This window comes from Carettochelys insculpta, chromosome 24 (genome assembly GCF_033958435.1).
Source record: "Carettochelys insculpta isolate YL-2023 chromosome 24, ASM3395843v1, whole genome shotgun sequence".
Taxonomy (NCBI): domain Eukaryota; kingdom Metazoa; phylum Chordata; order Testudines; family Carettochelyidae; genus Carettochelys; species Carettochelys insculpta.
Genome location: NC_134160.1, coordinates 7846470 through 7988443, shown reverse-complemented (window position 1 = coordinate 7988443; position 141974 = coordinate 7846470). Strand labels below are relative to the sequence as shown.

The 141974-nt window shown below is 45.7% G+C and overlaps 5 protein-coding genes across 10 annotated transcripts in view; 4 read left to right on the top strand and 1 right to left on the bottom strand.

The window, feature by feature from the left end:
• Positions 1-14176, top strand: part of IL22RA1 (interleukin 22 receptor subunit alpha 1) — a 15144-nt gene extending 968 nt beyond the window's left edge. The window contains exons 3-7 of the mRNA XM_074976058.1: positions 4106-4287; positions 5409-5593; positions 6378-6513; positions 7531-7652; positions 12358-14176. Coding sequence (XP_074832159.1) covers positions 4106-4287; positions 5409-5593; positions 6378-6513; positions 7531-7652; positions 12358-13350 — 1618 coding nt within the window. The 3' untranslated portion in view covers positions 13351-14176. The remainder of the gene's footprint in view (positions 1-4105; positions 4288-5408; positions 5594-6377; positions 6514-7530; positions 7653-12357) is intronic.
• An 11049-nt stretch (positions 14177-25225) lies between these two features.
• MYOM3 (myomesin 3) lies at positions 25226-91379 on the top strand. Of its 3 annotated transcripts, XM_074976435.1 has the most exons (38): positions 25226-25295; positions 28918-29091; positions 30186-30263; positions 31765-31924; positions 33458-33615; positions 36526-36621; positions 37627-37715; positions 44522-44566; positions 47090-47230; positions 48692-48853; positions 50660-50740; positions 51101-51242; positions 51548-51747; positions 52864-52917; positions 54322-54449; positions 57130-57313; positions 58775-58949; positions 59507-59628; positions 61117-61304; positions 62352-62478; positions 63912-64090; positions 64977-65091; positions 66513-66669; positions 67477-67586; positions 68291-68335; positions 68813-68949; positions 71292-71436; positions 73269-73328; positions 76852-76919; positions 77198-77308; positions 79825-79912; positions 80672-80710; positions 81970-82075; positions 83226-83389; positions 84137-84173; positions 86323-86345; positions 86445-86500; positions 88958-91379. In XM_074976435.1, the coding sequence occupies exons 2-38, from the start codon at positions 28985-28987 to the stop codon at positions 89219-89221; spliced, it is 4341 nt and encodes a 1446-aa protein (XP_074832536.1). In that variant the 5' UTR covers positions 25226-25295; positions 28918-28984; the 3' UTR covers positions 89222-91379. The 3 variants fall into 3 exon arrangements, with proteins under 3 accessions (XP_074832536.1, XP_074832537.1, XP_074832538.1); XM_074976436.1 differs by lacking the exon at positions 50660-50740; XM_074976437.1 differs by lacking the exons at positions 25226-25295; positions 28918-29091; positions 30186-30263; ... (4 more) ...; positions 44522-44566; positions 47090-47230 and adding an exon at positions 47862-47913.
• Positions 91380-97016: 5637 nt separating this feature from the next.
• Positions 97017-101389, top strand: LOC142001379 (fatty acid-binding protein, liver-like). Its single transcript, XM_074976528.1, has 4 exons — positions 97017-97145; positions 98579-98751; positions 99685-99774; positions 101339-101389. The coding sequence occupies exons 1-4, from the start codon at positions 97079-97081 to the stop codon at positions 101387-101389; spliced, it is 381 nt and encodes a 126-aa protein (XP_074832629.1). The 5' UTR covers positions 97017-97078.
• Positions 101390-104996: 3607 nt separating this feature from the next.
• On the top strand, positions 104997-113610 carry SRSF10 (serine and arginine rich splicing factor 10). Of its 4 annotated transcripts, none has more exons than XM_074976040.1 (6): positions 104997-105158; positions 107480-107586; positions 109254-109355; positions 110783-110945; positions 111272-111322; positions 111458-113610. In XM_074976040.1, exons 1-6 carry the CDS (start codon positions 105094-105096, stop codon positions 111753-111755), a joined length of 786 nt encoding a protein of 261 aa, XP_074832141.1. In that variant the 5' UTR covers positions 104997-105093; the 3' UTR covers positions 111756-113610. The 4 variants fall into 4 exon arrangements, with proteins under 4 accessions (XP_074832141.1, XP_074832139.1, XP_074832140.1 ...); XM_074976038.1 differs by having other exon boundaries at positions 104997-105164; XM_074976039.1 differs by having other exon boundaries at positions 105000-105158; positions 111269-111322.
• A 3601-nt stretch (positions 113611-117211) lies between these two features.
• On the bottom strand, positions 117212-121736 carry PNRC2 (proline rich nuclear receptor coactivator 2). Its single transcript, XM_074976041.1, has 2 exons — positions 121599-121736; positions 117212-119761 (listed from the first exon to the last, which is right to left on the bottom strand). The coding sequence occupies exon 2, from the start codon at positions 119741-119743 to the stop codon at positions 119318-119320; it is 426 nt and encodes a 141-aa protein (XP_074832142.1). The 5' UTR covers positions 119744-119761; positions 121599-121736; the 3' UTR covers positions 117212-119317.
• Between the last annotated feature and the right edge of the window lie 20238 nt (positions 121737-141974).

The window sequence follows — 141974 nt, the reverse complement described above, 5'->3', positions numbered from 1 at the left end:
CCATAACTCTCATGCCCAGGAGCCAGGGACTTACCCTCCCACTCCCGCCCCAGGCACTTTCAGAGCTGCAAATCACCTGACTGCTGCTCCATCTGCATTCCTCCCACCTCCCTCCCAGAGCTGGAACAGGGCAAACAGCTAATTCATGGCACCCCAACTTGGCACCCCAACTCTGGGAGGGAGGGAGGGAGGCAGGGATGGGGGAGGCTTAGAAAGCATGGGGCTCCAGGGCTCTGCTGTGCAAGAGGTGGGTGGGGAAGGAGCGCAGCTGTCCAGAAGTTCTCTGCAGAAAAGTGACTGTTCGCTAAGGAGGAATGAATGGAAATTGAAACCTCTCTGGGCCTGTAGATAAGGTCCCTGGGCCTGGCAGTTGGGGATTCTAATCTCTGCTCCGCTATTGACCTGCTGTGGGACCCTGGACTGCCATGTGCCTCAGTTTCCCCATCTGTGAAATACAGCTACTAATGCCGTCCCTCCTTTGAGAAAGTTCATTGAGCTAAACAAGGTAAGGAATCCTCTGGAGGAGCTTCACATGACTGGGCCGAAAACAGGGACGGGTGGCAAACTTGTGGCAAAAGCCCGATGAGATGAAGAACAAACTCCGTTCTATGACGATGACGATGATGATGGTGAGCGTTGGTTGATTTTTCCAGCCCAGCAGTAAGCGGCACCTTTTCCTGCCCTTCAGAGCCCAGCCTTGTCTCCATGGGGAGGGCGAGGTCGGGGTTCTTTCTTCATACACACGTGTGTGTTTGAGAGCTGGGTTAGAAACAGGCCGTGCAGCATTTCACAGGCAGCGCCTGGGGGACTTCTGATTGTGGCCCATTAGCATTTTCTTGCAGGCTCGCTGCTGTCTGGCCCAGCTAGCGAGTCATCTCTTCAGAGGGCTCCCAGCTCTGCAGTTCTCTGGCTCCAGCCCAGCTGCCCTCGTCTGGGCTCAGCAAGCTCCATAGCCCAGAGCCCCCAGGGAAAGTGCAGTCAGAACAAGGAGGCTCCCTGCTACAGGCAGGGTGGCTGCTGGGTGGGGAGGGATAAAGGGGGTAGCTACCCTGGGGCCTGATGATTTAAAAGGGCCTGGGGCATCAGGCCACCACTACTGCAGCAGCAGCTGTCACAGCCCCAGACCCTCTAAACTACCACTGGAGCCCAGCCCACTGTGGAAGACTGGCTGCCTCTAATCCCGCCCCTTCTGCCCAAGGCCACGCCCCTTCCAGGGTGCCTGGAGCTGAGCCCTCCCACATTGCCCTAGGCCTGGCAAAGTCTGTGGCCAGCCATGACTACAGGTCATGAGCCAGATTCCCTCTAATTTTTTTCTGTCCATGCATGGAATAAATTTTATGTGCTCCAAGACATGTGCAGATGTGCACCATCAATAGAAACACAGGCTGCTAGATCTCTCCTGGATGGCTGCCCAAGTGCTCAGTTTACAGGGAACATGGGATGGAACCCTGTATGGGGTTTATGAGCAGGCACTGTATGGGGTTTACGAGAAGGCAACACTTTCTCCAACAAGAACCAGCCTGTGTGCATGCTCAGGCAGGAGCCTTGAAAGAATACAGGCTGCTCATTAAGCGCTCAGCTTCCAGCTGTGTGTTAATTATGTTAATAAAGAAGCCCAGCTGCCTGCTTGCATCAGGCGAGGAATGGATAGGAGACATGACTGGCTTTCCTTGGGTGGGCACTGGCCTGCCTGCCCTTACTGGTAGGGAACCCTACTTTGAACAAATGTGAAATGTGGGATCCTTCCCAGTAGGATGCTTGGGAGGCCCTGGGGTGGCATCAGCCAGTGTTCCTGGTAAGCTGAACAATTGGGGGGGCCACCCCGGACAGATTCAGGTGCCACACAGATGATTAGCTGAGCACGCACTGCCAGCAGTCTGTTTCTTCTGGTGGTGCACATCTGCACATACTTCAGTGCACATAACAAAATTTATTCCACCCATAGATAGAAAGCTGTAGGGGGATCACTGGTGTCAGCCCCTGACACAGCTCCCCTCTGCTGCAGGCTGCTCCACAAACAATCTCCTGCATGCCTCTGCACTGGAATGCCCTGTTGTGCTAAGTTCCCTGGTTTAGTGTCACCACCCAGATGCAGAAAAACTACTCCCAGGCTGAGAGCTCTACAGCTGCTTCGTGCTGTCTAACACCTCAAGTTTGCCTGCCAAGGCAGTGGCTACAGGATGAGCCACGAGGTGCCTTTGGCCAAGGTGGGCTCCTAATGCCTCTGCTGTGCTGTGTGGCTGCTCTCTCTGCCAACACAGTTGCCAAGCTTTTGGCAGAGCTTACTTTGTGCCAGGGCTCAGCCCAGCACCTCAAGGCTTGGCACTTCAAAGCCACGGCCTCTCTGGACTTGACAGTACAGTGAGACCTGGCACCAGAAAGTAAAACCGTTGCTTGAGCCCCAACACCTCTTTCATTTCATATTAAGCACTGGCATCTGGGCTCCAGAGTCAGCTTCTCTTTATGTTTCCCTGGGGGGAGGAGAAACAGTCTATGCAAGGAGCTGCTTGTAGGGGAGATAAGAACAGTTATTCCCAGGCACTGGCTCTGTTGCCTGGATTACCCTCCCCTGGAGCTGCCACAACTGCTGCCTGTAGGCAAGGGTCCCCCTCATTTTTACCACATCCGTGGGTATAATAAATTTTATTATGTGCACCAAGGTATGTGCTGATGTGCACCACCAGAAGAAACACACGCTGCTGGAGGTGGGTGCTCAGCTAATCACATGAGCAGCACCTGGATCTCTCCTGGCTGGCTCCCCAAGCATTCATCTTACAGGATCCTAATCAGGATCCACATGTACTGAAAGATTGGCTGTGGACTGGAAAGCTCCAGTCATACCAGAATCCTCCTCTTGAGTCCCGAGTCCCGGTTCCCAGCCTGCACACCAAGCCATGGATTCCTGGCCTGCTTCCAGAAAAGGCAGAGGGGGCGTGGGCTCATTACATACCTGCCTTGTGAGCCACAGCTGCAATTTTGTTTAGCAACCAGAGCCAAAATGTTCCTGTGAAGTGTTGACAGTCAGGCAACTAAATCCATATCCTGGAACTTAAATCTCACTGGGTGAGTTCCTAGACTCCAACATTCAGTGCTGGGCAGCTGGAAAAAGAGGAACTCGGTCTCTCTTGATTCAGGCCTTGTTAGGCAGGTGGATATAAGTATCTCATGCCAGGCATCTAGCTTGGCAAATGTTGCCATTTGTCTGTTCAAGGTCTCTGTTAACTGCAGGGAGTACAAGCTGCATGTATTTCCTCTCCCCTTTGTGATGCTAATTCTTTGTTCTAGTAAATGCGCCCCTTTTTCATAAAGAGGAAAGCTAAAATGATACCTACTCTCTGGAGAAATTCTCATCCGCATCTGAAAGAAAAGAAGCTTAAAAACACCCCGTAAGGATATGTCCCAAATATGCATATTCATTCCTTGGTCAAGGGTTAGAAACCATTTTGGGTCTGAGAGCTGTAAGACCAGGGTTCTAGTCCAGGATTTTCTGCTGGTCTTGAATGAGTCACTGCCTGTCTTTGTGCCTCAGTTTCCCCATCTGTAAAAGTGTGTGGGTGAAATGATGTTTCACAAGGGCATATGGAGGCTTAATTCACGTGTATTTGTAAAATGCTCTGAGATCCTGCTCTGCAAAGCCTGCAAGAAGCAGACGATAGTGACACTGGTATGTGTGGTTCCTTTGCTAGTGCAGCTCTCAAATAGTTAAGCACAATATTTTCTAAATGGATGTACAGGTTGAACCTCTCTAATCGTAACTCTCTCATCCAGCAACATCCGAAATCCAATATTATTTTAGTTAGACAACCACTTATCATGGGTGTGGCCAAGTTTCCTGCAGTCCCATAAAGTTTGTTAACAGCCACCAGTCCTGGCTCTCTGTGTTCTGTGCTGTTATGTAGCTGTAATTTACCTCAAATGTCTTCTAAGAGCCCAGTGAGCAGTGCAAGGGCTGGTAATGCTGCTAGACAATAGCGACTTCCTATGGTCCAGCAAATTCTCTCGTTCAGCACCTGTCAGGTCCTGAGGGTGCAGGACGAGAGATGTTCAACCTGTACGATATATTATAGCAAATCCATATGGTAGCAGTCACATTGTCTTTTCTTAGGTACGGGGATGAAAACTGGCTTGACAAAAGGGAGTGCCAGAACATCACGCAGCTCTTCTGTGACCTCACACGTGAGACCGAAAACATCGCTGAGCGCTACCACGCCAGAGTGCGGGCTGTGTTCTCGGACAGCAGGTCCTCCAACTGGGTCTTCTCAGAGCGGTTCTGCCCCAGAGAAGACAGTAAGAGACACGACTGGCGTCGGTTAGCACCACACACCTGATTAGCGTAGGATCAGGCCTGTTTGCATTCATGTCTGTTGCAACACGTCTGTTGGCTTTGGTGTTGCAGGACAAAGACCACTATGGGGAGGGCTTGGGAGAGATCCACTCCTGAAGGATACTGTGATGCTAGACAAGAAGAGGGCAAACTAAATGGCTTTGGGCCCCGATGACGTCCGTGTCCACAGTAGGCTAGAAGTCTTTGAGAAAGCTGGAAATCTCTGGAGGAGTAGCTGCCCAGCTGAGGGCATTCGTGGGCTCAGTTAAGGGATAGAAAGACCCAATGGGACACTAAGAGGGGTGTGATGGGCACCAGTGGGCAACCAGGAACCAAGTCATAGAAGCTGTGAGATATGGAGCTGTGGAAAGTTAGGACAAGTTGCCAACCTGATGGATACTTAACACAACCTGCCTGGCTTTACTGCTCTGCCACTGATTGATAGTGTGGCCTTGGGCAACTCTCTTACTGCTCTTCTGTATCTGTACCAGGGCTTAGATCAGCTTAACTACGTCTCTCAGGGATGTGAATTTTTCATATCCCCGAATAACATAGTTAATTTGACTTGGCTTTTAAGCACAGACTAGACCTCAGTGTTTCCAAAGCCCTTTGAGATCCTTGCATGAAACAGGCTATGAAAGTGCCACACAGTATCTGTCACTATTAGAACTTTGCCTTTCTTTGGGGGGGTACACATCAAGGTGGGATTATACTGTATGCCACTGCCATTGTCTACGGTGTGATTTTTAAAGCTGTGTGACTCTGATGAGCTACAAGTGGTTGTTTTCAACTCACAGCTGATCAAATGCTTTGCCCTCACCTGTAATCTTGTTTGATTTCTTCTGCCACTTGCTCTTGAGTTTATTTAAGAGTTCTCCATTCACGGGGATTCTTTCACATCCTATGATAAAGAATGATCGATGACACCTTTTTATAAAGCCCCATAAAAGTTTAACAAGTCTAGAATTGGTCTGAAGGTCACAGTACTGTGGCAGAAGCGACAATGCTACTCGCTAAACAGATGCTCCAGTAATTTATCATCTTTAATCTAATTAAATGACCTTGCCCACTTTCCATCCTCTAGCTACTCTTGGAAGACCAGAGGTGCAGTACTTTCCTAACGTTAGATCAATCAGATTTTCCATCCAACCCCCATACACTCCTCTGAAAGATGAGGATGGCAGCCAGCTAACTGTGGAGGACATCTACAGCCGATTTGGTACAATTGATTACCACTTGAAGCTATTCAACCAAAGAACGCACCAAGAGGTAACACCCTGCCACAGCTGATTGTTGGCTTATTGGCTGTCTGAATAAAATGTGGGAGTGGGGCAGGCATCCGAGTGAATTAACGCTCAATGGGATTTTTGAAGAACAATGGAATTTTCTGTATTTGATATTCAGAGAACCCTAATCCAGCAACCACCTATCTGGGAGGTTTAGTTGGAAAATGGATTTTCAATCTGTCCCATGAAAAATGTCAAGATTTTGAAACTGTTTTTCATCTGAATGGGGACAAAAAATACCCCACAATTTCAAAACTTTTCATGAATCATTCATTTGGGGTCCATTGCAACATTTTGTGCCACTTTGCCTCTTTTTTTAGATGTCAATTTCAAAATGAGAAGTTGTTTAAAAATTCAAAATCAAAGCTCTTTGTCCAAAAATGGTAAAACAGGCTCTTCAGGCCCTTTGAAAAGATTTTTCCTCCTTTTTTCCCCTAAACAACTTTTAACCGAAATCAATCCAGTTTTGTGAAAATTTTCAGACTTGTCAAAATAGCATTTCCTGATGGAAATCCACTGCAGTGAAAATCATCCAACCAGCTCTGCTACTTTCAGTCTCGAGAAAGTGAAATGCAAAAACCAAATGAACAGCCTCATGGTAGAAAGCTAATCAGATATTTTGCTAATCTTGGTGGTTACTAGTAAAAATTCTGTGAGGATTTTATCTGCCAGTGGCAGTTTTTTGTTCACTGTTTTAATTGGAACTGAAGTAAAGAATTTTAACTTCTTGAAAATGAACATCTCTGCTTTGGGTTTGGTTTGAACAGTGGCAGAAGAGTGAGAACAGCAAAGAATTTGAAATTTTCAACTTGAACCCGGACACTGAATATAATGGCACAATATATTTCAAGCACTTCCAAAAAACAAGCAAGCCTTCTGTGTTTAAGGTTAGGACGTTGCCAGGTGAGGCGGCTAAACTTGCATGTCTAAATGACAAGCCCATGCCTTTGCAAATGGGAGGGGCCATGGATGTTTTGTGATTCCCCTTTCCAGGCTAGCCCTGGCCCCACCCCTTCCACCTGAGATCCCACCCCTGCCTGAGCCCCACGTGCTCCGAATGCACTTTCACCCCATGTGGCTAGAGGAGCCTGGGCCAGCCTGTCCCAGCCCCTCCAAACGCCTCGATCCCCAAGCTGCCCCAGGCCATCCTCGCCCCTGACCAACAGCCTGAGCCCCTACCTAGCTTTTGCGGCAAGCGGGAGTGGGAGCAAAGGTGGAACCTTAGTGCAGAGCACAGACAGGATCACTGCCTGGGTTAGGAGTCTGAGCCTCCCCTGGCCTTCAATCCCTGTTGCCCATGGGAGGTGATGTGTTCCCTATAAACCATGTGCTAGTGCGGCCACTCAGGAGAGATTCAAATGCCACTCAGCTGCTTAGCAGAGTGTCCTCAGCTAGGTTTTGTTTCTGCTGGTGGTGCACATCCGCACACACCTCCGCGCACTCGAAAATTTATTCCACACATGGACGGGGAAAAAGATCCACGCACAGATGGAAAAGATTAGAGAGAACATTGGACGTGTCCCTGTGGCACTCTGTTCAGAGATGGATCCATTCTATGAAAAGGCTTCAGAACTGCTATGTCAGAGAGCACAGTCCAGCAGCATTGTTATTCCACTACTTTCCACTGCCTTGGTGCAAGCAGACGCCGCTAACCATGGAGTCCTGGGCTTGTTCCGTAAAGGAGACGCCATCTGCAATAAGAGTCAGAGTTATCAGAAAGTTTGGGACCAGCAGGAATGAAAAAAGCAAGGGATGGTTTCAAGCAGCTACAGGGAGCAAGGTGGAGAACAGCTGTAGTACTTAATGCAACATTAAGCCCTAAGAACTTAATGCTCGTAAATGGATTAGATGATCCAACAAATGATTTCCTATCTTACTGAATGAGACTAATTTGCATGTTTTTTTCTCCCTGATGAACAGACACCACCTGGGTCCTGTACTGTGTTGGAGGAATTATATTTGCTACAGGGTTGCTGTTTGCCATGATTTGTTATGCAATCTATAAATACATCAAGCAACGCACAGCACAGCCAAAGTCTTTGGTAAGAGTCTTTAACTCATTCCAGGAAATATTCTGTGGGAGAACGCACATTTGAATACATCGCTGCTGGAACCAGGGGTAATGGAGGTGTTGCAGAACTGCATAGATTGAAGTGGTTTCTCTTACAGACAGGGCTTACCGCATGTGTCAGTGGCTCTAATTTTCCAATGTTCCCTCTAATTTTTTCCACCCATGGGCAGAATAAATTTTGTTCTGTGCACCAAGACATGTGCAGATGTGCACCACCAGCAGAATCACATGCTGCCACTGTAGGTGGCCGTGGGCCCCTGCTTATCAGCTGGGCAGCACCTGAATTCCTCTCGGGTGGATGCTGAAGCATTAAGCTTATGGGGAACACTGCTTAGCAACACTACAGCCCAAATAGTTCCAGGTCCCCATCTGAACAGGATCATAGACTTCAACTGACCTTGAGAAGTCAAGTCCAACCTGTAAGTGCAAGGACAGGGGTCAGCAACCTTTCCGAGGTGGAGTGCCGAAATCTGACCTTTTGACTTCTATGTACGTCTGAGTGCTTGTGTTACTTTTTAAAGTCACTAACAGTCCTACTTACAATAGCTTCATCTATAAATTAATGAAGATAAAGAGCTTTACAGGTTAGGTGGTGGTTGGTAACATTAGCTGGTCTTTTATTAAACCACAGGTGCATGGCTTTGAGCAACCTCCCTGCTCCATGGGGGAGAAGGGGTGGGACTGAGCTCCCACCTCTCATGCTGCTCTTGGTTGCTGATCCCTGTGTTGGAGGCAGGATCAAGTAAACCTAGAGCACTTTGAAAACCTATTCCAGAGCTTACTGACCCCTAGGGTTAGGAAGCTTTTCCTAATATCTAACCGTCTCTCCTTGCCCTCAGTGGGCATGGAGAACAACAAAAGGGGAACAAAGAGAGAGCAGCTGATCACTGCACTTTCTAGCAGCTGTAACAGGGTCAGGCCAGCAGACTCTAGGATGGGAAAGGCACTTCAGAGCACAGCCTGAACTAGGGGAGGAAGGGAAATAGTTGTTTCAGCTCACAGGTGGAAACAAGTAATGGAATTAAGGAATGAGAGCCATCAGATCTCAGGGCTGGTGGCAGGGCTTTTCGGAGATGTCCCAGGCAGAGAAGGAGTTGAGGGGCGTGAGTGAGGAGGTGGATGAGATAGGGAAGCAGTTGAGAGGGAGCTAAGGAGAGACAAGACAGATAAGGGAGTGTTAGCAAAAGTGTTAGCCTGGGTTCCCCTCTCCCAGTGAGGCCGAAAGCCTGGCCTGTGGCTAGGGAAGGGGAAAAGCGTGACCAACCAGCCCAGAACAACCAAGATGAGTGTAGTTGAAACCCTCAGCCAGGTGGGAGAGGTAGTGGACCCAGTCAGGACATGAGGGCACTTTGCCACACAGCCCTTCCCATGTTTTCAGGTGGTTATCCTGTCCCCAGCACTGTCTTCTTTTCTCAAGAGTTTCCTCTTAGGTCCAGTTTTCTAAACCTTTTGTCACTTTTGCTGTTCTCTTCAGGACTCTCTCTGGTTTGGCCACACCTTTCCTCACCGTGGTGCCCAGAGCTGGGGACAGTATTCCACCTGAGGCCTCCCAAGTGCAGAGTAGAATGGGACCTTTACCTTCAGTATCTGAGATACAATATTCCCATGAATACCCCCCAGAATACCCGTCCTTTTTGCAACTACATCAGTTGAGTCATGTTTCATTTGTGATCCATGTGAACCCCCCCAGATCCTTCTCAGCAGTCCTGCTGCCTAGCCAGTCTGCATTTTGTAATTGGGCATTTGATTTTTTTTTCCTTCTTCAGTATTTATAGGGGCCGTCTCCAGCTCTGGAGCACCTGTGGGGGAAAATGTAGTGGATGCAGAGCAGCCCTTGGCATCCAGACTGCCCTCTCTGCCTCTTGCCCACTGGTGGCTTTGCTGATCAGCTCCTCTCCTGCCCTCCCAGTGTGCCACAAACAGCTGCTACGTGGCATTTAGGAAGTTCCAGGAGGGAGGGGAAGCAGAGCTGGAGCATGCTTGAGAGAAGAGGCAGGGCAGGGCAGGGCAGGGGACAACTTTGGGGAAGTGATGGAATGGTATAGGGTGGGGACAGAGCAGGGGCAGAGCCTGGGGGAAGGAATGGAAAGGTGGTGGCCAAGCATCCCTCCAAATAGAGGGGAAGCCAGTGCCTATGTTCATTGTGGCACTTTGCACACCATTGTCCAAGTTATTAATGACAGTATTGAATGGTACCAGACTCAGGACTGACCCTCTCCGCTGTCCCAGTTTGACAGCGCACCACTGATAATTACTTTGAGTCCCATCTTCCAACTTGTTGTGCATCTCCCGTAGAGTGAGTCCATTTAGTTCATGTTTCCCTGGTTTGCATTTGAGACAGGTATGTGGAATTGTGTCAAAAACCTTACTTAAATCAAGATCCATCACATGTACTGCTTTTCCCCATCCACTAGGCCAGTAACCAGGTCAAAGAAAGAAATTTAGATTGGTTTGGTTTGGTATGGTTTGTTCATAACAAATCTACGCTGGCTGTTCCTTATAACTTTGTCATTCCTCTAGGGCCTTATAAATTGATTGATCTTTTGTCCCATTATCTTTCCAGGTAGTGAAATTAGGCTGACTCATCTATAATGTCCTTGATCCTCTTTGTTCCCCTTTTTAAACAGGGGTGCTGTCTTTCCAGTCTCCATTGTGCTGGGACCTCACCAGTCTGCCATGAGCTATTAAAGATAATTGCTAGCAGTTCTAAGATTGCTTCAACTTCTTCCTTAGGTACCGGAGGAGGAATTTAATTAGACCCTGTTGATTTGAATACATCTACTTTATGTAAACATTCTTTAACATGTTTTTACCTATTTTGGCTTATGTTCCTTATTCCTTGTTAGCATTATTTGTGTTGAGTGTGTAGACCTCATTAACTTTATAATAGCGTGATAAACATTTCTGCCTTCCTGATGTCATTTATTAGCTCTGCTAAATAGAGGACCTACACTTTCCATTGTCTTTCTTTTGTGCCTACTGTATTTAAGAACCTCATCTTAACTGCCTTTAAGGTTCCTAGCTAGGTTACAGAATAACTCACATTGCGCTGTAGCCTGTCTGATTTTGTCCCTACATGATTGTGCTGTTCATTTGTAACTCCTCCTTTGCTATTCATCCACGTTTCTACTTTTCGTAGGATTCCTTTTTGATTTTTCAGATCATTAAAATGCTCCTGCAGAAGTCATATTGGCCTCTTACAATTCTTCCTATTTTTTTTCCTTTCCACCCAGATGGGTTCTAGATATGCTTTTAATATTGTCTCCCTGAGAAACTGCTCTGACTCCTAAACATCCTTTTCCCTTAGATATTGTTTTAAAGTTTGCTTTGAAGTCTATCGTCCTTGTTCTGCTGCTCTCATTCATTTCTCTCCTTAGAGTCATGAAAGCTGTCATTTCATGCTTGTCTCCATTGTCAGATTCTCAATCAGTTCTTCCTTGTTGGTTTGAAATCAAATCTAACATCGCTGCATTCCTGGTTACTTCCTCCTTCTTGCAAAACAAAAAAGTCCTCCCCATTACAATCACAGAACTTCTTAGAAACAGGTTTTGCCGTATTACTTTTCCAGCCCATGCCTGGGTAGTTAAAGCCCCCCGATCTTATGTTTTGAATATTTCTGTTATTGGTCCTAGAAACGCTTCATCCACCTCCTCTCCTGATTTGGTGAGACCCCACTATGACATCACCCTTATTGTTTAACCCCCGCTTTGTCTTTATCCACAAGGTCAACTGGTCTGCCTCTCACCTTGTTCTGAACCTCAGAATGAGTGCATACATTCTTGGTCCATCCCACTGTATCTCCTCTCTTTTATCATGCCTGCCCTACTCCAAGAACAACACACCTGCTATACCAATATGCCAATCACAAGACTTATCTGTCCAAAAATAGAACACTAGCATGACTGGTTGTGGTAGTAGCTGTATTGAAAAAGGGAATTGTGTCAGGCACGTATCATGCTCCTTTCCAATGCAACGTGGTCATTCCACATCAGGAAAGATTGTAGTGGTGAACAGGACAGCTAACAGGGGAAGGCGGCAGAGACAGAGAAGGCAGTTGCCCTAGGGCTCAGCAATTTAAAAAGGGGCTGGGCAACAGCCCTGGTGGTGTGTTTCAGAGTAGGTCTGGAAGGTGGTGAACACCAGAAGCACCTGTCTGTATTATTCTTTGCAGCCTAAATTTTCAAAAGTGACAAGTGATTCTGGCCACCTCCCTTCACCATCTGGCAATAACCTCAAGGGACTTGAGTTTTAGATGAAGGATGCTCAGCACTTCTGAAAATCAGCCCCGTTAAACCATGTCACATTGAGCACCCACAACTAGAGGCATCCAACCTCACTAGTCACTTCCGAAAACCTGGGCCTACATGTCCATGCCCCCATCTTAGTGGCTATCAACAGTATTGGGAGCTGTGCGCTAAGCCAAGGCCAATCCACTTCTACAGCCAAGAGCAAGAAGGCATTGGTTCTCTTCTACATGGGATCGTGTCATTGGTCTGGTGCGTAATGAAGGGTGTTTGCCTTCCTTTGAAGGGACACAGGAAGATGCAGGATCCCAGATCAGTCAGTGGATCCAGTCGCAAGCTCCTCAGCATGCTTTTCCAAAGGAATTTTGCATAATATAAATCAAACTTTTTGAAGATTCACAGCCACTAACTTTTGTCTTTCTACCATGACAGGATTTCAGAGGGATTTCAGCCTTCGAGCCCCTCATGCTAACAGTGGAGCATATTATAAGCCCCATTCATGAGTTAGCCAAATCTGCCCTGTTCATCCCAGATGTGCAGCCGCCTGTACCTCCTTTGCCACAAACTGGCTATCGACAGCAGACTGAAGTGTTGGCGTTCCAGCCTATTAAGCAGCCAGTCAGTCAAGTGGATGGTTTTCCTTCAGCGTACATGCCTCAGATAGCCCAGGAAAATACACCCTGCGCGACAAAGAACAAACCTCTGGCCTTGACATACGGAGTGTGTGTCGAAAGTCTAACATGCATCAGGTCTCAGCCAGACCAGATGCTGCCGGACGCTTGTCCTGAGAGGTTTGCCAGTGACAAAACCAAGCCTTCCGGGGAGAGGTTCTGTGAGGAGAACTACAAGGAGCAGAGGCCCAAGTTGGCAGAGAGGGAATTATGGGAAAGCAGCGATGCTGATGTGAGAGGATCCTCATCCTCCCGGGGACAAGCCCAGCAGCTGATGCTCCAAACCGGCTGTGAGGACATCAAGCTGCCCATGCCCCAGCAGTCACTTTCGCAACTGCCAAAAGGAGGAAACTACAGAGGACAGACAGCAGGTTTGCTGCCGTTGCCGTCCTCGATGACAGTTGACACAAAATCTCCCTCAGAGGTTGGGCCTCCACCTTCACTCCCCCTCTTACTAACATCAGTCTGTATTGGTGATGACCCCCCTGAGGAACGCAGCTCAGGCCAGCTGGTGTTATTAAAGTCATTGTCACAGCCTAAAACCGAACAGCAGCCTCTGGACTTTCAGATGACAAACGGGCTACCGGCAGCAAGGGAGCCAGGCTACCTAGGTCTAAACACCTCTGAACTCCATGCCTCTGGCCCCAGCCAGCACAATGACCTGTTTTTCACTCAGCTGTTCAGAGACTTGGATTTAAAGCTACAGTGGGAGCATGGGCAGGACGAAAACACACTGATGTTAGCACAGCATTGAGTGATCTCTAATGGCCCAATGCTGCCAACTCTACCAATGTTAAACATTACCCTATTGGGCAAGCATCCTCATGGAAATAAATCAAACTGCTCCCTGAGTAAGGTACTAATGAATATACAAAAGAATGTAAGACTTTGGCTATAGGTTTTCATGGGCCCGGGTGCCCTTCCTAACTACATGGCTTCCAGGAAAGCTATGTTATTTTTGCACTTTAATAATACCCAGCTCTGCTTTTCTTGGATGTTGTCCAACTGAGGATACTCAAAAAATTACTTCTTTTTAAAACCACGCGTAAGAGAGCCTCAGCTCAGCTGCCAAACATAACCCCCCTAAAATGTGGGGAAGTTGTGGAGGGACCCCTGTTTTGCAGCTGATGCCTCTTCTTCTTTGCATCCAAACACTCAGATCTACACGTGGGGGAAGTTCAGGTCCAGATGGAGACAGAGCTACAAACAAGTCTTGTTCAGAGACACTCTAATGAATGGCCATTTACCAGATGTTGACAGCATTTTTAAGCTGAGTAGCAGATGCAAGACTGCAGGCTGGACCTGTAGTCTCTTCACTTGTTTGTGGGTCACTCTCTAGCTGGAATCTATCAGAGGTTTTGAATCAAAGCTGATGGAGAGCAGAATCGGTTTGCATTGTCACAAGGGCAAATTCAACTTACACTCTTTCCTTGGCTTTTGACTAAAGGCGACCATAATGCCTGACCCATCCTCCTCCACCCTTCTCCTTAGAGAAGGACTGATTGGTGTGTCATTTCTGTGGTTAATAGCTCTGTCATAAACAAGGAATGAGTAAGGGCAACCAAATAAAGAGATGGAGTAAATCATACTGAGGCCAACAGCTGCCACTTCGCCGGTTTGTAAGTGTTTCTGTTGAGGCTTTTAGGTAAATATTTATTTGAAAAAAAAGCTCATTGGATTGGTTTGCATATAGTCCAACCCAGGTTGTTTATTGTGGCTGTGCTATTTCATCCTTCAGTAGGTGTTTCCTTTTGTGTTTCCTTCCACTTTTTGCATGGTGGGCTAATGGAGCTAGGGAACCTATTAATAGTGCAACCCTTCTGCAAGATGGAGCTGACAACAGTCAGGGCCTGGCTCAATAGTTAGAGGTTCCTCTCCATCCCTCCAGCACAGAACTGCATGCTTCGGCTGCCTGCTGCTGAGTAAGACGGCCTGCAGGAGAGCCCCAGAAGCCCACCTGGGAGCAGCTGCAGCCAAACGCTCCAATCGGCCGGCTTTTTCTTGCCCAAATGCCCCATGGGCTTACTGTCATCTCTGCCTAACCCAGACGTTAAATTCACTCGCCAAGGCAGGTAAAATTGTCCACGTGCAACCTGGTGCCCTCAAAATCTATAAACGTTCCTGTTCCCATGACCTCCAGGGAGGGCTTTTGAAAGTGGCACGGAGTGACAGAATGGGGAACGCAAAGTAACCCAAAGCTTCCACAGCACAGGGGTGCAAGCGAGGTGAGCTGGAAATCTCACTTACAATGTTGAGTGTTGTCAAGGGGGCCCACAGCCCTTGTAGGGCAAGGTGGGAGAGAGGCCTGGCACCACGTCCCCTGAAGGGGCAGAGCCCAGAGCAGAAGGGGAAGGGCTGAAGGCAGCCAGCTCTTGGTGCCAATCAGAGTGCCGCCCTGGGCCTCCCCTCAGAGGCACGTAACGAAACAGAGCTGCGTGGCTGCAGCACTGCAAAGGGGCCTGGAGCACCTGATCTTCTAAGAGAGAGGCTGCATCTCAGCTCTCCCCTGACAGGAGCCATGAAGGTCTTGCTAGGACAGGGATGGGCAATAAGTTTTGATGGGGGAAGTGGTCAAGGGCTGCACTCTTCCATGATATTAATGGAGGAGGTGGGGGGGGGGTTGGGGTGGAGGTGGGGTGCAGATGGGAGCTCAGGGGAAGGGACTGGGGTGTAGGAGGGGGTGTGGGTTCTAGGAGGGAGTTTGGGTGAGGGAGGCAGTTGTGACCTGTATCAGGGGGCTGGTGAGTAGAAGGGGTGCAGGGGTTTGGGCTCTGACCTGGGGCAGGAGATGGGGGTGCAGGGGCTGGGAGGGGGGATGAGTGCTGGAGGAGGGGCACAGGGTTTGGGTTACATGGGCTAGAGGGGCAGAAGTGGAAGGGCAGAGGGTTGGGGGAAGGGAGGGGTTGGGGTGTCAGAGGCAGGCGCAAGATGGGAGACTTAGCCGGACAACTCTTGGCCAGCAGCTCAGCAGGTTTCTCAGGCAGGCTCCCTGCCCACCCGGCCATGGCAGGGACCATGTGTGTCCATGAATAGCTACAAGCCTGAAGTGGGGGGCGGGGGAATGTGCTTCCAAACAAACATCTCCATTGGCCAGAACACAGCCAATGGGATTGTCCTGGGGCTGGGGGCAGCACATGAAGCCTCTCCCCCCTCCTGTTGGGCTGGGAACTGCTGAAAGACAAACAGCACCTGAAGCCACTTTCCTGCGTAGCGGGAGTAGGGGTGGGAGCTCTGCCTGAGGCTCCCCGCTGCATCTGTGGGTCGGCTGCAGTGGGTTGGTGGGCTGTGTTCAGCCCATGGGCTGTCTCTTACCCAGCCCTGTTCTAGGATGTGCTTTGGTAGTAGGGGTGGGGTCCAGCTGTTCTGACTCAGTCACATTCTCCATGTCAGCCCTGGCTTGCGTGGTCAGGAAGTACAGAGGCACCTAATAGTTGTGTGGCTGTGAGAGCTCCGTACAGGTCACACTGCCAAATTGGGCCCTGTCTGTGGAACTGGCTACAGAGGCGGAACTCCTTTCTTACTGTCCTGGTAGTGGCCTGACCGTGAGGTCCAGCCAGGGTCATTTCCCAAGCGCCCGGAAGCCCCATCATTTGAAACTGGCCTGGGCAAAGCCCTAGGAGCTATAATTCATGGATCGAGGACACATAGGACGAGCTCAAGGTGACCAATATTTGCTGTGCATTGTGCGTTGTTCAAAGCTTTGCAGAGGTCAATGAACAGGAGCAGAGGTGATGTGTGGGGGGGGTGCACAAGAGGCACTTCAGGTGAGCCGGGGGGGTCCTTCCCCTCCCCCAGCGCACTTGGGCTGCACCATTCTAGAGGCAGGAAGGGACAACCCCTGCACTCACAGGAAGGAGAGGTGCAGGGCTGGGGCAAAGGCAGGGCAAGAAGCAGCTTGGGGCAGAGAGGGGCTGTTCGGGGGCATGTGGCCAACACACCCCCCCCCCCCGCAGAAGTCTCTCACCCGTTGTCGCTGACTAGTTACAGTGGTCAGCAACTTTTCCAAGGCAGAGTGCCGAGCTTTGACCTTTTGACTTCTCTGGATGGTCTGAGTGCGGGTGACACCTTTTCAAGTCGCTAGTAGTCCTACTGACAACAGCTTCTTTAATACCTGAATAAAGGTGCAGAGCTTTACCGGCTTGGTGGGGGTCGGTAGCATTAGCTGGTCTTTTGTTAATCCACAGCTTTGAGCAAGCTCCTGGCTGCAGAGGGAGGTGTGGCGGGGCTGAGCTCCTGCCTTGCGTGCTAGTGAAAATCAGCTTGTGTGACACTCTTGGCACCTGTGCTGGGAGTTGCTGACCATGGGTCTAGGAGGATAAGAGGCAAAGGGAAAAAGGGATGTTTTCAGATCGGCTGCACTGTGGAGCTGAGGAGGCAGTGGAAACCCTGCGATGGTCGGGAGAGGGGAGGCTGGGTGTCTATTTTCCATAATAGACATCTCCTCTCTCTGATTACTCTGAACTAGCATCGAGCCATGAGCACCATGGCCCATGACTGTGGCATGCCTCCAAAAGAACCAGCTCCTCACTCTGCGTTCAAGTGACCCTACCCAGCCAGAGGCTGCTCCCCAGAATGGAATGTTTGCTTTGCAGGGCGACCGTGGTGCCCTTCAGCCGCGATCGAATTTATGGTCATGAGCGTCAGACATGGGCAATAAAGCGAAACTGAACGCCCCTGAGCACACAGCCAGCAGGGCAAGAAAACCTTCCTGCTTTTGTCTTTTGAAATAGTTCAGCCTGGCCCCTGCCCAAATCCCAAGTGGTTGCTCTGTTGCTGCTTGGCCCTTTTGCCCACTGGCACCAACAGATGGGTTTTCCCGAGGAAGGCCTGAGGGCCAATCGTAGGCAGCACACAATGGAGGCTAGGTCTCACCAAAGCTTGCGCTGCTAGTGGGGTGGGGGTGGTGCGTGGGGAGCAGTGGCAGGCTTGGGACTGCCAGAAATAACGTCTTCTGCCACAGGCCCCGAGCTGGTGGAGCATTTTCTAGCTTTACTGGTCTCAGAGCAGGTGGACCACAGGGGGGAGTTTGCAGAACGGAGACAGGGCTATGGATCGAATTGACATGGCAGCGAGAGAGGAAGGGTTCTAGGCTTGGAGCTCTGGCAAACACCCATGTGCTGACCCTGCTCCCTCGCAGGATGGCTGCATGGGGCAGGGGAGGGATGGGACAAGTCCCTGCTCCCTGACTCCATACCCCTGGTAGAAGTGGAGAGGGGGCACTGCGGACAGAAGGGTGGGGACTGGAGAGGTGTCCCCGCTTGCTTTGGCCCAGCGCCCTATAAAACTGTAATCCGTCCCAGCTCAATGCTCCTCAACCCCCAGTCCTGGAAGGAGGGGCCAAGCTCTCCACCCCACTTCGCCCAGGGCCACATGAGGGAGGCAGAGACCAGTGAACGGGGGTGCGGCCTCAGATGGAAGAAGCTGGGCTTCACCCGCTGCCCCATGCTACGCTTCTGTTCTCTGACTGGGACAAGGGAACCTGAGCAGAGCCCAGCTGCAGGATGGGGAACCATGTTCCCTTGCTGAGGGCGGCAGCTGAGGCTGCAGGGGCAGTCGGGGAGGGGGTGGAAGCTGTGGTAGGGGGAAGATTCCTCTGCACCCTCCTTACAAAATTTCACACGCCCCCCCCTCCCCCCAGAAGGGGCACATCCCTGACTCTGCGCACCACTGCTCTAGAGAAAAATATGAGGCCTTCTGCAACTGATTCCCTGGCTCAGTTCCTTTTCCATCAGGAAACTGCAGTGACACACGCATTGTAGGACACAGGAGGCCTGTATTGTCCAGAGCACCTGCCCGGTGAGGAATTCTTTCAGAACAGTGAGCAGAGCAAATTCAGCCTGAGAGTTGGACCAGGTATGGCGGGTGAGTCATTCGCGCATGCTGCTGTCGTTTTGAGGGGGAAATGCAACGTTTCTGTAGCCAAAAGCAAAACTCACCTCTGGGTCACGGTCTGCTGATGAGCTGAGCACTGCGGGGAGATGAACTATTCAAGACCCTGGGGGAGTTTGACATGTTTTCTCAGTCCAGAGGGAGCTGAGGTCAATGGTTACATTCCATTTTCCGTGGTGTGGTTTTGCAATTGAACTCTCTAACCAGGTGGTTTCCAACCAGCTCTGAGGCAGCAGCACCCTAGTGGCTACTGCTCGAGCAAACTAGCCACATTATTGTGAAAAAAGAAAATAAAATGTAAAATTCCAAAAACAGGATTAAAATTCTGTCTGTCAACTGTGGCTTATGATGATGCATGATAATGTCCAGCCTAAGTGGCATATTTAAGCTGTTCCACCTGCATGTATTTCTACTGGTGGTGCACATCTGCATATGCCTTGGTGCACATAACAAAATTTATTGCGCACCTGGATGCAAAAAAATTAGAGGGAGCATTGCACCCGGCTGTAGAACAGCTCCTACCATTGTTGTGAGCTTGTTTGGCTGTGTGGCAGAGGTCCAAGTGGTGGCTATCAGCTTGCAGAAAGCATTTCCGTTGTGCTGTCACCCCAGCTGATGCCAGTGGGTACCACTGAGTTCATCTGGACTGGTGTTTCCATAATGCGGTTTGCACTGACTCATACATCCTGTCTGTGACACCAGCAGAACATGCTCCCCTGGGAAAGGGCAGCTGAAGATGTTGCAATAGGCCAGATGCAAATTAACCTGTTGTTTCCAAGGAAAAGCTGAGACAGAAGCGGTAACTGTCTGCCAAGCCAGCTCCTCCATTAGGAAAGGCTCCGCCTGAAGCCGATGGGGTGGGTTTCTTTTTGCAGTGTGGCCTCCAGGCAAAGTATCTCGTGTCAGTGGCATTCCGGGTGAGGCTACTCTGGGAATCACGAATGCCACCCAGCCGTCATGCTGGCGGGTATTGTGAAACAAAACCCCAGAGGCAGGATCAGCAGGGCTGGCACAATGCGGGAGGGCCAGGAGTCTTGGGGAGAGCTTTTAAGAGATGCCATTGAGAAATGCAGCCCAGATGCTTTATTTAAGAGTCTTTTCCAATCCCTCTGCTGCCTGGGGTGGGTATTTATCCTGGCCACGCCCTCTGAAGCAGGGCTCTACTGTTATTTCCATATGACTGACCAGGAATTGAGGCCTAGAGAGGCTTAGGGCTGGATTTTTAAAGTTATTTAGGTGCCTAAAGAGCATGGGCAGTGGGTGCAGGCTGGGTCTGGGGAGGCAAACTCCAGCCCCACTCCTTCTGTGCCCACTAGCTCCAGCCCACACTGTGGCCACTGGCCTCTGGTCCTGCCCTGCCCCCACCCAAGGCTGTCAAACACATAGCCCAGTGCCCAGCAGCCTCAGAGCCCACCTGCCCTCCAGCCAGCTTCCAGACCGGGGCAGCCCTAGCTTTCCCCCATCCCGATGCTGCAGCCCCAACCCTGGGAGCAGATGAGTGGCCTTGGTTCTGCGGCCCCTGGCCCCCGAAATGGCTAGACAGCCACGACTTCAGCACGGGGAGCGGCTGACAGCCCTGGCTCTGGCCCCAGGTGTGTCCAGACAGCCCTGGCTCCAGCCCTGGGATCAGCCAGACACCCCTGCCTCTGGCCCAAGGAGCAGCTGGGTAGCTGCACTACACCCCGAAATGGCTGAAGTTTAGTGGGCGGAGCCCCCAGGTCTCTCTGGGAAGGCAATACCATCCTTTTCTGCTGTTATGCACCTCCCATTCTAAAGAGTTAGGTGCCTTGTGGGATGTCACCCACTGACAGTCCCGCCCAACTTTGGATCGGGCCCTAAGTAACTTGCCTAGGGGCCCATAGGAAGTGTGTGGCAGAGCTGGCTACATCTCCCGAGTCCTAGGCTTGCGCTCTGACCAATGCGCCAGCCTTCTTTCCCTCTTGTGTCATTTGTGGCAGTGAAGAGACAGAGCTGGGCTGTAATGCACATGGGCCAGATCCACTGTGCTCAATGGAACGATTCTCTGGATCGGGCCCTATGAAAGGGATTCTGATTGACATAGCTGTCCCTAGTCTCAGTTTGCCAGAAGCTGGCAATGGGTGACAGGGGAGGGAATCACAAGATGATTTCCTGTTCTGCCCTTTCCTCGGGGGCACCTGTGTGGTGGTGGGGAGTTTGGCTCCCAGAGGATGCTGAGCACCATTTATATTTTGGGAGAGGTGATCTGGGGCTGGAGCACTCATGGAATCAGCATCTATGTAGCCAGGCCATGATCATGTGCCTCCTTTGAACCCTGAAATATGAAACCAGCGGGAGAGAGGTGCTTGTCTGGTGAGTCACCTTATGATCCTAGGGGGAAGCATCTTTTCTCTGAAACCATTTGGATAGGTAGTGGGGTTGGGGGGGCTACACCTGTTTAATTTCACCGAAGCTGCACTGTAAAGTCCTCTTCCCTTTCCACCATCCCCTCGATGCCCTGCCTGTCCCGATGCTGCTTTTCCTTCCTCTCTGAAACAGATGTATCGCCCGGCAGTTACAAAATCCGTCATGGGAAAACAGCCGTGGAAATGGCCTAATGATCTGTGCCTGCCTGTTGCCATTTGAGGCAAGGCCATGCCAGATAACAGCATGGTTTCAGCGTCACTTCAAGGGCCTTTTAACGCAAGCCAACTGCGCTTAACTCACCAGGATCATTTCACATTTACTTTGGCTTTGGCGGAGAAGAGAATTTAGGCAGCAGAAGACAATAAAATCTGGAGTTGCTTTGCAACACAGGCCTCCCATATTCTCCAGCAGATGTCATGACAGTGACAGATAAGCATTGCGGTGCCAGTGATCTCTGTGTGGCAGGTGTGGGCTGTAACCCAACAGGAAGGCATTACATTCTATCTCCTCTTCTGTATCTAGGGAGCTGCCACATAGCTACCCCCTGTGGCAGCCGCCTGGAGGACAGTTTACAATGGGTTGTCACCAGTGTAACTGAAGAGGTGTACCTACGGCTGGAGATGAAGTGTTGGGTGCTTCCCGCCTGCATGCACTTTGTGGGCTTACTGTTTTACAGGGGTCACATTTGAACAGAAGGAATAGTTCAGTGATTGGAGCAGGGGTAAGCAAACTTTTTACGTTGGGCCCCTCTTTTTGTCCCTGAAATTAGCAGGGCCACCCCCCCACCTGTCTAATGTCAACTAAATGACACAAGTTTCAGGTGTGTTCATATGAATAAAAACAAAAACAAACAAAAAACCAAACAGCCTTTTGGCACATATAAGAAAATAAGCCTGGCAATGTAAAAACTTTCTGAATTGGTCTAGAAATGTGAACGCACAGACATAAGAACAGTAACAGCTTTCAACCTTTTTAATGAGCTGGACGAGCCTGAGACTCAGCAGCCGAGAGAGACCCATGGAACTTTCACATGCCTCCTCCCCACTGAGGGGACCCATCTCTTACTTTCCAACCAGGGGTTGTGAGTTCAATCCTTGTTGGGGCCTCCAATGAATTTACTGCTAACAGCTTTCAAGGATCTGGGGCAGATTAGATAAACATCTGTCAGGGGTGGTGATGGGTCCTGCTGGGACTGGACTCGATCTCGGGAGGTCCCTTCCGGTTCTATGCTATTCTAGCTGTACTGAAGCAATGCACTCTTGGCCCTTGCTAAGCAATAGGGGGTGCCAGGGTTAAGATATTAAGCCAGAACCCCTAGGCCAGCAGAGATAGCAATGCACAGGGTTCTCCTCTGGGCTGCCTCACTCTATTTTCCTTCTCTTCAAATTTGACTCCAGTAGAAGTGTCTTGAGATGAATGCAGTGGGAGAATGACAGGAGAGAACTTGCAAAAGGCATCTGGAACTGGGCAGAGCTAATCCCCACCCTGGGGTTAGAACATTTCCGCTGTGTGGGCATGTTGGCTCCTCTGCAAATTAGGAGAGTCAAAGCATGGCTTCCCACTGAGCCAAGCTCTGAATGGCTGGCCCTGGCCTGGCCTCTGAAGAGCACACACTCTCACTGAGCTCATCTAATATCGTTTGTGAAGTACATGTGGAACCTCTCGAAGACGGCACCTGCGGTACCTGACTGGTGCCAAATGGGAGAATTTGCTGGACCCCGGGAAGTCAAGACTGTCGACTCTAGCAGCATTACCAACACTTCCACTGCTGACTGGGCTCTTAGAAGACATTTAGGGGTAAATTACAGCTAAATAACTGCACAAAACACTGAGAGCCAGGACTGGTGGCTGGAAACAAACTTTAGGGGACCACGGGAAACTTGGCCACACCCATGATAAGTGGTCATCCAGCTAACTAAAATCATGCCAGATTATGGATGTTGCCCAATGAGAGATTGCTGGATTAGAGAGGTCCAACCTGCATAGAAAGATCTAGGCCAGGAGTCTGCAACCTGCAGCTCCAGAGCTGCATGCAGGTCTTTAAAGACTTCTTTGTGGCTCCCAAGGCTGTAATTACAAAGTAAAAAGAACCCTCCTGTTTATTTTTGATCAACAGTGAACATCAAAAAGCCCAACAATGAACAACTCAGATCTAAACACCAAACAATATGTAATCTCAAGACACTGGATAACGTCCCCTTTAAAATGCGCAGTGCGTTGTGGAAACGATAGTGTATCTGTGTTTTGATTGGGTTGCTAATAAAGTCTTGATTTTGAAAAGGAAAAGGAAGCTTGCGGCATTCCTACTCTGTGTGGCAACATGCATTTTAAGGAAGAAAACTGGACTTAATGTGAAGTAAAACTGGCATCATTAAAGTGGGTTTGGAAGTGAAAGTCAGGAAGACAGTGGTACAAACACACACCTAAAGTGTGAGGAAATAGAACATGTAAAAAGTTTGTGAATATCCTGCACTGTGTGTGCGCTGTTCTTAAAACAGGGGTTACAGAAAGTATAGTTTGTCATTAATTATTAAGGACTGTCTCATATCCACATGCATTGCAGCTCTTGAATTACTGAGCTTTGTACCGAATTGGAAAAGATGGCTCTTTTAGTTGCCGACCCTGATCTAGGCTTGTGTTTTGAGTCAGAAGAAACCCCTGGAACAAACCTGGCTTTGAGAGGTGCTGCTCAAAGCTCTGCTCCTGCTTTCTCTGGATGCACAGTGCACGAGTGTGGCTGGCAATGCCACAGTAGCCCATGGCAACTCTGCGCCAATTCAGAACTCTGCCTGCTGTGAGCAGCGCCAGTGGATGCAACTGGATTCAGCAGGGAAGCACCTGATTAACAATCTGCTCCTGTTCCCCCCATCCTCCAGCCACTCCCAGAGTTGCATTTCTTTGCCTCTAGCAGGACGTGGACCACAGAACCCATCTCTAGGACAACCCTATCTTCCCGTCCCAAATACGGGACAGGGAGATATTGGTTTGGGGGCGGCACCTCTAAGCCCTGGGGAGCTGAGATCCACTACCACATAGTGGGGCCCGTGGAACTCCTGGCCAGAGGGTGGTGTGAAGACCAGAACTTTAACAGGGTTCAAAGAAGAACTAGATATGTTCATGGAGGTTAGCGTGAGAGGGGCAGCCGGGTTAATCTGTATCTTCGAGAACAACCAGAAGTCCTGTGGCAACTTATAGACTAACAGGTAGTTTGGAGCACAAGCTTTCGTGGGCAAAGATCATCATGCATCTGATGAAGCGGGTCTTTGCCCATGAAAGCTTATGCTCCAAAATATCTGTCAGTCTATAAGGTGCCCCAGGACTTCATGTGGTTCTCGTGGAGGTTAGGTCCATCAATGGCTATTAGCCTGATGGGCCGGGATGGTGTCCCTAGCCTCTGTTTGTCAGAGGCTGGGAATAGCAACAGGAAAGGGATCTCTTGATGCTCACCTCTTCTGTTCACTCTCTGAGGGACACCTGGCCTTGGCCACAGTTGGGAGACAGGACACTGGGCTAGATGGACCCCTAGTCTGACCCCTCTGGCTGTTCTTATGGATGAAGCAGGCCTCAATGTTCTTGTAGTGGCAAAAGTATCAGACAATGAACTATGTCATATATGCCACAAACGGAGACAGCCCTAAGCCAGCCAAAACACGGATCTGCCACCAGCTCTTGATTCAATCAGACTTTGAGGCACATTGGCTGGAATGGACATTTACTAAAGAGATGTCACAGGAACAGAGTTTCATTCTGTTACGCAGCAGCAGTGTTCCCTGTAAGCTGAGCGCTACTTACAGCCACCCAGGAGAAATTCAGGTGTTGCCAAGCTGATAAGCAGAGGGCCCACAGCTGCCCACAGCCAGCAGCATGTGTTTCTACTGGTGGTCCACATCTGCACAGGCTTTGGTGCACATAACAAAACTTATTCCACCACAGATGGAAAAGATTAGCAGGAACCCAGCTTGGCAGCTGCCCACTAACACATGGGGGATCCTAGATAGGGGATTAAAGCATTCTCAATTCATTTTATAAACTTTGAGAAATTCTGCCTGATGTAAATCGGCAGTGGGTAAAGCTGTGTTCCCTTGCCCTCTTCCCCGGCAGTGCCTCCCCTCTGCCCCGTGTACCGTTTTGACAATAGCATTACTTTGCCTGAGCTAGAAAGGGCATTCACAAGTAGCTGCCAGTGCAGCCACCCGTTCGAACATTGTAAACCCTGGATCATTTTCCCCATTGTCATTGCAGTGCGATGGTATGATGAGGCTATATTTAAGACTCCGGGGTGGGCACTTACCCATAGAGCACATTCTTTTGGGAACAGTCATTCTTAATGTCATCGGCAGGGAGGAGGAAACAGTCATTTGTCCTTTATCTTTCTTGAGGACAGCCATTCTCCCTGGTGTTTCTCTGGGTGAATCCAGCTTATCTGTAAGTAGGCAACAGTTTATACAAGACTTATAAGACTTTTATAGCAGCATCAGCTATTGAAAGTAATCATTGCTCTTGGTGATGATTTATCCTTCTTGAGTGTCTCTCGCTTGACAGAGTCCCTAAGTTTTCCCACCAGCCTTTTCCTTATGAGACTGTTTTTTTCCAGCAGGAATCCATTCAGTTGTAGTTTTTTTCTAAATAAATGATTCTGTTTTGGACTGCAAAGCAGTAGGCTGCTATAAAGCTCTATGGCTCTGTAGCAGACCTAATGTTGCAGAGCTTTGAGTATTAGTTCAAAACAATCAAGAAAAAAATTAACCTAAAATAGAAGCAAACATGAAAAAATATTTATCTGCAGATCATGGAAACACATATCTGATGCCTGGTAGCTTTTTTCACCTGAAAGATCATTTCAGAACATATTTTAAAGAGCATTCAAAGCATTTTTCTGAAAAACAAAGTTTGTTTTATTTTATTGTCCTTGTATTTCTTTTGCCATCTAAAGAAGTCTCTTCCAAAACTATATTCTACTGATGGAACAGTGACATGATAATTCTTTAGTTTACTTTGCATGATGGTCTATATTTTGAGTTAACTGTAACAATTAAGTTTTCATCTGGGGTATTTTTAAGCAGGTTATTTGCATTAACATTTAAACACTTTAATAAAAGGATTAGACTAATGCAACATATTTATAGGATAAACTGTATCTTCCAGGCTTAATAGTGTTTTAGGGCTAGACGTGTACTAGACAAAGGCTGCGTCTACACGTGCACGCTACTTCGAAGTAGCGGCAGTAACTTCGAAATAGCGCCCGTCACGTCTACACATGTTGGGCGCTATTTCGAAGTTGAAATCGACGTTAGGCGGCGAGACGTCGAAGTCGCTAACCCCATGAGCGGATGGGAATAGCGCCCTACTTCGACGTTCAACATCGAAGTAGGGACGTGTAGACGATCCGCGTCCCGCAACATCGAAATAGCGGGGTCCTCCATGGCGGCCATCAGCTGGGGGGTTGAGAGATACTCTCTCTCCAGCCCTTGCGGGGCTCTGTGGTCACCGTGGGCAGCAGCCCTTAGCCCAGGGCTTCTGGCTGCTGCTGCTGCAGCTGGGGGTCCGTGCTGCATATACAGGGTCTGCAACTAGTTGTTGGCTCTGTGTATCTTGCACTGTTTAATGAAAGTGTGTCTGGGAGGGGCCCTTTAAGGGAGCGGCTTGCTGTTGAGTCCGCCCCGTGACCCTGTCTGCAGCTGTGCCTGGCTCCCTTATTTCGATGTGTGCTACTTTGCCGTGTAGACATTCCCTCGTTGTGCCTATTTCGATGTTGGGCTGAGCAACGTCGAAGTTGAACATCAACGTTGCCAGCCCTGGAGGACGTGTAGACGTTATTCATTGAAATAGCCTATTTCGATGTCGCAACATCGAAATAAGCTATTTCGAAGTTGGGTGCACGTGTAGACGTAGCCAAAGCCAGACTAAAAGAGCTAGGGAAAAAGCTCCTGTCATTGAGATCAGCCAGTGACAAATTTAACTGCAGGGGTATTCAAGAAATATTATTCAACAAGGGGAAAATTTTCCAAAGTGGCTAAATCTTATTTTCAGAAGTCACTTAGGTTCTTAAGCCTCATTGAAAATCATTCCAATACAAGGGTCTACAGAGCTAAATCATTCTGGAAAACGGGACTTAGCCTCCTAAATCCTTAAACATTTGGGAAAACATGGTAAAAAGTATCAGACAAATGAACTATATTATATAGTCCACAAACGGAGACAACTGTAAGCCAGGCAAAACACAGATCAGCCATCAGCTTCTGATCCAATCAGATTCTGATGCACATTGTCTGGGACAGGGCCAAATGCCAGAAAACTCCCTCTGCGTTGAGGCATCCCTTCTTCCTCGTGGAAGGAGGTATAAAAGGATGTTGACAGAACACTCCTGACCGGCAGATCTCTTCTGACAAATCTGCAGTCTGGATGTGCACTCTGCAGACAACACCTTGCAGTCTAGCCTGCAGTCTCGACTTAGCCTGATGCTATTTTGGAGCCTGATCCCTTGCTCAGAGATGACACTGGAAAGATTCTCACTGATTTAATTGAGTCTTTGTGAACAAACAACAGAGGAGCAGGATCTTAGCTACTTATTTTCTCCTATCAAAACAAAAAGCAGTCAAGTAGCACTTTAAACACTAGCAAAATAGGTTATTTTGGTTCTCTGTGCCTTAAATATTGAGTCTGTTTTGGTCTGGCTATGGTCTGAAGAAGTGGGTCTGTCCCACAAAAGCTCATCACCTAATATCCTATTTTGCTAGTCTTTAAAGTGCTACTTGACTGCTTTTTGTTTTGATAGTGTATAGGCTAGCACGGCTTACTCTCTGTTATTATTTTCTCCTGACTCATTAATTGTAAAGGCTCCTGAGGGACCCTCTGTGCTTTGATTCTCATTTTAAGAATTGATCTCTCTGACAGAGAACTAAAATTGTTCATAGATGTTCAGATCAGAAAGAGCTGTTCAGCTCTTCAGAATAACACATGCCAGAAAACCTCACCCAGGCGTCATGCAGCTTATTTTCTGCATGAAGCCCAGAACTTCAGTTGGAGCTAGAGAATAATTTTAGAAATATTTCTGACCCCACTTTTTTTTCCTGTTTTGAAGGCATATGCTGGCCCATGTTTTTAATATGGGAATCCCACATTTACAAGCAAATAAACACTCAGGCACTGACAATAAGCAGCATGATGCTGTGGTAGAGGGGAGATATATAACCCTCAGAATAACTAAGGTGTGGCTCAATGTTGACTGGGGAAGGCTACCACAGGTTAATTGAAATAGCTGGAGTCAATTAAGGCCTTTTCAGGAACCTAATAAAACTCCCCTGCTCCAGGCAGAATGGGTGGAGTGAGGCTGGAGGGAAAAGGGGAGTTTGGCTACCTGAAAGATATGGGACCTGAAGGAAAGGGTCTGGTACTGGCAGTAGAGGTTTGGCCTGTTCCTGCTCTCACTTGCTATGCTATGAGGTAGGGGCAGTGGAGTATTCCAGTCCCCACTGGCTCTGCTGTCTCTCAGCTGGCTTGTTCTGCTTCACCATGGGGATGAATAGCAGAGTGATTTTGCCCCAAGTGATGCAGCTGGAAGATGAGGGAGCAGGGCAGTCTGGGGCCAGGTTACTCCATTTCCCATTGCTGCAGTGAGCTGGGTGCCCCTGATGCAGTGAGTGTGGTAGGCCCAGTGATCCCCGGTGCAATGTTGCTTGGGGTTGTGTGAAAGAGTTGAGCAGTCGCAGGAAGAGGTGGGGAAGAAAGAAGCAGGGTTGTGGCTTGGGAAGAAGGGGTGCAATGGCGGGGAGCAGAGCTGGGGGAGCCTGGGGTGGAGGGGACACTGTCCCAGGCCCTGCACCCTCCAAAGGATGGCCCAGATCCACTCTCCAGACCCTTCTCCCACCAGGGTATGAGCAGAATGCATAATGCCCAAGAACAGGGTGAGGAGTGGCACCTGACCCATCTCACGACAGGGCAGCGTGGGACCTATCACAGTAATGCTAGCAGCCATCGGCCCCAGTCACCTCCTTAAAGATCTGAGACTGGTTCCCTTGATTGTGCTTGTTTGTATGCCCAAATGCAGGATTTTCCTGGCCTGTTGAAGCCGGGTTCAAGGTCTATTTGAGACTGTTTCCATCTGAGCCCTTGAGATGGAAATCCGGACTTTCTTCCACCTCAGTGAGGAGGAGCAAAAGGAGGAGAGACGGCACAGCTTGCAGATGACCTCTGCCACGAGAAAGGCCAAGTTCAGGTCCAGGTGAGTCAAGGGGCTAGGGATGAGTTCAAGGAATATGATGAAGCGAGTCAGGGTCAAGTGACTCAGTCAAGGGGCTATCAGTAAGTGAGATTCTGTGCTGCCTCATCTGGCCCACAGCTTCACATAAGCAAGTGATTCTTGGCTGCCTTTGTGTGCCAGCCTATAAATGCCGCATCCCAACCTGCTGGAGAGTGGTAGATGAAATAAGTCAGAAGATGAAGCAATAGGGAAAGAATAACTGATGTTATGAGCAACCCTGCAATAACGAGCCAGTGTGTCAGTCCAGGTATCTGAAGCCATCCCTATAATTACAAGCCACTGTGTGTGTGGATGCCAGGCCAAATACGTAACTTGACCATAATAAACCAGTGGTTGCAGCTCAGCTCTCATGAGTGACTCTAATATATGAAATGACTGCACAGCCTCACCCAGAAAACTGGACAATAATGTGCCTGTGTGCTTAGAATAGAGGAAGAGGCCATAAAGGTCCAGATTTGAGTTTTAAACATCCAAGGAGAAACAATAAGGGAAACAATTGCGAATACCTTTGTGGGCTCTTTCTTTCGGGGCTACTGAAATAGACCTCCATAGCTCCACATATGCACTCTAGAGGCTGGTTTGCCACTTCTTGTGCTTTGTTTGGTGGGCTGGGAGCCCAGGATCCCAAAGGTCTATTGCTCTGTTTTTGTACTGAAATAATGGGGGCTAGAGGCCTAAACGCCACTGAGGAGCTGGGCCAGGGACCCTTTCCCCTCTTGTCCACTGCTGCAAATCTAGCCCAGGCTGGACAAAGCTGAAAGTTATTCCCGTAAGATGGCTGTGGTTGGATGGTCTGTGTGCAATTTGCTGATTGGCCAAGTAAAGGAGATGAGAGGTAACCTTTCCAGAAGTGTCTAAACCACTTGGGTTCCTAAGTGCATAATTCTGATTGATTTTTCAGGAGGCTTTTAAGGCCCAATCCTTAAAGATTCTTAGGGGTCTATGTCAGGCCCTCTTGGAAATGTGACCCTAGGTGCCAGGCACATAGTTTGCTACAATTTACTCTGAGTTTATTCAATGTGATCTGAATTGTTTTTCTATGTCCATCACCAAAGGGAGGAGGAGGAGGCATCCTTCACCATTTCAGAATGGTCCATAGCAGCCGCCCTCGCCTTGACCTCAGAACTATCATGGTAGGTCTGATATGACTACGGATCATGTGGTTGTCTGTAAGACTCTAGATTTAGATCACACATACAGATTCATAGTAACTATTAATTTGAACCAGTCACAAACCATGTAAATTTACCACCCTAGACCGACCAAGGCAAGGCAATTTGTGTAGGTGGTATAGTGTCCCCTACGGTCTCGGATCCTCCTTAGATCTCTTAAGCTCCTCAGATCTCTTCCCAGCTCTCAGTGACTGCATGACGTCGGACAACATCCCTCATTCTCCACCCAAAAACTGTTTGCAATGTATCTGGGAGCGGGAGTGACAGCTGTTCTGTGCCTTGGTTTCCTGATTCTACAATAGCTTTCATAGCCATCCTGAGGGTGGTGAGGATTATTCAGCTGATGTGTGCAAAGGGTTCTGAAGATGTGAAGCTTTTGTACAGACACTGCAAGGTCCAGCCAGTGGAAGGGAATCGGTATGATTACTGGGCAAATTACCATACAGTAGGACAGCTTGATATGCTGCCAAGGCACAGCTAGTTTGGAGGGGGGGGGGAAAAACTGTCCCATGTTGCTGCTCACATCAGGAAAAAGGGTCACAAAGTATTTTGACAGGTTTTATTGCTCCAAGGCAAAAAACCTTTAGTTTGGACTCGACCAGTATGTCACAACACGAATAGTTCGAGCTATACGGCCTAAATGGAATGTCGGCCTTCTTGAAACAATGTCTCAATAGGTTCCCGTTGAAAATTCGATGCTGTCAACACGTTCCCATGTTACCTTCTGATGTAACCAAATCAGCATTTTTCTAAAGGAAATTTGTTCTGGCCAGGCAGTTTGGATCCATTTTGCTCCAGGTCAGGGTGCTGTTAAGCTTTTGCTGTCATCAAAGTGCCAAATTCTCTTTGCTTATGGAAATTCCTCACCCATGAGAGATTTGGAGCTAACTCTGCTCTTACTCCTGAGCCCGCACTGTAGTGCCGTTAGCAGGCCTTTGCGACTGGTTGGTCCAGGGGAGGACTGCAAGGACACTAGGCAAACTAGGAGTGAGAGCTGGAGAATTACAGAATCCTGTGTCCAAAGATACCAACAGAGAATTCCAATGGGACACCAGGCACAATTTCTAACCAATGTTCCCTCTAACTTTTTTCCATCTCTGTGCAGAATAAATTTTGTTTTAGTGGTGCACACTGCACATGCCTTGGCAAATGCAGGCTGCCAGCTGTGGGTGCTCTGCTAATCAGCTGGGTGGCATTTCCATCTCTCCCAGATGGCTGCCCAAACACCCCACTTACAGGGGATACTGCTCCTAACCCTTGGTCTCCTACTGCAATGGTGCACAACCTTCCCAGCAGCACTGCCTGGCTTTTAGGGTTCACGATAGCAACATCTCATCTGTGCCCATTGAGTGCATGCTGGTGTATCCATCCTTAGGCTTGTCCAGACTTAGCCCTGCATGTGCGCAGTGAAAACCAACACAGGAGTCCACCAACCCTGTCTTGTTACTGTTGGCTGTTGTAGGGAATCCAAGCTGAGGAGAGAAGCCACCATCATAGAGCTGGAGAAGCGGGGCCAAAAGAGAGTTCGGTTTGGGAATGAAATGGAGAAGCTGGAGAAGGCGGTCATTAGGAACTGCAGGCTCCTGCGGGTGAAAGCTGACCGGAAGGGCTTTCGCAAGAAGGTCAGTTCCAAAAGGGACTGGATGCTTCTATGGACAGCAAGAATATCAGCATTATAACAATGATTGCAAACCTTGTTTGGGAAGGGTTTTGCGCCTCTTGCTTCAGGGTTTAAACCAATCTAGAACTACTGGGGATCAGGATGAGACCTAGGTTATGTCTACAGTAGCCCAGAAAATTGACCCATTCAGGGTCGATCTTCCGGGGTTCGATTTCACATGTCTGTCTCGCGAGACACAAGTAGTAAAGGGAGGTCAACAGGCGAAACTCTCCCGTTGACCTTCAATAAAGACAGTCAAGTAAGATAAGAATGCACATGTCAGCTCTAGCTATGGCAACTGTGTGTAGCTAGAATTCCATACCTGCAGTCAACTTACTTTGGCTAGTGTAGACTTATTCCTTGTCTAGATTTACAGTGGTGCAGCTGCAGTGTTTCTGGAGGAAAACTCTCTGAGCCAACAGGAAGGAGCTCTCCCATTGGTTTGACTTCTCCTTTCTTAGGAGGGAGTGGCACAGTTACTGGGAGAAGTTCTCCCTCCGACATGGCACTGTCCACATCAACACTTCGGTCCATGTAACTGTGTTGCTCAGACCTGTGGATTACTCACGCCCCCGAGGGACTTGAGTTACACTGAAGTGACTTGTAGCATAGCTGTAGCCCAAAGGTGGAAGCAAATTACCAGCTTCTGTCATGAAGGGGCTCCTGTTCAATCCTGTGAAACAGCCAGGGCTGGCCGCTGCCTGATCTAGGACACTGGGCTAGATGGACTAGGGATCTGAGCCAGTCAGGCAACAGCAGGGTCCTATGAGGTGGAATTTGTCTGTCTGTCTTGCAAGCGAGTGATTCAAAATCTATCCCAGAAAGGACTTGCTTTTCTTGCACCCAGGTTAAAGTACCATGGAGCTGGTACTGTTTGTACAGTGGCCACATCCATACCTGATGCTCCAGCAGAGCTATCCCTGAGCAGGTAATAGAGTGGAAAACGTAGCCCTGTAATTCCTTGCTGCTTGTACTACTGATGCTGTCCTTGGAGTTAACAGAGCCCCATAGTTCTAACGTTAAGGTGCCAAGCGGCTGCTCAAAAGCCTACTCTGGGGTTTCCTCTCTGCTGCTGCTATTATCAGGGCAAGAGCCTCAGCCGCTGTAATGGGGAAATTCTTTTTAAATGAACTGTGTAATACAGAATTACTCCAGCTGAGGATCTGACCCTTAATCCTTTGTCACTAGATACAGCCAGGAGAGAGACTTTTAGAAAGCATCTCTTTTTGAGAGTTTGTTCTCAATTTCCTTTGAGATGCCATCTGCCGCCAGCTTTGGGGTTGGAAGCGTTCTTCGGCATGGAGCTATGACAGCAGTGCCCAGCTCTGTTTTCACAACCACTCCAATCAGCTCCCCAGGAAAACGTCTGCCGGGCAGGAACAGCCTGCTGTTGGGCAAGGGTGGAAGGCTGCTGTTATGGGTCTCTCTCCTGCAACAGGACCAGTGTCACTGGAGTGTGATTCTGTTGTCCTTCTCCATTCAATCCACCTCCTAGGCTCTAGAGAAGGCCCGCCGGGAGAAAGAGTACATCCAGCTGCTTTCAAGCCGCCCCCCGCTCATCTGGATCCCGCTCAGAGCTCATACAGTCTGGGAGCTCATGGGAGTGAAGCTCGCGTGTACCATTCTGGCTTCCCCTCCGCTGCAGGTCACCTGGTGCGTGAGTCGGGGGCGGTTGGGGCAGACTTAGCGGTTACAAAGCACGCATGACCACTGAGAGGGGGATCAGGAGTGCAGCAGTTAGTGCTTTTGGGAAAGCTCCACAAAACAGGGAGGGGAGCTGGGTGTGGGGGAAATCCAGAAAACCTATCACTCCTGGGTCAGTGAACATAAGAACAATCATGCTGGGTCAGACCAAAGGTCCATCTGGCCCTGTGTCCTGGCTTCTGACAGCAGCCAATGCCAGGCGCCCCGGCGGGAGTGAACAGAATGGGGAATCACCAAAGCAATCCCTCTCCTGTCATCCGTTTCCAGCCTCTGACAAAAGGAAGTGAGGGAGACGCCATTCCAACCCGTCCTGGCTAATAACCACCAATGGACTGAACCTCCATGAATTTCTGGAGCTCCCTCTTGAACCCAAATTCCCACCCCAATAACTGAGTTGATAATTCTCTGCAAAAATAGCTCCCACCATACATGGCACCCATAACCCAAATCCCCAGCACAGCAGTAGAAATCAGCCCTCTGACTGGAGGTCTCCTCAGAGAAGCCCAGGATCTAATGGGTCCTGCAGAGAGAATGACTGGGGGCTGTTTGGTTCCAAAGAGCTGTCTGAGCAGGACTGATACCCATTGGTGACATGGGGCAGGGAGAATGTGCCCCGTTGCTGGGAGCTGTCAAACTGGTTGTTCCTTCCAGCTCCACATTCACTCAGCAAATTACAAGGAAAAAATACTGACATTAGCAGAGGTTTTATTCGACCCTAATGGCCTCTCTGGGTAAACTAAACCCTGAAGAGACATTCCTCTATTGAAGTGCATTCATAGCAGGTATCACTCCTGTAAACAGTAGGGTTAGTGCAGCTCTTGTGTGTGTTCAGTCCCTCTAACTCCATGGAGACTAGTATTGGCCATAGGATAGGGTAGCCTGCAGACCTGTGAAATGGTTAGATGCTCACAGCTGTGGGCAGAACTATTGCAGGTTATTTTGTTTTCTTGCAGCAGACCATCTTGCTGGGCCATATGAGACACTAACATTTCACCTTCTCAAAGGGACAAACCTGATCCTCTCACCTTTGCTAATGCCCCTGTGATGTAAGGGGCCTGAGTTTGGGCCCAGCTCTCACCTACAAAGGGCCAGATCCTGCATGGCTAAAGCCTTGGTCTTTCCTCACATCATGGCAGAGCATTTTATGACAAAGGGCTTATCAGAGGTTCCTGGAAACAGTGTTAGCAGTTGCTTGATATTGCACTCACACCAGTGTGACACCTGTGTAACTCACCACCTCTGGGTGTTGTCAGGAGTTGGGATAGAACTCAGGCACTGCAGATCTACAAGTAGAAGCTGTCACTGTCTGAGCAGACAGAACCACAGCACACCTCAATTACTAGAGAGAGACAGTGCAACATTCAGCAAGCAAGGGTAACGTGCAATTCTAGGGATTTACACCAGCATGAATCAGGAGTAACTCCACTGAAGTGATGTCAGACTCAGGGTTTGGATGGGATGTGAACTGTGGGAGCAGATGCCTATTTATCTCTAGGTTCTGAGTGTGGAGATGCTGGCCATGAGCAGGTAGGTGAGCATACTGGAGATGAGCAGGAAAAACTGTTACCCCAGACCCTGGTGCCAGCAAGCAAGTAGCTGTGGACTCTCCAGATATGACAAGCTCAAGGGAGGTATATGAACAAGTTTTAAATTTGCTCTTAAACCCTAGTCTTTACCAGCTCCTTCAGTGTGTGAGCTCTTAGATGCGTTACCTCACCTATCAGCAGTGCAGACTGAATACTGGTAAAGAATTTAGCTTTGGAGAATGGCCATGGTGCTAACACCCCCAGCTCCAGTTTGTACTTACGAATCTTGGTCCTTAGCCAGCACCTTAGAGCAATGACACTTTTTTCCAGTGCTCTGGACAGGTGCAGGGACACTGTACACAGGCCATTGGGTTTGACTCGCAGGATACCGTACGTGCCTTGGGATTAAACTGTCATGGCCTCTGAAGTTGGATAAATATGAAATGACTCTGTTCTGTTTACTGAGCTTTGCTTAGTTACAAACCCGTTGGATGGAAAATGCCATTGAGATCTCTTGAGCAGAACTGGCTGTTAACAACAGCCGTGCAGAAACAAGGCCAGGAATAACATTTCACACATCAAGCAGGGACCTCCATGCACAGTTTGAGGGTCAAATGGACTGTCCTCGGATGAAAATGCTTGAAACGGGCAAATACTGGTTTGAAAGGACTTTATTAAGAGACAGACTTTTCACTGGGAGGGTGGCAAAGCACTGGAATGTTACCTAGTGAGGTGTTGGAATCTCCATCCCTAGAGATTAAGTCCCAGCTTGACAAATCCTGGGTGGGGTGATTTAGTTGGGGTTGATGCTGCTTTGGGCACGGGGCTGGACTTGAACTAATGATGTGTCTTCCAGCCCTAGGATTCTTTGATTAAACTCTCCTGCAGCCAGTGTTTCAGGTGAGCTTTGGGGACAGATCTTTCCCCAGTCTGGTCCTTCTGTACCATTCCAGCAGTGCAAAGGGAGCCAGATGTCTCCAGCAGTTAGAGCCAAAAAAGCTAGCTTCTTGACCTCCCTCCATGCAACTCCCACAGCAGCGGGTAGGAAACGTCAGGCAGGAAGAATGGTTAGAGAGATGCCATCTGCAATCCCCAGCTGGCATATGGTCCCTCAGCAACCATAACCGGGTAGATTAAATTGAAGCCCCCCAAGACTGCTCTAACTTGTGCTAGGGTAGAGAATCGGGCATCTGTAATGAGCTGTCCATGCCCCTGTTCTGCTATGTCTAATGAAAGAGTCTGTCTCTGTGTGTGGCTGGTAGTGTATTCAACATATTATTTCTTGTCTAACCTAAAACATCCCTCTTGAACAGTATCACTTTCATTCAACTAGGTACAAAAATGGAGTCCGCATTGATCCCCGACTGGCTCCAGCAGGGAAATACAGGATGCAGAACAAGTTTGGCATGCTCACACTAGACATCAATAGGTAAAGTACAAACCCTTGAGCTCCTTCCTTATCACCAAGACCTGGTCTGCTGAGATTCCCAAACCAGTTCAGCAGAACAAAGGGATTGGACTAGAAGTGTGCCTGGTGCCTGATTCTCCATGGCCTTGTTCCAGGGCTCTGGGAACTTACCTGGGCTGAATCTTTGCCCATTGTGAGGTTGACCCAATACTTTTAACAGTTCAGTAGGGCTTTGGTGTAGTGATGGTTGTTGTCTGAACCTGTATAAATGGAGGTAAATGCAAACTCTCTGATCTATTCCAGATCCTCATCACTCTACTTTGTTCCTTAGACTTGACTAAATTTCCTTTTGTGTCTTGGCACTTAGTGCAGGCTGAACTTCTCTAGTTCAGGACCTGAGTGGTGCTCAACCATGGAAGGTCAATATTTTCTAGCAGCATGACTGACACTTCCATTACTACCTGGGCTCTTAAAAGACATTTAGATTAGAGCTAAGTAACAATACAGAACACAGAGCCAGGGCTGGTGAATGGAAACAAACTATGGGAACATGGGGAAACTTGGCCACACCCACGAGAAGTGGACATCTGGCTAATTTAAACTATGCCAGAATATGGATGTTATCAGATTAGAGAGCACCTAATTAGAGAGGTTCAACCTGTGCTGGGGCAATGTACAGGTCTAGATGGACTGTTACTTTTTCTACAGAAATAAAAAGCCTGCAAGTTATATAATGGCCAGATTGTCATGTGATGCACAGACAGGCTTGCTAGGTGAATCTTAGCTTATACATGGCATTCTGAAAGTGAGAAAAGAATAACACAGCTGGCATCTAGGTAAAAAAAAACTGCCCCCATTGCTGCAACTCTTCCCCCACCGCCACCCAATCATGACAAACTACAAGCCTTCCCTTTTAATTTCAGGGCTTAAAGACCAATCCATATTGGGGTGCACTGCTCAGCATTAACCCTTGAGCACGAGCAACAAAGACCAAAATTTTTAAAAGGAAAAACCTATTTCTTCCAGATGCTCCTTGGAAGACTCCGCTGAATACAGCGTCGAAGTTAAAAATCTGTATGGTGAGGCCTATTCATTTGCTACTGTGCTTGTCCAGAGTAAGTTGTGAATTCAATTTCCTTTTCAAAATGTTATGGGATTTTTTTTCTATTCATTTTCATTAAAAGAAATTCCTGTAGTAACTGCCTACCTGTAAACAAGGGGTATAAAGTGGGTTGTCTGTCTCACCTGTAGTGATGGGGGAGGGAGAATAGGAGGGAATAGCAACTAGACTACAAATGTCTTTTTAAAAGCACTAATATTGTCTTTTTCTTGGTAAGATATGTCAATAAAGCAGTTTCAATTCTCATTAGAGAACCAACAGCCACCCTACCAGAGAGAGAAGAGGTTAATTTACCAACAACTAGATTGAGAGAGAGAGTCCATATCCAATTAGCTTTTCTTCTGCTTAAAATTTTAGGGCCAGAGCCTCAAATATTGGTATGCCACTGAAATAAAAATACCCTGAGGCATCTGAGCCTTATTCAGTCATTGGAATTTCTCTCTAACCTCTCCCTGCATAGTCTGTCACAACATGTACAAAGCAGAGTTGCTAAGTTTGTTTCTGTGCACTCTATTTTCTACAGACTAATTCTCTTCAGGGTTTTACTTCCTCTTATTCAAAGCAGAGTGCAATTGCTTTCATTAGAGGGATGAAAGATTGTCTAACAGTTTCATGTAAATTGTTGTTGTCAGCTTGGCTTAACAGCCCTTGTCTTTCCCTGAAGGAGCTTTTTTTCCTGCCAGGGCTCTTCTGCTGTCAGGAATTGGGTTAAAGATTTTTAACCTGAGGGTGTTCTAGTTACACAAAAAATCAAAACTGGCTCAAGTTACAACAAAACCCAGCATTTATAAACCAGAGATACAGCTTAATCTATGTGTGACTGTCAGATGTGTTCCCACTAAATTTTTGTATCCTGGGGCAGAATAAATTTTATGTGAACCAAGGCATGTGTGGAAATGCACCACTGGAGAAATACATGCAGTGGGTGCTCTGCTAACCACTAGGGCAACACTTGAATTACCCCAGGGCAGCTGCCCAAGCACTCAGCTTACAGAGACCACTGTCACTTTTCTTTCCCCTTCTGTGTCTGCAATAACCTGTGGATGGAAACCCCGAGTGCCTGCCTGTTCTCAGTCAGGGCCCCGCTCATGCTTCAGCCCTTTATGCAGCTGTCTGGCCAAAGGGACTTGCTGGCCAGATCCAACATAGGGCCCTCATGGAGACCTTAGTGCTCCCTGTTCTTACGGCAATGGCTTCCCTGTCAGGCCACTAGACTCAGGTGGAATCTCTCCCTCACAACCCTTCTGTCAGAGCTTGTCAGGCCCTTTCCCTTAAGGGCTGCTTGGCTACACCTCAAAAATGGCCACTCTGCCTCAGCCACATGTGGATGGAGCCAAAATTGGTCAGACCTTTTCTAGACACAGCTCAGAACTGTCTTCCCTCTCTTGCCCTGGAGTGGACTAACCCTGCGGTGGGGAAGGTATTCTGTGTCTACCAGGCCCTGCAGTTCAAGGCACACCTCAGTCTAGTGTTTATCTTGCGTGTGGGACTGGAGTCTACTTAGGAGCATTGTGCTTCCCAGAGGACTTCTTTCCACCCAGTGCTCCACAAAATTGTTTTCATTGCAGAGTTTAACCCAACAGAGTGGTCCAGTTTTGTTATAAATTCCTTCATTTAAAGACACAGATCTAGCAAGATTTTGTCCAAGCTAAAGCCTGACCGTGGGGAAGCAACAGGCAGTAAAAGGCTGGTACTTACTAAGGGAAATTATGCCAAGTTCTGGGGAACGTACAATAGCTTCTCATGGGGTCACTGTTCAGACCTTGACATTTCTAATCTATATATAAAACAATCCTGTCATAAAAACCTGGACTGGAATAGATCTGCAGAACTATAGCCAGCTAAACATGCTCACTGAAACCAACATGGGCAATAGAATATCAGAGATAAGGATGGATATCATTCTGCAATAGGGGGTAATCTGACTGCTCCAAGGTCTTAGCTCAGAGATGAGGGTGTGTGGCAATATGAGATGTAAAGCCAGCTGAGTTGGCTACTTGGACATCTGGGTTTTTTAAAAGTATATATGATTCATTTTACTGTTGGTGGGTTTTTCAAACGTTCTCTGCTCTATCCTGGGCCATGATATCACCATGCCTTTTCTTTGAATAGTGTGCATTGATAAAAGCTCAGCCCACAAAGGGATCCAGATTTCACAAGAGCAGCATGAGCCTAGAGAATTTTAAGGCCTGTGTATTGTTTATATCTTTAAAATCTATTGTTAAACAATGCCCTACAGCGGGGGCAGCAACCTTGAAGACAGTACTGAAATTTGACCATTTGATCTACGTATGGTCCCGAGTGCCTGTGCTGCTACTTAAAATCACTAACAATCCTACTTACAACAGCTTCATTAATAAACAGTAACAATCTGCATCTTAATTTAGGTGGTGGGTGGTGGCATTTGCTGGCCTTTTTTTTAATCCACAGGGGCATGGCTTTGAGCAAGCTCCCGGCTGCATGGGGGAGGAGGGGCGGGGCTGAGCTCCCACCTCGCTTGCCAATGAAAATCTGCTCGCGTGTCCCTCTTGGCACCCCTGTGGGCAGGGGGTTTGCTGATCGTTGCCCTACATGATTCAGAATTCAGCGTGCATGAACCTATGGCCACACGTCAAATAGGCCTCAGATATTCACTATAATTGGAACTAGGCAATGTTTTATGCACAACCCTTTTTTCGGAAGAAGTGGCCAAAAAGCAGATTTGGCGACACCCAAACATTTTGCAAAGTGGTGTCAATTTTATCACTTTGAGTTGATAACAAAATCCCCCTAAAAGCAAAACCTTTTCCTTTTGTTTTCTTTGGTGTAAACTTACTTTTTGTTCTGAGATTTCCTTTACTTTCAGTAAAATGACCAAAAGCCTTTTTAAAATGTTTTGGTTTCGTTTCGTTTCACTTCCAAGCATCATCCTCAACTGGAAAGGAATTTTTCTCGACTTAGAGAATGGAATGGAAGATATTGCTCACTTAAAGAGAGCAAACAGAAATTATTTGACCAATTCTACTTATAACAACATTGACAGCCACTTGCTTGCAAGGCTTTCTGGACTGGTGAGCATAAATAATGGTTATTGTGATGCTAGAATAGGTAAACAGTTTTGGGGTGTACAATTATTCTGTACTACTAGTTTCATGTAGCAAGCTTCTCCATAGAGTAGAGAAGCCCTTCCAGTGCAGCTACCATCTGGCACTGCATCCTATCTGCCCTCCTTTCCCCTGGGACGTAAATCAAACCGAGATGCAAATCAAAACCACACCAACACCATAATTTTCCATCAGGAACTCTTGTGCATGTCACCATCCAAACCGAGCGAAGGTCAATTCCAGAAAGCAAAGCTGTAGAACGGCAGGGGTTTCAGTGTGCAGTGTCTTGTTAGATAGTGGCATATGTTTGCATTTGAGGAAAGCAATAAAAAGCAATTGATGGGGCTGTAGTGGTGAAGGCATACCACACTGCTATAGTCATATAACCTCCTGTGCTTGGTTTTGTTGTCAGAAGTGATGAAAGTATCCATAGACCCTGTTGTCTTTAGTGTCTAGTATACACCTTGGAAAATCAAGACATCTATCTCTTAAAATGTTAAGTTGTTCCTGGGGAAAGACAGCAGAAATAAGATCCATGCATGGCTGGATCCGTTCCAACTGGCTTAGATTTACAGCCCTGAATTGGCTATAAATTCTGCAAGGGGAATGATATTGACTTGGCGCTGATAGACAAAGTGGTATGCAAACAAGCCCAACACACCAGTGAGGAATACAATTACCAGCAGAAGCAAGTGGCTTGAATAACATGCACAAAAATGGTCACCTAGTACCCCTTTCTCTCTCATACCCTCTCCTAATTGTTCTTTTCAAATGCTGCTTGTGGAAACTAAACAGGCATGGCACCAGAACAAGGCACATGATTCTCCTTATATTCATGGCATACAAACAGAAGAGAAAAAAAAACTAGTTAAAATTATAAAAGGCTCTTGCTGAAAGATTGCAACTTTAATGTGACTATATTTCTTAAAATCCAGAATACTAAAGCACAAGAACTAAAAAGCAACCAGAGAGAAAACAGGCTGCTCCCTATAGTGACTTAGGCCAGGGCTACAATAGACCTTAAAGTTGATTGTAAACATGCAATTCCAGCTACAGCAATTGCATAGCTGGAATCAAACTTATCTACAATCTACTTACCTGGCCCTCCTCACTGAGGGAGTTCAGTGGAAGAAACTCTCCTGTCAACCTCCCTTACTTCTCAAGAGGTTGAGGAGTGCAGAGGTTGTCTGTCAACTTTCGCACATCCCTACTAGGCCCCTGGAAGATTGACCTGGTCAGGGTGGATCTGCTGGGTAGTGAAGATATATCCTTAGGCACAACTCACCCACATCTCTCTCTAGCTTGTTTCTCTGCAGACTGGCTGAAATATTCAGATCACATTTCTTCCCCGCCAGAGCCTCTGAACTCACAGGCAAAACCAGGGATATTCTATCATTTTAGCACCCATTTCAATACACCACAATTCCATCACTCTTTCCATTCCACTCAATCTCAAGAGATGTTCAACACCAGCCAGGAAAATGGGAGAGGGTCCAGAGACGAGCCAGGAGATTAAAGATTAGAAAACCTGCCTTGTCGTGATAGAGTGAAGGAGCTCAACTTATTTAGTTTAGCAAAAAGATGGTTAAAGGATGACTTGATCACGGTCTGTAATTACTTACTTGGTTAACAAATATTTAATAATGGGGTCTTCAGGAAATCCAATGACTGGAAGTTGAAGCTAGACCAACTTAGATTGGGAATTAAGTGTGAACTTTTAGCAGTATCAGAGGGGTAGCTGAGTTAGTCTGTATCTACAAAAACAACGAGAAGTCCTGTGGCACCTTATAGACTAACAGATATTTGGGAGCATAAGCTTCTGTGGGCTAAGACCTGCTTCATCAGGCTTTTAACAGTGAGAGTAACAAATCATTGGAACAATTTACCCAGGGTTGCAGTGACCATTTTAAAACCAGAACTGGGTGCTTTTCTAAAAGCTGACAAGTATCAGAGAGGTAGAATCGCCCTCTATTCCCTCTCCTCCCCATTGGTCCCAGAGCTTGAACAGCTGACTCAGGGGGTTCCATGTGGAAGATGGGGACAGTCAGGGAAGGTCTGCAGGCAGAACATCAGGTGGTCACAAGTTGCCCACCAATGCTTAATGTTTTACACGGTCCCAAGTGGACCTTTAGTGAGGTTGCCCTGCCTATCAAGGCTATTTTGGGGTCCTTTGTCATCCTTGATGAACCTGGCATGTCTCTTTAATGTTCTATGTAACTCCTCTCTCCAGCCATTGCCACCCATGTATCCACCTACCATCTCCTGCCTATCCCTGTGTAATACTATTGTTATGCTGACAGACCACAGTCATCTCAGGGTGGAATCGAACCTGTTACCTCTGGAACTTCTATCCCATGAGCTAAAAGTCAGGGGGCTATTAGTTAAGGCCATAGAGCAGCCTCATTAGTCTCTCTCTAATCAAGCTCTGTCAGTGTTCCCTTTAATTTTTTTCATTTATGTTAGGCACACCAAGATATGTGCACCACCAGGAGAAACACATGTTGCTGGCTGCGGACGATCTGCCAATCACCTGGGTGGTATTTGAATTTCTCCTGGGCAGCTGCCCAAGCACTTAGCTTAGAGGGAATGCTGTTCTCTGTGCCACTTGATGGGACAGTACACCACACCCAAAAGGTGTGTGGGTTACACCATAACATGGTTTCATTCATTTAGGGTCATTCTTTCTACACAGCCTGCAGGTAGCCCCTGAGTAATGCCTTCCCTTTGGTACTCCTTAAGCCATGCACAAAGTTGGCATGATCCACTGTGGAAGCAATAAGTAAGAGGCAGCTGCTGAATGTAGGATTTCCCCATATTAATGCAAAGTTTTGCCTGGCTTCCTGGCAAAAGCCTGTCATCACAGCAACAGAAAATCAGTTCTGGAGAAAATACCAGTTTCCTGCTTTGAGTTTCCTAATTTCTACCTGTTTTAACTGCTGTGTTCTGGCTAGTAAGAAAGAATCTTGTGCTCATTAATTTAGAACTACAGGTCTGTGCCACCATTTGCATCTTGTTTGCGGTGTGTTTGTTTTTGATTCCTTCAGATGCATGATTGATTGGCGTTAAACTCAATGCCACTAGACTTTGTGCTGTGAGGCCAGAAGGTTTTCAAGGTTTGGCTCAGATCACCGTTTCCATGGGCAAGATCTCCAAGAAACATGGAGGTGCTTTGATAAGTGTTGCTGCTGATTTAGCTTGTAACACCTCTGAGCCAGTAGTAAGCCCATGTCTTGAAATGTTCTGAATTTCTGGACATACCGTCCTTGGGATGAGTCACAAACCTGAGGTGCAAACCACTTGTGGTCATTAGATTCCATAGCGTTTTCTGCAATGGTACAGCAGTGCAACCTCAGTGTCCTGGGCCTGATTCCAGCTCTGCTCCACTGGTCAGTATGTTGTGATGTCCTAAGTCTCCCCAGCACTTTTAATGGAATATTCTTTTTCTCTTCCATCCCTGTGTTGTTGTGCAGTCTTGCTATAAGGCGTTGAATAGGTGTCATGCTCTGCCCCAGAGGTGCATTTATGTTGTGGGTCAAGTAATGCTTACTGTTTATTAAGCTAGTAAAAGGCTCTGCAGTATTTAATGTTTGTATCATGCTTTGAAGAAGCAAGACACTCTCTAAGACCTAAATATCATTGCATGTGATCAAGAAGAAAATACTGAAACAAATTTGTTCAATGTGTTTATTCCTCCCATCCCCTCCACCTTCTTTTACAGAATATTACGGGAAGGAGTCGGGATTTGATTCAGAAATATACAAACGTGAGTAAATTGTTGCTGAGTTTTTGTGTGTGGGCTGAAGCCCTGGGCATCTTCAGACACACTGTACCTCTTCCCAGTAGCCTGATATTTATGAAAAGTGTCATGGACACCTATGGCGTTAGTGACAGAGAGATAGCCGTGTTGGTCTGTAGTCTATCAAAACAAAAAAGCAGTCCAGTAGCACTTTAAAGACTAACAAAATAATTTATTAGGTGATGAGCTTTCGTGGGACAGACCCACTTCTTCAGACCATAGCCTTACCAGAACAGACTCAATATATACAGCGCAGACGTCCAAAAATCGTTATCAAGGCTGGCAAATCAGAAGCGCAGAGGGGCGGCAGGAGCCGGGGGTGGAGTGGGGAAGTTAAGAGTTAGATAAAACAAAGTTTGTAAAAGAGTACTTATAATGGGCCAGGTAATTGCTGTCCTAGTGGAATAAGGACTCTTTTACGTACTTTGTCTTTTACATACTTTGTTTTATCTAACTCTTAACTTCCCCACACCACACCCACCTCCTGCCGCCCCTCTGCGCTTCTGATTTGCCAACCTTGATAACAATTTTTGGACCTCTGTGCAGTATATATTGAGTCTGTTCGGGTAAGGCTATGACCGGAAGAAGTGGGTCTGTCCCACAAAAGCTCATCACCTAATAAATTATTTTGTTAGTCTTTAAAGTGCTACTGGACTGCTTTTTTGTTTCTATGGCACAAGGTGTCTGACCACATTAATAACAAGATATTTTGGAGCATAAGATTTCATGGGCAAAGACCCGCTTCATCAGATGTGTGTTCTCGAAGATACAGGCTAACACGGCTACCTCTCTGATACTGACCACAATAAGGACCTTAACCAAAGAGGCTGCTTGTTAACAGGGTATGACTCACCAGCCTGGCACCCCCTGCTGGTCACTCAGGAATTAGCCTGTCAGCCTGTGGAGTGCCCTTTTCTGAACAAAAACAAGAAGTTCTGTGGCACCTTAGACTAACAGGTACTTTGAAGCATGAGGTTTTGTGGTTGAAGTGGGTCTTTGCCCACGAAAGCTCATGCTCCAAAATATCTGTTAGTCTATAAGGTGCCACAGGACTTGTTGTTTTTGAAGACAGAGACTCTCTCAGCTACCTCTCTGATACTCTTCTGAACAGCGTCTCGCCTGCTGTTACCTGTGCTTCCGTTCTCCACCACCTCACATCAGGACCCACAACCTTCCAAGACCACGGTGCCCCTCCCTCAGAGGACTGCTCTATCTCAGTGCCCCCTCTCTGGCGTCCTCCCCCTCCCAGGGAACCCCAAGCGACAGTACCCACCTTGCCTCAGTGACCCACAGCCAGGCATCACCTCGCCCCTTACCTCAGGGGCCAACTGCAGTCTGAAATGGCCACTCATCATTGGCAAGAGGGTGTGGACCTGCTGCCTTCTGCTGCCCCCTTAGTACCCTCAGCAGGGATGTTCTAAAGCGGAGACAGGGCCTGGGGCAACCCCCACCCCATACGCCCTGGCCATACGCCTCCCCTGCTTCACCCACACCCCACCCACTTACCTCCTTCCTGAAACATGGGGCCAGGGGCTGCACACAGCAGTGGCAGTAGCAGCAGCAGGGGGTTGCCTCCCCTGCCTCACTCACCACGCAGGAGAAGCTAAGCTCAGCGGCTGCGAGGGTGGTGGAGAGGAGCAGGCTGCCACTTCCTCCCCCACATGATGACTATGGGGCTGAGGGGGCAGAAAGCGGCTCCCTGCTACTGCTACCACCCCCACGGCACAACCCCTGGCCCTACTAATCCTCCCCACCTCCCATCCACAGGATGGCTGGGGTGGCGGGGGCCCCAGAAGTGCAGGGCCTGGGGCAGCCTCCCCACCTCACCCGGCAGATGGGACAGCTGTGATCCTCGGGTCTTATCTCAGGCCCAGCTTGTCTGGCCAGAGCTCCCCCAGCCTTGCTCTGTGTTAGGAAGCCCCTGTAGCTTCCCTGGCAGCCAGGTTCCATCGTGCTCCCCAGCTGGAGCAAGAGTCTCCCTTTCCTTTCTCTCCTGGAGTGCGTATTTACACACCGCTAGCTGGGCCCAACTGGCAGCTCATGGCCACAGCTCTTCTGCCCCAACCATCTCCCAAGGCTGGATTTAACCCATTCCCTGAAGAAGTGGGGTAGTTCCCCTTCCCCCCCACTACATCCCTGTGAGGATGGCTGGAAACTTTCATAGCAGAGGTGTGGGGAGAGACCATTACGTTCTGAAAGCAGGACTGGGGAAGACAGTAGAACAAGCCCTCACTAACAGCTCCTTTTCCGTGGGGCTTGGCCCAGCTCGTCATGCCGGGCTTTGCGCCTGGCGCAGAGCATTGCAGCGCCACTCAGGTTTGGTCCGTCTGCCTCTCTGATGCGATGGAGATGGCAGGGCAGAAGGACCCAACCTTTTAGGCCGCTAGGTTACACCACCAGTCAGTCTGGGGGCCTTGATTCTAACTCCTCTTTGGTGTGACAAAATGGTAGCCTTAATCCAGGCCCCATGATTGTGCTCTTGTTTCACAGGATCGCTCATTGGCCAAGAGGCTGATTTTGCCTTTTCCCTGAAGCCCCTCTTCTCCAGAGAGAAGGAACCTTTCACCCTCTCTTGCCTCTTTTCTTCTGACCTTCTTCAACACCAAAGAAATATCACCTGGTTCAGAGACGGTGTGTATTTCGTGGCCACGTCGATTTCTTTGATGCGGCTGCCTTCCCCCTATGAGCGCAGGTGTTGTGCTTGCTGAAGAGCCCTGGGTGCCAGAATTCCTGGATTCTGTTCCTAATTCTGCTGCAATCTTCATTTCTTCTTCATCTGTAAAACGAGGATAAGAATACAGACCTGCTTGGTGGGGTGGCATGGGCCTTAAGGAATGTATGTTGGTAAAGAATGGTTAGGGCCCTTGGGCCTCCATGGTGGAAGTGCAAAGTGATGCTGTTATATTCCTGTAAAGCCAGAGGAGATGCTGGCGAATTAAGGAATTTGTAGGACTCTTTAGCAGTCCGTAGCAGGGGTAAGTCACCAACAGAGCCCTCATATGCAAAATCAAGAGCACTGGTGTTTGCCAGAAGGTCAATTTTCCCTGTGCCTTTTAAGCGGTGGGAGGCTGTCTCTGTCTCAGGAGTAACACATTGAGGCTGGGTCTATGCTAGACTTGAAAGTCGATCCTAGATGTCAGTTGCGTTGCTGGAATTGACGTATCTAAGATCAATTTACCAGGCCTCCCTTTCTCCTTGCAATAATGAGAAGTACCAGGGTCAAGGGTCGAGCCCAATAATTCATTTTTGCGCATCCCCAATAGGCGTGTGAAATCAAATCCTGGAAGATCAACCCTGACGGGGTCAATCTTCCGGTAAGTACAGATCTACCCAAAGACTGCCTTTCCTGATGGGTATTCCTGCTAAAATCAGCTATGCAAGCAGCAGAACCTGCTGTGTGCTGAAGATGGGCTGAAGTCAGAGCTCAGATTCCCATTTGAGCTCTTCCAAGGCTTGGGCATAGAGGCAAAATACACGGTCTTGGTGCACACTTGTGCACCGAGTTCTAATCTTGGCTTTACCAGTGGCCACCTGAGAGACTTTTGATAAGTCTATGCCCCCACTCTGTGCCTCAGTTTCCCTAACTGTAAAATGAAGCTTTGGAGCTCTTTTGTATGACACTATGAGATCAGCTGACAAAAAGCACTACTCTGCACCATGCAGCCCTGAGGACAAATGCCTGCTATTTGTGGAGAGTGAGCAGAATTAATCCTCTTGCTCAGGGTTCTTCCTGCACAAGCAAAATGTATAAAACAGGAGAAGGGGGCCAGGGTATGACTGTGCCTCAGAAGACAGGGGCTGGAGCTTGAACTTCATTAGGCTAATGAGCATAGTGATGCAATCCCCTGTAATGCCTCACCTCTGCTAATAGGCAGCAGTCCCATGGGCCCAGCAATTCCAAGGTATTTGTGAACCTAACTCCCATTGAAGCTGGACCTGGCTGGCTGTGCAGCCGAGTTGTGTTAGCGTAGGCCCAGGGTCCCCTGCCAGGCCCGTCCTGCTCAGCATTTTGCATCGTGTGCCGCTGCCCCATGCCCCTCTGAGCAGGGCGTAGCTGCGGTGGAGTTCACCTGTGTTTTCATTTCCCTGCAGGCAAGCTTCTGAAGGAGTCTGATCGCCGACAGATGAAATGTCTGGATCGTGAGGCTTCTCTGACCGTGTCGTGCGCTTACAAAGAAGACGAGGGATTCTACACAGTCCGTGTCCCTGTGCTGGATGGCTACCATGAGCAGAGTGCTTATGTGTTCATTAGAGGTACCTCCCGTTCTGCATCCTCTTTAAAGAGAGGCTCTTTTCTGACCCACGGGGGTGGGAGAATTCCCAGCCTCATTTGCATGGAAACGCTTTCCCTCCCGGCCCCCAACATTAACCAGAGGTAACGTTTGCGGAAGTGCTTGCACCCCGTTTTCAGTAGCGCCTTAGGCTCTCGGGACTTTAGGCCCAAGTCCTGTTGCGTTGGTTTCCTCTGCAGCTCTCTGCACTGCACTGAGCACAAAATGGCTGCCTGACTCTGTGGACTGCAGAGTGCTTAGTGCAAAACATGTGGAGTACCCAGAGGTACTGAGACCTCATCTGGGGTGAGGGAAGTCTCTGCTCTGCAGCCTCAGCTGAGAGCCGGCTGGCCTTTAGCTCACATGCAGGGCTTTGGACCCTATGCTGGCGGGTTCTATCCCTGGTGCTGGCAACCCAAGTCTGTCAGCGTTACACGTGGAAAATGAGGGACTATCTATCCACCACGCACATGTGCTTCCCCCCCCCCGTAATTGTCAGCTGTGGCCCAGGCGGTACTGAAGGCAGAGAATGGATTTCATTTGCTTTTCGAGGAGCAAGTCCTATTCCCTTCTCCACAGTGATGAGAAGTACCAGGAACAGTGGAGCCAAGCTAGCATAGGTCTTGGGGAGCTGTTGCAGCAGTGCATCTCCATCAATGTTCCCTCTAAGTTTTCCATCCAGGGTGGAATAAATTTTGTTCTGTGCACCGAAATGTGCAGATGTGCACCCCCAATAGAGAAACAGGCTGCCAGCTGTGGGTGCTCTGCCAATCAGATGGGCAGCACTTGAGTCTCTCCTGGGTGGCCACCTGAGTGCTCAGCTTACAGGGAACCCTGCTCTGCATACCACGGAGCTCAGCAGGGCAGCAGTCCTGCACAGTGGGATCTGGAGGTAAGGATGTGGTGTGTGAGGGGAAAGCAGGGGTGGCACCCTGTAATCATTCTTGCCATTGATCCCCAGGAGGGATGCAGAAGCAGCATGGTGGCTGCATGACTCTGCTACCTCCTGGGGCAGGGAATTCCTTCCCTCCATGCCGCGCATCTGAGAAGTGAGGTGGGGAACCCCATGCAGCTCGTAATGGCCAAACAGAATTCATGGTGGGCTTTCAGTAACATGATGTACTGAACAGCCATGTAGTCTGATTTATAAGACAAGGTTAGGGTTGATGGGCAGCTGTCCACTTCTAACTGCAGAACCTGTTTGCCCTATCAGCCTGGCAAATGTTTTCCAGGCTGAGCAAAGGCTGGATTATTTTTATTTTGTTTTTACGTCCTGACGAGGTCAGCTCTCGTTCATCTCAAGATCTTTTAAAACCAAAAATTGACCTTTACTGTTAATCTTAAAAGACATTACTCAAAACATGACGTGTTCAGAACTGGTTTGCTAGTAGAGCTCTTCCCAGTGGGCTGTCAGCAACCTTGTGCTGGAGGGCCAGGCTCCACGTCCCGGAAGAAGTGGGGTCAAGGGCAGAAGGGGCCCTGAACGCTGCTCAGATTGTAGTGCTAGGCCCCCACCCCTCCCCCAGAGCTGTGCAGAACAGCGCTGCTGGGACACTTGAAAGAGGCCCAGAGCTCTGGCTACCACTGTTGCCAAAGCTGTGGGCCCCTTTGAAATGCTGGGCCTCTGTGCAACTGTCCCCTTTGTCCCTCTCCCCCATCGGCAGGCCTGGGGTCACCATATAATCTAGGAAGCTCCTTGCTGTATTCTGGAGTGTTTAATGTCTTCCTTTTAGAGTTAAATACATTTAACTCTGGTTTTACAAAGTGGATTTTTTCTCTCACCGTGCAGATCAGACTGTTCGTTTTCTCTATGTGCCCAAAGACACCAATGAATCAAGAACAAGCATAGACTGGATTGTAAACTCTTTGGGTTAGGATGTTACCATCTTTTTGATCTGCATTTGTACAGCACCTCCCATGGGGCCCTAAGAACTGCTGCTCTACAAATGAATAAGAAGAGGAAGGAACGGGATGAATATCTCCATGGGGGTGAGGGGGAGAGACAGAGAGCGAGCGCTCTGTGTGTGTGTGTGTGTGTGTGTGTGTGTGTGTGTGTGTGTCACCTTTGTGGAAATCTGCAGCAAACTGAACACAAAAACACAGAATCACAGAATGCCAGGACTGGAAGGAACAGCCTCTCTCTGTAGACAAGAGTATTTGGGCACTGAAAGGTGCAGAACCTGGGTGGGGGGGCAAACAATTGAATAGACATTGCTCTGTATTCCTTTAGATGCTGCGGCAGTAATGGCCGGTGCACCTGGCTCGCCCCTCAGTGTGAAATCCCACGATGTAAACAAAGATTGCCTGCTCCTTTCCTGGGTAGCCCCCAGCAATAGTGGAGGAAGTCCAGTCTTTGGGTACTTTATTGAGAGGTTTGTATGATTAAAATGTTCTAGTGGTCATGATCGCGTTACTGGGGAGACCCAGATTATGGGATGACTTCATGCTCACTCTTCAATTGCTATTTAATCAATAGTTTTCTACCCCCACCCCAACCGCCTGCATTTTGTTTTGATGCACTTCAATAAAGCAACAAGTTCCCAGCCTGCCGTTCTGGGAGCAGACGTACGTTTGTTGCTCTGCACGGTCCTTTTACAAAAGTCGGAGCCTGCCGAAAGCCTGGTTCCACACTGAGGGACCACCCCCGAGGCACTGCATGGTCTGTGCTTTGTTGCAGGTGCGAGGTGGGCACCGACAAGTGGATGCCTTGTAATGAAATGCCTGTGAAGACCTGCAAGTGCCCTGTTTCATGCCTCACGGAGGGAAAGACGTACCAGTTCCGGGTAAAAGCCGTCAACCACTCTGGTATCAGTAACCCTTCCAAGCCCAGCCGGCCCGTCACAATGAAGGACCCCAATGAGGAAAAAAGAGTGATGAGTAGGTATCAGAGAGGGGGATGTTATTTCCCCATGGGCATTGCGAGGCTGCGGAGGTGTCATGGAATGACTTACCCCAGTGCCCTAATTTCACAAACATCACTGCAGCCCTTATGCTGCAAACATGCCTTAGCCCCAGTGCTCCCTGGCAGCTGGGGGAGGGAATAGTTCAGTGATTAGCACGTTGCCCTTCTAAACCCAGGGTTGTGAGTTCAGCCCTTGCGGGGACCCTTCAATGGTCTGCAGCAGGCTCTGCCAAGGATGGTGACAGGCCCTGTTGCAGGGGACTGGAATGCTGTCCCTCAAGGTCCCTTCCAGTTCTATGACCACCTCAGAGTGCTTGGGCAGCTCCCCAGAAAAGATTCAGGAGCTGCCCAGCTGATCTGTAGAGCACCCAGAGCTGGCAGTGTGTGTTTCTATTGGTGGTGCACAGCCACACATGGCTTGGGGTGCATAAAAAATTATTCTGCCCATGGCTGTTAAAAAGTACAGGGAACTTTGCTGAGCCCTGCTGGACACCCCAGGGGACATCATTGGTCCAAATTAAAAAAGCTGGAAACAGGACCTAAAACACCCTGAACTGCGCTGGGTAGGAAAAGACAGTGGGCAGATCCTCAGCAGCTATAAACCATCAGAACTCCAGGAATGCCAGTGAAACCAGGATAACTGACAGCACCCGAGTGTCTGCGCTGATCATTCTGTGGGTTATTGTCTCACCCAAACAATGCGTGATCTCTGCTTACACACCCGCTGCTGTCCAGAGCAGTTGCAATGGGAAGACAAAAGGGGCAATGGGCAAACTGAACCTTGGCCTAAAATGAGTCTCATGCAAAATGGCTGTTTTAGTTTTTTTTTTTTTTTTTTAAATTTCTAGGGAGTTCCCCCCCGTCTCTCTCTCTCTCTCTCTCTCTCTCTCTCTCTCTCTATATATATATAAAATTCATTGTTCATTTGTTGCACTTCTTTTGGGACAAGCTGGTACTGAAAGGGAGGAGGCCAAACTCCCCCAGCTTTCTGTGCATATAAGACCCCCCCCAGAATTCTCATCTCCATCTTTCTATGAGACTTGTGCTGCCTTCTCCTAGTGAATAATATTCATTTTTTTTTAAATCTCTAGCTATCCCTTATGATGATGGAAAGACGATTACAGTTTCCAAAGATGAACTGGAAGGTAACTGCAACCTTAAGCATAACCCCCCTTCTTAGACACTGATGCTTGTTATAGTACAAGGAGGCCAAAATCCCACTTCCTAGGGTTTGGGATCAGGGATGTTTTTTACACTCCAGGAAAACAGAAGCATTCCAAAATACAAAGGGGTGCTGACCAAATTGCTGGGCTCCTGGGCAAGGTGAGGGAGGGGCAATTCTGTGCTCCCAAAAGGGCATGGCGTAAAACAGAAGGGGTAAGGCTGGGATAGCCAGCCCTCAGCACAGCTGGGACCGCACCGCATCTCCCGCTCCTCCAGTCCTTAGTGCTGCCTGGAACGCACCACTTGCCGTTCCGGCGGCAATTTAAAGCATTCAGTGTGTCAGTGGCCGGGAGCCTGGGCCCCCTTTGAATTGCTGGGTCCTGGGAAAAATGCCCCCTTTGCCTCACTTCCATTGGCGTGGCTGAAAATACAAGACCAGTTTATCAGGTGCCATGATACTATTAGACTTGTGATTGGGTCAAGCCTGGAGGAGTAATGTAGCATTTTTATTAAAAGGATTACGGGGTAAAATCTTCAGAAATGCCTAAGTCCTATTTTTAAAACAGACTAAAGGCCAGATTTTTAAAGGCATTTTGGCATTTTTCTGCTCTGCATTGCAATGCTTAACTGAGTGCTAAGCATGGTGTTGGGCACCCCGAGATGTTTTTTAAAATCTCACTAGGCACCACAATAATCTTTAAAAATCTGTCCCTAAGTCTCATTTTCAAAAGTGACTTAGGCATTTGAGAACCTAAGTCTCATTGCAAGTCAATAGGACTTAGGATCCTAAGTCACTCTTGAAAATGGTACTTTGGGGCATTAGAAAATTTGACTCATGGAGCCAAATTTTTTCTACGTTGGTGCAAATCTCAGGGTGAGGTTGCTGGGGTTTAGAAACTGAACCAACCGGACTTTTCCATGTTACCAGCTGAACTCCTGAGAGGGAGCTGTATCTGGAGCTTGGGCCACAAGGTTTTGGTAATGGCCATGGCAAAATCCTCTAGTGTTTCGAATCTGGGTGTAATGGAAACACACACATTGAAAGGAATGTACTCAAAGGTGGATGCTGCAGGTCAGCCCTAAGCCGTTAAAACAAGTTAGAGTATGACAACTACATCCCTTATTTAAAACAACACAATGAGAGTAGAGAATTAAATATTTTATCATTAAAAATTATCAGAACATTGTCAAACAAATGCATGTGTAGAAGGAAATTTGCCTTTATATCCCCAGTTGGTGAAAAGGGTTAAGGGTTTCTCCTCACCAAAGGAGCTTCACTGACACTGAAAAAGTGTAAAAAAAAAAAAAAAAAAGTCCCTGTTTAATAGGAGATTCCTTTCCTGGTATGTTATCAATGAACGGTATTAAATTCCATCTTCCCACAGGCAGGATTAAAATTCCGCTCCCTCCCACTAATGTTCATGCAAGTGAAGTCAGAGAAGATTACATGGTCCTGTCCTGGGACGAACCAGATCCCCGAGGCAAGGAGCCTCTGAATTACTATGTGGAAAAGGTAAGGAAGTAATCCAGAGAAGGGTGAATATTGCCAGTCTAGAAACTGGGAGTATATCCGCACTGCTGGAAAGATTGACCCGGTCAGGGTCAATCTTCCAGAGTATGATATCGTGAGCGTGGTAGAGCTGCACGAAATCGAACCATCTGGAGTCGGCACTTGACCCCTGTACTCCTCAATACCCCAAGGAGTAAGGGAGGTCGACGGGAGAGTTTCTCCCATCAACCTCCCTCTGTGTAGACGGCCAGGTAAGTCGATTGCAGATAAGTCAATTCTAGCTGTGCAGTTGCCATAGCTAGAAATGAATATCTGCAGTGGACCTAACTCCCTAGTGTACAGCAAGCTTGGGAGTGCAATATACACCTTTCACCTCTGGGTTATCCCTCAGAGTCCAGCACAGGTGGGGAGTGACAGCAGCAGCATGTCAGGGCCAGGCTGTGTACGGTGTTTGGGTGAGTCACAATTCCCTCAAGAGACATCATAATGGCATTGGCAAACTGGGGGGCCCTGAGGGTAGCCTCAGCAGAGAGACACTGGGGTAAGGATAGGCATAGGGGGCAATAATTTTTGATGAGGGGGGCACTGCAAGGTTTTGGTAAGTGTTCAAGGGCCGTACTTTCCTGTAGAGGGGATGCTGGGTCTGGGATAGAGGTTGGGGCAGAAGGGAACTCTGGATAAGACACTTGGGTGCAGGAGAGAGTGTGGGGTCTGAGAGGGCATTAGGGTGAAGGAGGGGGCTGTGACTGGGGCAGGGGATTGGGGTGCAGGGTCTGGGAGGGGTTATGGGTGCAGGAGAGGATTTCTGCCCTGGGGGAGGGGTAGGAAGGGGTGCAGGGCAGAAGGGGAGGGAGGCACTGAGGGTTTGAGTGTTGACCTGGATGTTTGGGCTGGGGGCTGGGGCAGAATGCAAAGTCCTGTCCCCTTCCCCCAACCCTCACCACAAGAGAAGAGGCACGCAGCACCCACAGGGAGCCACCAGCTGTTTTGAGCAGCCTCAGTGCAGGTGGACAGGGTGACATAGGGCCAGGAGTTAGAGGCAGGGGTGCCAGAGCCAGGGGTGCCAGAGCCAGGTTGTGTCCAGGAGGCATTTACCTAGGCACCTCCTGTCTGACAGTCCCTCAGGACCCCGAGATAGGCCCAAATGCCCGCTGCAGCCACAGGCTGCTCCAAACAGCTCCCTCCATGTGCCCCTCCGCGCCATGTGCCTCTTGCAATTGAAAAGTTGAACCACTACATTTACACGCTGCCCTGCCCCCAGCCCAATAATCGCAGCTCCCATTGGCCAGAAATAAGCCAAAGGGAGCTGCGGTGATGGGGCTGGGGGTGGGGGTAATGTGCAAAGTCACCCCCCCCACCACACACACGCAGGGCCTAGAGGGAGCCACTCGCCATTCTGAGCAGCCTTGGGCTGCAGCAAGCACAGCCTGCCTCAGGCTCCTAGCAGGGGGCGCTGTGGGCTGGATGCGGCTTGGCAGACCAGATCCAGCCCGTGGGCCGTATCTTGCCTGCCCTTGAGCTCTGCTCTCTCTCCCCTAAGATCGGGAATGAGACACACGGGGAGGGCAGCGTGGGGGAAGGTGCCCATGCATTCCACGCTGTGTGAGTAACCGGAGGCCTCTGATCGCCAAAACGGCCCGGTCAGCCCCTTCGCTAGTGCTCAGTTTACAAGGGTGTAAATCCAGCTCTTGATGCCTGGCCCGTGAGGATGAGCCAAAGAAAAGGATGGGAGGAAGGGATCCAGAGGCTACTCCAATTAAATGGATGGAGCAGCCTCCATGGGGCCTTACCCAGCCATCAGCAGCAGAGCAGGTGGGAGGAACTGTACAGTAGCAATAGTTCAGTGGCTCAAATATTGATATTATAAGCCCAGAGCTGTGAGCTCAATCCTTAAGAGGACCTTTGAAGGGTTGGGGCCAGTGCATCTGTTTGTTGTGGGGAGGGATAGCTCAGTGGTTCGAGCATGGGCCTGCTAAACCCAGGGTTCTGAGCTCAGTCCTTGAGGGGGGCCATTTAGGGATCTGGGGCAAATAAAAGGGGGGAAAAAAGCAGCGGAGGGTAGTGGTTGGTCCTGTCAAAAGGGCAGGGGACTGGACTCAATGACCTCCTAAGGTCCCTTCCAGCTCTGAGATGTGTAGCTCTTCCTTCAGTTCTATGCTTTTAGAATTGACAAGTTGAACGACTAAATTGCAGCAAGAGGGGGTTAGGTTGGACGTTGGGAAAAACTTCCTGATGGGCAGCGTAGTTAAGAGCTGGAATAAATTGCCTGGGGTGGTTGTAGAATCTCCATCAGTGGAGACATTTAAGAGCAGGTTGGGTAAATCTCTTAACAGGAATGGTGTAGGCGGTGTTTAATGAGGACTGGACTTGATGACCCCTTGAGGTCCCTTCCAGTTCTAGCATTCTATGATCCTTCTGGGTTTGCCTCTATCCCTTCCCTGCTCCAGTCATATCTTATCCTCATACCTCTGCTCCCCATCTGAAAAGCAGCGCTGCAGCACCTGTGCAGCAAAGGCCCCCTTTGTGGCCAACAAGGAATGGGCTAGATTTGCACCCAAGAAATAGTCTGGGTAAATAAGATCTTTGTTTCCCAAATACATGTTTATGCTGGAGGGCAGGGAAGCAACTTCTTCAGGCGGTTTTCATCTCTCTGATTTGTCAGTTGCCATTTTTTCCTTCCTAGTCCATTGCAGGCAGCAACAGCTGGCAAAATGTCAACCTGGAGATGGTGGTGAATTCCCCAAGATTTGCACTCTTTGATCTTGTGAAAGGGAAACCGTACTGTTTCCGTGTGCGGTCGGCTAACAAATATGGAGTAAGCGAGCCGTCCTTGCCCAGTGAGCCCATAACGGCAGGAACAAAATTAGGTAACCATACAAAAAGCATGACACTAACATGGAAAATGGGGTAGGTTATAACATTAGCGCAGGCTTCTTTTTTTCTTTCCTTTGTGCATTGCAGTACGTCATTGTATAGCTCTCCCTGGCACTCCAGGAAGTCACTCAAAGCCTTAAATCCACACCTCATTACACTGTGGTCAGTCATTGTAAATTGACTAGTGAGGCTGGCATTAAAGTCATTTTTAAAAAGGAAGCCGATCAAGTCCCTCTATTCCATTCCAAGCACGCTTCTGGCACTCAGCCGAATGTCTCCCGTACCGGGCATGCTCTGCGGCAGATGGAGCACATAGCAGGACAAGAAGGAAGGCCGCAGACTCATTCCCCAGTGTGGGTGACAGAGTCGGACTGCGGGCACTCCAGAATGAACAGCAGCACCAGCAGGACGTGGGATGTCTGGTTGGGAAGACCACTGTGTAGTATTATTTCCCTCCTTGGGCTGGGATAGCTAAAATATGAGGATTCAGAGATTCACACCCACTTTTCATGCTAAGGTTAAGCCAGAAGGCCTCATGCTGGCCTCTTCATTCTCTGCTTTCAGGCTGGTCTCAAGTCCATTCATGGTGTTCTGTGTGTAATGTCAACAGACCCTGGTCATCTGTAGGTGGAATTGAACCTGAGCCCTCTGGAGTTTAGAATCATAGACTCATAGGGTACTAGAACGGGAAGGGACCCCAAGAGGTCATTGAATCCAGTCCCCTGCCCCCTTGGCAGGACCAAACACCATCTAGACCATCCTAGAGAGGTGTCTGTCTAACCTGCTCTTACAGCCTCCGGCGCATAAGCTAACAGCCGGCTGAGGCTGTATTGAAGACTCAATATTCTTCTTGTATGTGGTCTTGGTGCCACTAGGAGGTATACAGAGGTGTGTGGGTTACATACTTCCCCTAGCTGAGGAAGCATATCCAGAACTTCAGAGCCTTCCCAGCTAAATTCCTAGACAAGCTCCCACCTGCAGTGCTGACGGACCTGAGTCATCAGCACGTGGGATTGAGCCCTGGGTACTTAGGAGCCAAAGGCATGAGTCTCTGACGAATGAGCTAAAAGTCAACTTCCCCTTAGCAAAGGCTGCAAAGCTGACTTCACGGTCTCTCTTAGTTGTCCCAGTGCCCCTGTCTTACACATACCTCTGGTGGCTCACATCTTCTAGTGCAACCTTTTGTATTCAGGCACAAAAATTGCATGCAGAGTTGGGAATTGGGGCCTGATTCTCCTCCAATTTAGGAAGGTTTCCAGGAGTAACCACAGTGATACCAATGAAGTTTTCACTGTTCTGAGAGAACGGGCCTTCTAAATCAAAAGACAGACAGGCAGCAGTCGGTGTTTTTTGGGGTTTTTTTGTATTGTTTTTTGTTTTTCAAAAGTGGCACTGATAATTTGGAAATAGAACAAACCTTATTTTGTTCCATTTTTTTTTTTTCTTTTTCCTAGCTCCCCTCCCACCTCCCTCTCAGGTTCTAGCTTTCAGAGACACGAAGACATCCGTTGTTGTGCATTGGGATAAGTTGGAGGATGGTCAGGAGCCTCTTGGCTATTACATATATTGTCGGGAGGTCGGGGCAGACGAATGGCAGACTGTGAATAATAAACCTGTGACGTGTAACAAGTGAGTTCATCCTCTTGGATTTCTGTGTTTATGGAAGGAAGAAGAAAAAAAAAAATTTCCGTACATGCACATTAGACATACCCAAAACCTTTGCCTGTTTTTAGAATCATTATTCAGGTTCTGTAATGTCCAGATTCAGTTGATCGTCTGAGGCAGGTTAACAGGCCGGGCAGCAAAGTCACTCATCTGCATGTCGAAACATAGTCCTTAATGTGGTGTTAAAGCTCACCGTGTGTGTGTGTAATGATAGACCCCTTGTGTTTGTTCTGCGGTAGAACATTGTCATCTTTCAAGAATGGGCCCCAAGGGAATCGTTTTTATTATAGGGCCTATTGTAGAGTCTAGGATCTGCTAAGCAGCTCTCAAGATCTGTTTCCTATTTACTGATTGTTCCATAAGTGTCATGTGTGAACCAATGCACTTTAAGCTAGAGGGGTAAATAACCCCACAGGCACAGAAATAACCACTAACACACTGATAAAATGATTGAAATGCTTTTTCCCCCTCAGAGGGCTCTTGGAACCATTATATGCAAGCAAATTTACCATCTCTTTTAGGTTTACTGTTCCAGGGCTCCAGCCTGGGAAAGAGTATGTCTTTTGCGTGAAATCTGTCAATGAAGCAGGAGTGAGTGACAGCTCACCGGAGTCCGACCCCATCCTTGTGAGGCCAGCTATATGTAAGTATTGTGTTGCATATGCCCAGGTGCACACATAAGGGTATGTCTACATTACAGAGTTATTCTGGAGCTATTATTCCAAAATAAGCTATTCCAGAGTAATGCAGTCACACTAAAGAGAAGCCCCAAAATAAGCAAAACTTATCCTGCATAGTGCGTTCTTGTGTGTATCTATTTTGGATTAGAGCCTGTGGAAGCACAGTTTCCAGGGGCTCTGATGTGAAATATTATGTCTACACAGCAGCCTTATTCCAGAACAAACTCTTCCGTAATAGCTTGTTTCAAAGTAGCCCCTATTTCCTGTCTACACAGCTCCTCTTTCAAAATACTGAAAGAGGCACTATTTCTCATGCAATGAGATTAACCAATTTTGAAATAAACCAAGAACCATTTCAAAATGATTTCAAAGTCGCGGTTGCATGGTGTAGATGCTTGCAAAGTTATTTCTGAATAGCAGCCATTATTCCGAAATAACTTTACTGTGTAGACACACCTGTAGCAAACTAGCTCCTTTGCTAATGTATCATTTACGCCCAACTGGGTTTAGCCACTTGTAAATGATCCCACCCCTGAGCAGCTAAACAGTAGAGCAGGGTTTATTCTCTCCTGCCTTGCAGCTTGTCTCTTCAGTTGCACTTGTGCAAAGTGGCTGTGGAATGTTGTCTCTCTGACTTCTTGGTGTTCTACACCTGCATTGCATACGTTTGGCACAGGTCATGCAAAATACAAGGAAGGAGAGAATCTAAGTCAATGTTTTCCACTTCCTAGGTGCAGCCTCCATTAGTAGCTGTGCAGTCAATTTACCTTAAAGTCTCCCAGCAGTCACCTCGCATACCTTCATTTTTCATTGTTTCAGACTGCTGCATTTTCACACACACACACACACAGCTACCCCCTGCACCTTCGCTGCACCACTTAAAATTACGGGCTGAAACTCTCTAATCTGGAACTCTATCGCCCAGCAAACTCCGTAATCCAGCCTGATTTGAGTTAGCTGGACAGCTGCTTATCGTACATGTGGCCAAGTTTCCCATGGTCTCAAAGTTTGTTTACAGCCACCAGTCCTGGCTCTCAGTGCCCTGTGAGATTATTTAGCTCTAATTTACCCCTAAATGTCTCCTAAGAGCCCAGGAAGCAGTGGAAGTGTTGGTAATGTGCTAGACAAAACTGACCTCCGTTGGTCCAGCAAATTCTCTCATCCAGCACCAGTCAGGGCCCAATGGTGCTGGATGAGAGAGGTTCAACCTGTATAAAGCTCCAAAATACTGAGGGGTTTTCCCAAAAGCAATTTAAATGAAAACTAGACCCATCTGATGGCCCCTTTATGTGGCCTTGGTCGTATAAAGGGTTCTTAGTGCACATGAGAATCAAGCCAGTTGTGCTTGTGGCTGTCACTCCACTTTGACAGATGCTCTTTTCTGGATCGCCAGTGGACTCCTAAATCTTTTTCATACCGTATCTCTTTTCCTCTATGTCCTCCCCACGTAGCTTGTCCATCAGCCCCCCGTGACTTTGCCCTGCTGAGCTGTGGGAAGAACGACATGATGATTGGGTGGAAAGCCCCAAAGCGCAAAGGAGGGGGAAAGATTCTGGGTTACTTCCTGGATCAGCACGATGCCGCTGAACTCGACTGGCATGAAGTCAATATCAAACCTGTTGCACAGCGAGTTTACAAGGTATTGATTTCCTAGTGCAACACCACATTTCTGGCTGAGGAGGTTGGAATGGTGGTTATGGGAAGGGGTGACCATTTTCCTCCTCTGGCCTTGACCTCTCTCCATTTTGCTCTGTCCCTCTTCCTGAAGTAGCTCCTTATCCCACACCTTTGAGCGTGCCTACACAACATGCAAAAGGGAGCAGAGAATCTGGGTCAGGATGACGACTACTCTTCTGGAGCTAGGGACTGCGATTCAGTTCCAAGTTTGTCCCACCGTCTGAGGCCAAGTGCATTCTGGGGACGTTTGGAGGCTTGGTCTATACTAGGAAAGTAAGCCGATTTGCAGATACTCAATTCTACCTATGGCAATTGCGTAGCTAGAATTGCCTTATCTGCAGTCAACTTACCTGGCTGTCCTCACTGAGGGAGGTCAATGGGAGAGTTTCTTCCATCAACCTCCCTTATTCCTTGTGCTAGCGATGAGTTGAGCAACACTGGCCCCAGAACTGAACTTTGGGGCACTCTGCTTGATACTGGCCTTTAACCAGACATAGAGCTATTGATCACTACCCATTGAGCTGGACCATCTAGCCAGCTTTCTATCCACCTAACAGTCCATTTACCCAAGCCATACTACTTTAACATGTGGGCACAAATACTGTTGGAAATTTTATCAAAGCTTTCCTAAGGTCAAGGTATGTCAGGTCCATCACCTTCCCCATATCCACGGAGCCAGTGACCTGTCAAAGAAGGCAATCAAGTTGGTCAGGCATGACTTGCCCTAGGTGTACCCATGTTGACTATTCCTGATCACTTTCCTCTCCTCCAAGTGCTTCAAAATGGGTTCCCTGAAAGTTCCTCTTTTCTTTCCTAATACAATGTGTACACAGGATGTTTTGCACTGATGCACTGAATTATCTACCAAACTTTGTTAATAGGTTGCAGGGTGCGGGGGGCTCAGAAGTTCTTCCTATGCTGTCATAAAAACATGCCCTTAAAGATTCAAATTACAAACAAACTGTCCTGTAAAAGGCTGTTAACAATCTCTTGGCTTTTGACATCAAAGGTTACCAACCTCAACGAAGGACATTTCTACGAGTTCCGTGCTTGTGCGATGAATATGGCGGGAGTTGGAAAAGTATCTGAACCCAGTGACTTGTTCAAGTGTGAAGAATGGACGATGCCTCAGCCAGGTAAGGACACCAGATCAGCAATAGCTAGAAAAAAAAAAAATCCATCGCCCTTTCATAAGAGAGACTCGTTTACCTGTGATCTTATGAGATTTTTGAAAACTGTGGATTTGGTCATATGGATGATCTCAAGTAAGAGCCCTGGGTTCAAACACATTAAACTTTGGGGAAGTTTGGATAAGGAGCCATATCGTGATCTGTAAATTAGAACCAGAGGCGCTGATCAAAACACCTTCCACCTTTTGGAAGTCTGGACTTGAAATCTCTGCTGGAGCTCTGCAGGTTGGGCCCATCTGTCAGTTACACAGATGACGAGGGAAGCTGAATCCCTCTCACTGGCATACACATCACTGGACAAGGCACAAAGACGCAAACCTTGCTGGTCCTGCAGAAGTACCTCTTACCTCAGGCATACACAGAGGTGCAGCCCCCACACCCCAGACTTCTTCCTGTAGGAACCCCATTTCTTGAGAATGTATTAAAGGAACACAGGAAAAAGAAAAGTCCTCTTGCTGCAAAACAAAGCAGGCCCCTCGGGATCTGTGGTCTAACCCTTTGAGCACAAGGAGAAGCACTAGGGGATCATCTTTTTGTTCTGTTCATACAGCACCTAGCACCACGTGATGCTGGTCCATGACTGGGCCTCCTTGGTGCTACAATAATATAGATAATAACTAAGAGGAGGTATCATTGCTATACTACTCACGTAGCCATTTGGGAGCCCCAGGCTCTGCATCCCAGAGAACGGGGAACTTTAACCCACTACATAAACCTCTGTCAGTGTTTCTGAAACTTTGAGACCCTGGAACACCTACAAAAATTTTCTCCAAAAAAATTGTTGTCAGACCAAATAAAAAAACCCAACCAAACAGCAACAACAAAATGAAGTAATTTAAGCAATGAAGAAGTAATGTGTCTGGTTTTAATAACAGAAAATATCTACCATCAGTGTATGACATCAAAAAAGTGTCAGACGCTGCTAGCACACCAGTGAGTTGTTCACGGAAAGCCAGCATTCCATGGAACGCAGTTTCAGAAGCACTGCTCTGTGAGTTACATGGGTACAAAGAGCAATAAATAGGACAATGTGGCCGCTTTCATATAAAGTATGCTGGAGAAGGGACCTCTGCCAAGACCACTATCAGGGGTCCGTCTATTTTTTCCATTCATGCTCAGAATAAATTTTATGTGCACTGAGGCATGTGCAGACGAGCAACACCAGTAGAAACATATGTTGCCAGCTGTGGGTGCTCTGCTAGTCAGCTGCACGGCACCTGAATCTCTCCTGGGTGACCGCCCAAACACTCATCTTACAGGGAACCAACATTCGTTCATTCATTATCAACGCTGCAATCTGAGGCTCAAACCAGAGGCACGTTACTGCATCATCTGTTCTGATGTCCCTATTTGACAGTCTACCCTTCTTTTTGAAACAGGCCCTCCCTATGATGTGAAGTTCACTGAGGTGCGGGACACAACCCTAATGCTGCACTGGGAAGCGCCGTTGTATACTGGAGCCGGTCCAGTCACTGGATATTACATTGATGTCTGTGAAGAGGGGTCAGAGGAATGGAAGCAGCTAAACAAGCAGCCAACACCCAGCACGCACATGAGGGTTTGTATGTTGTCCCAGTGTCAGGCAAACACTCCTTATTTCCCAGCACGTTCATTCATTCGTTATGAAAGAATTAAGAAACCTGAGAAATGGTCTGAGGTAAATAGGATGAAGTGTAAAAAGGACAAATGCAGATGAAGTTTAATAAGGACAAATTCAGTGTATTCCACTTAGGAAGGAACAGTCAGTTTCACACATACAAAATGGGAAGCAACTGTCTAGGAAGGAGTACTGCGAAAAGAGACCTACGGGTCATAGTGGACCACAAACTAAATATGAGTCAACAATGTGACGCAGTTGCAAAAAAAGCAAACATGATTCTGGGATGCATTAACAGGAGTGTGATGAGCAAGACACGAGAAGTCATTCTTCCACTCTACTCAGCACTGACTAGGCCTCAATCGGAGTAGTGTGTCCAGTTCTGGGCACCACATTTAACAAAACGTGGAGAAAATGGAGACAGTCCAGAGAAGAGCAACAAGAATGATTAAAGGTCTAGAGACCATGAGCTATGAGGGAAGACTGAAAGAAATGGGCTTGTTTAGTTTAGAAAAGAGAAGATTTAGAGGCAACATGATAGAGAGTTACAAGGAGGGAGAAAAATTGTTTTCCTTGGCCTCCGAGCGGAGGACAAGGAAGCAATGGGCTTAAACTGCAGCAAGGGAGGTTTAGGTTGAACATTAGGAAAAACACTGGAATAAATTGCCTAGAGAGGTTGTGGAATCTCCATCACTGGAGATATTTAGGAGGAGGTTAGATAGACAGCTATCAGTGATGGTCTAGACAGTGCTTGGCCCTGCTGTGAGGGCAGGGAACTGGACTCGATGACCTCTCAAGGTCCCTTCCAGTTCTAGAGTTTTATGATTTTATTATTATATTTTCACAGATTTCTGATCTGGAGACGGGGAAGTGCTACCTTTTCCGAGTACGGGCACTGAACAAAGCAGGGATTGGTCCACCTTCCATCCCCTCAGATCCTGTGGTGGTTGAAAGGAAACCAGGTATACACCTCAGGATGAGTGTCTCTCAATGAAAAGACATTAGGGCCAATTACAAAGACTAAGGTGTGGTGGGAAAATAGGGTATTTTATCTACAATGGGTCTTCTGCCCCTGTTATCGTAGGATCTGAGCATTTCACAATTACCAACACGTTTATTTTTCACAGTCTGCTGTAAAATAAGGAAATACTAGATTTCCTATGGGAACACTCAGTGGTTTCTCACACACAAGTCCTTTGTAGGGCACATACGTGAGCAAAGGTCACTCCACCTTAAGGCACGCGGTCTTCCCCCTGGAGCATCCTTCCTTGCTATGGATTATTTAAGTTACTCTTGTGCTATGATAAAAGTTTGCAGTGTGTGTGAGCAAACCCATGAGATCTACAGTGCAGATAGAACCCAGGGAGTATGAGCTGGGGAAGGGTGGTGGGGCACTTTACAAGACTCCCTAAGCCAGCCTCCCTTACTCAGAGGTAGAGTGCAGTATAAGGGACCAGCTGGCTTGCACTTAGTGCCTATTAACACGCTGCACAGTTGGACCACATGCAATGAATAGGGACCCATTTTGAGTTTGTCTGCATGGATCTCCTCCATTCTGCCATATTAAGAGGTTAACTGAGCCCTGGCATAAACCTGTTTTACTTTTATTTCAATGCAGTTACACCAAGGATGAATTTGGCCCTTTGGTTTAGGGGGGAAAATGGTATCACAGCTACCCAAGCCTTCACAGGAAGGGGCTTTGTTATGTCTGTCATGCTGTAATGGTGTTGGTTTTTAACAGGGTACACAAAAGCAGGTATCTCTAAAAATCTTATTAATACTCTAATAGGAACCTACTTTTTAAATGTTTAGTTCCATTTTTATTAAAGCAGTTGTTCGTAACTTGGGATCCATTGACATCTGGGGGTCTGTGAGGGTATTGCAGGGGGTCCATTGGGGGGGAAAAAGGGTAAATAAAAATCATCAGGGAATAAAAGTTTTAAATGAATTGCAAAGTTACAATCAATTAAATGTCTTCCAATATCATTATTAATAGCTCTCTGAAAATCAATGTTGTGGTTCAAAAAAGAATTAAAGAAGCTTATGGTGGACAGGTCGCTCAATAGCTATTAGCCAAGATGATCTGTTACCCAGACCGTGGAGCTGGGTATCTCTAAACCTCCAATGATCAGATGCTGGAATTGGATGATAGCTGATGATCATGCAAAATTTCCCTGTTGTATTCATTCTCCCTGAAGCATCTGGCACTGATTGCTTTCAAAAGACAGGATAGTGGGCTAGGTGGACCACTAGTCTGACTCATTAAGGCCATTCTTATGTTTTTATTCCACAACCTCCCTTGGAAGTCTATTTCAGTGCTCAACTATCACTAGAATTAGAATGGTTTTCCTAATGTTTCCGAAATGTTGTTTCTCGTATGCAGGCACAAATGAAATTGAACTTGGAGTGGACAAAGAAGGCTTCATTTACATGGCTTTTGAAACTCCCGAGATGTGCGACTCTTCTGAGTTCATCTGGTCAAAGGACTATGAAGGACCACCAGATCCTGAGAGAGTCAGAACTGAAGATGAAGGCAACAAGTAAACAGACAATCCATGTTGGGAAAATGAGCTTTGGAAGGTGGGGCAGAGGGCTGTTTATGCATTAACCTGGGGGAAAACTTCAGGACAGATGGAAGCCACAAAAAGCAAAGCTTTCAGCCTACCAACCCAGAGGTTCAACCTCGCCATTAGAGATGGCTGAAGAACCAATATGGACAACATAAGACCCTTCATCGCCCTTCAAACGTTGGATAAACATTTGCACTCACTCCTGAAAATGAACCTAAACTCCCAGTCTTACTCGGAACACCAGACAACACTACTCTTATTGCACTAGGATGAATTCGGACTATTGCTTCTATTTCCCAAGCAAATCAGGACCACCTTCCTGACTTTCAAAGGCAGTGCCCAGGATGTGTGTAGTGCTCAGCAGAGGTGGAAAAAGTACCCAGAAAGTTACTCAAGTAAAAGTGCAGCTGCTTTGGGGTTGGGTGGGGGGAATGTACTTATGTATAAGTTACCCATGAAGTGCGCACACATCACATCTAAATTGTACTCAAGTACCCAGAAGTAAAAGCACTGAGTTTTTACTCAATTAACTTTTTAGGTATTTTTTCCATCTCTGGTGCTCAGTTAGGCCTGGAACATCACAGAAAGGAAGAAGTTGGTTTTTTGCTGCGACTTTAAAACATTTTAGTTGTCCTACCCCCACCGTGGCATTCAAATGACTACTGGCTTGCTCTTCCTGCTTTACAAACTTTGTTGCTTTCTCCTCTCAAAAAGGGTTCTATCTAAAATAGGCCTAATTGTGTTTCTCTCTCTCTCCCCCTTTTTTTTTAAATTAAGATCAAAGCTCATACTGAAAAATGCATCAGAAAAGGATCTGGGGACATACTCAGTGGAGGTCACTGATGTAGATGAGGAGATCTCAGCCAGCCATACTTTAACTCAAGAAGGTAAAAACCATCTTCCAGTGCATTGTAATTTGCTAATTCTAATTAGCTGGGCAAAAGCTCTTCCCAGACCATTAAGGGATGAAGTGGTGCCATGTCACAGCAATAGGAAGGAGACTTCTGATCTGCTAAATTTCCAGATGTGTCTGATTTACTTCTACAGTATGAGAACCGTGCCATGACAAACAACATCAGAAAGGACGTTTTCATAGCCTCAGGTTTAGTCTACACTTAATATGCTACTGTGGCACAGCTATTACTGTACTGAGGAGAGAATCCCTCCTATCAGTGCAGGTAATCCACCTCCACGAGAGGCAGTCACTAGATTGATAGAATTCCTCTGTTGACCTAGTGTTTTAGGTTGGTTTACAACCCTGCTCAGGGCAGGGTGTGGATTTTTCACATATCTGGCCCCTAGAGATAAGTCAACCTAATTTTCTAGTGTAGACTAGTCCTCAGTGTTGGATATTACCACAACATCACAGTCATTTTGGCTTTTCAAAGCTGCTCCTCTAACTGATGCCACTAACATTATATTTAGATGTAATTAAGCACTATTTTCTCAACTCCTTCTAGTGACTTGTTTTGTACCACTTACGGACTACTGGGCCTGGCTAGGGAAGAGTCTTTTACCAAGATAAATTGATTTTTTTGTTTTCAGTTTGGCTTTACTGATCTAAGTCCTGTGCTGCTCTTTGCATTTTCAGAGCTGGACAATTTGCGGAAGATTAGTCATGAAATCAGAAACCCATGTAAGTTGGACTAGTAGCTGCTGGCATGTGGGACCATCACGCGCATGCGCACACACTCTCTTTCCTGGAGACTGTCAGTCAGTCAACTTTTGTGCTCCAGTGACCCTGAGGACTATGCCAGAGGGCGTTTGATCTTGGTAGTTCCATCCAAACCGGACAGGTCAACAGTGGTGGGCTAGACAAAGAGCCATCACTGGTCCTCCAGGGGAAGGTTGAATAATAGGCCAACAACCCAGCCTCATCAGGTTTGGAGACACACAATATAGTAGTCATTCCAGCAAAGAGACAGGGATGGAGGAGTGTTGTCCATGCCCTAAATGACATCAGACATTGTGGGAAGGGGTCAGACATAATGCACAGTAAGGGTGAAACCCTGTCCTCTGGGAAATCAATATGTAAACTCCCACTGACACCAACTTGTTCAGGATTTTATCCTAAATTCCCAACTTAGACCTGCCGCATTCCCTCTCTTTCCAGTGATTGAGCTGATCTCAGGGTGGAACATGGATGTCCTGGAGAAAGGAGAAGTGCGTCTGTGGCTGGAGGTGGAAAAGCTATCACCAGAGGCGGAGCTGCATTTAATCTTCAATGGGAAGGAGCTTTCCAGCACACCGGTGCGTGTGACGCTTCTCAATGCCCAATGTGTGTGTCGCTTCCTCTGACCCGCTGTCACCAGGGCTCAGAGGGGATCTCTGACCCAGAGACTGCCGCTTCCCATCACGTATTTTAACGCTTCCTCTTTTCTGAAGTCTCTGGGTGTGGTTCCCCACCATGCCCCAGAGAAGCCAGCCCCTGCTTCTGGAGTCTGTTTTTAAATCCCAGCCTTAGTTAAAACCACTGATGTAACATCCCTTGGGCATTGTGTGAGAACTGAGCCTCACTCGACCTTGTACCCTTCTTACCCCCAATGCTGACACATTCCCTATGTTCCCTTTATGCAGGGCTGTCCAAGGGGTGTGGCCTGAAGCAATCCCACCCCCTGGTGTTGCAGGCCCCACCCCTTCCCTGCTCCACCCTCACCGGGACCCCCTCCCTAACCAATCTGGCCGGGGATTACCTGAAGACAGCAGCAGCAGGGGGCCACCTCACCCCACCCCGGAGAACAGGCTGGGATGCTGTGGCTGAGTGGAGCAGGCTGCTGATCGTGCTGAGTGGTGGGTGCAGGGGGGCGGGCTAAGGGGAGGGGAGGTGACCCCTTGCTGCTGCCGCCGCTGCTTACACCCTGCCTTAGGTAATCCTCTCCCTCCCATCTGTGGGACTGGGCCGGCCGGCATGGGCCTGGGCCGGCCACCCTACCACGTCCCATGGATGGGACAGGTCTGTCCTTATGCTAAGAAGGGAGGTGGGAGGTCTGATGCAGAAGATGCTACAGGCAAGAAGCAAAGCCACTGCTGCCAGCCTTTCTCCCTGAACCGTGGCATTGTCCAGGGGCAACCGCCAACCATCTCAAGTTCACTTTACAGGATGATAAGTGAGCTGGGTTCACTAAAGAATCCATTCCCCATACGTAATTTAGCTCTAGTGTGAGCATGTGCTAAGAAACAGCCTTTGCCAGTTAGATGGTGTGGGGAGGGGGGAGTTAATGCTGCCCCTTCTGTCTTACCCCATAAGCCTTGCTGGTTTCCATGCCCTTCTTTGAACTGACTGTCTATAAATCGTCTCACTTTTAAGAGCAGATGCACGCAACCCATTTTCATATTGAAGATACTGAAAATAGCATTGCATCAGGTGTTGCAACGTGCTCCTACATTGTTGCACATTTAAATTAACCCCTTTTTGGCTCTCCATCCCAGAACCTAATGCTGTGTAGTTTAAAAGCTATTTATTCTGGAGGATTGGGGACTTCTGAATGAAGAAAAGGCTTAGGAAACCATTCACCTGTGGCTCAAATGCAGTCTAACAATGACACAATAACAAGGTTAGGGATGTTTTGTCACAGGCAAAGCCAGAAGCCTTTCCTGGCCTTTGCTGCCATGTGTTTTCCAGAGACAAAGTATCTAGTAAAATTTTTGAGGTTTTTCCTACACAGTCATTATCTTGGCCGTCTGATTTATGCAGTGCATGTCAAGCTCTTTGTAATCATAATATTTAGCTTGCAGCCAAAATGTTGGCTACCACTAATGATGACAGCTAATATTTTAAAACAGATGATGGATGTCATGGTGTCTGTATATAAATATTCATAGTATATTAATGACAGCAGGGTGGATGTACTATCCTCACCGCTATCCTGAGGTGTGATTTCTTGTAGCACATGGCTGCTGCTTTCAAGAGCATTATTTCATTACATAAAAATCCAGGGGATCACCCAGAATCCTGGCAGACTGGTTTAATATGCAGCAAGGGAGAAGCTACTGTACCCTCGTTACAGTGGAAACCAGGTAGGCTGTGTTCTCTGCAGCAACACCCTGCCACTTGCCAGTTCCCTGCCCAGAGGTGCAAACCAGTGTACAGACTTCTTAATAGAAAACAAAATTCATTTCAGAGTCAAATCCTGGACTATGATTTCACTGGAGTAAGGGACAGGAAAGGGTTTGTTGGCCCTATTATAGACCTCGGTGCGTCTGCACTGCAAAAAAAATGGAAGATTCTCAATGTGGATTAAAAAGCAATGAAGAAATGGAAACATGACTTCTGACTTGGGTTAGCAACTCAGGTTCTACCCCGGCCCCCTTGCAGGGTTTCACTTGGGCTGCTACCCTGAGTTAAGAATCAAGTTGCCCTGTCTTCACTGATATTCTTACCCAAGTTGGCTAACCTAAGAATACACCTTTTCTCAGCAGTGCAGACATACCACAGGTAGCAGTGGGAAATACACCTTGGTGACTTTACGGGTGCAGAACAAAGCTAGGATCTGTAGCTCCAGCCAAGATCTACATTGCAGAAAGCATGAGATTAGAATTTGGTGCTGGAATAATTTCTGTTCTATTTACCACCAGTACTTTGTTTTCCCTAGACACACAAAATCAACTTTGACAGAGCAAGTGGCCTGATAGAACTAATAATCCTGGACTTCTGTGATGATGACAAGGGGACATACACAGCCCAGCTGCGAGATGGAAAAGCTAAAAACCAGTTCACTCTTTCGCTCATTGATGACAGTAAGTAGCGATACAGGGCTTACTTAGCTCAACACCTGCTGAACTCCGTGGAAGTTTTTCTACAGATTGAACCTTTCTAGTCTGGCGTCCCTGAGACCTGACCAATGCTGAATGAGAGAATTTTCCAACCCATGGGAGGTCAATATTGTCTAGAAGCATTAGCAACACTTCCCCTGCTGACTGGGCTCTTAGAAGACATTTAGAGGAAAATTACAGCTAAATAACAGCACAGAACACTGAGAGCCAGGAATGGTGGCTGTAAACAAACTCTTTGGGAGGATGGGAAACTTGGCCACACCCATGAGAAGTAGTTACCAGGCTAACAAAAATCATGCCAGATTATTTATCTTACTGAATGAGAGAGTTCCAGATTGGAGGGGTTCAACCTGTACTGTCTTTGGTTGGTTTTGAATCAGACCCCTTTACAGTGAGTGCCAGCTAAAGCCATGGTGTCCATTAGGAATTTCAGGTTTGTCACAGCCCACCCACACCTGGAGAGCCAGCCGCCGCCTCCCCTCCTGCCAGGCACGCATGCACGCTCACACACGCAACTGCTGACAACTCACCAGAGCCGCTGCCACTCTGGAACCCTGGGGTCATGCAAGCTGAGCTGAGCCCTGCAGCTGGAGATGCACCAGGCCCCACGGCTGGAGACGCACCAGGTGCGCTGGGCCAGAACTGCCACCACTGCTACCATGTGCTTGTCCCACCAACTGGTGGGGCATGTGCATAGGGCAGGCAGAGGGCGCTCCATTTTGCCACACTGCAGTGTCCCATTTGTCACATGTGGCAAACCAAAGCGTATCGGACACCGCGGAGCTAAAGGCTGCAAATAGTTTCCACTGCTGTGTTGTCAGTAGCGACTGAAGGTATCATGTAGTGGATTTATTCAGTGGCTAGAAAACGGTCTTCCTGTAGAAACTGACTGACTGGTTCTTTCACACACATCCAAGCTTTTGGTTTTACATCTGGAACCCTAGATAATCATCTTCAGCCCCGCTAGAACATCACAGCTATGGCTCTGTGTCAATATACGTTGTTCTTTATTTGTTGTATACACACAACTCCTTCACAGCAAACTATCTAGTGACACACACAGTCTGATGGTGTGTACTGTGCTTTTTAGGTGTTTTATCTTACAGCATCAGCCTGAAAATTCAAGATGCTAACAGCTAAATCTGAGTTGAGTGAAATAAAGAAACTACCGTGAGTAGAGAACGTCCATGTGACAAAGAGAGCAGAGCTCTGTAAGGTCAACAGATATGCCCACATATGCTAGTGTACAGCGATGTTTTTGTCTCTTTTTATGAACAGAAAGTTGCAGTCGAAATTCTCCCTTAAGTACTACTGTGGCCTGTGATACTTCTCACTGTAAAAAGTTTAGCAATTGCTTTTAATCTAACTGAATTGTCTCTAGAAGACTCAATCCGTATTCCTAATACTTCTGCCTTGAAAAATTGCCGGTTCAAGGACTTAAGCCTTTATTCTTTGCATACCCCCAAAAACCTCTTATTTAAATCAATGGGAATTTTCAGGGCCTAAAGATCAGCCCTTAAAAGCAAATGCACTGCATTTCCTCCAAAATAGGTATTACTTCCTGAGCTGCCCAGCAGCATGAAAGGCTAATGGAACTGACCTTGTCAAGGATTCTGTACGAAACAGATTTTAACTGAGGCAAGAGAGATGACTTGAAGAGATACCATATTGTGTATGAGTTTTAGAGTAACATATTTCCTGGTTAGGGGTCAATACCATCTTACGCAGAGAGGGTTCGAATAGTCGTTTCAGTGCCTGTTTGTTTGACCCCAATCTCTCAATGTTTGTTCTTTCAGGTTTTGATAAACTTGAGGCAGAGGCCACCGCTAAGCGGAGAGACTGGAGGAAGAGACAGGGTAAGTGAACCTTCAGGTCACTGACTCTGCCAGGACTGGTGAACAGTCAGTGAAGGTGAAACACGGATATTTTATGGAGTGTCCAAAGAATAAGCTAGAGCCTTTGGTTTTGGGTGACTGTTTTCTGGCTGTTAAAAATCCAAACCAAGTGTGATTTGTTTTAACAGCTGAAGGCATGTGAACGGCTGTCTCTGGGAAAGAGCCCCTGCATCAACGAGCAAATGTCCAGTGCAGAGAGGGCTCAAATCCAATGTTCCCTCATCTTCTCCCTCCATATGCAGATTTTTTTCCATCCATGTGTGGAATAATTTTTTATGTGCACTAAGCCACGTGCATGTGCACCCAGAGCTGTTCTGTCCACAGGACAAGGTGGGAAAGCCACCCTTGGCTCCACGCTTACGGAGGCCCCGTGGCAGCTGCCACAGCCATAGAGGATTACCTGGAGCTGGGGCTGAGCCATTAATGGGGGCCAAGGGTTGGGTGTGATGGCTGCAGCAGCAGCAGGGGGTTGCCCCACCCCTCCCTGGCCCCCGCATCACCACACAGGTAGTGGGAACATGGCAGCCTGTTCTGCTCCACTGCCCTCCTGGCCCAGTGAGTCCCACTTCTCTGCAGAGGGCCACGAGAGTGGCGGGGCTGAGCAGGCTGCCACTCCCATCGCCCATGTGGTAAGTGGGGTGGGGGAAGCAACACCCTCCTCCTGCTGCAGCTGCTGCTGCATGCAACTCCCAGCCCCAGGTAATCCCCCAGCCCTGTTGGTGGGTGAAAGTGTGAGGGAGTGGGGCAGGGCCTGCAGCACCGGAGGTGGGGGTTGCCCCAGATCCCACCCCACCTTGGGATGACCCCATGTGCACCAGCAGTAGAAACAAAAAACCTCGCTGCAGGCGCTCTGCTAATCAGCTGGGTGGCACCTGTCTCTCTCCTGAGCCAGAGCCCAAGCGCTCAGCTTACAGGGAACTCTGCTTCAGGCCCATCTCTATCCCCTGCTGGCAAATGTGTTCATTGTCAATAGGAGCGCGTCTATCCCCGGTCTCCCTCCCCTACCTTGTGGCTGATACACAAATGATGATTAATGATCAGGAATAAGTGTGAGTATCTGACTGGTAGATTCCAAGGCCAGAGAGAACTTTGTGAACATCTGGTCTGCATAGCACAAGCCATAGAACTTCCCCCAGACGATTCCTGCAGCAGGTCTTCTAGACAAATACCTGGTCTTGCTTTCACATTTGTCAGGGATGGAGAGTCTGCCACCCGCCTTGCTAAATTTGTTCCAGTAGCTCAGCGCTCTGCACCTGGTGTACTGCTTAGTGTTCCATGGTGCCACCCACCGCCCTGCGACCACGCCAGCCGCACGGCTTGGTGGGAAAAGCACCTGGCAGCAGCGGTGGCAGTGGCTCTGGGGGGTCACAGGCATCGAGTTAGAGTGGGGGGCAGGGCTGGGGATGCCTGCCTCTGGCGGGGGGCAGGGTAGATAGGGTTAGAGAGGAGAGCTGGGGGTGCCAGGTTCTGGAATGGGGAGAGGGAGTGGGTTAGAGCAGGGGGTTGGGGGTGCCTGGCTCTAGGGGAGGGGGAACGGAAGGAGGGTGGGTTATATATATTGGATGTGCTGTGAAAGTAACGAGGGCTGAAGTGTGCCACAAGGTGATGAAGTTGCTGAGCGCTGATCTAATGGTTAGAGTGGACAGAAGGGCTGAGAGCCAAGACTCCTGGGTTCTATCCCCCGCACAGGGAGGGATGCTAGGAGCCAGGACTCCTGCATTTTGTCCCCTGCCCCTGGGATGAGGGTGGGTGTCTAGTCTAGTGGTTAGTGTGGAGGTAGGCTGGCAGCCAGCACTCCTGGATTCTGTCCCAGCCCTGGGAGGGGGTGGTAGTCTAGCCTAGTGGTTAGAGCACGGAGCCAGGACTCCTGGGTTCTGTCCCCATCCCAGGAGGAAGGTGGGAGTCTAGCCTAGTGGTAAGAGAAGGCAGCTCTGCTACTCATGGGCTCTATCCAAGGCAGGGGTCTAGTGGAGGGAGGCTGGGAATCAGGACTTCTGGGTTCTACTCTCCCCCCAGAGAGGAGGGTGGGAGTGTAGTGGTTAGAGTGGCGGGCTGGAGCCAGGAGCCTCTGGGGGAGGAGATGAAATTATATATATTGGGTGTGCTGTGAAATTATAACGAGTGCTGAAGCGTGCCACAAGGTGATAAAGGTTGCTGAGCACTGCAATAATTAATTGCTCTCGCCATTAAAAATTTACACCTTATTTCCAGTCTCAACTTGCCTACTAGCTTCAGCTTCCAGATATTGAACCATTAGACCTTCTCTGCTACATCTAAGAGTCCATTATTAAATATTTGCTTCCAAACTAGATACCCATTGACTGTAAGCAATTCACCCCCCTAGCTGCCTCTTTGTTAAGAAAAATAGATTTGAGCTCTGTACCATTCACCAGGTAAGGCAGGTTTTCAAGTCCCTTACTCATTGTCTTGGCTCTCCTCTGAACTCACTCCAGTTTATCAGCATCCTTGAACTGTGGTTACCAGACCCAGATTAAAAGTAGATAGATCAGTTTGCTTTTTAATTGGGCTCACAGGTAGTTCATGTCAGCCAAGCAGATGGGAAAAGATGCACATTGACCTGGCACACAACCTAGACATTAAATTAAAGGAGTAATTGACATTCTATGAAAAGGCCTGTTGGTCACTGTAAGAACTGCTGCCTGCGGGAACTTTTTAAAATTATGCCTTTGACATTATGCAGATAAAATGAATGTTCCATACTAGAAGCTTTACCTGGCATGGCTCAGGTCCTTAACTCAAACTTAAATCATTGGTCTGGGGCGGGGCTGAGAATGAGGGATTCAGCGTGCAGGCTGCCTCAGGGAGAGAGGACTACCCCAGCCCTCTCTCACTGCAGCAGCTTCGGGGCAAGTGAGACATGCTGGGACCCATCCATGACCGCTGCAGCTACAGCAGGCACAGCTGGGGGACAGACAGAGACAGACAAACTCTGAAATAAATAGTAGATAGCTGTCCCTTTCTCCACCCCATCCCTGGTTATAACTGTCCCAGTCCCCATCTGAGGCTCCTGTACAGAGACTGGGAGTGGTTGGCCAATTACAAAAGCAGTTTCTCTGCTCTTGATGTTCACAACTCCACATGAACTGCTGATAATGGGCCACATCCTCCCTGACTGAACAGACTTTGTCAACTCTGTCTCCCCCCTTGACTGAGACTCCCTCTGTTAATCCTCCTCTGAACCCCGCCCCATGCGTCCGATGAAGCGGGTCTTTGCTCACGAAAGCTTATGCTCCAAAATATCTGTTAGTTTACAAGGTGCCACAGGACTTCTTGTTGTTTTTGAAGATACAGGCTAACTCCGCTACCCCTTTGATTCTTGGACCAGGGAAGGCTTAACACAAAGATAGCAATGCTGGGGTTCACCACTAGATGAAGCCATTGCATGGGCTAATTTTAAAAGCAGACCCACAAGAAAGAAGAGCAGGACTTGGATTGGTTGTTTTGATTTGGTTTTTGCTTGTAGGTCCTCATTTTATAGAGAATTTGCAATGGAAGGTTACCGAGGATTGTGAAGTTCTGCTGACTTGCAAGGTACATATTACTATACAGTTGTTACCGTGTATAGTAGCATCCTTTTATTGTCAACATCAGTGTGCATTTTAAGGCTACTGCATAAATAATCCCAGTTCTAATCGACTGCTAAGATGTAAGGTCCTGGCAGTAAATTCTAACCATCCTGGGAAACGAGAGGGAAAGTTTCATTTAATACAGAGGGAATCCCCTATCACAGCTGAAGTCTCAGATTTAGAAAGACAGCCTTGCCTTCAGAAAGGTCAGTGTTCTGATTGCTAAAAATTTACTTTGAACAGGCAACAAACCTGAAGAAGGACACCAACTTTAAATGGTTCTTGGATAAAACTACACGTTTAGATGGTCTGTCTGATCTGCAGACTGGGGCTGGAACTCTTCGGATTAAAAAGGTGAAAAATACAATGCAAATCAGGAGTGTTAAGCTTAGAAAAAGCACATGGCATCTTTTCAGAGGGATAAGGCAAGAACGCTGTGTTTATTGAGAATACAGCACTATCATATTATATGCATATAATGTACTTAGTTTTCTCTCTCTGTCACTCACTCACACACACACACACACACACAGAGAGAGAGAGAGAGAGAGAGAGAGTCCTGTGTTGTTTATAGTTACCCAAAGTTGATCACTCTAATCCCTTGGCCACATGGAGTTGAGAGATAGATAGATAGAGCCAGGTTCTGTTGATCCAGATCAATGCTCCAATCTTGACAAGACAAGAACGACCCAACCCTGTAGTGGTGTGCACATCTTTTATATGCTTTAGTCCATAGTTGTGGTTCTGTCTCACTGCCCCAGACACTGAGTCACCAGTCAATGGCAGATGAGTTTGATCCTTTCGCAAGGCCCAGGTTTCTGTGTGACTCATCACCTGCAGATGGGACAATCTTCCTCTTCAGGTGGGTCATTACTGCAGAATCCACTTCCCATTGTTCATCAGCTACCAGGTCTTTGTTGTCCAGACAGGCGGGCTCCAGAGGGTAACTCTCTACACATCCACATCCCCACTTCCAGGTGCATCTCTCACACACCCATTCTCACAGAGATAGTACCAGGTTTACAGGCTAATACAAAAGTAAAATGGAGTCTTAGATACAATATGGAATCCTGTACAAAGTGTCTTATGAATATAAAATAACCGATATGTAGGATAATACAAAGGTACAAGTAATATAAAATAACAAATCTGAACAGTAATATAAAAGTCTGTGGCCAATTAAAAAGATACAGGGTGATACAAAGATACATACTAATACAAATTTTTCACTGAAAGATACATTACTATACAGGAGCTCTGGTGATAACACTTCAACATGCAATACACTTGGATAGGTATTATTAGGATATGTTTATAAAAGCATGTATTTTTTGTTTCTGGCAACAGTTTCTGGTACAGTGTGTCAGGTACGTTTTAACTACAGGAGAAAGCATGAGACAAAAACTACAGGTGGAAGATAGACATTCAAATTAGAAATAAGGCACATAGTTTTAACAGAGTGATTAACCATTGGAACAAATTACCAGGCAAAGTGGTGGATTCTCTCTCTTGAAGTCTTCAGATCAAGCCTGGATGCCTTTCTGCAAGATGGGCTCAATAAAAGACTCTCTCGGAATTAAATTATATCATAGACTCCTAGGACTGGAAGAGACTTCAGGAGGTCACTGAGTCCAGCCCCCTGCCCAAAGCTGGACAAACTCTTAACTAAATCATCCCAGCCAGGACTTTGGCAAACCAGGAGTTAAAAACCTCTAGGGATGGAGATTCCACCACCTCTCTAGGTAACACATCCCAGTGCTTCACCTCCCTCCTAGTGAAATAGTTTTTTCCCTAAATATCCAACCTCTCTCATTGTAACTTGAGATCTTTGCTCCTTGTCTGTCATCTGTCACCCCTGAGAACAGCCTCTCTCCATCCTCTCTGGAGCTCCCCTTCAGGAAGTTGAAGGCTGCAATCAAATCACCCCTTACTCTTCTCTTCTACAAATTAAATAAGCCCAAATCCCTCAACCTCTCCTTGTAGTTCATATACTCCAGCCCCCGATCATGTGGCCTGTGATTTTTTTTTTTTTTCAGGAGCTCACTGTAGGTGATGTAATGGTCCCTTTTGTCTTTAAAAAATGAATCCTTGATCCCCAGAGCATCAAAAGGTGAATGAAATGGGCTCTGTGGCAGAGGTGAAGATCTAGACTTTTGTCTGTATCATCTTGGGATGTACTAACAAGGCCGTATCTACACGTGCCCCTCCCTTTTGGAAGGGGCATGTTAATGAGGTGCTAACATGAATATTCAGTGTCTCATTAGCATAAGGACAGCCAGGCTTTTGAAACACAAACTGGCTGTATAGACGCAAGCACTTCAAAATAAGCACCACACTTCAAAAGTCCCATATTCCCAATTCGCTTTTGGAAATAATCTGGTGGGTTCTTTTTTTTTCCAACTTTGCAATTATAGCGTCGGGGCCACAAAGAAGTCCTTAAAGATCCGCATGCAGCTTCGGAGCCACAGTTTGCAGATCCCTAGCCGAGATGGTATTTGGTCCTGCTGTGAGTGCAGGGGATTGGACTTGATGACCTCTTGAGTTTCCTTCCAATTCCGTGATCCTATGATGAATCCTGCTTGGTCTACGTTTTTTTCAGTTTCAAATAAATAGGTTGCATATACATAATCAGTGTGTGTGGCTCTGGGATTAATGTGTATCGGTAGCACTGTGTAGAGGAAGCTTGCAAGGGGCTGCTTTCATTTGAGCTCACTCTAGGCAATACCATTGTTAACTCACCAAATTCACCCAAATGGTGCAGGGAGGGAGGACTACACCAATACGTTACGACCAGACTTCTGGTCTGATTATCCAAAACCTCCCCATGCCTTAGCGCTCTAGGACATTTCCATTTTGAAATATTTTGCCAGCTTACCCAAGAGGATAAAGGAGTATACAAAGCAGTTGTTTCTGATGACCGAGGAGAAGATGCTACTGAACTTGATTTCACGAAGGAAGGTAGGATGCATTTATGTTACAAGACATTATGTTCCACTATATATCTGTGACCAGGTTTTCAGTGTGGCTTTAAAATTACACTTTCTACCTATTTTAGTGTTTTCTATAGTGCTCATTACCATAAGAAATAAATGCTTCCCAGGGTAATAACGTCTGCATTATAAGATCTAGTGGGCATCGTGAGTTTTCTACTTATTTCTTCAGTAGCGATGGCTTTGCTATAACATGTACATATGTTGGAGATTTTAAGAATAAGTAGTATTTAAATTGGAATTAGGATCTGAAAATGCACCAGGTACCAACACCCAATGTTCCCTCTAATTTTCTTCCCCATCCATGTGTGGAATAAATTTTATGTGCACTGAGGCATGTGTAGATGTGCTCCACTAGTGGAAACGCATCCTGCTGGATGAGAGTATTCTGTTAATCAGCTGAGCAGCACCTGAATGTCTCCTGAGTGGCCATGAAAGCACTTGGTTTACAGGGAACACTGCCAGCACTCATCATACATACATCACTGCATGCATTGAATGTTAAGGAAACTGACAGCATTGGAATACAGTAAGTTATGTTCAATATGTAGATAGAAATGAGTTAGTGGCCAAATCTTCATATCCACTGAAGTTTACCAGTAGGAAAACCCATCAAAATAACTTCTGTGTGCAGTAGCTTCCAAAGACATGAACAAGGCCATCAGTGAATTGCAAATTGCTAATGAATGTATTTATGGCCAATTGAAGCTGCTTCTGATGTTTGCAGGGTTTGAAGACGTTCTCAAAGAGCTCTGCAGGATTAGTGGTAAGTCTGGTTTTCATCAGCTTCATATGGTGGTAATTGTACTAGCAGAGACAAGGAATTATTAACCCAAATGTACAGAGGGGGGGCTGAGATGCAGGAGGCAAAGTGATTTGCTCATGGGTGGAGAGAGAGAGAGAGAGAGCTGTTCTCAGAGCTAGAACTGGGACTTATGAGTTCTCCTTTGTTCTAATCAAGAGGTCCCTCCTTTCTCTCCCTGTTTTTGTAAAGGCAGACAGTGTGGAAGGCCAGGTCTACAGTAGGCATTGAAGTTGATTGTACATATGCAGTTCTAGCTATGGCAATTTTTTAGCTAGAATCAACTTATCTGCAATTGACTTACCTGGCTATCCCCTCAGAGGAAGGTTGACGGGGAAAAACTCTCCCCTTGACCTCCCTTACTCCTCGAGATATCAAGGAGTGCGTGGGGTGCCTGCCGACCGCAGAGAGTTCGATTTTTGTGCATCCCTACCAGTCCCTTGAAATCAAACTCTGGAAGATAGATCCTGACCGAGTCAGTCTTCCACGTAGTATGAACATACCCGAAGTAAAGTGAACAGGAGGCATTTAGACTCTAGTGGGAGTTTAGGAGGATCTGGGGAGTTGAAGGGCAAGAGCACCAAGTAATCCTCTGGAAATGAAAAGAAGGGGAAGAGAAGGTGGCTGAAGACACAACTGCTGCAGTGAGGAGAGAGGACTTCAATCTGTTCTCTTGTCTTTCACCGTAGAAACCTGATCCTCCCTGAAGGGAAAGAAACAATCTCTTTAACTCCTGCTACCAGCTGTTACTTCTGCCCAGACATTTACTGTTGTCAGATTCCAGCCTCAAATTAAAAGTGAGCTGGGACCTACGTCTTTCTGGCATTGTTTAGCGCAGGGAACTTGCCCATTTCTGGCAATGGGGGCAGCTGGCCAAGTGCTCACCGCACTCTAAGTGAATGTGTAAACCGGAGTGAACCCCATTCAGAAAGCATAGTTAAACCCTGCGCAGAGCAGGCCTAGGTGATGTGATAGCAAAAAAGTTACTCTACCCCTATCCTTGATGCTGCAGCAATGCAAAACGAAAGGTCAATGTGAGAGAGTAGCCAAATGTATCTATGGGACCTATTTGGAATCCAGGCCTCGTCAGGAAGCGCGTACATTTCTGGTGGGTGGAAGATGCATGGCCTTCAAAAAAAAAAAAAAAAAAAAAAAAAAAAATGGCCAGTGTCTGGACTGTCTGGTCACTCAGTGAAATTCCAGTCTTTGAATTCTCTTCTTAGCCCTTTCTGCTAAACCTCTGAAAATCCAACCAACTGCAGAAGGCATCAGAATCTACAGTGAGGTGAAGTACTACACTGACTACATGAAAACAACCTGGTACCACAAGTATGTCCTTCAAGTATCCTAGCAAGGTTCATAACGATCTGACAGTCTCTATTATCAGCCATGAAAATTAAAGCACGATGGCTGAGATCCTCAAAGTAATTGGCCTCCTAATGTCCACTGACACCAATGGGAGGTCGGAGCCTAAACATGTCTGTGGATCAGGGCCATTTTATCTGAACTGTTACGCCTTGAAGATAATGGGAAGGTTCTATTTATTGTCTACTGCACAGGTACTCTGGAGAGGTGTTGGGAGGAGGAGGGATGATTTCACTGGTGTGAGAGATACTGTTGAATGACAACTTAGCTACAGACATGGGAGGAAATATTTTTGTAAAGTACTTTGTCTGTACTGCTTTATATTGTTCTGATCAACAGCCTCACTCTGCTGTAAAGAACAAATGCAGCTCCTGCTTCACATTTCTACATTGTTTTATCTGAGCATATCAAAGTTCTTTCCCAACTTTAGTTTATGGGGCTGTCGTGAGGTGAAATTTATTAGGAGAGTGCTATGTTATTAAACCCATTTTCCACACAGGAAAAATTTAGAGATGAAGGGCCAAATTTTCAGAAGTATTGCACTTAAGCAATCAGGGGCTTTTGAAAATCTCACTCCAGGTTGAACACTCTAATCCGGAATTCTGTCGTCCAGCAACACCCCTAATCCAACATGATTTTTGTTAGCTGGGTGACCGCTTATCATGGGTGTGGCCAAGTTTCTCATGGTCCCATAAAGTCCGTTTACAGCCACCAGTCCTGACTCTCAGTGTTCTGTGCTGTCATTTAGGTCTAATTTACCCCAAAATGTCTTCTAAGAGCCCAGTAAGCAGTGGAAATGTTAGTAATGTGCGAGGAAAATATTGATCTGTGGTCTGGCAAATTTCCTTGTCCAGCACCAGTCAGGTCCTGAGGGTGGTAGACAAGAGGTGCAACCTGTAGGTGCCTTTCTGCATGTTTAGGCACTTAAATACCTTTTACGAATCTGCCCTAAGAAACTTGTGCACAGTAAGTCTGTGACCTTCAGGATCCAGGAGTCAGAGCTCCCAATCGTTTGTTCTAACCCATAGATCCTAAAAAGTCAGTTTAATCTCAAAACTTGTGCAATTTTACTGCAAAGTTGTTCACATGATGATGACAGAATTTGTTTCCTTAGGGAGAAGCGACTAGAAAGTGGCGAAAGGTTGAAAAGCGGGACCACAATGGACCAGATCTGGCTGCACATACTGAACCCCACTGACTCAGATAAGGGAAAATATACCCTGGAAATATATGATGGGAAAGAGTCTCACAAACTATCAACTGACTTATCTGGGAAAGGTGAGGTGGAGCGCAACATTTCTGTCTTCGGAAGAGTTCAAAACCCATTACTTTCAGAGATTTCTCTCCCCCCTCCTCCCACACACCATGGGAAGTGCCATGGCAGGAAATGCACAAAGAAGAGTGGCGTGCAGCAGTGGTCCCTCTAATATTTCCCATCAATGTGGAATAAATTTTATGTGCACCGAGGGTTGTGTGAACGTGCACCACCGGTAGAAACAAAGTGCAGCTGTGGGCCCTCTGTTCATCAGCTGGGCAGCATTTGACTCTCCCTTGACTGTCTGCACAAATGCACAGCTTACAGGGAACTTTGATGTGCCCCCTGGGCAGACTAGTTAACAGCAGAAAGACTCCGACCCTTAGGGATCATTGACACCATGGGAGGGGTAGTTCACAGAGTAGGGCAGAGGGTTGGCTGTTCTGAGACGACCCAAAACTGATTTCCTCTCAACCTTCCCTTTCCTGCCACAGACTCAAGGAGAAAAGAGTGTGACTCTCACTCGGCAACAGGGACCTCTCAGAATTGTTCAGATTATCTTTCCCCTCCTTGAGGATTCTCTATGGCAAGGGTGCCTCAGGGCCTTGGTCTTTTAGCAGACTATGCTTAGACTGCATAGCTCTTTGAGGCAGCTATAAATACTGTTCTATGTTGTATGTCTCTACATAACCCTATTATCACACACGTTCAAGTAAATCTATTCAATCACAAACTGCACTGTCTTCTTAAAAATCTCTGATTTCTTGCAGCGTTCGAAGAAGCAATGGCAGAACACCTAAAGCTAAAGTGAGTTTCTTCTCAAATGCTTTTACGTTTGAACGTGAACCAGGCTTCTAGGCTGAAAGCTGATATGTTTATTTTAGTTAACCAAGGGGGCTCTGCATCTCTGATTAACCTCCACGTTACAAACCCCCACCCTGGAGAGCCAGTCATCACAGATTTCTCTTTACTAGGGGTGTGGGTGATGTGAAAATCGCTAAATGCAGGAAATTATTCAAAGTTTATATTTTCAGGGAGATTAAACAAGGGTATAAACAAGCCATAGCCTTGGAAGACAGGGCAAGTTATTTAATGGGAAAGAAATTAGTGCCAAGGGATAGAAAAGCCATATTCTTTTAGACAATACCCTTTACTTTAACCAGCATATGTAAATGTGTGAGATGTTATCCAATAAACAGAAAACAGCAGTTTGTATTCTGTTTGCCAAGCAGGCCCTCAGTCCTATAAATCAGATCCATACACAGAGACCCTTTTGTGTATGCAGAGCCACTTAGAGTTGGTAGATGCAATCTAGCCCCAGATGCACTGGGGCCCCTGTAACAAAATGCACAGTGTAGGCAGATGAGGGTGTGAGGCATAAACCCATGTATCACAGGCCTGGTATGAGACCTGAGGTTGAGGTGATGATGGGTAAGCAAAGTGAAGCTTCACAAGAAACAAGGAGTTCTGCAGCACCTTAAAGACTAACAAATGTATTGATTAGGTGAAGAGCTTTTGTGGATAAAACCCACTTCCTTAGATTTGGAGCAGAGAATAAGAGAATAAGAATCCAGGGTTCATACAGTGGGGGCTGGGAGGAAGGAGAAGGGGGAAAAAGGCGAGGTGGGGAGTCACTTGTCATTAATAGGCCCAGTGGGAGAAATAAATTGGGTGGGATGGGTGCCATTCCTGCGAGTATCAAAGGTGTGGAAATTGCCCTTGTAATGTGTAAGATAATTGAGATCTCTGTTAAGCCTCAGGTTAAATGTGTTTTTTAAAAAAAAAAAAAAAAGCAAACCTGTGAGCAAGAGGCAGGGCCCTGCTCCCAGTAGGGTAGTGGCGCCCACAGCCGTATGCCTGTTACACACCTTCTATATCAAAAGTGCAGAGAGGAGTAGAACTAGCTGTTCACTGCTCGCTACAGATTAGTCCCACCAGCTTTCTGTCATGAGGAGGGAATGGTAGAGCCACAAGTGAGTGGTGTTGCAACATGGGCTTGCAGCACTGCTCAGGTCTGGCCCCACACAACTCCATCACAACAGTGGGGCCTGCAGAACCTAAGTAGGGAATGAGTCACGCACTGCTGCTTCTCCTCAACATTACCATGGGGCCATCTCCTGAATCACGGCTCCCCTGAGGGGCCTGCCCAGCCTGGCACCGCTTCCAGCAGGCTGTGTCCCCTCTCAGGGACTGGGGGGGACACTACACCTGGGCAGGCCCCACAGTGTGAACCTTGGGACAAATTTCTGGGGATGCCCCTGCAACATACTACATCAATGTCAGCAGAAAAGTCATGGGAGGATCACGGCCAATCCTAAGTCTGAGAGGCATGGGAATGGAGTTCCCTCTCCCAGGTAGGACTGACCCTTTCTGCTCAGGTTTGAGGCATGGTGATGGGATCCCATGAGGAAGACTGCGTTTCCTGGTCCCTGTGTGGTACCTCTCCTGTAGATATGTAGAGGGCTTCAACTTTCAGGAGGGTCACTCTGGGATAGTTTTCAATACTCGGTTTACTTTTTAAGAAGATTTCGTAGATGTGAACCTGAAACTCCCAACACCAGCCTTTTCTGACAGCAGTCAATGAATCGGAAGGAATCTGATCCGTCATGGGTGGAGCACTTGAGAGCCTTAAGCAAACTTTTCTGGAGATGCATTATTTCCTGGTTCCTATGAGGTTTATCAGGAATAAAAAAAAAAAAAAGGTTAACTGCATGTCTATTTCCTAAAACTGGCCCAAACCCTCTTGGTGATCCCCTCAGATGAAACAGAATCCCTGGAATTTTCAGACATTTCCTCTCTTCCAATATGTCACCTGACTGCACATCTTTGCTTTCACTTTGGATGTGCAGTTCCCTTTAGAAATTAGAGAACAGTTTCCTGTTAAAAACATTCAGGGTGTATATTTAAGAAATAAAAAACCTACATTTCTCTTTAATTATCTTTTTCTCATTTTCAGAGAAGCGGTGATAGCAGAAAAGAGTAAGTAAATGAATGTTGCACATTCACTTCGGTTCTGTCGTACAAATCAAAGGGCCATGCTGGCTTGTAAAACTGAATGGTCCAATTGTTCCTTCCCAGATCGTGCCAGAGTTGTTCAAGGTCTGCCAGATGTGGCCACCATCATGGAGGATAAGGTAATATTAACTGTATAGCCTTCGTGGGTAGGGTCGCACAGATGCGCAAGAATGAGCGATAGGGAGAACACAAGCAGCCCTCTTCTACCTTGTGTCCCCATGTAAAGGGTGGTCACGGTTGTAGTTCCAGGGCATTTCTGAGCCATTGCAGTTGTGAAAGACCTGGTGTGAGACCCACTGCTAACATCACTGAGCAATCTGCGGGTGAGTTGTCCTTCCAGACACACAAGTCTAGCTAGAACTCAAAGTTCCATTTTTTGTGCACATGTGAAGTGTAAGGATACTTTTAACTCCAGGACCCTTGCAGCTCTGCTTGCAAGCAGAAGTTGGGCTGGAAGAAACTTGTAGACAGAAACTTGTTGTAATACACATCCAAAGTTTGAGCCAGGCCGCGTACTGGCTGGGGGAGGGGCTGGACCAGGCACAGTTCAGTGGGGGTTTTTTCAGGAAGTTGGGCTTGGCCCCGTGCTGGCCAGGAGAGGGGCTGGGGCTGGCATGGTTATATAGTCTATTGGGCCAGAGTCTCCTTTAACTTTAACGGTATTGTGACTCAGTAAAGAGGCTTTAAAACAATTTTAGATGTAATGTATGCCCACTTTAAGTCCTTTTACACCCATAGGTCTTAACACAAATGAGAATCAGGCCCACTGATTTCAATGGAGTTATTCCTGATTTACCCTTAGAAAGTGACCAAAGAAAGAAGCCCATAATGTCTAAATTGCACCTGGCCCCACCACAATTCCTAGCAGCTTCTGAGGTCCCGTAAAATGCCTCAGTCCTGTTTTGACAGGTTTAGCCCAGGTTTTTAAGGCTTTTAACGTAAGCCATCTGTTCTCGTTGTAAACACCACTGGGCCAGGGAAGTTTCACAGAATAGCAATGAACAGTAACTGCCCTTTGTTGGAAGCTGCAAATCGGAGAATGTAATTCTACTTGTGATGCTGTGCCTTCTAAACAAAGATGCTTCCCTGCAGGAAATCCTGCACCCCTATGGGAACTGCACCCCGCTGGTATGTTTGTACAGTTGCGCACATACCATTGGCATGCCCTAAATAAATAAAAATGTGGGGCAGTCATGCTTTCGATTCACATTATTCTGGTGTCCAAAAGATGATAAACCGGCTCAGCTTAATAGCCAGGACCCTATTATGGTAATGTTAACCTCATATGAAGTACTTAGGTTTTGCTTTAGTAGATTGGTTTACTAATAATATGAATCCTGTCCTCCCCCTACATAACCAAGTGCTGCCATCTCTGATATACTTCTGAAATTCGCTAGAGCCTACTATGTCATAATGAATAACTCCTTTGTAGGCTAGAAACTAGATCAGCCTTGAATTTATGGTCACGTTAATGATCCTTAATGCTTTGAAAACAGGCTAACCTACTTACAGGACTCCTGCTCCCAAACAGAGTGGCAATGATTTCAGCTGCTTGAATTCAGCCTCCTAAGTGGTCTCACATTTGCGTGCTTCAAAAATGCAGCTGTCCGTTTCCTAGCTAGGAAAATGGTACTGTATGATCATGTTGTCCTAGATACTAAGCAAAATACAATGTCTGTCTTAGATTTTAAAAATTTCTGGGATCAGAATCAGGGATCAGTAGGCTTATATGCTGAGACCATTCATGCTCACACTGATTAATATCCCCTCATGGCTTCCTCTCTTCTCCCTGTCTTTGGGCGTGTCTACACTCTGGGGAAGATCGGCCCTGACTGGGTCCATCTTCCAGAGTTCAGTTTTGCGTGTGTGGTAGGGACATGCAAAATCAAGTGATCTGGGTTTGGCAGCTGACCCCTGTACTAGTGAGGAATAAGGGAAGTTGACAGGAGAGTTTCCCCTGTGGACCTCCCTTGGTGTAGACAAAAAGGTAAGTCGATTGCAGATAAGTCGATTCTAGCTAGCAATTGCTGTAGCTAGAATTGTGTATCTGTAATCAACTTACCTGCCTAGTGTAGACCAAGTCTAAATCTACCTGTTGTTGTCTTTTGTCTTATGCCTAAAGCTGGTTGGGGCAGAGTCCGTCTTTGTTCTGTATTTTTACCACACTAGGATTCTGATCAATGAGTAGGTCTCTTAGATGCTACAGTAATACAAATAACTAATCATAAAACACACAAGAGATGATAATCCCAGATCCTGGGGCCAACAATACTGCAACAATAATAATCCATAGCAGTTACATGGTGCTTTCCACCTTCAAAGCATTTAATTCTCTTGAGTTCCCCACTGTATAAGCACCATGATTCCCATTTTATAGATGAGGAAACTGTGATAGAAACATGACTAAGTAGCTTGCCTGATAGTCTGAACCGATAAGAATTCATGAGTTTTTGGAGCAATTAAACTCTTGTGGGATTTTGGAGATCCATTTTCCATCTCCTTCTATGCTCAGTTATTCCTTCATATCATTAGAGAATTGCCACTGTAACACTCTATTTACTCTATTTTAAAAACAGACCCTGTGTTTGACATGCAGCATATCTGGTGATCCTTACCCAGAAATCACTTGGTTCAAGAATGAGAAGGTAGTAGTTTTTAAAGATCGGTACAAAATGGAAGTGAAGGGGGTGGTTGTCACCATCACCATTGAGAAGGTCTGCAGCGATGACACAGGCAAATACAGCATCTTTGTGAAGAACAAATACGGCTGTGAAACAGGGCAGGTGACTATCAGCGTGTACAAGCATGGAGAGGAACCGATCGAGCTCCAGGAAAAATGACTTCCAACACCCTCAGCCCCCTGGGCTGGGGTTTCTAAAGAGGCCTAAAGGAATCAAGCACCAAACTCCCATTTAATTTCAAAGAGATTTAGGCATTTGGGTTCGTTTCACCATCCCAGCCCTAAAATGTTGACTAGTGTTTCCATTTTTATTATTTACATACAAGAAGTTTTCTCAGTGATTTAAAGTATAAGAAATGACAATACATGCCCCTTAAAAGTATCCTCGGAAATCTCACAAATACCTTGACAATTCACTCCAACCCTGCAGAATTACACAAAAAAATCTTCCATAAAGTGAACCACTTTTTAGCTGACAGCACTTGGCATTGGATACAGTAGGGGTTCATAAGGACAAGAATTTATCTTTTTGTACTAAGTCCCTGTTTGTTATTGAATCTCTTGGAGCATGAAAATATTGATGTGTGGTGGTGTTAAAACAGAGCCCTGCTCGGGCCCAGTTCAGCCCAGTACTTGAGCATATGTGTAACTGGAGGTCAGTGGGACTCCTGGTGTACTGAAAATTAAGCATGTTCCTTAATACCTCAATGAAACAGGGCCCTGATGCACTTGTTTCCAAGGCTACGCCATGTGGAGGAGGCAAGGCAGTATTTGAGCCTCTGTTGGCTTTGCAAAGGAGCATGTGTGCTGCCTAATAGTGGGATTTTAAACATATTTAAACTCCAGTTATTTCACTGTAAGGCTGACCTGCCAATGTGGGGGAGAGGAAGGGGCAACTACCCTGGGGCCCAGGCTTTCAAGGCAGCCCCAGACCTCTGGCTGCCATCGTTACTGCCACTTCAGCAGTGGCAGCGGCTGGTGGTCTGGTTCCCTTTGAAGTGCAGGTAGCACTGCTCTGTGCAGCTTGTGAGGAGCCTAAGGACAACTTCCCTCAGCCCTGCGCCTTGTAGGGGCACAGAGCCAGATCCCCATCCCTCTTTTCTCGGGGGCCCGTGGTGGCTGTGAGCCCTGCTGCTGTAAGGTATTGTAAACTATCATATGATGCTATATCTGAACATGTTTAAGTGATCATAACTGTTTTGACCAGTTACTAGGCCAGATGCAGCCCAGAGCAGTGTAACCTTGGAACAGAATTCCAGTGGTTGGAATATTTCCAGAGAAGAGCTTATGGTGGTGGTCTTCGCTTACTATGTTTTCACAACTGAGCAGCACCTACTGGAGGGGGGCCACAGTCAGGAGAACAGAAAACTGAGCTATTTAATGCAACTGCTCAACCTTTTCCACTGGCAGAGGTGTCACAGAGGAGGATTTACCCCAGCTTTGCCAAAAAGCTGCACCATCTCCTTCTTTGAAAAAGAACATGCAGTGTGACCTAGGGTGATGCAGGTGGCAATTTATGCTTCCCTGCTATGTTAAAGGTCTGCTGTGGGTGAGGAGGCTGACTTGGGATCTTTTTTCAGTAGGCAAAGAAAAAGTATCACAGTGAATTTTTTTATACTTGTCACCCTGATAAATGACAGTGAATGCCACAGCAACATTAGTTCATGTGTTTTAGCATATTCCTTTATGAGAGATAAGAAAACACTTTATTCCTCATGGTATAATTGTCTCTTCCTACGAATCAGTGACTGAGATTGGAGGATGTGAAATGAATTACCTCTTGTCAACAATGTGACGTCTAGACAACTGCTAAATCTTTCTGAATATTATCTCATACCAGCCTTCAAACTGAAACTTAACTTCCATGCAAAGAGGAATGAATCCATATGTGCACAGGACTTGCACCTTCCTTCACGTTTCAAATTCAGCTCACCATACAAATTAACTGATGAATGTTGTCACGTCCACATTGGCCTTTTTGACATACTAACCCAAAGAATCCATAGCACAGCTGACTTTTATCTGAGAACACAGTTAATTTTTTTATAGAGGCGGGCAATAAAAATCTAGAGGAATGAAATAACCCTTATAACACAAAATTGAATGCTGTTTTAAAAAAATCAAGGTACAAAGGGAAAAGTTCACTTTTAAAATGTTTGACAGGTACTGTTTCTAAATGACCCACACGTTCAGAAGTGATTTCCATGCCACTGTTTTGTCTGTTACGATGGATCAAGAATGATGTTTGCCTGTCATTGTAGTTGATCCTGTATTCTATGCCATGTTTAAAAGGTGTGTACTAAATAAAAAATGCAAAACTTGCCCACACAGGAGTGAGTCATGCTGAAAGTAGCCCTGGAAAAGATTGTTTGGAAACAGATTTGCAGAATGCAAGCAAGAAATCGTAACTTCTCTGAATCAGAAGGAACTTCATTGTGTGGCTTATTAGATTAGTTTAAACAGAACATGTCTTCTACAGGGTATTTGTACAGCATTAGGTACAATGGGCCTGTCATCTTGGTAGGTACCTAGATCATAAATATGATGATAAACCATGATAAATAGCAACAACAGCCTAGGAACAAAGTCTGGACACCATGTAGAATCAAGCAGGCGGGTTTATTACACACAGTGCTGGCAGAGTGCCACCTTGCCTGTCAGGCTAGGCTCAGTGAGGCACTGTCAAGCAATAGGTTACAAGTGATTATATAGGATATCAATGGGTGGTGAGACATGATGGAGTGAGAAGTCCCAAGGTCCTGGATGGGTGGTGGCAATAAGACATGATGAGCACAATAAGCCAATAATCTGGAAGGTTACACAATGACTCCGCTTATAATTTACATGCAACATTTTAGACAATACATGAGTGTTTTTTTCTTTAGTCATCTGTTTAAACAACATATACATTGATTCTAGTCCTGCTTATGTATCCATGGGAGTAATGATGCCTTTTTTCAATTGGGTATGATCCACAGGTCCATATCTGAAGGAGTTAAAATAAAACAATGGCTGTGTCTACACTACCTCCCTGCTTCAAAGGGAGGATGGTAAGTAGGGTGTTGGGAGTTTATTAATGAAGTGCTGCGGTGCATACGCAGCGCTTCATTAAGCAAATTCCTCCCCGCGGCAACTCCGAAGTGTTAAACTTTGAAGTGCTGGCTCACGTGTAGCCGCGGCTCACCCGCCGGTACTTTGAAGTGCCTGGAGTACCGCGAAATCCCTTTACTCCTCAAAATTTTGAGGTTGCAATTTATAATATATAATGTATAAATTTTGAGGAGTAAAGGGATTTCGCGGTACTCCAGGCACTTCGAAGTACCGGCGGGTGAGCCGCGGCTATACGCGAGCCAGCACTTTAACACTTTGGAGTTGCTGCGGGGGGTGGAATTTGCTTAACGAAGTGCTCCCTTCAAAGTAGGGAGGTAGTGTACACACAGCCAATGAGAGTACATAACAAACATCATTTATTTGTAACACATTGTTCTTGTATCTGGGGCCCTGGGTTAGTGAACAGGGGAAAAGTCTTGTAGAGAATACTGAAAGGGAGGAGGGATCTCATCCTTGGCAGCTCAGGCTTGTCTCACAGTCTCTGCAGTTGGCCTTGAAACACAGTTGCTGTGGTTATCATCTCTTTCTCCATACTATGAGACAGCTATGGCCTTCCTTGTAAGTTCCTTCTCACACTAGCTGGTATTTGTAAACCATGATACATGTTATGAGTGAGTTAGGTCTTATACTAGACTGAAATTTGGGCATAAAATGAGAGGTCTTGACAAGAACCATAATATGCATCAGGAATTTGGGATTTTCACCCTACAGCTAACATGACATAATATTTGGGAACAGATCTTCTTACCTTAGAAGATTATGTAGGGCTTTTGATATTCAGAGTTTGGTCTGGAGTGGGTGTGGGTTCAGTGTCAAATGGGAGGATTTTTTTCTTGTATTTCCTTGTGTTGGCAGTATTACATAAAGCAAGTGCTAAAAAAAACTTAGGTGCACAAAATACAGTCCTAAAGATCTGTTCTTGTTCAGATTACATGGACGCCATTGGTTTACACACTGTGCATATTTACATAGTCAGATTATTAGGAACGTCAGGACTAATATGCCTTAGTATCTCTGACACAAAGATGTCAAATAAGTACAGCTCACAAAAAAGGACCTTTTAAATTCATACCTCCACTAATAAACATGCAAATTGAAGGTTGCTGCTGGATTTGATCGGTGTGGTAATCCATCATTCTTGACTATTCTATCACACTAAAGCTGCGTCTACACGTGCACGCTACTTCGAAGTAGCGGCAGTAACTTCGAAATAGCGCCCGTCACGTCTACACGTGTTGGGCGCTATTTCGAAGTTGAAATCGACGTTAGGCGGCGAGACGTCGAAGTCGCTAACCCCATGAGGGGATGGGAATAGCGCCCTACTTCGACGTTCAACATCGAAGTAGGGACGTGTAGACGATCCGCGTCCCGCAACATCGAAATAGCGGGGTCCTCCATGGCGGCCATCAGCTGGGGGGTTGAGAGATACTCTCTCTCCAGCCCTTGCGGGGCTCTGTGGTCACCGTGGGCAGCAGCCCTTAGCCCAGGGCTTCTGGCTGCTGCTGCTGCAGCTGGGGGTCCGTGCTGCATATACAGGGTCTGCAACTAGTTGTTGGCTCTGTGTATCTTGCACTGTTTAATGAAAGTGTGTCTGGGAGGGGCCCTTTAAGGGAGCGACTTGCTGTTGAGTCCGCCCCGTGACCCTGTCTGCAGCTGTGCCTGGCTCCCTTATTTCGATGTGTGCTACTTTGGCGTGTAGACGTTCCCTCGCTGTGCCTATTTCGATGTTGGGCTGAGCAACGTCGAAGTTGAACATCGACGTTGCCAGCCCTGGAGGACGTGTAGACGTTATTCATCGAAATAGTCTATTTCGATGTCGCAACATCGAAATAAGCTATTTCGAAGTTGGGTGCACGTGTAGACGTAGCCTACATGTTCAGTTTTACCCAAGTGTGTAGTTGGTGCTATTATGTTTGCACAGGCTTGTTACCAGGCTCTGATCCTGCAATGAGATCGTCATAGGCAGAGCTGTGCATCTGCACAGAGCTGATTGCAGGGGAGTCAATTTGGGGAGTCAAAGGGAGAAATTTTAAATTAATCTGTCAATTTCTGATGTTTGTTTGTTTAGGTTAAATTATTTTGTATGTCTTTAAAATAGCAGTCCCTGGCTGCAAAATTAAAAATTTACATAGGGGAAACAGCCTGTGTTGCCACCTCTATCAAGAGTAGCAGCTGCAGAGATACCGTACTGTAACCCCATAATCTACCTATGGACTGGTGTAGATGTGAATTCTGTCAGATAGATAGACGTGCAAACACACAAAATGCGATCCCTTGACAAAGCCCACTTATGAGTGCAAAAGATGCTTATCATGGCTGTGCTTGCTAGTTTAATGTTTAGCTTCCCAAGGGCTGGCCTTTGGAGGACAATGAGGACAAATGACTACGAAAGATTTAACAAAATCAGAGAACTTCCCCAAAGTCAGAGTCTAGTGTTTTCTGCATGAGACCCCCCCACAGAAATTGAATCTTTTCAGTTGCAAACAGAACAGCTGCCTGCAGGTATCTGGAAGGAATTTTCCACCCTGATGAGTAGCATAACATCGTTGGCAATATGCAGTTTGTATGTTTCGCCTTCCTGTGAAGCAGCAAGTATTAGCTATTGCTGTGGATGGGACACCAGGCTGTTGGATCAGTGGTTTGCTTGGCTACAGCAAATCCTTTAAAAATGTTTTAAAATTCCTGATCAACAAACATATTAACTCTTTAATGTTATAAATTGGATCTGTTTTAAAACATCCAAATGCATAAAGGCAATATGGTTTAGGGCAGCATGCTCTTAAAACCAACTGTGGTGTAATAGCCAGGACTAAAACTGAGATCTCTTAATCCCATGGCATGCTCACTGGCTAAAACTGTGATGAATTAGATATGGACCTGAACTGTCCTAACATTTGGGGTATATATGAATCTCTGATCCCAATCTAGTGTGGTCTCTAAAAATTTCAACTGGACAAGAAAGTAAATTAAATTCATGTGAAAATTTTTCTCACTTAGCTAAAAATTACTGCCTAGTCCACAGTACTAGAAAATGTTGATTTAGATAGGTCGGTCACCCCCAGGACACCGACAGTATTTGAGTTAAGCAATTTCATTGCAAAGCACGTACGTTATTATATAATGTCATCCAAAGCCAGCAGTCAGGCTTGATCAGAGAGGGATGGGTATTAGCCTGTGAATTTCATGAGTGAAGAAATCTGGGGTTATGAATGTAGTGAGTAACTATCAAGAATTAAGTACTCCCATTTGTTTTTTCACTTCAATCCCTGGGCAACAATTTCATGGTTTCATTTCCGCTTTAAATTTGTAAGTATGGGATCATCATTGAATATGATATCTGCTGGATGGAATTGGAACTGATCAGCTGTAGGTCGTAGGGCCTGTACTGATAAAGGCTGAGAGAGATTCTTTTTTTCCTTGTTTGGTAGGGATCAGTTCTTTCTGGAAGACAATTAGCTGGGTTCTATCTTCACTGGTTCTGTGAAGTTCCAAGTGCCCATGTGCAACATAGTAAGTCATGAAGCTCTTCTCTAGCCAGGGATTTACATGTTGCACTTCCCAAAACAAAGATTCTCTGGGCCAGCAACATCTGTGGTCCTAATGGGTCACAGTAGGACCACGGATATTACTGGGTCAGAGAGTCCCACAGAGAGCCCCGGGCTGGGAGGCTAGGAGGAGGAGGTCAGTGGCTGTGATCCCTGCCAGACAGGAGCCCAGGGACAGTGGCGCCAGCAGGCGAGCTCAGTGGGGCTTGTGTCCTGGGAGCCAATGCCTGTCAGGCTGGCACCCACTAGGCCAGAGCCAGAGGCAGCAGCCCAGCTGAGGCTAGAGCTGGATTCGCAGAGCTGACAGCTGGGGTTGGAGCTGGCATCAACCCAGAAGGGACCAGGGGGCTGAGGCTGGAGGAATGGGGAGGGCTGAAGACAGAGAGGCCAATGAGGGCTGAAGTGGAGCTGGTGGCAGGGAAGGGTGACAGGCTAGGGGGCCAGAGGCTGGGGGCCTCCCCTGGTCTGGCAAATTCCCTCATTCAGGACCAGTCAGTTTCTGATAGTGCTGGAGCTGGGAAGTGCAACCTGGGTTGCAATATATAAGAAACATAATTTCACATCCAGCAAGTAGTTCTCTAAAGTTGTATATGCACTAAACACTGTTTTAAAAGAAAATGGGTATAATTTTCAAGTTCTTCAGTGACTTACAACCCTAAATATCATTATAAATAATGCCTTAGGCCTGGTCTATACAATTTATGTACCAGTATAGCTGTCAGTTTGGGGTGTGGTTCTTTTTATTTACATAGTTATATCAGTATAACCCCCAGTGTGGACAGTTATGCCTGTTCAAAGATGTTTTACACCAATACAACTTATTCCCCTTCCTTTACAAAATATGCTATACCAGTATAAGCAAATTTATATTGGTATAACTGCATCCACACAAGATAGGCTGTGTGGCTTTAAATATACCATTATATGTAAAGTGATACAAATTCTATGCATATACAAATATATTTGCATTTAGAAGCCTAAGTACAATTGGCTTTCAGTAAGATAAGGGCGTGTCTACAGAGGGAAACAGCCTGGATTAGCTCTTCCACCTTAGCTCTCCATGTGAATACTCCTATTCTGCATTAATGCCTTTTGTACTATAGTTTACTATACTTTGGAAGCAATGAACTAGTCAGGAACGGGGCAGTCAAGGCAAGCCTTTCCCAAGACTACAATGAACTAGAGGTTATTTCTATTACGAACAAACAGATGATTAATAATTGATATGTCGTTAATAATTAGCAGATCATCTCATGAGATGAGCCACAGTTTCTCTCTGTATAAATAGCATCTAACTCAGTAGAAGGTTGTTCCATTATTTTTCCTAGCACCACTGCTTGTGTTGTACTGCACCAGCCATAATGTCATTCAATGGAACCTGGCAGGTTTATGCTCAAGAGAACTATGAAGAGGTTCTGAAAGCTCTCGGTAAGTGTCTTGGTTTTTGTTTTGTTACAGCTTGCTGGGTTTGTGAAATACGACAATATTTTGCATCTAAGGAACCTTCCAGCAGAGCACATCAAAAGTGTTTTTCGCCAACCACCCATGTGGTAGGTAAGCATCACTAGCCCCATTTTAAATACAAAGTGAAGTGAAACACTTTTCCAAAGGTCGCACAGTGATCTGTGGAAAAGCCAGGGAAAAAACCTGGATCTGCTCAGCCTTAACCACACAACTGGTCTCATGAAAGGAGAGGTATTTCAGTAGAAGGCTATCAGTTGCCCTGTTTTAGTTTATAAGGTTAACTAGTAGGGGATTGATTGGCAACAAGATTTATTGCCTCTCAGTGTTAACAGTTCACATACAACCTCTGGCAGTAATGACTGATTATCTAATGGAAGTCTGATGACTTAGTTCACTTAAAGCCTTGTACTCCGAGTGAAGCATAGGTCATCTATATGTTCTCTGCTCAGGAGAGGAAGCCTGATAGCCCACATGAAATGAGTTTGGTGGTCTCTATCCAGTTCTCAGAGGTATCCACGTTATTAAAAAAACACCATCACCTTGTGCATTCTCAGTTGCAGCAAAACCATCAAGTTCAATGGAGCTGAATGTGTCACTCAGCATCTTTAGAAAAATCCCTTCTCAGAACATGTTCCCTGAATACACCCTCAGCCCTAGAGGTGATTCTTTCAGGCCAGCCTTGGACCCTGCTGATGAGACAGCCTGGGACACTTGCACTGTTGTAGCCCTGAGAGACAGAAAAAGATGCTCCCATGTCACTTAATGAAGTACTGAAGGTGCGCAGACATTATGGTGGTATAAGAAAGACCTTTTAGGCTGTGTCTACACTAGCTCCCAACTTCAAAGAGAGCACGGTAAGTAGGGTGCCTGGAGATTACTAATGAAGTGCTGCGGCACATATGCGGCACTTCATTAGTAATCTCCCGACACCCTACTTACCATGCTCCCTTCGAAGTTGGGAGCAAGTGTAGACACAGCCATATAGAATAGACAAGATGCCTAGTCTTTCACCAGGACTAAAGTAAGCATACAATATGTTAAAGAAGAAAACAATTGACTGTACTATGAGGGTACAACTATCTCAGAGTGCTTGTAAATACTGATACTGTGTAGGGCAAAGACTCCAAATCTTAAGAAAAAAACTGTGCCTCAGACAGAACTAGCAGTGGATCTCAAAGATTTTAAGAAAAGAAAATGAATCCAAAACAAAGTGCCCCATTAATGGAATTGTATGTCCATAGCAAACTGGGTAATCTAACTTTGACCTTCTTTTCTATTGTTGATTTGTGTCAACCTTGTCACAATCACGGAAGCAATAATTTGCATAATTCATACAAAACTAATTCTGCCATCTGCATAACAGAGACGTTAACATTCTATTCTTCACTTTTACGTAGCATTGCCGGATGACCTCATCAAAGCTGCCAAAGACATTAAGCCTGTCATTGAAATACAGCAAAATGGACACAACTTTGTTGTGACATCAAAAACACCTAAGCAGTCTGTCACAAACTCATTTACTATAGGGAAAGAGGCTGACATCACTACCATGGATGGCAAAAAAATCAAGGTAATGTATTTGAAGAACAATAACTGCTCCCTCACTCTCTTAGGTGTCATTTTGCAAGTGGAATTTTTTTGTACTATTCCCATTAGGAAACTTCAGTTGCTTCTGATGGGATCTTTGTTTCTGTGGACAAGTAAGAAATTAAGTAAAACTTAAAAGTTTTAGTGGGGATGTGCAGGTTACACAGTAAATCTGTCTACACTTGCATTCCTCTTTCAAAAGAAGAATGCGAATGAAGGATATTGGAAATGCAAACAAAGAGATGATTTGCAGATCTCATGCTTCATTTGCATAATCTCTTCTTGGAAGAGATTCTTCCAAAAGAAAAAAAGCAGTGTAGGTGGGGCTCTTTCAAAAATAAACCGTGTTTTTGAAAGAACTCGTATTTTGAAAAAATATTAGGAATAAGGATAAAATATCTGTTAATCTATAAGGTGCCACAGGACTTCTTGTTGTTCTGTTAAGATGTGTGATCCACACTATTTAAAGAAAAATAAAGTTTGAGAACACCAGCTTTGAAGCACCTGAAGCACTACTGCCAGAAGAATACCATCCTCCATGAACCAATGGTTTGATCTAATGTGACAGAATTCATTGTATAGTCTTACATTTTGGAAGACACTCCTATTCTGCATATTTCAACTGTCAGTTATCTTTATTACCAGTAACTGTAAAACCTGTCTAGAATATCTGTATTTCCTGAAAATGATCTACACATTGTAAAGCTAAACAAGAAGTTCATTAGTTCTACCAATATGAAGCTAACATAAGATTAATGAAATATAAGTACAGTATTTGCATTTAAATTCCCTACTATCTGTGTATGGAACTGCCCATTTTAACTGAGTTTCCCAGTCGTGGCCTAGATTGCTTACCAAAAATGTACTTGCTAAGCTAATATAAAGATTTATGTTTGTAAAAAATCTGTCTTCACAGTGTACAGTTAACCTGATAGATGGGAAGCTTGTGTGCAAATCAGAAACCTTCTCCCATGAACAGGAAGTTAAAGGAAATGAAATGGTGGAGGTAAGTGATTGGTAAATATGGGAACAATAGTAAACACAATGGGGAAATATTTTTTTGCTTTGAAAAGCCCAGGTGTTGAGCTCAGAAGCTACTACTGCGAGCAGGGATTATGAAAGAATATGTCCCTGTATAAGCCCAAGGCGGGGTGGGGGTGCGGGGGATCACAGCCAACAAGAAATGCCATTAGTCACCATTTAGTAATGGCAGGTGATATACTTTTACTGAAGGCTTTTGTTGTGAAAAAAAAAGGTGCTGGTACTCAGCCAGCTCCCTGCTGCTCACCCTCAGACAATCCCATGGCTGGGGCTGCCAAGATGCCAGTACTCAGTACTGGCAAGTACCAGCACAAAAAAACAAGTACTGCTGTTACTTACTGCCTTAAATGAATCTCCTCTAAACATGGAGGATGTTTATGGCTGTGGGTTAGTTTCACGCTATTCATTTCAATCACTGACACTTGTTCATCACTTTCTGGGATTTTTTGGGCTAAATTAATTGCTATTATCATTCGATTTTAGGCACTCAAGTTCAGCATTGCTAGCTTTTGACCACATCTGGGCAAGCTCTTGGCAAGATTTTCCACAGGGTTGTGCCATTTGTATCTTTAGTTTTAACTGAAACTCCTGTGCTGTAGCTGGGATGCTCTTAAACTGAGAATGAAATCTGAATCAAGCCATGCTAATTTATACTTTCACCTGTTTCATTTAAAAATTCTAGGAACTTCGAATGTGACCTAAGCTGTTCCCTTCTGGCACACAGCCTTTCTCCTAGGGAAGTGGTTCCCAACCTTTTCATTACTGCAGACCCCCAGTCACCCCTCAAACCATTTGTGGACCCTCATCAAAGCCAGTTCTAGCCACTGTGTACACTTCATTAAACCACAACATAGACTTTCAGACAGCAATTAATAACATTATTGGAAGATATTTAATTTGAAAATAATAAATTGTAACTTTGCAATTTATTTACATTTTTTTCTATGATTATTTTTATTTTTTTATGTTTTTCACAGATTCCCTGCTGTATCTTCATGGGCCCGTAGGGGTCCATGGACCTCAGGTTGGGAACCACTGTGCTAGGGAATTAAGCTTCCACTTGCCACACTTTTAAGATATGTTCCAATTGGTGTGATCACTGTTATAAGAACTGCAGCTAAGGCTTTTAGAATTGTGAAGGGATTTTGAATGCAGTTTCCTTAGACAGCTTTAAAAGTCCCAGTCTACTTCCTTTACAATAAATCTGTGGTGAGACAGATAGTACTTATCTGGGGCAGTGGGTTTCTAGTATAGGGCACATGCCTATGACTGAGGTTATTCCAACATTGCATTTGAAGAAAACATTTGACTATTTAGGTTGTCAGTGTTCAGAACTGGCTCCCAAACAGCAACACCATTGTTTCAGTATGAATGCAATAAGCACATCCATATGCAGGTGCCTTAACTGTATTTTCAGATAACATGAGACAGAAATACAAACACACTACAGTCCTTCAAAGTTGTTAGCTACATTCAGGTCTCCCTACTGTGTAAATGAACAACAAGTAACATATTTGTGTTCGTTACAGATCATTACTGTTGGCTCAGCAACACTCGTCAGAAAAAGCACGAAAGTTTAAACCATAAGAAGAAAGACCTGGTTTTGTTTTGGATATTGTTACATTATAGAATTAAGTGCATTTGCCATCAGTTGTGAAATGTGTTATTTTGTCACAATGCTTTGGAAAATAAATGGCTTTGCGCATTCACACTTGACTTAAACTAATATAGGAATGCATTCTCCCTCACTATGAAGACACATCCCTTATGCTAACTTCTGATGGCCTACTTCCCTTCCAGATCCAGGCAAGCCTATTGATTTCAACAAGAGTTTTGGCTGTGTAAAAAGTACAAGATGGTGCACCTAATGAAACACTGATTGGCCATAGGGATTACACAACTGGGAAAAGAAGAAAGCTATTAGGAAAAATCTCTGCCTCTTACTAAGGAAAAAGATAAGTTTTAGTGAACCCCAACACCATCTCTCTCTATATCTGCCTAATAAATCTTGGGGCTCTGGGCTAGGAGTGTACACATGGGAATTCTACCAGCTATGTTGGTAATTTTCCCTGCATAGACAAGCCTGTACTCTCAGGGTATGTCTTCGATTTCATGTGCCTAGTGGGGACGCACAAAAGCGAACTATCAGGTGATTTTACAGTCCACCCCGTATTCGTCAATATCACCGAGGAGTGAGGGTCTCCTATGGACCTCCCTTTGTGGGTAACGCTAGTTAAGTCAATTGTAGATAAGTCAATTCCAGATACACAATTGCCACAGCTGCAATTGTGTATCTACGATTGACTTTAAGGGCTAGTGTACACCTGTCCTCAGAGGCAATGCTTGTGGAATATCAAATTCTATTTCCAGTTGAATTACTTGTGGGTTGGGGGAGACCCCTCACTGAATTCAATGAGATAGGAATGTGTGCGAAGTTTTACCAGCATAGCAATGGCCCACATGAAATGAGTTTGGTGGTCTCTATCCATTTCTCATGCCTGTGTGGAAACCATCTTGTATAAGAAGCCATTTCACATCCCTTACTTCCGCACGCACACAAGAGCCTGTACTTTCCTTGCCTGTTTGGGAATAGCAGGAAGGATGAGCTCTATGGAATGTGTTAATGAACTGTTTGGAGTCAAGGCTCCAGCTCCCTAGTACCTGTTTCTCTTTGCTCATAACGGTTTCTCTTTGAGAAGTGATTTACAATTCTCTAACTAATTGCCTCTGACACTGGGCTTTGTGTAAAGGTATAAAATACTAGAGTTAGCTGCATCAAGCAGCCTTGCTGGACCTGGTTTTACTAGTGTCCAGTTTGGCTCATCTGTTGCCTTATTGAATTCAATAAAGGTGAATGTTAGCTGCCTAAACACAGAGAAGTCTTGTGCTTCAACACCTGCATAGCTATGCTAGTGGTTTTTCCAAAAAAACAAGTGCTAAAATCTGAGTACAATGGGAATTGCACACGTATACAAGAACCCTGGCACTGAATCAAGATGTAGTCCAAAACAAACCTGGGAAGAAAGCTCTTTTAAAGTTTTGTGGTGCAAGAAACCATTCAGTAGAGCTTGGAAAGTTAGTGTTTGTAAGTTGCTTGGTAACTGTTGCTAGATAGATAAGGAAACACTACAAAAGAGAATTAGTTATCTAACTGTAAAGTCCCAGGAAACCACAATGCTTCAACAATCAGGTGCTGCACCTGTAAACTGCATTGAATGAGAGATTTGACAAGTTCAGATTCCTTTCTGATCTAGTCTCACTAAAAAGTATTCACTTTTGTAAAACAAAATTTTAATCAGTGGTGTTTTAAACCTTGTAAAATGTATACTACATTGTTTTGCACATATTATGACACACACATATATTTATTAGGATTTTATTTAAAGGAAGTGTCTAAATTTCTAAGTACACAGGTGCTCAAAGAAAACACAGAAAGTCACACAGGTTTAATGTCCACAAAAAACTCTCAACCAACGTTCCTGGTAGTTTTTTTAACATCCATGTGCAGAATAAATTTTGTTATGTGCACTGAGGCATGTGTGGTTGTGCAGCACCAATAGAAACACATGCTGCCAGCTGTGGGGCTCTGCTAATCAGCTCAGAAGCACCTGAATCTCTCCTGGGTGACCAGCCAAGTATTCAGCTTACACAGAACACTGGAAATAAGTCATTATTTACAGATGGAAAAGACTTTCAATGAGAGATACATCCACCCCTTCCCAAAATCAAGTAAAATCATGTGCAGAACACTTTATGAGATATTTATGTAAGTACATCTTGTAAGTCTGAATGCTGCAGAATGGGCATGAGCCATCTGGCTGAGACCCTTGTCTCTACCAGCTGCCAATACCAGAAGCTTCTTTAAAAAAGATATATACTTACTCCTGGCTAGATGTAGTCATTGTTACATGCCAAATTCTGCACAAGCCAGTTTACAATGGTTCCACATGGATGTCTGAGCGCTGAATTTGGCTGACCAATAGCTAGGCTTTGGTGTTACACAGCTGCATTATGCTACACTGTCACATGGTAGGTTTAATCGTCAATCATCTTTTCTGGCTTGCTATTACCAGTTTCATGTTCTTTTAAGGAAGGTTTGTGTGTGCATAGAAATAGTTATTTTATATTTAATCCACATTGTACTCAGCTGAAATGTCCATTGTTAGTATAGCGTGCGATGGGGCTAAAAAGGGAAACAACTATTCTATAATTCACAATTTTCTGTCAGTCAGGATTCTTCTCTCTACCCCAAAGAGCATACCTCAAAGGCCAAGGATATTACTCAGAGTTACTCAAAAACAGTAACCACCAAAGCAAAACGCAAGACCCCATTTTCTACAGCTCTTTCTCCACAGCCACAGTGGGCGCAGGGGCTCTAAACCCCCACTGGTAGTCTCCCCCCCCACAGGCTTTGAGGTGCACGTGCCCCCCAACACATCACTTCTGCCTCCCATCTTTCTCACAAGCTTGAATAGTGATGTTAGCCTGTATTCTATCAAAACAAAACAGCGTCAAGTAGCACTTTAAAGACTAACAAAATCACGTATTAGGTGATGAGCTTTTGGGGGACGGACCCACTTCTTCAGATCAACATCCCACGAAAGCCCATCACCTAATACCTGATTTTGTTAGTCTTTAAAGTGCTACCTGACGCTGTTCCGTTTTGTCACAAGCTTGGTTCAATGGCTCTCACAACCTGATGGAAAACCTGTTCCAACCCGCTTCTTTGGGGGCAAGGCTGGCTTAGTCTAGTGGACTGAGGGATGAACTGCTCGACCCTAACGGAAAGGGGCCCGCGGGGCTCAGTCTCTGCCCCTCAGTCACGGGTTCTCCGCTCTCCCCGGCCGTCGCCAGACGGGCTCAGAGCCACCCGCCCAGCTCTCTTCAGGCGCGAAAGGAACTGGGCGCCGGCCAATCAGCTGCACGCTACTGCCGCGCGAGACCGTGCAGCGCATGCGCGCAATAAGTGGCGGCTGGAATGCATGAGAGAAAAAGAGGCGGGATACTCCGAAGAGCCGGTGGCGAACGGATTCGGCGCGTGCGCACAGCCGAGGGCGGCTTTCGCGCACAACGGAGAAAGACCGTCTGGCGCCTCCCCCTTGCGTTCTGGCCCAGCTCTCACCGGAAACGCCCCGCAGTCTCGCGAGAGGTGGCGAGGCCGTTGATAGCGGTGGCGCTGTGTCTCTCAGGAGAGTCGCTTCGCTCCTCTTTTTTCCCCCCTCCCCCTCCGTCGCGTTGGGGCCTTCGCCGCTCGCTGCCCTCCCGCGGAGCCGCCACCGCCGCCATGTCTCGCTACCTGCGCCCCCCGAACACCTCGCTCTTCGTGCGCAACGTGGCCGACGACACCAGGTGTGTGTAAGTGCGGGGGGGATCCGGGGAGGGGGAACGGGCGGGAGCGCTGGGAGGGGCCGCGAGCGGAGCATGGCGCGAAGGCTGCGCAGGGTTTGGCGGGCTCACTAGGCCGCGCGGGCCGCTCGAAGCGGTGGAGGGGGGCGGCGGCGATGGCGGCTTCCCTGAGTTAGGGGAATGGAGGCCCGCGCATCTCTTTTCTTCCCCATTCTTCTGGTTTCCATTCTTTGCATTCTTCACCCCAGCCTCGGCTTGCAGCCGCTTTGCTTAGAGCACCGGGCTCAGAAAACGGGGTAGAGTGGGGAATTTACGGAAAGTAGCCTAGCGGTAGAAACCCAGGAGATGCACGTCCCGCTCCCCCCCAAGCCCGCCGCAAGTTGCGCTTTGTCAGCGGGAAATTAAAACAGGGCTTGTGTGGAGTAACCTGGGGGGCCAAATTCTGTGCTCCACCTCTCCATGCGAGCACCATTACGTGTAGCTTTTCTACCACTGAAGAGTCAGTGGGAGTCAATGGCTCCTTGAAATAGAGGACAGTCTCAGGAGAACACAGCGAATGCCATGAGATGGAAGAAGCACCGCAGGTTCTTATTGTACAGAGCTTGCACTTTCTCTTTTTTCCCCACGTGTAGCTTTGTTCCCTCTTTGGGTAGGATGTTACTGTACTTTTCATAAGCTATGCTTGACTCCAAACTCATAGTGCATTGGTTTTAAACTTCCTTGGAAACATCAGGTTTATTAAAACTTTTCTGTTGGTTTAGTAGGGGTCGAATTATGGGTTTTCAATAATTTTGAAATAGAGAAGAGGAGTTGTCTAAAATGACACTTCACAGTTGTCTGAAAGCATTCCTGTTCCAAATACGAAAGAGTGCTGTGTTTTTTCCATCATGCAATGGAAGCTTTAAGGAGTTTGTATAGCTTTTTTCTCAATTATATTCTGGGGATTTTTAGCAAACTGTTTGTTCTGTCATGTTTCCTGTGTGCCTTCAGAATATTTCCTGCCACTTTATAAAGTGTTTTTTGAGGCTGTACGTTGCATAAAGAATATTTATTAAAGATCAGAGGACAGGTAATCTTTAATTTCTCCATAAATCCTATTCAAGTCAGTAAGTGTTGGTTTTTGTGGAATGCAGGATTTAGGTCTAAGGTTATATTTCAGAGGTTTATCTGGTCTTGTGGTATTTTAAAGACTAACATTTGTTTGAGCATCAGTTACGTTGTTTAACTTGTCTGGAAAATAATCTGTCCTAAAGAAGTCAAGCATTAAGTAACTTTGAAGTAGGAATGAAATAGGAATTGGTTCCCCCTCCCCGGCCTCCCTGTAGTATTAGCTCTGAATTGAAAATACCTTATGTGTGAGTGCCTTTTGTGTGATCAGCTGGCTTTCCTTTGTGATTACATTTGTGGTTTGGTTTAGAGGAAAACTTATTTAACGACCAGAACAGTCAAGGCAGAAGACTGTTTTGTCTTGACTGTTCTGATCTGGTCCCTTTCTGTAACTTGTTCTGAAAACTTTGTTTGTTTTTGCCCATGGAATCTTTTGTGTTCTCTGAGTAGTGTGTCATGTGTTCTTCCTCAGGCTATGAGGAAGAGAGATGAATAATAACTTTTTATAATGATGATGGTTTTTTGGATGGACTTACACAGCCAGGGCCATTTTATGCATATAAAATAACAGAGTGAAATCTGTATGAGGGAGCTGATGATGGGGGAGGGGAGATTCCAAATAGAATGAAGCCAATTGAACAGAATTATTCTCTTTTGTTAGATCACCTCCACAAAGCAATTCTCCCCTAGAGGCTTGAGTGTTGGGAAAACGCCCCTTGCTGGATTAAAATGACTGTTTTTGTTCATTCTTGATATTTCCAAATGTTGTTGTAACTTGCTGTTTTCATGCTGCAAAAATGTGGAATTAGAAGTCTTAGACAAGACCTCCTATTCTGTTCTGTCTTCAGTAATTCCATACTGTTTTCTAAATACACCATTACATGCATTTTTCTCCATTTGCACTTGTTCCATATTGAATTCCACTGAGTTTCAAGATGGGTGAGTGCGAACATACCTTTACTTATTCCTAGATTGTAAAAGCTTTCAGAGTTTTAGAGAAGCCTTAAGCCTTTATGATTTAGACTGGTTTTTAATTTATTTGTGATAAAAATTACTTTTAGGGGATTTTGTACTTCATCTTCAAGTTAACATGGCCAAAGCATGCTTTTGGAACTATTTCATTCAAGATTTTTTAATAGATTTTTTTGAAATTTTCAGTATGCAATTTACATGTAAATAGTGAGAGAATATATAAAAATGTATTTATGGTATTTCAGGTCTGAAGACTTGCGCCGTGAATTTGGTCGTTACGGGCCTATAGTTGATGTGTACGTTCCACTTGATTTCTACACTCGGCGTCCAAGAGGATTTGCTTATGTTCAATATCCTTTCTTCAGATGGCTGATTAGTGAGGGGTGTTGACGTATGAAATTCAAGTTTGTGTAAGAGGTAACAAATCTAAATGACAAAGCAGTTTTCATTTGTGTTGTATCTAATAAAATGTCTTATTTTGGTGTGTTCCATTTTTTTCAAAGATTAACTCCTCACTTTTTTTCTTTTTCTTTTTTTTCCAAAATTTTAAACCGCATCCAGTAAGATAAGAGCTATTTCGTTGCATATCGGTCATTCAAATTGATATTTGATTTAAATTACAATTATCACTGACTCAGAAGTGTCTACCACATTTTTTAATATAACTGATGCTAAAAGTAAATTTTGTTCTTGTGCTTAGCAAATTTTGGCTGGTATTGTTAATTTAAAAAACATGGAAGCTGGAATCACTTGATCAAAAGCAGATTGTATAAAAAATGAGGTAAACTTCTTTCTTTAATATTGTCCCCTAATTTACTGTCCTCTGTTGTTGCCTCAGAGAATGTAAAGCTGTACAGTAATGGCGACCCCAAAGAGAAAGCATGAAAGAACCTTTAGAGTAGAGTTCAACAATTAAGGCAAGTAGACAAGCCAAAGACCTCTTAAGGATCAGGCTTGAAGAGAAGGGAAAGTTTGGGAAAAGAAAAAGTAAAGAAAAGCTGGAAGAAGGACAAGCCATAATGGGAGACAAAGCTTCGCTTTATCTACAAAAGGGGGAAAAGGTTGTTTTTCAAAGTAAAAGATAAAGCCATCTGTCATTTTTGACCAAGCATCTCATGACAAGTCCTTCTGACAAGCACTTAAAGAGTTAAAGGTCAAGATGAAGTTGAATGGTGGCCAAGATTAAAGGAGTCATACCTGATGTATCCTACAGAATAACAGTATTTTTTCTGTTTCTCCTGTAAGAGGTAACTTTTGATAAATTATTCTGGTATAGTCTGACAGAACCTGTAAGACTTCAGTTGTGGGTGGTATTGAAATTGTAACATTCTTGAATGAAATACGTTCATTCATGGTTTATTTATCAAGATAAGTATACCTATATGATACTCGAAGATTGACAAAGTTAGTACGAGAACCGATAGACTTTCATGTGAGGGAGCTGGGAATATGAGTGAATTACAGTGATCAGTCGTATGGATTAAAGAATTAATGTTTAGATTTTCAAGAATATAATCTAGAACTTAATGTTTCAGTATGTGCTTTATTCTATAATGGAACATAAATAGTCTGTATTTGAATAACAATTGCTGAAGGTGAAAAATCAGTTTTAAAGGAGCAGATGAAAAAGGGAGTAAGTTTCATGAATACAGTAGTGTAATGACTGCAGAATTCCCTTAAGGAGTTAACATTCCCCCCCTTTTTTGGGGGGCGGGGTTGGTAAGGCAAACATAGAGAATCCATTAATTAATAACTTCTTTTAAAAGCTACTTTTGATGCATCAGTGTGTATGGGACAAAAGGCTATGCAGTTACAACCAAGAGTATTTCACCTTTAGTGAACAATCACGTGTACGTATACTTTAAGACTTGTATTCTCTTTCCAAAAAATTCTCCCATAACACTACAGTTAATGAGACAGTCTTTCAGCGTACCCTGTAGCATGATTTAAAGAAACCAGGTAAAGCCATCAATATGAAGTAATTACTCAGATTCCCAAGTACCTTAACACTTAGCACATTTGAAGATGTCCGTGATGCTGAAGATGCCCTGCATAATTTGGACCGGAAGTGGATTTGTGGACGTCAGATAGAAATACAGTTTGCTCAGGGTGATCGGAAGAGTAAGTACCCTTGGGTGTAGTATCAGTATGCAGGGTGGGAATAACATTGCCTGGGTTTTCTTTAGGAAAATGAATTAACTCTTTACCATGAATTTCTTACTACCAAGTTGCATATCGCAAGTGTATAATACCAGGCATTGGCTTCATTATAACATGCAAAATGTTTAAAACTTACATTGAATCTCAGTAATAGGAGGTTAATATACCTGTTTGCTTCAGATTAGGATGCAGGTGCATTAATTCAAGGGGAAAACAGTACACTACTCATAACGTGCTTTCTCGTCTCTCCTGGTTCCTGTTTCTGGGGAACGTACGACAGGACCAAGCCTATTTCCTGCCAGTTTTGGTTGAAGGGTTATAATCCATTTATATTTGACTCTTGTTTACCTTGTGTATATAATCAGTTTAATCATTTTCCCTGTGTAGAGTCTGTTGTTGGCTTTCCAAAAGGGAAAGCGTTGTGGGTTTTTTTTTGTTTTTGTTAAAAAAAAATCTGAAGTAAGACTGTGGACATGAGTGGGTGTAATACCTGAAACTACTTTGGCTTATTTCTTTAAACATTTATTAGATTTCTAGTTAGCTGTCCTCTTATCTGAATTTGGGTATGTCAAGATGTAATAGGGTCGTGAAGCTGGACTAATGTGCCAACTGAGGATTCTAAGGCTTTCTCCAATGGGCTAGAATCGTCATAGCCAGCTGTTTGCTAACAGTTGGTATATGTGTGGGTAGGATGGGGTGGGCAACGTGTGGCCCATCGTTGTAGTGGTTGTGGCATGTGAGACATTTTATTTTTGCTCGTGATCCGGTTTACCAGACGCTACTGGTTTCTGTCCATGTAAGTTTTTTCCTGCCGCTACTACTAACCTGACATGCTTGTGAAGCAAGATGTGTGCTGATTGCATGTGATGTTGATAGTGAGACCCATGTGGTCGCTCTGCATATCATAATGCTGCTACAATTCAATTGGTGTAGCCTGCAAAATCTAGGAACACAAGCACAGTTAACAAAACTACCCTATCCCAGAAAACTGTCTTGGTTATGACAGGCTTATGGTCCACTCACTAGTCTAGATTGCGTATCAATTGCATAGGGGTTTGGCTACAGCATTTGTGTAAACCGGCAATGCTCTGTTTTCCGAATCATCATTCAGGGCTGGCAGCTGGTCACAGCAGCACTATTGGGGCAGAAAGATAGCGTGCAGTCACTCTTGTATGTATCATATGCTCCTTTTGGTCTTCAAAAGAACATGTTGTTGTTGGCTTGACTCAAGAAATGAGCCCAGTTAAATTGATTTTTGAAAACATGGGTTCTACCACTATTGCATAATTGAAATTCAAAGGAAGGGGCAGACATGGAGAACTTATTAGAAAGTAGCAGTTGGGTGTAGTTTTGTTTTAACAAAAATGCTTTGTCCTATTTTTCTGCAGCTCCAAATCAAATGAAAGCCAAGGAAGGGAGAAATGTGTACAGTTCTTCTCGTTATGATGAGTATGACAGATATAGGCGATCTAGAAGCCGGAGTTATGAGAGGAGGAGGTCTAGAAGTCGTTCTTTTGACTACAACTATAGAAGATCTTATAGTCCTAGAAAGTAAGTGTAGTGTTTGGCTTCAACTACACAGCAGTCAGTTGGAGAAGAAAAAACATAATATTTAGTTGTTAGCATTTTGAATACTTTTTTGTATGCTCGTTTTGTAATCACATTTGTGGGAGTTGCTGTATCTTGCATGCTTCATCAGAAGGAACTATTGAATTAAATGCAATTCTGTGCTTCATATTAAAGAATTAAAAGTAAATGCACATCTCAAAAAAAAAAAAAAGAGAGAGAGAGAAAACCAAAACTTTTTATTAAGCAGCTATATGTAAATACAAAGGTATTTGTCACCGTTTACTTTTTCTGATGTACCTTTTTAGCAGTAGACCTACTGGAAGACCTCGTCGTAGCAGGAGCCGTTCGGACAATGATAGGTAAAAAGAAATTTTACGCCATTTAAGAACTAGATTATTATTATCCTTAAATTTAGATTAAAAATGGTTAAATATACTAGATGTCTAAGAATAGCATTTCTAATTTTGAAATCTCTCTCCCTTTTATTCTGATAGGTTCAAACACCGCAATCGATCTTTTTCAAGATCTAAGTCCAATTCAAGATCACGATCCAAGTCACAGCCCAAGAAAGAAATGAAGGCTAAATCACGTTCTAGGTCTGCATCTCACACGAAATCTAGAGGCGCATCTAAAACCGATCCTAAAACGCAGTATAAGTCCAGCGCAAGATATGAGAAGGAACCGAGAAAAAAAGAACCAGCTAGATCCAAATCTCAGTCAAGATCACACTCTAGATCTAGGTCAAAATCTAGATCAAGGTCATGGACTAGTCCCAAGTCCAGTGGCCACTAACAGTGTAAACATGTTGTTTTTAGGCATGAATCTTATTCATTGCACCATTCAGTTTATTTAAATTATCAGGAATATGATGTTGCAACAGTGCTAAAAAAAAAAAAAAACTTTTTTGTCAGTTTTCCCTGTAGCAAGCAATGGTTATAATTAAAGTAACAGTGTTGAGAAGCCACTAAGAGTTCACTTTGTGAAATGTTATGGGCAGCTATTGATTTGATTGTAGCGTCTCTGTATATTTTTGTAAAGATTTGCAATTTTGATGCTTAAAATATTGGTGATAACTTGACCATAATTCGCAACATTGTTCTGTTAAAAAATTTCACACCCGTGGAGAGAGAAATCGGTACAAATTGGCGTGGAGCAGTTAAACTAACAGTTTATCTTGTTCTTCAGTATTAAAAGTTTGCATTATGAATGGAAAACTGGACATCGTGGTGCAATGCTGTCTGTGAAGTAGACTGGCAACATTAAATTACCATTGTTTAAAGGGAAGAAATCTATTTTTTTCATGCCCACACACAGAAGTAGACACATGATACTGAAGTGTCTTGTTTTGCCCACCATCTGTAGAGATGGTGTTTACATTGCATTATAATGTGTAGGGAGGCTTACCTTCTTGAGCATTCATGGGTGATAACGCAGTGTCATGATTGTTTTCAGGACAGGGCTTCATTGCTTTTACCAGGTTGCTAATGTTAGATGTTTAAAAAAATACAGTTGAAAATATAAAGGTCAGATTTAAGCAGGTGACAGAGCAGCTGCAATATTAGGTTAATTTGTGTACATTTTATTCAGTTTTTGTATCCTAAATTTTAGTGAGCAATTAACTATAAATTGCTTAGTTTTTCTGCTGTTAGATGCAAGTAGATTGTTTCAAGTTGTGTGTGTATGGTATATAAAGAGTTAAAATTTTATGCCACTTACTCTTGTGGTTGGTTGGTGCATTCATATATATCAAACTCTAGCCATCTCTCTCTTTGTGAATAACTAAAGATTTGCTTTTAAACTTCAAAAGTTACCTAGTCAAGCAAGCCTAAATTTATATCCTATCCTCCCCAGACTGGATAGTGCTTTGGTTACAGGGTTTCATTTAAATTACTTAGGAACAAATCTTTCGAGTTTGGTGTGAATTAGAGCTGCATCTCTAGCTACTTCTGTTTATCACAAATACAGTATCTTGAGTAAATTTGATGTGAAAAATAGTATAATACCAGTATGTAATCTCACAAGTATTTCTCTGGAAGGCAAGATGTTGTAAGCAAATGGCTTCTAGCATTGAATTTAAATAGAACAAAAGCCGGCATCAAACACCTCTTGTGTTCCTTGCTGTCTATATAGTACTATACGAAAATGTTTGTGGAAAAAGTTTCCGTTTTAGAGAGATACTTTCAGATTTTGGTTTCTAGTAATTTCAGCAAGGCCTCTGAGGAAACAGCTTTTAAATACTGGCTGTTGAATGTGCGTAAAGGGGTTGATTCTAGAACTTTTGTATACTTGATAGTATTCCTAACTTTCTTCTTTTCTCTTTGCAGTTAATGTTCATGTTCTGCTATGCAATCATTTATATGCACGTTCTTTTAATTTTGTAGACTTTCCTGGATGTATAGTTTAAAAATGACAAAGTCTATTTAAACTAGCTGTAGCGTGCAGCTCTAGCAGAGGAAAGCTGTGGGATTAAACTTTGTATTTTCTTTCATATAGGGGCTTCTAAAAAGGTATTTTTATATGTTCTTTTTAACAAATATTGTGTACTACCTTTAAAACATCAATGTTTGGATCAAAATAACTAAAGACCCAGCTTATTTTCTGCTTGCTGTAAATTTAGCAAACATGCGGTAATAAAAAAATAAGGAAATACTGATCTACTGAAGTTTATTACAGCTTTAGACTTTGATTCTAGAACAGCATTAGTTAGGAACAAAGGTATGCCTCTTCTGTAAGGTAAGGTGACTCTAAGGTTTAGAAGTAAAGTGGAAGTGGAATCCCTTTATTTTGTCTGTCTCAGTAGTCCTCTTTACCACTAATACATATATAAATATTTTTAATGGGTGAAATTAAAAGAATGCAGAGTAATCTTTTAGCCTAATATATTTAGATCTGTTTTGCACCAACTTCAGGAATACAAATTGGTGAAATCTTTATATTTGAGCTAATTCAGTAGGTGTTACTGAGTGGTCATTGTGGGTTGCTAATCAGCATTTAACGATGTATGAGGGAACAATTTTTAAGTGACTAGTGCACTGTAACAAAAGCATCTGGTAGTTAGAAATTCTAACAGTAAAAGTTAACATCTTGCTTTTCAGCAACATCTTGCTGAGATGTTTTTTGGCAATAGTAGAACATACAGTTGTTTAATGGGTTATCATAATTTGTGCAAAAAGGGGAAATGTTCTGAAAACTCTTGGCTTGGGAAACATTTGCAGTGTAGAGGCTTAAAGGAATTTTAAGCATTTAGATAAGATTGGGACCTATAGCTAATTTTTTGAATCAGATATTGACAGCAAGAGACAAACTGAGTATTTTGAAAAAATACAAAAGCCAGCTCCGTTGAAATCAGTTGTAGTGTGAAACTGACTTGACTTGAGCAGAAACCCACAACATTGTAAAAATGAAGATGGTAGTTCTTGCTCCAGTAGTTAAAAAATGTAAACAGTGTTTTGGGGACTTTTTAAGCCAGGAATATAGAAAAATTATTTATTTACCTTTTCCCATAATACAAGAACTAGGGGACACCAAATGAAATTGATGGGTAGTAGGTTCAAAACTAATAAAAGGCAATTTTTCTTCACACAGCGCACAGTCAACCTGTGGAACTCCTTGCCGGAGGAGGCTGTGAAGGCCAGGACTCTATTAGGGTTTAAAAAAGAGCTCGATAAATTTTTGCAGGTTAGGTCCATAAATGGCTATTAGCCAGGGGTAAAGTATGGTGCCCTAGCCTTCAGTACAAGGGCAGGAGATGGATGGCAGGAGATAAATCACTTGATCATTGTCTTCTGTTCTCCTTCTCTGGGGCACGTGGCATTGGCCACTGTCAGCAGACGGGATACTGGGCTGGATGGACCTTTGGTCTGACCCAGTATGGCCATTCTTATGTCCTTATGTAGGAAGGGAATTTACCAGGACATGGCCAAGGTAGCAGGGAATGTTTGTGTATTTGTGCCAGTCAAGTCACAGGCCCCTGCAGACACTAGCATTCCTTAGCGAGACCGTCCTATTCCTGGTTTAAGAACAAGCTCTTCTTGTGCAAGCTTGCTAGAGGGATGTGTGCATGCTGCAAAACTATGTATATACTTCTTTGTGGAGTGGTGAGAGGTATGCTTTTCTGTGGTGAAAAAGAATTTGTCCCACTCCAGATTCTGTAGCAGCAAACTAGAATGTTTAAAAATAAAGGTGGGAGTTGCAATCCATAAATTTCATCTTAAAGGCTTGTTTCAGTAGTAACTGAAGGCTCTACTGGAACTTCCAATCCATGTTACTGGGATTAAATCCAAAAGTCCACACACCCAGCTGTTGACTAGCTAGCTTCATTAAGCACAGTGGATAAAGTAGCTGGGTGTTCAGATTAGAACCCATGTGTTTCATCTGTTAAGTGTCTTTTAAATGTTTTTCTTTAAATATCTTTTAAACTTTCTGTATTATTTAAATTATAGCTAGGATTGCAGTATATATCAGTTCTGTAAAACTTCTTTTGTCAGGAAACCTACACAATGTATTCCGTCACGCTTTTCTATAAAAGGCAAGAACTGTTAGTGTTTTTGCATTTATGTTGTGAAAGTACTACCACTAAACCTTTGAGAGGTGTTCTCAGGTTCGTCTTCCCTCACCATACATTCTTAAATGTCTGCAGGTGGGGTGGGGGGTGGTGAGAGAAAGTGTGCTGTTCCTACAATTTCAATACTGTCCAACTAACTCTGCATTAGGAATAAAATACTGTATACAGGATTTTGCCTATACCTGAAAGCGCCTTCTTAGAAAAACGAATACAGGTGTAGTCTCTTCCACATCAGTCATTCCACCTTGAAATACCTGAGTTGTCCTTAACTGTGGACAATCCTTCAGTGCCTTGCAAAATGCTTATTTAAAAAAAAAATCCCAGACTTTTAAAACCCTGACCTATTAGTGGAAGTCTAACAATTGTGTAAACTGTTTCAGCTGGAAAAAAGCACACTGTTGGAAGAACTTTTCGTATAGATCTGTATGGAACAAGGGCCTTTAAAAATATACTAATCCCCAGCAGATGTGTTGATACTAGAGGGTTTTGTCAATAAAGGCCACAGAGCATCCAAGCTAAAAATGCATACTGTTGACAGAACTCCATACTTTTGTGACAGCCTTCAGCCTCTCTCACAAGGTAGAATGTCCTTGACAGGATCTGACAAAAAAGCCATGTGGCTGCTCCAAGGGGCCTCCTGGGGACAGACATGCCTTCTAGGTCACCAGGCAGGCCTGTCAATAGTGCATCTGGCCACTCTTTCAACAGAGCAATCTTCTTTTTTTTTTATGTGGCTGCAATCTGTCAACAAGTTTTGTCATATCTTTTGACAGTAACTTCTGTCAAAAGATGAGTGTGGTGTAGACCTATCCATCTCCTGAAAACACCTCTTGTGGCTTTAACTACCAACTCTCTACCAATGATTAAGTGGATGTAAATTGAAAGATGCAGATGAACATGCTCAGTAGTGGAGACTACCTGGAAATACTGCCTCATTCTTGTCTGTGACCAGCAATTGTTTCATTTTATTTTTGAGCAAGGGATAGCCTAACTTACAAAGAACGTAGCACATCAATGCCCTCATCCCTGATAGGGATTCCTAGGTACTGTGAGAATGCAGATAGACATTATTATAGCATTACAATTCCATAATCATGTTTTGGGTATAAAGTTTATCTTCTATCCACCATCAAATCTCCCTGTCACCATATACACCAGATGTCAGCAACCTGAGATGGAGAGCTGAAATATGACCCTTTGACCTCTAAGGTCCAAGTGCCAGTGATACTTTTTAAAAGTCAGTAACTGTCCTACTTAACTTCATTAATAAAGATGCAGAGCTTTACATGGTAGTTGGTAGCACTGGCTGATCTTTTGTTAATCCCCTGACAGCATAGCTTTAAGCAAGCTCCTGGCTGGAGGGGAGGAGGGGAAGGACTGAAGTCCCACCCCATGCTGATGAAAATCAGCTTGTGTGACACTGCTGGCACCCATGCCAGGGGTATCTGACACCTGATCTACACAAATTATACAGTATGTGGTCAGCTGTTGCTGAGTACTCCAATGCAAAATAATATGCAAGTCATCTCTTCTAACCTTAGACTTGAGCATCTTAAAACATTTACAGAATCACTTCTTCCCTGGTCTTAAACAGAATCCCTTCTCATTAGAATTCAGTTTTTGTGGTAAATGAATGTACAACTAGATCAGTAAGAGCTTCAGTTTACAAAATTCTTTTAAGAGACAGACAAGTTTAGGGGGAGAAAATGTTTATTTGTTTTTTGAGGTTTCCAATTGATTAGGTACAAGCAATACCTCAAACTCTTTTACTTTCCAATGTAAGTTACATTTTGGGTTCAACAGATGACATTTTGGGAGTCAGACAATTTTAAAAACTGCCAAGCCATTCATCTTATTGAGATAATATATGTAAACAATGATAGCTGCCAGCACATTTTGAATGTATAAACAGAACTATATGCACAGGACATCTTGAGCAATTAAGACCCACTTTTGTTTTAGCAAGATGTACATAATTTCTGTAATCATGCAGCCTAGTACATCCCATTCTTTGTTACTGATTACTGTAAACCACTATCAATATTTTTTCACCATCTCACAATACAGATTCTTGCTTCCACCACTGAAACATCTATGCTTTTATTGACACTGGGTAATAACACTAAAAATCCATTGGGTATATTACAGCTTTTACTTAAATACTAATATGCTGGCAACCAGCATACTGGGTATAAAAATCAAAAAGAAAATAGGGTTTTACATCAGCTATATTAAATAGAACAGTACTGCAGTGGTTCTTTAAGAGAAGGGTATTCAATACAGTATGACTGACATTTATATTCCAAATAATGAGAGCCAGGTGTGGATGACTTAATCTTCTCTACAATTAATCAACTGTATGAATGTACTCAAATACAGGATGCAAACAGAAGACTTTTTAAATTGTACGTAGGGGTCTAGATCTTATGCATCTAGATGTTGTCTGCTGGGAGACTTTTATATCATCAGAACTTTAGAAACATTAATGTACAGTAATAGTTCATCCCAGCTACAGTCACTTTTTTATACATTCAAAATAAGTGCATCTTACATAGTTTTTTTTTAAGTTTTTCTTTTTATTAAAAAATCTAAAAGCCTTTTGCACTGAATTTTAAAAAACTTACAACAAAATCCAACAGTGTGAATGTTCACTGATACTTAAGTGCAAGGGTATGGTCCACTTGTGTGCTTTTACAGTTTTCTTTACACAAAAATATTTAAGTCAGGCCATGTACTCAACATGGTCTTCTTACATTCAGCAGTTTTGTACTAAAAATACTTTGTCTGCAGGAAAGCCCAGCAGAAATTTACATATGCTACAAAGTTTTACATTTATTTACATGGCTCTTTTTTCCCCCTACCTATTGAAGAATGTCCGGCTTGCCCCAAGAAACACTAATTTAAACAAATTCACATTACAGGGTAACCAATTTAAGACGAGCCAAAAGAATTTCAAACAAAAAAATGCATTTTAAAAACTGCTCAGTGCAATAGCAATAAAAGAAAAGTCTTAGAATTTTTTTTGGCAGTCACATGGTAGTGCAAAATGTTTTTGTTAGTTGGCACATTTGAAATTGTTCACTTTCAGAATAAAAATGCATTTCTAGATTTTAAGTGATCAAGATGTTGAGTGCCTGAAATTACTTTTGTATCCATGCACAAAAATTTGTGCAAAATGTATTTCCTAAAAACATCTAAGTTTTAGTAACAGGTTTGTCTGCCCTGTAAATCACTTGATTCAAAAACTCCTAATAAAAGCTCATTATTATTCAAAAAGTATTATCTCCTAGAGGCTAAATGTGGATTTATTTTGTAAAAATATTCTTAAGGTTTCATACAATTAATTTATCTAAAACAAATGTGTGAAAGATACTAGTTCAATATTTGTGTGCTTCTGTGAACCACTTACTTTTTCCAATCTAAGCTCTCTTATATTATGTTAAAAAACTGTTTTTTTGACATTCCCAATGAAAAACTCAGCATATTTTAAGTGGTCACAGTTGAACTGCTGAAAGCATTACATTACCATTACTGACCACCAAAACCTTGGTTTAGACTGCCTACTGGTATTGCAAGTATATTGTTTATGGTCACAGTAAGTACACACAAAACACAAAACTTTGAATGTGATGAATAGTTAAGTTAGGCATCTTCAAGAGTCAGCTTTTATAAACAGCTAACAAATCTGATTCCATAAAAAAACTGTATGCATTCTGAAACTATGAATTTAACATTCCCAAATTTGAAACCCTGTCATTCCCTTCCCACCCCCCATTTTTAAAGTTACATCTCAAGCCTGGACTTTCAGTAATGTTTTAAGTTGAAAGGTCATTATTTCTTTATCAGAGGGATTAAAGGCAACAGGTACCCAGTGGCTTGGTGGTTTAGGAAGAACGCTTGGTGAAGGTGGCTCACTAAATTTTGCTCCAGCATAGTTCTGATTTGTTTGAGATGTGAAAAGTGAGTTAGGACTTGATAGAGTAGGGCTCCAATTCTGATTACTTGGGAAATGTACAGTGTTCTTCCCCCCTTTCTGCATGGCCTGCCATGCAATAGATGATGAACTACATCCGTGTCCTCCTCTTTCTTTCTTCATGTAAGTAATCTTCATTTGAGAATTCTGATCTTTGCTCTTTTGCCTGTTAAGTTGTTTATTCTTCTTCATAATGTTTCTAGATTGGGGAACTGGAATGTTGAACCTTTCTCCACCACCCATCTTCAACTTAAATGTCACCTATTTAAAAGGAAAAAAATAATAAGTGGGAGCACTGAATGAAACACTGGGGCCATGGCTACATTAGCCCAAAACTTCAAAATGGCCGTTTCGAAGTTTACTAATGAAGCGCTGAAACACACATTCAGCACCTCATTAGAATGCCAGCAGCCGTGGCACTTCAAAACTGGTGTGGCTCACTGCCGCACGGCTCATCCAGACAGGCTCCTTTTTGAAAGGACCCCACCAACTTCGAAATCCCCTTAGTCCTTTCTGCTGTTAGGAGTAAGGGGATTTCGAAGTTGGTGGGGTCCTTTCGAAAAGGAGCCCCGTGGCAGTGAGCCGCGTCAATTTCGAAGCACCACGGCTTCCAGCATTCTAATGAGGCACTGAATATGTATTTCAGCACTTCATTAGTAAACTTGGAAATGGCCATCTGCATGGCCATTTCGAAGTTTTGGGCTAGTGTAGACATAGCCTGGATGTTTAAAGAAAAAGTTTAAAATTCTAAACCGGGGATGAGCAAACTTTAGCAGTCTTCCTCCCCACACCCCAACCTGTCTAATGTAATATAAACCAGGGGAAATTTCAGTTATGTTCATATAAAAAAACCCCTTTTGGGCACACGTAAGTAAAAAAGTAAGTAAAATGTAACAATTTTATCTGTATATAAATGTGAATACACATACATTAAAACTAATGTATTTCAACATTTTTAGTGAGCTGGATAAGCCTGTGACCCAGCAGTCACCGTTGTGCCACCCCTTATGAAATTTCATGCCCCCCCCCAAGGGGCTTGCCCACCCACATTGCACACCCCCTGTTCTAAAGAACTGAACTATTACCCCCGCTAGCTTAAAAGCAAATGTATTTTGAGAGGTAAACATTTCAGATACCATCTTATAATTCTGACTGGAAAAGCGCCAATTGAAACTGGGGAAGAGGAATTTTTAAAATACCAAGCCTGTTTGTAAATGTTAAAACAGATATCTAAATATGTCTGTAATAGCCAGATCTAACTTCTTTTTGTAATACTTGATACCACAAGTAATTAAGATAGCCCAGAATTTGGCAGGCATCAGCACTCATGAGTAAGCAACAGCTAAATCACAAGGAAGACAGAACATTTCATAGTCACAATACAGATTTGTGGTTGAAGATGCACATATAAACCTGGTCCAGGCAGTCCACAACGGAGACATTCTCCCATATTCCTTATTTATGCTGAACTATAATACACATGAACCTTCTTAATCTGGGAACACCTGTGGTTTAGACCTACATGGCTAGAGTAGCAGTGCTCCCCTGGTGTGTGTAATGTTTGGGTGGAAGAGGAAAAGAAAGGTGCCTGAAGGGCCGGATCCAGGCAAGCTGCAAGCCTGAATCTGGTCCTCAGGCTGTGCCTGGCAGAGAGAGGAGGGAAGCAGTGGTTCTGCTTCTGCTCCCTCACTTCCACGCCAGGGCACTGGGTAAAGGGCAGCTTTTTTGCTCCAGTCCAAGAGTGAGAATTTAAGAACCATCGCATCCCTTGTGTATTAAGTGCAAATGCATTTCTTTCTACCTTGACTTCACGAATAAAAGCAGTCCATGTACTTTCTTAAAATTAAAATAAAATTATACAGCCTGCTCCCAGGGCAAGGAGGAGAAAAAAACTACGCTAGATGGTGGCACATAGGTTACCAGAACCTATTCTGATACCATGGCAATGGCATAAGACATGGGAGAGAATGCTATCTGGAATCTAAAATCTAATTTTAAGCCACTGCTTTCCAAAGCACTTATCCTGGAGCCAAATGACTACCTCCCTCATTTCTTCTCCCACCACCACAGCTTCCACAGTCATGATCATCCCCTTTACCTTTCAGTTTTCTTTTCAGACTCTGCAGCCTCCACCTCCAGCAACCTTTCCTGCTTCCAAACCTGAAAAAGTAGGTGCTGTCTTCTGTTGGACCCCTTCCTTTGGCTAGGAATGGAAGTTTTCATGGGCTGATCCACGTTCAGCCAGGAAGCCGAGCCCAACATCGGATTCTCGGCACACAGGCTTCAGAGGAGAAGTCCAAGCTATGAAAACCAAAAGCAAAACATTTGAACTCAGATAAGGGGAAAAACAGGCACTATCAAAAGAATCTGGGATTGGAATTACCTATATCTTTTAATAACTTCTAAAAACAGGAGGGGCTGGAAAGAATTCACACAAAGAACTAGTACAAGGAACTAATCTGTCCATCTGAAAAAACGCTGATTTCACCCAAATGTTTGCAGCAAGGCTGAATAATATTTTGTTAGTTATATTTTTACGTTAGGATACTAGCCATGCGACGAGACACACAAACTGGCTACATCACTAATGCTTAGTTCTTATTTTTACCTACAGGTGTGTAAGACAGAAAAAGGCAAATCGAAAGAGACAAATATAATGGGAGGAGGCTGATTTGCGATGCGGTCCCAAAGTGCTAACACTTTCTCCCTAAAGGCACTCCCATTTAACTCAACAACTGTTCCCCAAAGTAGGCAAGGCAGTAGTAGAGTTAGCCGCAGGACATTGTTTACACAGATTCCAGCCCGAAATGCTAGAACACTTTTCCATTAAAACATTTACAATTAACCCTTCAAACACTTCCCCTTCCGTACAGTTCTCATAGTCGGATCACTGAGCGCTCCAGCTGACGCTTCCCACTGAACACTAACAGGAAACACACATCAGTTTCCGTGTAACCAGGTTCGCTGCTCCCCCGTTAGGTCCAATCAGTTCCAGGATCGGTTCATTAGCTCATCCAATTACACCTTGTGGAATTCCCCGGGCTGGCCGGGTGTAGCCCTACAGTCCAGCTTTCCCCTCAGGCGCTACAATGAACCAACCTCCCTCCGACAACCTAGGCTGGGGGAAATTAACAAACGAACGGGACGGGCGGGCAGTTCAGGATATGCGAGCCACAGGCCACCTTCCCCCAACCCCGCCCAGAACAGGGGCTGCTAATCACGGGCTACCTTCCCCCCAGGCTATGGCTCTTCCTTCCCTCATCCACGGGGCTCCCCCAAACTCTTCACCTCACCGCAGCTGCTGCCTAGTTCTGCGATTCTCCCCCGATCCCCTCAGTCTCCCCTCTACCCACAGGGCAACAGCCTAGTGACAACATGGCGGCGAGAGCGCTCGTTTCATTCCCCGCGTCCTGCCGCCTCCTGCCGCTTACCGACTTCTGTTCGTCTCACTCGCTCTCGCACACACACCCCCAAGCCCCTCCAGGAATCGAATCCCACCGCCCCGCCGCGCGCAGCCCGGCTCCGCTGCTGCGCTGCCTTCGCCACCCACACAAAATGGCGGCCGCCTCCTGCGCCGTATACCCCCGGGTCGCCACCCGCCCCCTCGGCCGGCATTGACCAATAGGCGCGCGAGGCGTCCCACCCCAGCCAATAGGAGCGAAATCAGCCTGTTGCTGGGGCGAAAGAAGGCAGGGCGGAGAGCAGCCGTTGAAGGTTTGAATCGCCTCAGAGAGGAGCATGTCGGGAAGGGGCGATGTGTGGTGCGGGGCAGAGCGGCAACGGTCACGGGCTGGGCGGGGCTGCTCCTGCTGAAGAGAGCTTGCGGGGTGAGGGGGACAGAATTAAGGGAAAGGGTCTGCTCATAATGGAGGAAAAAAGTCCAGTGGCACCTTATAGACTAACAGATATTTTGGAGCATAAGCTTTCGTGGGTAGAGACCCACTTCGTGGGATGCATGAGTGGGGGGGGGGGGCAGGTTCCAGAGGAGGGTTTAAAGAGGGAGTCTCAGTCAAGGAGATGGCTAGAGTTGACAAGGTCTGTTCAGTCAGGCAGGATGTGGCCCATTATCAGCAGTTCATGTGGAGTTGTGAACATCAAGAGCCCAGAAACTGCTTTTGTAATGAGCCAACCACTCCCAGCCTCTGTTCAGTCCTTGACTGATGGTGTCAAATTTGCAAATGAATTGCAGCTCTGTAGTTTCTTTTTGGAGTTTATTTTTGATTTTTTTTGTAAGACTGCTACTTTTAAATCTGTTACTGAGTGTCCAGGGAGATTGAAGTATTCTCCAACTGCCTGTTTTGAGTTACTGTTCCTGATGTCTGATTTATGTCCATTTATTCTTTTATGTAGAGACTGTCCAGTTTGGCCAACGTAAATTGCAGTGGGGCATTGCTGGCACATGATGGCATATATTATGTGGGTACATCTACTTTAGGGGAAAACTTTGAAATGGCCATGCTAATGGCCAAATCGGAGAATACTAATGAGGTGCTGAAATGAATAAGGGGATTTCAATGTTTGCAGGGTCCTTTCGAAAAGGACACCCTGTGTAGACGAGCTGCACGCAAGCAAAACGCGGCAAAGTGCCGTGGCAGGCAGCATGTTAATGAGGTGCTGAATATTAATTTCAGTGCCTTATTAGTATTCTCCGATTTGGCCATTACTGTGACCATTTCAAAGTTTTCCCCTAGTGTACACATAGCCTAGATGTGCAGGTGAAAGAGCCCCTGATGGTGTAAGAACAACAAGAAGTCTTGTGGCACCTTACAGACTAACAGATATTTTGGAGCATAAGCTTTCATAGGCAAAGACCTGCTTCATCAGATGCATGAGTAGGGGGAGTTCCAGAGGAGGGTTTAAAGAGGGAGTCTTATTCAAGGAAAGGGCTAGAGTTGACAAGGTCTGTTCAGTCAGAGAGGATATGGCCCATTATCAGCAGTTATTGTGGAGTTCTGAACATCAGGAGCGGAGAAACTGCTTTTGTAATGGGCCAACCACTCCTGGTCTCTGTGTGGTTGATGTGGTTAGGTCCAGTGATGATATCGCTGGTGTAGATGTGTGAGCAGAGTTGGCACTGAGGTTTGTTGCGGGGATTGGTTCCAGGTTTAGAGTTACTGTGGTGTGGTCTATAGTTGCTGGTGAGGTTGTTTAAGGTTGGCAGGCTGTCTGTAGGCAAGGACAGGCCTGCCTCCTGAGGTCTGTGAGAGTGAAGGATCATTGTCCAGAATGGGTTGTAGATTACTGATGATGCACTAGAGATGCTTTAGCTGGGGGCTGTATTTGATGGCTGGGCACTCAGGGGAAGGGAGCATAATGGAGGAGGGAGCTTGGGGAGGGGCAGACAGAGGAAGGGGGTGTTCAGAATGGAGAAGGGAGCCGGAGGGCACTGGTAGGAAAGGAGGGGCTCAGATGTGGGATATGGGAGAACTAAGGCAACCAGATAGCAAAAATGGAGGTCAGGAGGGTAATAGGCACTTATAAAAGAAAAAGCCCTGAATATCGGGGCTGTCCCTATAAATCCAGACATCTGGTTGTCCTGGGTGGCTCACAAAGATAAAGGGGGCTGCTCATGGAGCAAAAAATTAGGATAACTGAGAAGTGGCAGCTCAGTGATGGGGTTGCATTGCAAAGGGCAGAAACAGCCCCCAGCAATTTCACTGGCCCCTCAGTCTAATCTCTAAATTAGACACACGCACTGGAAATACAAGTATCTTTTCCTATTTCTGTGCAGCACCTTCATGCTCCCTGATAGAGTCCACAACAGAAGATGCTCCAATAAAAGATATTACTTCACTTGTTGTTTTAATATCCTGTGAGTACCCTGGATCAGCAATTTTGCAAGCAAGGGTGAAGATACTGGAGTCTAAGGAACCTGAATAGGTTAGATTATCTTGGTATTTTGTATGTGTTCAAGTTTTTCTCTTTGACTTAAAGGAACATTTTTAGTGCTGAAACAAAACAGTATTTGTTTTTTACAGCATTTTCACTAGCCAGAAACTAAAATTCTGTAAGAAAGAATACATCAGCAGCCTTTAAAAATCATAAAATCCTTTATACATGTGTGTCCCCTGCACACTCCAAAAAGAACTAGAAAATGAAACTGACGAGAAACTAAATGGAAAGTGACTGGTCCAGTTTCATTTTACAAGGGGAATAAAATGTGAAAAGTAGAAATCAAGGCTGGACTAGTGATTAAGTCCCTTGTCTACAATTCAGTGTTATGTTTTGCCGTATACAGAGAAATTGAATAAAAACTGTAAAGTAGAAGGTTGAAATAAATTCGGAATAACAATACACAAGATTCCAAAAACAGAGAAGGGCAAAGCAGGCCGCTCCCTAAAACAGAAAATCTCCACTCACCCCACCATCTTCTACAGGGATTGGTTAAAAACAGGCTTTGCTAGGTCCAGACCACATGCTAGCCTGCAGATGGGAAAAGTTAAAAAAACATGAGGATTTAAAGCAATAGCAAGGCCATCCTTAGGCATTCACAGATATGCAACTGCATAGAGCACCACTAAATTTGGGGCACCACGTGCATCAAATTTAGCTATGCCCTAGGCAGAACTGCTTCCTGTATATGGGGGACCCCAGGCACAGGGCCAGCAGCAGACCTCTGGGCAGTAGCTGGACCCTGGGTGCAGGGCCAGTGGCGGAGCTCCAGTTGGCAGCTGGGGCCCAGACCCCAGTTGTGGGGCTGGTGGTGAAGCCCTGGATACAGAGCTGGTGGCAGCTGGGATCCCACATAAAATGTGTGGGTGCTGCATCACCCTCCCCCCACCGCCAGTTCCCCCACCTGTCTTCTTCCCCTGTTCGTACCCACCCCTGCAACCCTGAGTGTAGTCACTCCTCCTTGTCCCTCCCCATACCTCAACGTAGGGCACTATAAACTGTAAGGATGGCCCTGAGCAATAGCTTACAATTTTAATACAGTTTTCAGTATGTACAGTCAGAAGTTTGGGGTTTGAGTTCCTTGTTCTGACACAGACTCCCTGTTTGACCTCATCTCATCTGTCTGTGCCTGAGTTCCCCATCTGTAAAACAGGGATAGTATCTCTTCTCTTCTCCCAGCCTTTACCTGTTTAGCCAGAAAGCTCTTTCAGACAGGGACTGTGATTTAGGCTTGGTCAATATCACAAAGTTTTACCAATAAACTACCCTAATTTTGGCCCATCTTTGGCTACATCAACAATGGTAAAACAGTGAATTTCTGTTGGTCATGTTAAACCATCTCACCAAATGACATAAATCCTCACGGGCATTGTTTTCTCTTGTACTGTCCTCTATGGAGATGATGCAAGTACCCGTGTGTATATACAGTACCTGAGGCTCTCAATTCTCAGTAGGACCTTTAAGCAGTGTTGGAAGGGACACAATAAAAATCAGATGGTAGAGCAACTGCATTTTTAAAATAGCTTGTTTTAATATTTGAGTAACAGAGATACGTATTATATATAAGTTATAGCAACCTACTCTCTTTAAACTAAGGATGGGCAAGTAGGAATATGAGTTGGTCCACTGGGGTTCCACCTGCATTCCTTCTGTGTGCCCCTTCTCCATGCCTCTCACGCACTGGGGCCACCAGAGGCCCACCCTTACCTGCTCCTTCCCCTACCTCCCAGCACTTTCGGAACACGCAAATCACCAGATTCGTGCTCCATCCCCACTCCTCTCCTTTCCTCCCAGAGCTGAAACACAGAGACTTTAACAATCTACACCCCACCATCAACTTATGCCTCGATTACAACATGCAAGAGATGCATTTCCTGGACACTACAGTACTAAGCAAGGATGGCCTGATCAGTACCACACTGTACCGAAAACCTGCTGATCGCTGTACTTACCTACACCCTTCTAGTTTCCATCCTGCACACGTGACTAGATCCATTGTTTACAGTCAAGCTATTAGGTACAATCACATTTGCTCTGATTCAACTGACAGAGACCAAAAACTGCAAGAACTTTACCAAATATTCATAAACCTGAATTACCCACCAGGAGAAGTAAAAAAACAAATCGACAGGGCCAGACGAATACCCAGAGACCAGCTACTCCAAGATTGGCCCAAAAAAGCCAAGAACAGAACACCACTGGTCATCACCTACAGCCCCCAACTCAGACCACTGCAATGAATTATTAAAGACCTACAACCTATCCTTAATCAGTATGCTACACTCCAGAAGGCCCTGGGTGACATGCCTGTTCTCTCCTACAGACAACCTCCCAACCTCATGAGGATCCTCACTAACAGCCACAGTCTATACCCCAGCAACACCAGTCCTGGAACCTTTCCCTGCAACAAAGCCCGCTGCCAGCTTTGTCCACATATCTTCTCTGGAAATACCATCACTGAACCTAACCAGGTTACTCACAGAATCACGGGCACGTTCTCATCCTCCTCTACTAACATCATATATGCCATCATGTGCCAACAATGCCCAGATGCTTTGTATATTGGACAGACTTCCTTAGACAAAGGGTCAATGGGCACAAAACAGACATCAAAACACTCCAGATCCACAAACCAGTGAGTCAACATTTTAATGGAATGGAGCATTCTGTCAATGACCTAAAGTTATGTGTGTTACTGAAGAAGAATTATCGCACCGTTCTGGAAAGGGAGACAGTCGAGCTGGCTTTTATATTTAAATTCGGCGCATTAACACATGGTTTAAATCGTGATGGGAACTTTCTGAGTCACTATAGGGGCTCGTCTGCATACTTGGCTCAGTCTAATTCTTGACCTTTCCCCCCACCCCTCCACTCTCTGATTTGCTCACCTTAATTATATTTTTCTGATTCGTCCTCCTTGCTTACTGTTTTTGGTTCTCTGTGCCTTAAATATTGAGTCTGTTCTGGTCTGGCTATGGTCTGAAGAAGTGGGTCTGTCCCATGAAAGCTCACCTAATGAACTATTTTGCTAGTCTTTAAAGTGCTACTTGACTGCTTTTTGTTCTGATAGTGTATAGACTAGCAGGGCTTCCTCTCTGTTACTGTGAACAGCTGATTCTTGGCATTCCAGCTCTGGGAGGGAGGGGGAGCACAAATCAGGTGATTCAAGATGTTCAAAAGTGCTGAAAGGGAGAGGTGAGGCTTCAAAAGTGCAGGGCTCCGAAGCACGAGAGGTACGCAATGGCAGGAGGGTTGCAACTGGGGGTTTGCGGGCTGCAGGTGGAGCCCCTGTTGGGTTTGACTGTTTCAGGCTTCTTTCTTTCACAACAAATTTTCTTGTGAAGAATTACGTGTGTGTTTTTCTCCCCCTTATATGGGGACATCTGGCTTTTTCTCATATCTGAGATATTTCGAATAATTTACATTGAAACACCAGGCTATAAAAACAGGTCTCACTGTGTTGTATACAACTACTTGGGCCTCCAGTAGTTATCTGAATAAAATAACTGTTCTTGGGTGCATATCAGCCTCATGTGTCGAAATCTTTATTTTGTTTACGTTGGCTGAAATGTCCCTTCATCTGATGATTTATATATGTTTTTAAATTGATCACTGTTGAGAACAGGTTTTGGCTAACTGGGTTTAGAAAGAACATGTGATGTGTTGAGCTACAGTAGAGAGTTGCAGCATATTTTTAACTCAGACCAAAGATGAGACAAGGACTGGTTGTTTTTTAACTTGCTATCTCCTGTTAGATATTTAAAAAAGACATTGTATCTTTTCTGTAGCAGTTTTAGGTCAGGCTGACTTCCATTCAGCCTGACACATACTAGAGTGGGAAAAGACAGTGTAAACAAGCCATGCTTCAGCAACAACATGCCAGGAAAATGTGCACATTCTCAAAAAAAAAAGTTGTGCAATAAGGCAATGTTATTGACTATACACGACTGAGTCTGTAGTGTAACACACATGCACAACAGCACTGCACCAAAGGTCCCCAACCTTTTTATGCCCAAGATCACTTTCAGAATTGAAGGGAAAACTAAGATTTACCCTGTCCCTTCCCCTTCCCCTTCCCCAGGGCTCCACCCTGCTCACTTCTCCCCTCTCCCCCTTTATTTATTCTTCCCCACCCTCACTCCCTTTCTCTTGGCTGGGGCAGGGGTTCGAGGTTAGGAAGAGGGTTATGGGATGAAGGAGGGACTATGGGGTGCTGCCTCTGAGAGGGGAGTTAAGCCTGAAGCAGGTGCTTGGGATGCAGGAGGAGGCTGGGGTGCAGGAGGAGATATGGGTGCTAGCTCTCAGAGCAGAGTCAGGGCTGGGGCAGGAGTTTGGGATAGTGGAGGGGGTATGGGGTACTGGCTCTGAGAAGGGACTAAGGATTCTGTGTGGGTGACAGCATATGCATGCCCCATACTGTGCTGGAAGTGGTTAATATATTGTATGTGAAGGAAGTCCCACCCCTTCCAGCCATACTGAGCATGCTCCAAGTGCTGGGTTAGTGTGAAAGTGAGTAATTCACCTCAGTTTGGGCTGTATGCTAGAGAGGGAGGTCCTGTGGGAGATGCTCCAGAGGTCAATCAGCCGCAGAGCCTGACTGTGGGAGCTGGAGACTGGAATGAGTCTCTAGAACCAGTGAAGCCCAGGTCTCTCCCACAACCCCACCTGCTGGCCCCATGTACTCCCCCCACCCCTGCCCTGCCACTCAGTTGTCCTCTGGTCTCACCTGCCACCCCACTGGCAGCACAGCGGAACTGGAGTGGCTTCTGGCCTCTTGCTCCACTCAGCTGCCAGCAAGTCCCTGTGGCCGCAGGTGGGGGGCGTCTCTGTGCACTGCCCCCACCCTGAGCTCCCCTTTAGCCTGTGGGACGCTGTGGGGGTGGGGCCGGTGGGCAGCAGCACACAGTGAATCCCTCAGCTCCAACCTAGGAGTCACTGCTAGAGGAGGGTGCCCCAGATATGTGCCTTGCCCCCTCCATCCACTCCTCCTGCATCCCCTATTGCATCCCACCCACTCACAGAGCCTGCATTTCCATTCCTTCCCTCCACCTCCTACTGCCCCCAAACTCACTCTCACACCCCAACTCCTCTTCCTGCACCCTTCCACCCCAAATTCCCTCTGAGCCTACAACTCTCATTCCCTAAACCACCATTCCCTGCCCCAGCCCAGAGCCTGCACACAGTACCCAGACTCCATCTAAGAACCTGCCCCCCAGGCCCCTGCCCCAGCTCAGAGCCTGCACCCAGCACCCAAACTCCCTCCCAGATCCTGCATCCTCTCCTGCACTTGAATCTTTGAACCTCACCCACAGCCTGTACCCAGCACCAATTAGCCCTCTAATCGTTTGCATCTGTGTGGAATAATTTTATGTGCACCGGGGCATGTTTGAATGTGCACCACCAGCAGAAACAAAAAACCTGCCTGTGGGCACTCTGCAAATCAGCCGGGTGGCATTTGAATCTCTTCTGAATGGTCACACAAGCACACAGCTTACAGAGAACACTGCCCAACACCCAAACTCCCTCCCAGGGCCTTAGTCAGGTGCAGGGGCGCTTGGATTGAGAAGTGGTGCAGTATCTGTGTCTTCTGGACACCATCAACATTTCTGCAAACCTGCCACCCCATACCCCATTCTGCTTCCCAGTGTGGATTCAAGAGATGCCTTATTTTGCTCTGCTTCTCTCGTTCTGCAGGGGCAGTCCTGCTCTTATTCAGGTCACAGGATTTTTTATTTCTTTTTGCCGGTCCTGGGAGCTGAATTATGATAAAAACCTTTGCTCATCAGGTGCTTCTTACTTACCTAGAGGTGTCATTTCCTCTTCTTGCTAATGCTGCAAGAAGATCCAGAAAAGTCATTCAGGCACAGTCAGATATTCAGAATGCTTAGTTTCCAGCAGCTCCTACTGAGAATGAAGGAGAATCAGTGCCAATCTCTTTGCAGTGAGGGTTGTCAGTTGTCCAGTTTTTGACCAGAATGCCTGGTTGAAAATGGCCCTTGGTGGCTCCAGGCAACCTTGCCAGACCAGGCCGGTATAAGTCCAGTTGCAGCACAGCAGGGACCTGGGGCTAAGGCAGGCTTCCTACCTGTCCTAGCTCTTCCGGGCAGCTCCTGGAAGCAGCCACCAACAAGTCCCTGCAGCCCCTGGGCTGACTCCACAGCTTCCATTGTCTGGCAGTTGTGATCAATGGGAGTGATGGGGGTGGCACCTGTGGACATGAGGTGAGAGTGCAGCGTGTCCCTCACTACCATATGTCTAAGGATCACAGGGAACTGATGGCTGCTTCCTGGGTGCCACAGTAAGTGCCACCAAGATCTTGCACCTCCTCCTGTGCTTTAACTCCCTGCCTGAGCCCAAACCTGGAGTCTCCTCTTGTACCAACCTCCCTCCTAGAGACCACACTCCAAATTCCTCCAAGTCCCTTCCTGCACACCAGATCCCTCCTCATTAGCCCCATGCCAGAGCCCACATCCTCAGCTGGAGCCCACAGCCCCCACCCCAAATTCTGCCCTGAGCCCCTTCCTGCACCCCAAATCCTTCCTCACTAGCCCCACCTCAGAGCCAACACCCCCTGCCAGACCTCTCGTCCCCCACATTCCATTCCCCAGCCAGATGGAAGCAAGTCAGCATGGGGCCCAGTGAACTGTGGGGGGACTGCAGGTGTGTGCAATGGGGGGCGGGGTCCTCAGAAAGGGACAGGGCCTCAGGGAAGGGGCAGGGTAGCAGGGTTTGTTCTGGTGTGATTAGTTCGCAGCCCTACCCATAAGTGAAAACCAGGGGAGTTGTTCCTGTATTTCTTATTGCTCCTCAGGCTGCTCTCTCCTGCAGTACCCATATGCTGTCACACACGCCTCAATAGGTGGCAGCAGCGAACAATAAATCTAGACAGACGTATGGCCTTGATGTTTTTGATGGCAGAAGATGAGCTTGGTAGGGCCGGCCCTATCACATGAACAGTCAATAATAATAATAATAATTAGTAATAAATCATAAATTTCATGATTTCAGTTATTAAATCTGAAATTTCGCAGTGTTGTAATTGCAAGGACCTGACACAAAAAGGAGTTGGGGGGAGGGGCATCCCAGTACTGCCCCCTTTACTTCTGTGCTTCTGGGGATCCCAGGGCTAAAGGCAGAGCTGCTGCCGGCAGAGTTGGGCCCTCAGTCAGCAGCCCCTACCATTCAGCTGCTCAGTTCTGAAGGCAACAGCACCAACATGAGGGTGGCATGGTATGATATTGCCACCCATAATCCTGAGCTGCAGCTGACAGCAGTGCTGCCTTCAGACCTCCATGACCTACAGCTGCTGCTTTCCAGATGCCCTACACTGCCTCAGAGCTGAAGTTACGGGCCCCCTTAAAATACCCTTGAACCCCCTGCAGCTCCCTTTTGAGTGAGGACACCCAGTATGAGAAACACTGGTTTCCTCTGTGAAATCTATATAGCATAAGGTAAAAACACAAGAGGCCAGATTTCATGGTCTGTGACAGATTTGTCATGACTGTGAATTTTGTAGGGGCCTATTCATTGGAGCAAGGATTGGGAAAGCAAGAACAGCTTCTCTTCTCATGAAAAACATCTGGAATTCTAAGCAGATCAGAACTCAGACTAAGCTCAGGTTATTAAACTCCATTGTCAAATCAGTTCTACTGTATGGAGCAGAAACTTGGAGAACAAGAAAGAGGGCTGTCCAAAAAATCCAGACATTCATCAATAACTGTCTTAGTAAAATCCTCCGGATCCACTGGCTGTACACCATCAACAACCAAGACCTGTAGCAACTGACTCACCAACTTCCTGCTGAAGAAGAAATGAGGAAGAGAAGATGGTGATGGATTGGGCATACCCTTAGAAAACCAACCACAAACATCACAAGGCAAGCCTTGAGTGGGAACACACAAGCAAAAAAAGGAAAAGAGGGTGCCCAAGAAACACCTGGTGTAGAGACCTGAAGGCAGACACTAAAAAGACCGGATACACCTGGGCACAACTGGAAAAGATCACCCAGGATAGGAGATGCTGGCAAATGGTTGTCAACAGCCTATACTTCGAGATGTAGGAATGGGAGAGACTCACTTACTATTCATAGGAAAAGATCTTAGACATTCAGTAAGAAAAAGGGATTCCCAAGCCTGACAACAGCTCCTTGTATTCCTGAGTGCAAAGGAAAGCACTGCAAACAGGCTGTCGTGGATCCCTTTCCCACCTACTGATCCAGCCACCAGTGATTAGTGCAGATTAGATCCAAAAGCTACTGAATCAAAATGTGCATAGTCATTATGGGGAGCAGACATTAAAAGGGAATGGAACCATGTTCTTTGCCAGGAGAGGACAAGGCCAGTAACAGGGAAGTCAGGATGGGATGGTGTTTATCGCCTCACTGTCCTGGCTTTCAGTGTATTCTGTGCTGTTATTTAGCCCTAATTTACCCCCTAAATGTCTTCTAAGAGCCCAGTAAGCAGTGGAAGTGTTGGTAGTGCTGCTAAACAATATTGGCCTCCCATGGCCAGGCAAATTATCTCATTCAGCACTGTTCAGGTACCAAGGGTGCTGAATTAGAGAGGTTCAACTCATACTGTACTTTAATACTGCCAAAGTGAGCACATATTTGTTTATGTTTTTTTTATTTGTTTGTTGACTCTGCTGCTGCCTGATTGCATGCTTCTAGTTCCAAATGATGGGTGTGGTTTTACTGCTCAGTTGGTAACTCTTGTGTTCACAACTCTGAGGTTCTGCTGTATATGTAAAATATTGGCAAAGTAGGAGGAACAGATCAATGTCTTCTCAGGCCTTCCCAGAGGCCAAGTCTACACTAGACATTACAGTCGATTGTAGATATGCAATTCTAGCTATGGAAATTGCATCGCTAGAATAGACTTATCTACTATTGACTTATCTGTCTGTCCTCACAATAGGAAGTAAATGGGAAAATCTCTCCCATCCACCTTCCTTATTCCTCATGATATGGAGGAGTATGGAGTCAATTGCTGACGCCAGATAGTTTGATTTTGCACTTCCCCACTAGGCATGCAAAATCGAGCCCCAGAAGAGCGACCCTGACCAGGGTCTGTCTTCCATCTAGGGAATCCACACCCTAGAGCTCTCTTTCAGAACTACACTCAAAAGGCCCACAAGAAGAGGGACCCCCACAACCTCCAGGACTAAACAGTATCTGGAGCGGGTTTAGTTATGAAGCTGGACAAGCAATTGGGAAGATTATGTTCTATTCCCATTGCTGCCACCGACTTGCAACGTAACTTTTGGAAAGCCACTTTCCCTCTCTGCTTCAGTTTTGGCGTCTGTTGATCTAACATTAATCTGAGCGTGTGTTTGGAGGCTAGCTGTCTGCACAATTTTCAGGAACAGAAGGCTTTTTTTTTTGTTATTGGGACAAATAAATAGTTCTGCAGCAGTTATCTGAGCTTGCCCTCTGCTTAATGTAATATACATACAGGTGCATTGATATTTTACATGCTGGTCACGTACGTCTACCTCCACCCCACTCCAAAAACTAAAAAACAGGGAAGTGAAACCTGAGTGTTTCTTTCTTACACTTGGAGAACACTGAGAAAAAACCCAGCCAGGCAAATCGAGTCCCTGCATCTGAGACAGGTTTTAAACAGTCACTTCAGTTTGTTTGAGGACCAGAAAGGCAGGACATGAGACCCAGAGAGGAAGTGAGGAGGAAGTCTTGCATATTTTCCACTAAGAGAACATAAAGAGTCAGAGACTGGGGAAGGGACTACACAAACTTCTGCCCAGGAGCATAACAGGCAGAGCAAGGAGGAGAGTCAGGCTACAGCAGAAAGCAGCAATCACTAGTGCACATCTGTACAAGAGATGCTGACATTTGCAAAGATGGGAAGTCCCTAAAGCATCTCCCACCTGTCACCCAAGCAAAAGCAGGTGAGTAGATTCCATTCACTAACCAAAATAGTGTCAGACGGGGAGACATGTTAGTCTGGAGCTTCACAAAAGAAGGGAAAAAAGGAGTCCTGTAGCACCTTAAAGACTAAAAATTTTATTTATTAGGTAATCATCTTTTGTGGGTAAGACCCACATCAGATTTTGGAGCAAAAATGCAGATGGAAGGTATGGCCTCCCTGCGAAATAGATACCCTGTATTCTCATTTTTGCTCCAAAATCTGATGATGTGGGTCTTACCCACAAAAGCTCATTATTTAATAAATAAAATTGTTAATCTTTAAGGTGCTACAGAACTGCTTGCTATGGTTTTTTTTTCTATTCAGAGTGTGTATCTGTCATGCAAAGTTCTTTTTTTTCTCATCTTCCAACAATAAAGCAGACCACACTTCAGAGTTCTGCCATGCTGATACACACACAAGGTCTGGCAGAATTTTTCTGAGGGTTGGGAGAAGTGTATTAGCATTTGTGGAGGGGGAAGAATTCACCTTAGAATCTGATGGGATCCTTTTTCTGCATTATTTTGGACAAACTGCAAGGCAAAGTAACTGCAGGTGGGGAACAGATGTTTATATGGAATGCTTTCTTAATGAGCACCTCAAAGGCAAGTTTTCACCTTGCAAAATTTGCACTGGCTTGTTTTCCTCTTGTTTTATGAAACGTTACTACATTTACTTGGCCTGTCTTGGGTCCCTAACTCATTTTAAAAAAAAACTAAAAGGAAAATGTACATGCATTATTGAAATGATTGTATTTTTCTGTAATAGTGTGTTATTTTTGTGAAGTTAATTTTAATATTTTTAAAAGGGGAATTCCATCAAGTGTGCTTTTTTCTTCATCTCTATAAACTCTTAACATCTGCTATGTTTTAATAAAAAAGGGCTCCAGTCAATTTGGTTTCCAATAACTTTGTCTTCTAGTTTTCAAGCCTTAAGCATTGATCTAGCTGTGCCAAACCAGAGCCCTACTCCAACTGTCTCTCTTTTATCTCTTTTCTGCCAGGCTTATTGAGAAGCAATCATATTCCCTGGTCACCCTATTTTTTTAGCTTATCTTGGTTTAGTCTCAACATTTGCTCAGTTATGTCAATCGTGGGGAGTGTACTTGATTTGGTATTCTGTCTCTTTTCTGCTTGGTGTTGTGAAAAGCAAGCTCATTTCAGGCACATCCCATTTTCCTGGCACAGCCAAGCTCTTACCTGGCTTTAAATTATGGTAAGAGGAAGCTGTATACTGAACACAGTGGTCCTAGTTCTTACAGTTTAGGAAGAGTTCTTGATCAAACGGACACAAAAACTACCTAAAATATATCCGGGTTGTACCTCTCTAGTTAAGCACTCTCTCGTTGCAACATCTGTCATCCAGCATGATATTCGTTAGCTAGATACCCACTTATCATGGACATGACCAAGTTTACTGTGGTCCCATAAAGTTTGCAAACAGCCACCAGTCCTGGCTCTCAGAATTCTGTGCTGTTGTTTAGCTCTAATTTGCCACTAATGTCTTCTTAGAGCCCAGTAAGCAGTGGAAGTGTTGGCAATGCTGCTAGACAATATTGACCTCACCCTGGTTCACCAATTCTCTCATCTGGCACTGTCAGGTCTTGAGGGTGCTGGACTACAGAGGTTCAACCTGTACTAGATTACTTTAGAAACCTCAGGAGTTGTTGCCAGATATATCCAGTTAGAAGCACTGATTATGGTATATTTTTGTATAGCTATCTACCTTTGAAAAAGTATACACAAAGGTGGAGGCTTATTTTGCCACAGTTTCTGAAGATAGTTCTGTAATAGCAGAGGCATTATTTTGCAATGCTTTCTCGCAATATTTCTGTCCGCAATGATGTACGTACACATCTATTTTGCATGAGAATTATTTTTAAAAAGCTATTCAGTATTGAATTTCTGTAATTTTCTTAATATCAAAGACTTAAAAAAATGCTTGTGTTCAAGAGAATCATTTAGACAAGGCAAGATGATTAGATATCAAAAACAAAAAAGCCAATAGTTGTCTTACATTGAAACTATAAATCCTACGAAAATTTTAAAAATGTACAAATCCAAGCTAGTTTCAATATTCTAGTCAGCCAGAAGGAGGAAAATAAGTACGTTGGTGACTTTTTCACATAACCTCACACACATTGTTTTTATTAGCTCTTGAGTATTAAAAAGGATGTTTACTTTATTAAACAGATCAAAGTTCTCAAAAGGCATTATAATATCCTATTTCACTGAAGAACTTTGCATCTTTCAAGTGCTGTGTGTGATCACAAGCAGCAATATTTTAATTTTGCTCTAACTGTGATGCTGATAGATATATGGTATATATTTACACAGAGAGAGTGATACAAAATAAAATATATAATACATGGCTCTTTGCACTCTACCTGAAGCTGTTTTAGCTCTTAGCTGCTAACTGGTTAGCTAGCTTGGGGATGTTTGTGGTCTGCATTCACACCTTCCAGTCGCAGTGCAAACAACCATTTGGGAGCATGTTGCTTGTGTTATTGTCCCTGGTTGTCATAGGTGCTGAAATTAAGGGTGCAGGGGGTGCTGACAAGGTATTTCCATTATATACAAGATTTACAGTTTGGTTCAGTGCTTCTCAGCACCCTGACTACAAATTATTCCAATGTCCCTGCCTCGTGTTTCTGCCCTGGAAGGTGATGCTTTACTCGTTCTTGGTGCCATCAGACAATTGTCATGCAGCACAGGGAAGGAGCCCCCTGCCCTCATGGCAGGACCAAGCACTTTCTAGACCATCCCTGAAAGCCATCTATCTAACCTCTTCTTAAGTATCTCCAGTGATGGAGATTCTACCACCTCCCTTGGCAGTTTGTTCCAGTGTTTGATCACCCTGACAGTTAGGAACTTTTACCTAATTTCCAACGTGAACCTCCCCTGCTGCAATTTAAGTCCATTGCCTCTTGTTCTATCCTCAGAGGCAAGGAAGAACAAGTTCCCTCCCTCTGCCTTATGACACCCTTTTAGATACCTGAACACTGCTATCATGTCCCCCCTCAATCTTCTCTTTTCCAAACTAAACAAGCCCAATTCTTTCAGCCTTTCTTCATAGGTCATGTTCTCTAGACCTTTGATCATTCTCGTTGCTGTCCTCTGGACCCTCTCCAATTTCTCCACATCCTTCCTGAACTGCGGTGCCCAGAACTGGACACAATACTCCAGCTGAGGCCTAGCCAGCGCAGAGTAGAGCGGGAGAATGACTTCTCGTGTCTTGTTCACAACACACCTGTTAATGCATCCTAGAATCATGTTTGCTTTTTTTGCAACAGCATCACACTGTTGACTCGTATGTAGCTTGTGGTCCACTATAACCCCTAGATCCCTTTCTGCTGTACTCATTCCTAGGCAGTCCTTTCCCATTCGGTATGTGTGACACTGATTGTTCCTTCCTAAGTGGAGCACTTTGCATTTGTCCTTATTAAACTTCATCCTGTTTACCTCAGCCCATTTCTCCAGTTTGTCCAGATCCTTTTGAATTATGACCCTATCCTCCAAAGAAGTTGCAACCCCTCCCAGCTTGGTATCATCTGCAAACTTAATAAGTGTACTTTCTATGTCAATATCTAAATCGTTAATGAAGATATTGAACAGAACCGGTCCTAAAACAGACCCCTGCGGAACCCCACTAGTTATGCTTTTCCAGCAGGATTGAAAACCATTAATAACTACTCTCTGGGTACGGTTATCCAGCCAGTTGTTCACCCACCTTATAGTAGCCCTATCTAAGTTGTATTTGCGTAGTTTATTGGTAAGTATATTATGTGAGACCATGTCAAATGCTTTACTGAAGTCTAGGTATACCACATCCACCACTTCTCCCTTATCCACAAGGCTCATTATTCTATCAAAGAAAGCTATTAGATTGGTTTGACATGATCTGTTTTTAACAAAACCATGCTGGCTGTTCCCTAGCACCTTACCACCTTCCAAATGCTTGCAGATGATTTCTTTAATTACCTGCTCCATTATTTTTCCTGGCACAGAAGTTAAGCTGACTGGCCTGTAGTTTCCCGGGTTATTCTTGTTCCCCTTTTTATAAATGGGTACTATATTTGCCCTTTTCCAGTCTTCTGGAATCTCTCCTGTCTCCCACGATTTACCAAAAATGATTGCTAAAGGCTCAGATACCTCTTCTATCAGCTCCTTGAGGATTCTAGGATGCATTTCATCAGGCCCTGGTGATTTGCGGACATCTAATTTTTCTTGCCTATGGCTTGTCTTTCCCTTTCCTTCATAGTCCTCCTGCTATTTTTTCTATCAGATTACTTGTAACACCCAATGCAGCTCTTCGTGCCTACGCCCTGTTGTCACCTCTGCCAGTCGCTTGATTCAGTTTCCCCATCTAGCATGAGGATAGTGATATTTTTCCACTGTATAAAGTGCTTTGAGACCCATGGGTGAAAAACTCTCTCTGGCTACGTCTACACGTGCACGCTACATCGAAATAAGCTATTTCGATGAATAACGTCTACACGTCCTCCAGGGCTGGCAACATCGACGTTCAACTTCGACGTTGGGCAGCACCACATCGAAATAGGCGCTGCGGGGGAACGTCTACACACCAAAGTAGCACACATCGAAATAAGGGTGCCAGGAACAGCTGCAGACAGGGCCACAGGGTGGACTCAACAGCAAGCCGCTCCCTTAAAGGGCCCCTCCCAGACACAGTTGCACTAAACAACACAAGATCCACAGAGCCAACAACTGGTTGCAGACCCTGTGCATGCAGCATGGATCCCCAGCTGCCGCAGCAGCAGCCAGAAGCCCTGGGCTAAGGGCTGCTGCACACGGTGACCATAGAGCCCCGCAGGGGCTGGAGAGAGAGCGTCTCTCAACCCCTCAGCTGATGGCAGCCATGGCGGACCCCGCTGTTTCAATGTTGCGGGACGTGGATCGGCTATATGTGCCCTACTTCGACGTTCAACTTCGAAGTAGGGCGCTATTCCCATCCCCTCATGGGGTTAGCGACTTTGACATCTCGCCGCCTAACGTCGATTTCAACTTCGAAATAGCGCCCAACACGTGTAGCCGTGACGGGCGCTATTTCGAAGGAGGCGCCGCTACTTCGAAGTAGCGTGCATGTGTAGACATGGCCTCTATGTATTATAAATAAATTATAATACATATAATTACGTTTTCTCTGTAGTTTACCCCTTCCCCTAGGATTTGCCAATTCATCTCCTTTGCCGATTCTTTATTCTCCATTTTCCCACTATATCTCTGTGGCTTTTCACACACTGTTGAACACCTGCTGTGTCTGTGCACCTTCCAGGAGACCATCCCAAGGCCTGTAACACTGTTTCAGCCCCGACTGCGCTCCCAGAAACATTTAATGCAAAGAAGAAAACTGAGCAATTATCTGGCTTTTTTCGACAGAGTCTCAGTCTGGCTTTTTCAACTGTCAAAGTCCTATTTCCTTCAAACCACCTGTCCCTGAAGATTCATGCAGCAGCTAATAAGACAGGACGTAGTTATCTTGTGAATGAACAATATGTGCCCTTCTGAGATTATGCAAAATGTTCTGCCAGTGGCAGACCTCCCGGGCTGATTGGTGATCAGGGTTAATGGCCGTATTCAGAATGTTTCAAGATAACATCAGTCCCTGTTCCTTCAGAGACTTCCTCATTTGCATAACTTGCTGTGAACATTCCTGTTGGTGTTTTTAAATCTGAATATCCTTTACCTGTATTTTAGGAACAGGTTCCTTTCTCGTTCTGCATCATAGCTGGGGAACTATCGCAGCTGAGTGCTCCAGTGGTGATATGTTTATGCTAACTTGACACCAATGTTCCCTGCATACTGAAGGTTTGGGCAGCCACTTGGGAGAAATTCAAGTGCTGCCCAGCTGATTAGCAGAGCGCCCACATCTCCCACAGCTGGCAGCATGTGTTTCTATAGGAAAACATAGAACACAGAAAAACGGATGGGAAAAATTAGAGGGAACACTCCCTGGCACTCGAGCCTGCTGCATTGGATGGACCTTATTGGGTGTTTTACTATTGATTTCCATCAGAGCAGACTCAAACCCCGTTGTTGCTACAATAAATACTGCTGGACAGGTGCTGAGGCAGGGAAGTCATGTCTCTCTGCTGTAGGAACCCCTGCTAGGGAGCATCAGCATTTATCTATTTTACGCCAGGCCATTCACCCTTTATTAAAGCCCCTGTTCTTCTTTCACTCCCGTCCACCTTTTCCATTCACTTATCACTTCTCAGAGTTGTTTTACAGTAGGGGTAGTCCTGGAAACACACTCTTCAGATCTGGGCCCAACTTTCCCAGATAATGGAGGGTATTCGGTTCTGGGGCTTTATTCTGGGTCTAACTCTGTGTTGTGGCTTAAGTGAATCCCAAAACTTCCACAGTCTTTATTCTTGCTAGTCTGGGCCTGTGAATACTTGGAGCCAAATCCTGAGTTCCTGACTCAGATTCTTTGCAGGATTAAACCCAAGACCTGTGAAGAGGTCGACGTGTGGTGCTAGGACCCATCTGAAAGCTGTGTTAGCCTTACTGGACTTTAGTGTTACATAGGCCTTGTGCTGGGCCTCTGCCCAGGGCAAATTTCACCCTTAGTTCTTCCTCAGGCAAAACTCCCATTGTTCTCAAGGAGACCTTACAATAGCAAGAACCCTCTATCCC

Excerpts from the sequence above, each read along its gene's own strand:
- MYOM3 (XM_074976435.1), top strand. The coding sequence starts at position 28,985 with ATGGAAATCCGGACTTTCTTCCACCTCAGTGAGGAGGAGCAAAAGGAG. Across the intron at positions 58,950-59,506 it reads AAACCTGTGACGTGTAACAA|GTTTACTGTTCCAGGGCTCC; the intron begins GTGAGTTCATCC and ends CATCTCTTTTAG. Across the intron at positions 83,390-84,136 it reads AACTGACTTATCTGGGAAAG|CGTTCGAAGAAGCAATGGCA; the intron begins GTGAGGTGGAGC and ends GATTTCTTGCAG.
- LOC142001379 (XM_074976528.1), top strand. The coding sequence starts at position 97,079 with ATGTCATTCAATGGAACCTGGCAGGTTTATGCTCAAGAGAACTATGAA. Across the intron at positions 97,146-98,578 it reads AGAGGTTCTGAAAGCTCTCG|CATTGCCGGATGACCTCATC; the intron begins GTAAGTGTCTTG and ends ACTTTTACGTAG. Across the intron at positions 99,775-101,338 it reads AAGGAAATGAAATGGTGGAG|ATCATTACTGTTGGCTCAGC; the intron begins GTAAGTGATTGG and ends TGTTCGTTACAG.
- SRSF10 (XM_074976037.1), top strand. The coding sequence starts at position 105,094 with ATGTCTCGCTACCTGCGCCCCCCGAACACCTCGCTCTTCGTGCGCAAC. Across the intron at positions 109,356-110,782 it reads TGCTCAGGGTGATCGGAAGA|CTCCAAATCAAATGAAAGCC; the intron begins GTAAGTACCCTT and ends ATTTTTCTGCAG. Across the intron at positions 110,946-111,268 it reads AGATCTTATAGTCCTAGAAA|CAGTAGACCTACTGGAAGAC; the intron begins GTAAGTGTAGTG and ends GTACCTTTTTAG.
- PNRC2 (XM_074976041.1), bottom strand. The coding sequence starts at position 119,743 with ATGGGTGGTGGAGAAAGGTTCAACATTCCAGTTCCCCAATCTAGAAAC.